Source organism: Bos grunniens, chromosome 14, assembly GCF_055505025.1.
Source record: "Bos grunniens cultivar Pamir isolate PY7600 chromosome 14, Bosgru_T2T1.0, whole genome shotgun sequence".
Classification (NCBI taxonomy): domain Eukaryota; kingdom Metazoa; phylum Chordata; class Mammalia; order Artiodactyla; family Bovidae; genus Bos; species Bos grunniens.
This window is the reverse complement of record NC_141178.1, coordinates 11,789,695-11,933,873: the sequence shown is the minus strand read 5'-3', so window position 1 is coordinate 11,933,873 and position 144,179 is coordinate 11,789,695. Positions and strand designations below refer to the sequence as shown.

The window sequence follows — 144,179 nt, the reverse complement described above, 5'->3', positions numbered from 1 at the left end:
GAGAAACCTGCTCTTTTACTAAAAACTACTTTGTCTTAGGTCACTTCGGTGGAGACATGAGAGAAGTTGTAGAATCAGAGGAATTGGGGAGGAATAATGTTCCCAGATGCCCCTAGAATCTCAATATTTAGAATCACTAGGAAAATCAAGTTTCTTTCGAAATGGCATTGATGAACTGCTGCCAGAGAATAAATGAGTGGTCTGTGTGTGTGTGTGTGTGTGTGTTTGGAATCTTGGTCTTTACTGGCTGCAGGGCTTAACACACTCAGGCCGAGAGCCAGGGCCTGGATTTTGTTGAAAGCAGTAATGTCAATGTTTTGCACATGTGGGGACAAGAGAAAGCAGAAAGAACATAGAAGTCTTAGATAAAATGATGAATAACATATAACCCCCTTCAGATCAGATCAGATCAGATCAGTTGCTCAGTCGTGTCCGACTCTTTTCGACCCCATGAATCACAGCACGCCAGGCCTCCCTGTCCATCACCAACTCCCGGAGTTCACTCAGACTCATGTCCATCGAGTCAGTGATGCCATCCAGCCATCTCATCCTCTGTCGTCCCCTTCTCCTCTTGCTCCCAATCCCTCCCAGCATCAGAGTCTTTTCCAATGAGTCAACTCATCACATGAGGTGGCCAAAGTACTGGAGTTTCAGCTTTAGCATCATTTCTTCCAAAGAAATCCCAGGGCTGATCTCCTTCAGAATGGACTGGTTGGATCTCCTTGCAGTCCAAGGGACTCTCAAGAGTCTTCTCCAATACCACAGTTCAAAAGCATCAATTCTTCGGTGCTCAGCCTTTTTCACATTCCGAATCTCACATCCATACATGACCACTGGAAAAACCATAGCCTTGACTAGACAGACCTTTGTGGGCAAAGTAATGTCTCTGCTTTGGAATATGCTATCCAGGTTGGTCATAACTTTCCTTCCAAGGAGTAAGCGTCTTTTAATTTCATGGCTGCAGTCACCATCTGTAGTGATTTTGGAGCCCAGAAAAATAAAGTCTGACACTGTTTCCACTGTTTCCCCATCTATTTCCCATGAAGTGGTGGGACCGGATGCCATGATCTTTGTTTTCTGAATGTTGAGCTTTAAGCCAACTTTTTCACTCTCCTCTTTCATTTTCATCAAGAGGCTTTTGAGTTCCTCTTCACTTTCTGCCATAAGGATGGTGTCATCTGCATATCTGAGGTTATTGATATTTCTCCCGGAAATCTTGATTTCAGCTTGTGTTTCTTCCAGTCCAGCGTTTCTCATGACATACTCTGCATATAAGTTAAATAAGCAGGGTGACAATATACAGCCTTGACGTACTCCTTTTCCTATTTGGAACCAGTCTGCTGTTCCATGTCCAGTTCTAACTGTTGCTTCCTGACCTGCATACAAATTTCTCAAGAGGCAGATCAGGTGGTCTGGTATTCCCATCTCTTTCAGAATTTTCCACAGTTTGTTGTGATCCACACAGTCCCTTATTCATATGTATTTATTTATACACACTCTATTTTGTTGCAAAAGGAAGTTAGGGTGACTTAAATGAATACATTTATATGTTGTATTACATACATATAACTTGAAAGCATAAATTTTAAATAAGAATGAAATAATTTTTGCACAAGTTTTTTTTTCTGCATTGTTGTATTAATAGCTTTGCATTTGTGGGGACAATTGAATGGCAATTCCCTCCTCCAACCTACATAAAAAAGGCAGGTGTCTGAATTGTGCACTAGTTGAGTCCCTTCTGAGTCACCACCTACTGTGCATCGAGTTTGGAATGAATTCTACAACCTCACCCAGTTTGGGTTAAGGAATAGGCTTTATTGGGGAAGAGCTTCCCTTGTAGCTCAGTCGGTAAAGAATCTGCCTGCAGTGTAAGAGACTGGAGTTCGATCCCTGGGTTGGGAAGATCCCCTGGAGAAGGAAATGACAACTGACTCCAGTATCCTCGCCTGGAAAATCTCATGGACAGAGGAGGCTGATGGGCTGCAGTCCATAGGGTTGCAAAGAGTCGGGCACGATTAAGCGACTAACACTGACTTTATTGGGGAAAGGGAAACTTTATAAGGCAGGCTACACAGAAAGAGGACCAGGTTCCCTGCCTCCCACGGTCCCACAGAGAGACAGGCAAGGGTGCTGTGTAAGAAATGTAGTGTGGGTTTACGTTCCAATAGAGGAACAGTATCTCTCTTTACTCTGCCTTTTCTATAAAGCAAGTGTAAAACAGTCGCTTTGTCAGTGAGGGAAAACTCGGGCAGTTTGATCAAGGCAATCTGGATTGGGGGGCCGGCTGTTTACAGGGGTACTGGGAAAGCCAGCAGCCATGGTCCATAGAATGCTGCAGGGAAAGGATGCTACTGGCCCCATGGGAAACTGAGCTGGGATGTAGCATTTCTGTTCAAAGAAAGACCTCTCTGAGGCCTGCTACCTCGTTGGCCAGGCAACCAGAGTGAGCTGCCATAGTCATTTTCAGACTATTTTGCTCGTCACCCTGTAATTAGTGACGAGTCTGCAGCCAGGAAGCCTGAAACTTGCTACGGTGGCCTTACAAAGGTGCCCCCACCTGTCTGATCCTAATTAGAGGTTCTAGTCCTCTTCCTACTCTGTAGCCCGTTAAGAGACCAGATGAGCGTAACCAGTGGCCAAACAACTAAAATGGGAGGCTGGCAAGTTAGCTAGCAATATTTTTCAGCTGAAGGAGGAAATGGTAATCCACTCCAGTACTCTTGCCTGGAGAATTCCATGGACAGAGGAGCCTGGACTGAGCAACTATCACATTTTTCAGCACTTTGCTTTCAGAATTAAAAGATAAATCAGACAAATTTATCCAAAATGTGCCTTCCAAAATACAGCCCAGTAACTAGTATCAATTCAGTCCATTTTTCAAAGCCTCCTAAGTCTAGAACTCAATGTAATTAAAAAAAAAAAATGATGCTCAGAATAGTGAACTGGGGGCATTCAACATCCCCAGTCACCAAAAAGGAGGAATATGGACCAAAACACAGGAGAGAAAAATTAGCCAAACATTTAAATCAAAAACCAAAATAAGACTAATAATAATGGATGGCTGCAGCAGACCACTGGCCAGTCACCTACTAGGCAGCCCCTCTTCCTTGCTAACAGAACCCCCGTTTTGCTTTTGCCTTCACAGGGCACCCGCCCACCCGCCCCCCATAGCCTATGAGTATGTTTTGCTGTCCTAAGTCAATCATGGTGATTCCACAGGGTTATGACGTGATTCTGGCCAAAGAGCTGAGAGAGATGGTCTTCAGGGGGCTCCAGGGGAGGGTTTCCTTGTCCTCGAAGAAAGGCAGCAGCTGGAGGGTGTGAAGGGTGAGCGGCCTTCAGAACTGCTCCCGGAGTCCTGGCCTCTGAGCCCATCTCGAATGAGGCCGCCTGCCCCATGGGGTCTCCTAGCTTGCTTCCTCTGTCCCCTGTCTGAACGACTCTCTCCCCCAATGTGCCCCATTGTGCCAGACCCCAGGACACAGTCCAGCTTGCACTGTGTCAACTCCGAGGTGGTGAAAAAAGCCACGGGCTCTGGAGCCCTACTACTTGGGGGGTGCCCGGGTCCCTGGCTCCTTGTCTTGATACCTTTGTCTACTATTCTGTCATTAGCCAAGTACTGGACTGCTTTCCTGTTTGTCTGGGTCACCGCTCAGGCCCATGTCTGATCACTACAGTCTCTGCGACCCCTAACAAAGTTCCTGACACCAGAAGCTCCCGGTAAACGTTTCCTGAAGGAGTCAGAGAGGGAACTAAGGTATCCCAGTTGCCTTTACCACACGATGCGACCTTGGGAAAGTGGTGCAACCTGTGATCTGTCTCCTTACCTATAAACTGGGGTGATAACATCCCTTTGTAAAGGTTATTGAGATGGTGTATTTTTTTAAAGTGTAGATACTGAAGAGGGGACAGGAAAATGAAGGAAGATCTGTGTCACCTGAGTGGTGGAAACATGTCAAGTAATGATTAATCTATCAGTGATAGCTGGAACTTTTTCAGTAGCTGTCACATACTGAGTATTGTATACCATTATCTCGTTAACTACTTCCAAGTCTTCGAGGAGGAAATTACTGTACCCATAACACAGATAATAAAACTGAGACTCAGGAAATAACAGAGAAGGCGATGGCACCCCACTTCAGTGTTCTTGCCTGGAGAGTCCCAGGGACGGGGGAGCCTGTTGAGCTGCCGTCTATGGGATTGCACAGAGTCGGACATGACTGAAGCGACTTAGCAGCAGCAGGAAGTAAAGCACTAGCCAGGTGGCAGAGCTGGGGATTCAGAGCATGCCTGAGCGGCTAAGCATTGTCATTTTGGTGCCCATCACAGGGACGAGCTAGGAGCCGCCTCCAGGGAGGTATCAAGCCAGAGACCCGGTCCAGGCTGTCCTCAGTTAACACCTCTGCTTAATAACTTGGAAGAGAGCAGGCACAGCAGGTGCTTCAAAGACCAGAGGCGGAAACCAGAGCAGACATCCAAAGGCGCTGCTGGCAAGCGGGAGGGGAGGAACTGGGATTCGGTTTGGGGAAGTACAAACCCATCTATCTGCTGGGAGCTAATCCACAGCCAAGGTGGGGAGGTCAGGAGAGAAAGGACAGCTGAGAGGCTGAAAAGCCACTGGGCGGACAGAGGGATGGACATGCTGCTCTGTAACGTGATGAGGCCAGAGCCAGGCCAAGGCTATTCTGGGCAGGCTTCACCGGAGCTGCGGAGGCCAGGGAGGGCCTGCTCCCTGCCTTGTGTGTACAGAGGCCAGCCCCTACTGCAGGCTCACACACACACACACACACTTCCATACGCACTTCCATGAAACACACACACACACTTTAATACTGACCCCCAAGATCCCCATGAAACACACACACACATTTTGATACTGACCCCCATCACACCCCATGAATCTTTTAAACTTTCTTCCTTCCAGGTTTTGCCCGTGTTTTATTTCCTAAAGTCTCTAAGAGGAGTCATGGGGCTATTGCATTTGTAGCATATAGGGTACAGTTCTGAGCGGATGGGGAGGCAGCTAGAAAGCAAGTGAATGAAGAGGTGCTCAAGCATGCCGATGAGCCGGTCTCCAGTTTCAGAAGCTCTGTCTCCAGTTGGAAGCTCTGATTCTTCTTCTAGTCCTTCCAGAGGCAATGCTGCTCAGTGGTTAAAGGCAGGTGCCTCTGGCTTTTACTACCCATGTAAACGTAGCCTACACATCGAGTCTATTTCCTCAGCTGTAAAGTGGGAATAGAATTCACAGTTCCTCAAGGTTAAGTGCAGGACTGCTCCTGCCTAGAGTTGGTCCTGGATAAGTGGACATCAGCATCCCCTGAAAATCTGCCCCTTGGTTGACAGTGGCGTGTTCACAATCTTGCTATAGGCTTCTTGTTCAGATGCCTTTGGATCTTGATAAGCCAGGCTTTGCAGAGATGAACAGATTGAAACCAGGAGTGAAAAAGAGCCAGTTTGAGGGCTTTCTCTAGAGCTGGAACAAAGGGATCCCGATTCCTGGCAAGCTGGTTAAGTGGGCTCAGGGATATACCAGCTGTGGAGCCATGTGTGCTCTTGTGCACCTCTGGGCCTCACACCATTGGGAGGGTCCTCACATGTGGGTGGGCACCTTGGGAGACAAAGCTTAGTCATTATTCTACCTGTCCCAAACCTTGCTCCCTCTGGGGAATTAAGACACCTACTCACAAACAACGAAATATGCATACCAACCCATCAGACTGTGGGCCTGACTATGACAAGGTGAGGGGGAAGTAGGGTGAGTTTCTCTGGGGGGTTCATCTTTCTCTCTCTTTATCTGTGGGACTTATATGATCCTTGCCAGAAGCTAAAGGATGATCTGGACACTCTCAGCTGGCCGATTCCCAGGAAGGGGAAAGGAACATCTCTGCCTTTCCAGCTGGAAGGACCCTCTGGGGTCATCGAGTCCAGTTTCTCAAAGGCTCAAGACCCAAAAATGCTTGTCTGCAATCCTTTTTCAGAGTAAATGGTGGGCAAGCCCACCACCACCCCCAGACTTGTCAGCCACTGCTCTCTACTCCCAAGTCCAGGGGGAAAAGGGCAAACTCAAGAATGTGAGAAAGACAAGCCATAAGGGAATCATTTCATTTTCAAACCCAAGTAGAGAGGCAAATTGTGTGCCATTGTCTTCTATCTGCAGAAGTGACTAAGCAGAATTATGAACAGGCCAAGATTAATCTTCCTCCTGATACATGAACCTGACTTTCTTCTTGTAGCATTTGATTTATTCAATTAATAAAATGCTGTTTTTCCTTTATAATAAGCAGATAGATTTCTCCATTAAATGTCCTAGATGACTGCTTTTGAACTGAGTGTGACTCTCTGTGGGTGATTTTTGTGCATTTTGGAATGCAAGTTGTTTGACAGCCCTTTTAAAAGTGTTTATTGATCAGGATCATATGATATACACACAAGAAGGAGGGCCTGGTCTCCCCACCTCTTGCCCTTTGCATTCTTCCAGCACACCTGCTTGAGAAGCCAATCTGGTAGATCCTTCTTTGATCTACCAAAGTAGATCTTAGCTTTGCTTAATTTTATCTGACAGAGACGCCAGTTTCCAAGAAGACCAGTGGGGAAGACAGAATCACTGTGTTTCAGATGCAATTGGAAGGGGGTGTCTAGGTGCCTTCCACACCCAGTAAGCCACGGTTCTCTCTGGCATAGCACATGCCCAGTGAGTCATGCAACTCCAGGGAAGCCATACAACCTCTCTGGATATTACCTCCTTATTTTAGCTATGGTAATAATCATTGCATCTCTCAGTTAAATCGCTCAGTCGTGTCTGACTCTACGACCCCATGGAATGCAGCACGCCAGGCTTCCCTGTCCATCACCAACTCCCAGAGCTTGCTCAAACTCATGACCATCAATATCTACCATATATGGTTGTTGTGGGGGTGGAAGGGCATAATGTATGACAAAGGGCTTTCCAGAGGCAGCAAACCATAGAGCTGCAAGAGGCAGTTATTGTGCTGTTATGGCTGTCTGCCCTCACCGGGGGTCATTCTGAGAACTGTATTTCCCCCGGTGAAAATTTCTTTGCTTCCAAGTTAAAATGGGTAAAATTCGTCAAGGACTGTGGCATAAAGGCATTGATCTTCCGCTCTCACTGACAATGAGCAGTATCTCTTGGAGACAAGTCTGAATGTTAGCTGTATCCCCACTAGTACTAAAAACTTTTCTAAACATTATGTCCTTGGATTTAAAAATCATTACCTTAAAAATTATTTCCTCTGCAGTTCTGCAGAGCTATTGTGCACCCACACAGAACTGGCCAGCATGGAGTTCAGACATGAGAGCTCCAAGGAATTTTAGACACAAAACTCACATGTGGTTGAAGAATATTTCAGGAAAGATGCAGGAACTTCAAGGAATAGAGCGGAGAGGACTTTACTATTCTGACCAGTTTATTCATAGAGTCATAAATACTAAATTTGGAAAGTTATCTGGGCCAAACTCTTCATTTTAAGATGAGAAAATATGGCTTAAAATAGATTATTGGTTAAGCAGTTACTTTGGGAAAACTCTGGCTTTTTCTGATTTCCAGGCCAATGTTCTTTCCATTACATTGTTAATAATATCAACGACAACCACAACAGCTACTGTTTATTGAATAATGAGTGTGCAAAGCTATTTACATATGTTTACTCATTTAACTCCGGCAACAAACTAATGAGGCGGATATTGTTCCCATTTTACAGATGAGGAAAATGAAGGTCAGAAATATTAATTACTTCCCCAAGGTCAGGATACTGATGTTTATATCAGTCCACAGTATAGAAAGCAAGAAGGGGTATATGTGTCAAGGATTGGTGCTGTTTGTTTACATACGACAGAATGTCTCCATTTTTTTTAAATTTAGAGATGAAAATTACTCCTAATCTCAAATATCAAGGGCCCTAGAATATACATTCTGAACTGTCAGGTCAGAACAAAACTTTCCCTGAAGTGTGTCTGACTTTACACTGACAGGAATTAACTGGAAATGAGGGTGTGGCACTTCCCCATTCTTCTGCATGTCAGGCTTTTAGAGTTTAGACACGAGATGAGTCATAAGGGAAATGTGTAGGCTTTTGGCCACAATGGAAATACTCATTTTCCCAATTGCTCAGCAGCAAAACATTGAGGCCAACTCTTTTTGTATGCTAGGAATGTTAAAAATATTTTTCAGTCTTAGTGTTGCTTTTAAAATCATTAAACCAATTTCTGTTGCCCCTGCTGCAGTTTCAAAAGATCCTATACTCACAAGAAATTTGCCTGCTCCTTAATCTTGATTTCTTATTTTTCCAACTTTAATTAAAAGGATAACTTCCTCACACTGGCACACGTTATAGAGCTTGAATTTTAAAACTTCCAACATGTATTTTCTCAAAATATCAAAGGACACTTTTCAGAAATTCTGCCTTCCCTAAAATGTTAACTTTACACTAAGCAATGCTATGTTTGAATGTCCCCAAAACACCAGAATGAGTTCTTGAAATTTCTCTAGTACAAAATAAAAGCATAAGAAGAGAGAAAGAGAGAGAATAGCAGTGTCTGAAATTAGCCAAGGTTCTTCAAGCCCAAATGGAAACTGGATGAAACTTGATAAAAAATAAAATAAAATATTATGAAAACAATCCCATAGCTGAGTATTGGCTGTTGTTGGAACACAGTGTAAAACGTTGACAGGAAAGGAGTTCGTGATGTTCATTCAATGGGACATTTAAAAAGGAGGATGAGCTGTGAAAACTGGGGTCTACACTGTCACGCTTACTTTCTTTGCCTCTTCTATCCTTATATCCAGATGTTCATGCCCAGATGTTTCAGCACCTGGGGACTCAGGTCCTTACTGCATGCTGGGCCCTCAGGATCCGAAACTTAAACTGTCATGGTTCATGCCCTTGAGAAGCCTTGCCCAGTGGTAGAAATGGGCACTACATGAACCAGTGCAGTGTGATGGAATGCCCGCCACAGTGAAGGCAGGCACAGAATGGAATGGGGCTCAGCTGCGTACCTCTGGGAATCAGGGGTGGATTTCCTGAGGAGGTGGCACTCGGATGCTAACCAGCGGTTAACCAGCTGGGGAGAGAAAGGGGAAGGGACCCTCCAGACAATGGGAACAGTGGGTGCAAGAGGCACAAATGCCTCCGAGGCCATAACTGGTTTAAATGGTCATGTTGGTACTGGAGAAAGAGAGGAAAGAAGGCTGAACCAGTAGGCTGGAGTTAGAGTCTGAAGGACTTTTTACTCTAGAGTAGGCATTGGGAAAAGGAGTACGTCAAAGCTGCATATTGTCACCCTGCTTATTTAACTTCTATGCAGAGTACATCATGAGAAACACTGGGCTGGAGCAAGCACAAGCTGGAATCAAGATTGCCGGGAGAAATATCAATAAGCTCAGATATGCAGATGACACCACCCTTATGGCAGAAAGCGAAGAAGAACTAAAGAGCCTCTTGATGAAGGTGAAAGAGGAGAGGGGAAAGTTGGCCTAAAGCTCAACATTCAGAAAACAAAGATCATGGCATCTAGTCCCATCACTTCATGGGAAATAGATGGGGAAACAGTGGAAACAGTGTCAGACTTTATTTTGGGGGGCTCCAAAATCACTGCAGATGGTGACTGCAAACATGAAATTAAAAGACTCTTGCTCCTTGGCAGGAAAGTTATGAGCAACCTAGACAGCATATTAAAAAGCAGAGACATTACTTTGCCAACAAAGGTCCGTCTAGTCAAAGCTATGGTTTTTCCAGTGGTCATGTATGGATGTGAGAGTTGGACCATAAAGAAAGCTGAGTGCTGAAGAATTGATGCTTTTGAACTGTGGTGTTGGAGAGTCCCTTGGACAGCAAGGAAATCCAACCAGTCCCTCCTAAAGGAGATCAGTCCTGGGTGTTCATTGGAAGGACTGATGCTGAAGCTGAAACTCCAATACTTTGGCCACCTGATGCAAAGAGCTGACTCATTTGAAAAGACCCTGATGCTGGGAAAGATTGAAGGCAGGAGGAGAAGGGGATGATAGAGGATGAGATGGCTGGATGGCATCACCGACTCAGTGGACATGAGTTTGGGTAAACTCCAGGAGTTGGTGAGGCCTGCTGTGCTGCAGTCCATGGGCTTGCAAAGAGTTGGACACAACTGAGCGACTGAAATGAGGCATTGGGAACTCTAAGTAGGTAGGAGCTAGAGATTATCAAGAGAGGGCCAGGCCTGCTTAGGTACATGTTGGAAAGACAACCTGGCTAGAAATACCAGAATACTAGTTAATAACTAGTTAATAGTTAATAACTAGTTAATAGTTAATAACTAGTTAATAACTAGTTAATAACTAGTTAATAACTAGAATACTAGTTAATCCTTCACTGGGAAGGAGAGAAGCCAATGAGAAGGACAGGGTGACAGGGCTACCCCAGTGTTAGTCAGATTGCTCCAGAGAAATAGGCCCAATGGGGCAGGTACATGTGTGTGCATGTGTGCACATGTGTGTAATGAGACCTGTTGTAAGGAACTGGGTCACACGATTGTGTTGAGTCTCAAGGCCTGAGAACTAGGACAGCCAGTGATGTGAGCCCCAGTTTAAAGGCAAGAGAAGACCAATGTCCCAGCTCGTAGACAGGCAGAGAGAGAAGTCTTTCTTCCTCAGCCTTTTCTTCTCTTCAGACCCTCACTAGTTTGGATGGGGCCCACCTACCACAGAGAAGGCCATCTGTGTTCCTCAGCCTACCAATTCCAAACTTCATCTCATCCAGAAACACCTTCACAGACACCCTCAGAAATAATATTTAACCAAATATCTGGGCACCTCATGGCCTAGTCAAGTTGACACAGAAAATCACCCATCACATCTCAGCCACCAACAGTTTCCTGAGTTTCCTTAGGGAGGTGTCGGTGATGATAGGATCTGGCTCCTGGGCCCTTTCCAGACATATCTCATCATCCTCTCTAGTTTCCATGTGTTCCAGCCACACAGGACTGTTTGCTGGACTTTTTCTTTACTTTGTGACTTTGCTTAGTCCCCATGAAGCACTAGTTAATCCTTCCAGATACGCAGGAGAAATGGTGCTACTTCCATGAAGCTGTCTGGATCCTTCCATGAAGACTTAATTGTTCTCTTAACTGTCCTCGTAACACTTTTACATCTCTATTATAATATTTACTATATTTCACAGTTTGATTTTTACACATTTGCTTCCAGAGCTAGACGGTAGGTGCTCCCAAAGCAGGGGGTTTCTCTTCTCTGCCTACTTTCTCTCATGCAGTGCGGAGACCCTCTCAGAGTCAGTACTGAACAATCATGAAAGGATCCATACAATTCCAGAAAATCTATTAGGATAAACCACCCACTACTTTGTAAGTCAGACAATCATCTTTCTTTTTTTTTAAATAAATATTTTAAGAAGAACTTGTGCATAACGATTTACATTCCTCAGCAGGAACACAATTCATATGGATTCCTAAGAAGTATTAATTAGGAATAAGTTAGAGCGTACAAAACAGAACAATAAGAAAAAAAAAATCCCCAAATAATGAGATTTAAGGAAGATAGAAGTTTATTTTCAACTCATGTAGAAGAGTCCAAAGGTAAACATGGTATACCCAGCACTATTTATGGAGCTAATCCATTAAAATAATGCATTTTATATGAAAAAATGTCCTCTAGAATAAACTTCAGCTTAGTTCAGTTGCTCAGTCGTGTCCGACTCTTTGCGACCCCATGAATCGCAGCACGCCAGGCCTCCCTGTCCATCACCAACTCCCGGAGTTCACCCAGACTCATGTCCATCAAGTGGGTGATGCCATCCAGCCATTTCATCCTCTGTCGTCCCCTTCTCCTCCTGCCCCCAATCCCTCCCAGCATCAGAGTCTTTTCCAATGAGTCAACTCTTCGCATGAGGTGGCCAAAGTATTGGAGTTTCAGCTTTAACATCAGTCCTTCCAAAGAACACCCAGGACGTATCTCCTTTAGGATGGACTGGTTGGATCTCCTTGCAGTCCAAGGGACTCTCGAGAGTCTTCTCCAACACCACAGTTCAAAAGCATCAATTCTTCAGCGCTCAGCCTTCTTCACAGTCCAACTCTCACATCCATACATGACCACTGGAAAAACCACAGCCTTGACTAGACAGACCTTAGTTGGCAAAGTAACGTCTCTGCTTTTGAGTGTGCTGTCTAGATTGGTTATAACTTTCCTTCCAAGGAGTAAGCGTCTTTTAATTTCATGGCTGCAATCACCATCTGCAGTGATTTTGGAGCCCCAAAAAATAAAGTCTGACACTGTTTCCACTGTTTCCCCATCTATTTCCCATGGCGTTTAGTAAATGATAACAATTGAGAAAGACCACCTGAGAAGCAGGGAGCTGGTGAAATGGGTGAAGGTGGTCAAAGATACAGATTTCCAGCTTTGAAATGGTTGAGTCTTGCAGATGTAGTATGCGGCATGGTGACTGTAGTGAATGTTGTATTACGGTGTGTAATATTGTATTGCATATTTAAAAGTAGCGGGGGAGCTGGCGGATATTGAAAATTCTCATTATGAGGAAAAAAATTTGTAACTATGTATGTGATAGATGTTAACTGGAGTTATTGTACTGTTAAGAAAAAAATGTTGCCTGCCATTCCAGTTCTGCAAGGATAAAGCATTAGTCACTGCAGTTACCCACCGACCGTGTGCCCTTAAGGGAAGTCAGGATGGAGAAAAACAGGAAACATTCTATTTTTTGGATATACTTTCCCTGAGAAATTCCTTGATGGTCCAGTGGTTAGGACTCCCCACTTCCACTGCTGGGGGCACAGGTTTGATCCCTGGTCGGAGGAACAAAGATTATGGAAGTTGCTAGGTACAGCCCCCAAAAAGCCATAATTATACTTGCCCATAGATAGTTAAGATGCCTATTTAAGGAAAAATTTCAAATGACCACAGAGTCTTACCTCTTCTTATACATAGAAAAGCTGTAAAATTATTAACTTGAGATGCCTGTTCTTAGTGATTAGCAGTACTTTTGAAGCTTGACTACATGCTTTCCCCCTGCAAAAAAAGTTTCTATATAGCCTGGCTTCTCCCTTGCTGCTTTGAAGCAGTTCCTCAGAGCTTTCTGAGAGGTCATCTCCTGGGCTGTAGTCCTCAGTAAGGTACCAAATAAAACTTAACTTACAGCTTTCACATTGTGCAAGTTTTCTTTCTGTTAACAGTGGTGATCATTTTGCAATACATAACAAATATGAAATCTTTATGGTGTATACCTTAAACTAATGTTGTGTTGACTACATCTCAATATTAGAAAAATTTTAAACAAGCAAAAACGAAAGACTGCCTGAAATAGCCTTGGGCGCTGCATTTTCCTGATTCATCTGAAATACATCCTCCATAAAGATCAGTTTTGCTACTCAGAAGGTAGAGCTTGATACACATGTTCCCCTGAAACGAAGCACTTGAAGTTACTCTACCAGTGATTTTGTTGCTGTTTTTAGGGGCACTGGATCAGAATTTTAGGTCAAAATTTTGGGGTTGCATTAAGGCAGCAACCTCAAGTTGGGTGGGAATTATAAATTCCCTTCTGCAGCATCTGTTTCTCCTATAGGGAGCAATAATACCTTCTTCCCACAGACTTTATGACAATTAAATAATAATAAAAAAAATACGTATGTGAAAGGACTTTCAATTTTCTTTTTCTTTTTTTATGTTAATCCCAAACTTTTAACTTATCCCTCCCCCCCTCAATTTTCAAAATATATCACTGTTTTAAGACTTTCAGGCAGTGATCGGGTATCAAAGTATTGGATATAAAAGATACAGAAAAACCCAATAGTGATTGTGCTAGAGCTAACAGAGAGTTTTAAAAATAGAAGGATGGCACACACATAATGTTTGAATCTCAGGGTCGGACAACCTGCGCGGAGCAGACACACCTCCATCTGCGGGGCTACCAGCCCGAGTTCCCAAGTGTCCCACCGCCCTTCACTCCTCCTGGAGATGATCGGCATTGCCTCCCACCCTGAAGGGAGGAGAAGGGAAGAAGGGAAGGCCGCAGGGGCTGGGCCATCCACGGCTGACGGACTGACTGACCCGGAGCTGGGTGTGGATTGTGGAAACTGAGGCTGGGACTGGAAAGTTCCCGCCCGGAGTGACGTGTCAGGTCAGAGTATCCCAGAGAAACCCTCAGGCCCCCAGTTAGGAAGTGCATGCCGAGTCAAATGGTCACACCCAAGAGCTGGGGACTGAAGAGAGACAAAATCGAAGCAAAGGCAGACGGAGAACAAGAACCTGTGAAGGTAATCGGGGAAGGCCAGGTCTGGGGAATCTCCTCAAATGGCCTTGGAGCCTACAGCGTACCTCACAGAGACCCGGCTTACGAAACCACCTGGCCGATGTGAAAAAAAAACCTTCAAGGAAAAGTTGACCTACCTTGAGACCCCTCTTTCCCATAATTCTGTGACCGAAAGCAGGACTGATTGCTACGGTGGATTAACCTCTTTTTACAGAGGCTGGCGGTTTTCAGTCTAGGTATAATTTGCACACTGCTGAAATGCATCCCAGAGGTGGGGGCTGGGGGGCCAAAGGAGACTCAAAACTAGCTCACAAGCCACGTCCAGGTGTGGACTGCGTCTGCCCAGAGGGAAGAGGAGGCTCATTCTTTGCTCAGAGGCGCTGCGAAGGACTCAGCTGCATCCTTGCACCCCTCAACTCTTACGCTGACGCTCCCGCGGTCAATGGGACACAGACGGAGACGCGCCCTTGGGCAGTAATCAGGGTTAGATGCGGTAATGAGGGTGCAGCCTGGTGACACGTGACTGCCCTTCTGAGCAGAGGCAGCCTCACACTTTACCCACACTCTCACAACGAGAAGGCCACCGTCCCCGGCTCAGGGAGTGAGCTCTCACCAGAGGTGCATCCTGCAGTCACCCTCATCTCGGACTTCCAGCCTCCGGAACTGTGAAAACTCCCTTTGTGCCTAAGCTAAACTAGTAGTCTGTGGTCTTTTCTTGTGGCAGCTGGAGTTTACTAAGCCAGGCCCCTGCAGGCCTGCTTCCAACACAAAGCCACTATACGGGACCATAGGAGAACTGGCCTGACGCTTCCATGCTGCAGGTGCCAGAAAAGTATGATGACGCTTCATTTTCAAGACATGTAACTCAATTTAAAAGTATATTCTCCAAAAGCGCTCAAGGGTATTATATATTTTTATTTTTATGAATTTTAAATTTATTTGCAGACAATCAAGTGGAGTTATTCTGTCTGGGGGCAGAGACCTTAGAATAAAGTTTCTTGCCATCTCTAAGCACAGATCTGAACTCTATCAAGGTGTCATTATATATTGACAGTTATGGCTCTGCACTGGACTTGTAATGAATTCACACCTGTATATAAATGAGCAAATGACCTGGGAGTGGTCTTCTGGAGCTAGAAAAAGGATCCCATAAAGTGCAGATGAGTCACAGTGTCTCAGTACTTTGGGGGTAAGAATGGAGGCCATGTGGTGGACAGTGACCCCACCTGTCTTTTTCTCAGGCTAAGAGGATTCCCATCATGAAGTGAGGACCTCAGACTATATACCCAACTCCATTTTACACTTAACTCTTGCAATAAACTTTCCTTGCTCTGACTCGACACCCACTGTATTAGTTAGCTAGGGTCATAATGAAGCAGCGCAAACCAAGTGGCCTGTACAACAGAATGCATCATGTCACAGTTCTGAAAAGACTAGAAACTGCAAAATCAAGGTGGTTACAGGCTGGCTCAGACGGTAAAAAGTCTGCCTGCAATTCGGGAGACCCGGGTTTGATCCCTGAGTGGAGAAGATCCCCTGGAGAAGGAAATGGAAACCCACTCCAGTGTTCCTGCTTGGAAAATCCCATGGATGGAGGAACCTGGCACGCTACGGTCCTTGGGGTCGCAAAGAGTCAGACACGACTGAGCGACTTCATGTTCACCAGGTTGGTTCCTTTCTTCTAAAGGCTGTAGGGGAGGGATCTGTTCCAGGCATCTCTCCCTGTCTTATAGAAGGCAGTCCTCTTCATGTCATCTTCCCTCTAGACATACCTGTCTCTGTTCAAACTTCCCCTTTTCATAAGGATGCCAGTCACACTGGATTAGGGCACACCCTGATACCTCATTTTAACTCTATTACCCCTGTACAGACCCTGTTTCTCTTCTTTATAGGGGTCAGGACATTTGTATTGTGTACGTATCTTTTGAGGGATACACAGCTCAAACCAGAATACTCACCAAAGGATCTTCTAGACAAAACCTGGCTTCCCTGAAGGTTCTCCTACGCAGAGAGAATATGGGAAGTAGGCACTTGGAGCTCTTCTCACTGCTCGTGAATGACTCATGCTGGGGACAGAAACCAAAACTCCCTGTCAACCCACAAAACCTGTCCACATGGATAAAGAAGCTGTGGTGCATATATGGAATGGAATATTTTTGTTGTTGTTCAGCCGCCAAGTCATGTCCGACTATTTGCGACCCCACGGACTGCAGAATGCCAGGCCTCCCTGTCCCTCACCATCTCCTGGAATTCGTCCAAGTTCATGTTCATTGAACGCCATCCTGCCTTCTCATCTCTGTTGCCCTCTTCTCCTATGTCCTCAGTCTTTCCCAGCATCAGCGTCTTTTCCAACAAGTCAGCTGTTCTCTCTCCTCTCCCTCTCCCCCTGCACTCAGATCCACCTGATGAGAATAGAATGGAAGATTACTCAGCCATAAAAAGGAACAGATTTGAGTCAATTATAGTGAGGTGGAGGAACCTAGAGCCTGTTATACGGAGTGAAGTCAGAAAAAGGAAAACAAATACATATATTAACATGTATATGATATCTAGAAAAATAGTACTGATGAACCTATTTACAGAGAAGAAATGGAGACACAGAATACACAGTTGTGGACACAGAGAGGGAAGGAGAAGCTAGGACAAGTTGAGAAGGTAGCATTGACATATATACACTATTATATGTGAAATAGATAACTAGCAGGAAGCTGCTCTGTAACACAGGGAGACCAGCCTGGTGCTCTGCGACCATCTAGAGGGGTGGAGTACACAGGGGCGGAGGCTCAAGAGGGAGGAGATATATATATATATAACTATGATTATATGTATTATATATGTATTATGTATTGTATACATATATATTATATATAATTATGACTGATTCACACTGATGTAGAGCAGAGACCATCACAACACTGTAAAGCAATTATCCTCCAATTAAAAAAACAAACAAACCTGTCCACAATCGTAAAGGAGAATGGAAACATTTTTATCACTAAGCATTCAATCAGGATGTGATGCATATCACAGGCAATCTGCTAGGAGATTGCTGAGACACCTCGCCCTGTACAGTTAAGCAGATGAAGCTCATTATTTGCATGCTCTTTGTCACACATAATAATTGCTAGCTAGTAATTGCAGTGACCATCTACGTTAGCTATTGGCTTTATCCAAAGGTGAAATAAATGTCTTATCTCCTTTTCCTCCCAGTTTCATTGAGATATAACTGACATATAATATTGTGTCAGTTTATGGAAAAATGATATATGTATATGTTGTAAAGTGATTACCGCAATAAGTTTAGTTAACATCCATGACCACGCATAGTTACAAATTTGTTTTCTTGTGATAAGAACCTTTAAGATCTAGTCTTTCAGCAGCTTCCAAATATACAGCACAGTACTGCTAGCTACAGTCACCATGCTCCATGTTACACCCTCAGGACTTATAAAACTTCTCACATCCTTGTGACAGGAGGTAGGTTTGCAAGTCAGAGCCAGGTGGCCACCAAAATTAGGCTCTTACCCTCCTACAGAAACTGGCTGCCTTGTCCTCCTCGATGAATACTTTTCAGAAATGATTCCCAGGTTCCTGAGAAAGTATTCCTGGGTCTTAAAGCTGGCAAGAGGCTTATTCAGTTTAAAGGAAAAAAAAAATTTTATACTCATCTCAGAGAGGCAGAAAAAGAATTTATACGTTTTCTAAAGTAAGTGCTGAAACAAAAGGGAGAGGGGTGGCGGGTCTCCCTTTTTGTATGACGGAATTATTTTTTCTTTTTTGTCTTTTACCCTTGCACTTGGTGTTCTTATTTATATACCATTCCTTTCTGAGTTTTGTTAATGTCATTTACAATGCCCAGGCCCGCTTCACCATGAAAGAACAGAATAAACCAAGTTGCTGGACATGAAAATGTGAAGGGAAGATACTGAACAGTGATGATTCCACCTTGTGAGATCCCGAGTGGCCAGCGAATTTCCTAATGATTCCTCTATCTGATAGGTCTCTGACTCCAATAGTAGTTAGACATTTTAGATATTAAATTTTTTTCACATCCATGCATGCATGCTAAGTCACGTCAGTAATGTCTGTCTCTTTGTGACCTTATGGACTGTAGCCTGCCGGGCTCCTCTGTCCATGGGAGTCTCCCGGCAAAAATACACCAGTGGGTTGCCATTCCTTCTCCAGGGGATCTAATCCAGGAATCAAACGCATGTCTTCTGCATCTCCTGCATTGGCAGGCAAATCCTTTTACCACTGAGCCACCTGGGAAACCCACTGATAGGTGTGCCTCAGGCTATATAGAATAGGACTTTGCACCCCAGTGGATTGCACCCCAGTAATCACCCCAACGGTCAGACACTTGATCTTACATGTATCCACTGATAGGAGAAAAAAACTATTAGGCTTAAAACTATGAGTCTTGGGGTTTTCCTGGTGCTGCTGCTGCTGCTGCTGGTAAGTCACTTCAGTCGTATCAGACTCTGTGCGACCCCATAGACGGCAGCCCACCAGGCTCCTCCGTCCATGGGATTCTCCAGGCAAGAACACTGGAGTGGGTTGCCAGTTCCTTCTCCAATGCATGAAAGTGAAAAGTGAAAGTGAAGTCGCTCAGTCGTGTCTGACTCTTAGCGGCCCCATGGACTGCAGCCCACCAAGCTCCTCTGTCCATGGGATTTTCCAGGCAAGAGTTCTGGAGTGGGGTGCCATTGCCTTCTCCTTCCCTGGTGACTCAGTGGTAAAGAATCTGCCTGCCAATATGAGACTTGGGTTTGATCCCTGATCTGGGAGGATCCCATGTGCCATGGAACAACTAGGCCCATGCGCCACAACTGTTGAGCCTGTGCTCTAGAGTCAGGGAGCTGCAACTATTGAACCCACACACCACAACTACTGAAGCCCGTGCGCCCTGGAGCCCAAGCCCCACAACAAGAGAAGCCACCACAGCGAGAAGCCTGTGCAGCACAGTTAGAGGGCAGCCCCTTTGAGCAGCAGCAAAAACCCAGCATAGCCGAAGAAAAAGGAACTATGAGTCTGGGAGGTAATGAGATCTGTCACTGGGGCTGTTCACACTTGGGGTAAATAGATGGTTACTTGATCATATTGTAGAGGGATTCGAGTAGCCTTTGGAGAGTTAGATTAGATAATTTTTAAAGACCTTTTAATCCTGAATTCTATATTCTCATGATTCTTCTGTTTCCCGTGTGTTTTGCTTCAACTTCTTTCAAGCAGTTTATCTTATTTTGCCTTTTCTTATATTGATTTATGTATGCATTTGTCTCTGCTGGTAGACTAAATTCTTTGAGGGCAGAGGTTAGTTTGTATTGCTCATTGTATCCCCAGATTACCTGAAACCATGTTTTTTTGCAAATTGGAGGCATTCAACAAAGGTTTGCTCATTTAAAGAGTAAAATGTAATTATCTTTAATAAAGTAAAAAATCTTGTCTGACTCTTAGGGGATAAAACAAAATCCAAAAAAGACAGTAGAGTAAGTTGTTCAGAGGTCTCAGATCATTTATGGTATTGAATACAGATCAATTTCGGTACTGAGTGCACCATCATTTATTAAAATGTCCTTGTGCAAAGAGGGTAGGGGCTGCCTCATCACAGACAGGTCATGGCATTGCATGGGGTTTTATTCCCCCAGTGATTATCAATCCACATGTATTTATTGAGCAGTTATCTTGCATCAGAAGCTGTGTTTTACACTGTGAGGATTATAATAAATATTTACATGGTTTCTGTTCTCAAAGAGCTCAGACTTCGACACAGGAGACAGAGGAGAAGGCATGCCCATGAAGCAGAGAATGCTGAAATGCCAGACATTACGACATTATAAATTGGTTCTAACTGAGCACTGTCTTGCTCGGGGACAGGAAGGTCCTTGTGGGCTGGAATGATTGGGGAAGGCTTCTTGGGGTAGCATGCCTTTGAGCAGGATTTTGAAGGCACCGACTGCTTTGGTATCTGGAAAGAATGGTTTCCCCCATCCAGGATCAGTCTTCTTTTTGTGATCCATCCGAACTTCTGCTATTAGAATTCTGGAGTAAAATTCAGGCCACAAACCAGAGAGTTTTTCTGTAATCAGAAACACTGATAATATGCTGTGTTGCCATCATAAAGCCTCCAATTTAGTGTTTTTTATCTATTATGTGTGACAAATTGTGGTTGACCTGGTACTGAAAATTCTTTCCAGCTGTAAAATATCTGTAATTTCATGAGAAAAGAAAATTTCCTGAGAGGAAGACAGACCCAGGGCACTTGGCCTTGCCAGATGGGCTTTCTAGGTACAGTTTGAAGAAAGAAACAAAGCCCTAGGGAATTGTGGAAAATACAACTGGGTGAGGAAACGGAAGTACCGAGCGTGGTCTTTGTGTTATGGGCGGCTCCAGCATGGGCAGCCCCACGGAGGCTGCTTAGCGGGCTTGTCCTTGCAGGCACACACCTGGTGTCACCTGGCTCCATGGAAGCTGCAGTCCTGCAGCCACAGAGAGAACTGATTTGGTTTCATCCTGCATCAAATGCATCGTGGCTGCTAAGAAGAGCTCAGATCTTATGTCAGAGACTCTCAAATGACAGTTCGAGAGAAGATTTTTGCCATTAATGAGTCAAGAGAGCAAGTGACTGTGAGCACAAGACATGATAAGCCAGGTAGAACTCAGTAAAGCTGCGTCATCTTTTCTGTTTGCTGTTTCGGAGTATTTGGACAGCTACATAGGCAACCAACTCTCAGAGACATTTGTGTTTTGCGTTCTGTTTTTCCATTTGTGTGTGTGTGCTAAGTCGCTTCAGTCGTGTCTGACTCTTTGCAACTCTATGGACTGTAGCCCACCAGGCTTCTCTGTCCATGGGATTCTCCAGGCAAGAATACTGGAGTGGGTTGCCACGCCCTCCTCCAGGGCATCTTCCAAACCCAGGGATCGAACCTGCATCTCTTATGTCTCCTGCATCGGCAGACAGGTTCCTTACCTCCAGCGCCACCTGGAAAGCCCTTTTTTTCATGTAACAAGTATTAATTGAGCAGTATTTGCTCATTTCTGTAACTGTTCATCAGCTCACTAATTCAACTACTTTCTATGGATGCTCTAACACATCAGGCATTGTGTCGTATGGAGATCATTGTCCTGCCCCCTAGGAGATGGGAGTTTATGGGAAAGGCAGGAAAGGATGCAGCAGTTACAAAGCACTATGACGAGAGGATGCTAGGGAAATGCAGAGAGCAGATACTGGCAGCTCATGGTTGGGAATCAGGGAAGAATGTCAGGAATGGGAAGCCTTGGTTAAATCTGCAAAGTCTGAGAGGTGGGATGGGAGCAGAGAACCCAGGCAAAAGGACCAGGCTTTGCAAAGGGGTGAGTTCTCCTATGAAGTTCATTTCCTTGAGCCTCATCTTATGTGTCATGCACTGGAAGAAAGCATGGAAACCAACACACAAAGTCCCTTTCTCTCTAATGAGCTAATATTCTAGTTCAGTTCAGTTCAGTTCAGTAGCTCAGTCGTATCCGACTCTTTGCGACCCCATGAATCGCAGCACGCCAGGCCTCCCTGTCCATCACCAACACCCGGAGTTCACCCAGACTAGTAGGGCAGACAAATTAGAAATAATAAACATGGGACTTCCTTGGTGGTCCTGTGGGTAAGAGTCCACTTCGCAATGCAGGGGACGTTGGTTCAATCCCTGGTCGTTCAGTTCTGTTCAGTCACTCAGTCATGTCCAACTCTTTGTGATCCCATGGACTGCAGCACACCAGGCCTTCCTGTCCATCACCAACTCCCGGACCTTGTTCAAACTCATGTCCATTGAGTCGGTGATGCCATCCAAACATCTCATCCTCTGTCGCCCCCTTCTCCTCCCGCCTTCAATCTTTCTCAGCATCAGGGTCTTTTCCAAGGAGTCATTTCTTCACATCAGGTGGCCAAAGTAGGAGTTTCAGCTTTAGCATCAGTCCTTCCAATGAATATTCAGGACTGATTTCCTTTAGGATGGACTGGTTGGATCTCCTTGCAGTCCAAGGGACTCTCAAGAGTCTTCTCCAACACCACAATTCAAAAGCATCAACTGGGAATTACTAATAAGATCCCATATGCCACAGAGCTTCTAAACCCTCGCGCTGCAACTACTGAACCCACACGTCACAGCCAGAGAGTTTTTGTGCCACAACAAATGATCCCACGTGATGCAGTGAAGATCCTGTATCCCGCCACTAAGAGCCAACACAGACAAATAAACAAATTTTTAAAAAAGAAATAATAACCAAAACAAGTAAAGTATGTGGCATGTTAGAAGGTGAGACGTGCACAAAAAATGAAAGAAAAAGCAGAGTAGTAGTGGAGGTGGGGAATACCCAGGGGTACACCATGGTGGGGAACACCATTAAACACCCAGTTTAATGGTCTAAAGGACAGGTGCAAGTCGGAGCTAGCTGGGAACCACCGTGAACTGCTTCTCTCTTTACCTTCCAGGTTGCTTCTCCCTAGTCCATGTTCCAAACTTTTGCTGATGTGAACTTCCTGAAATTGATTCTATCAGACCTCTGATTAGATGATTCAGTAGCTGCCCATTAATTCCAAGTTCCGTTCTTAGCTCCTTATCAGGAGACATGTGGTCTAACCTCTGCCCACCTTGAGCTTCACTTCTCCTGGGATTGTGGATGGATGTTGACTACTTCCCCATCATCTATTCCCCTCTTCATACTTCCGCTCAGCCCAGTGTCGAGTAGAAGCCAACCCACTATTCTATACCCTGAGCAGAGTAACTCGTGAAGGCATCAGATCTGAAGAGACCCAACTAGGCTTGTGCCTGGAATGCTGGGACAAATGGCATTTCTCCTGCTTTGGATTATGTTGTATATGAACTTGAGGCCTGGAACTGAGGCAGATGTTTTAGCTCTTGTGGGCAAAACCAGCCTGTAGATAAGCTGAAAGAAAGAGACTAGCAGAGAGTCTGAGTCAGAGCCCCAGTGACACAGATGACATATGAGCCCCACATCAGTGATTACAGATGTAGCCTCAGCACCACCTAGCAATGGGTTAGAAATGCAACTTCTCAGCCTGTATTGCAGACCTACTGGGTGGGGTTCCTGCAACCAGGAACTCCAGAGTGGGGTACAGCAATTTGTGTTTTAACAAGCCCTGTAAGTGCTTCTGAGGCTCATGAAAGTTTGAGAAATACTTGCATACAGTGGTTACTTAAGCCAATACATCTGCTTTCTAGTTTAAGTCAGTATGAGTAGGATTTTCTAGAAGTTGTATCACTCACACTTTGAACCACTAGGACTCAGGCGGTGTAAAGCCAAACACAGCTTCATTTGTGTCCCTCCCTGGCCCTGGAAACCTGTTCAGAGTGGGCAGTTCTCTTACCACTAGGTAGACATTTGGACAGGCCCCATAACTTTTCTCTACCTTTCCCCCCCCTTATTTTGTATATTGGGGCAAAATATACATAGACACAAACATTAAATTTACCATTTAAACCATTTTTTAAAAAGTGCAGTTCGGTGGTGTTAACTATATTCACAGTACTGGGAACTAACGCCACCATTTACCTTCAGAATTTATATCTTCCCAACCTCAAACTCTGTACTTATTAAAAACTAATTGACCATTCTTCCTACCCCCAGCCCTCTGGTCTACTTTCTGGCTTTTTAAATTTGCCTATTCTAGATACCTCATGTAAATGGAAGCATGAAATAGTTGTTCTTCTGTAACTGGCTTATTTTCATTAACCTAATGTCTTCAAGATTTGTCATTGATGTAGTATTTTGTAGGATTTGTCTAAATTTCATTCATTTTTAAGGCTAAATAATGTTTTATTTGATGGATTCAAGAAGGTGGTCAAGATGGTACAGTAGGAAGACCCTGAACTCACCTTCCATTAACACATCAAAATTATAATTATTTACAGAGCAACCATCAATAAGAATGATCCTGAGACTGGCAGAAAATATTTCCCGCAATGACAGACATAAAGAAGGAAGCAGAGAGACTGATAAAAGGAGTGGAGATGCAGTATGGTCAGGACCCAAACCCCCAAGTTAATGACGGATAATGGGAGGAACATCACAATCATAGAAGTCCTCACCAAGGAGGGAGGGGTCCATGCTCCATAAAGGGGTCCTCAGTCTAGGAGTCTTACACTGGAAAGGTCAGCGCCCAGAACATTTGACTTCTGTTCAAGACAACCAGAGGGCCAGAGGAAATGGAGACTCCATTTTTAAAGGACACATGCATAATCTCACACTCAGTCCCAGCACAGAGTTAATAATTTAAAAGGGGCCTGGTTCAAACCCACTTCCTGATCTTGGAGAGCCTCTTAAAGAGGCAGGAGACAACTGGGACTTCCAGTTCATTAAGCTGCAGGGTACAAAATTAATATAAAGAAATAGGTTGCCTTTCTACACACTAACAATGAACTATAAGAGAGAGAAATTAAGACAAAAATCCCATTTACCATTTCATAAAAAAGAATAAAATATTTAGGAATAAATCTAATTAAGGATATAAAGACCTGTCCTTGGAAAACTATAAGACACTGATGAAAGAAATTAAAGCTGACACAAACAAATGGAAAGCTATAGTTTGCTCATGGATTGGAACAAGTAATATTGTTAAAACAACCATTCTACAATGCAATCTATGATTTCAAGCAACCCCTGTGAAAATGCCTTGGGTGTGGGGTATCTCTTCACGCCCAAGGTAAGAGAAACCCAAGTAAGACGGTAGGTGTTGCAAGAGGGAATCAGAGGGCAAACACACTGAAACCATACTCACAAAAACTAGTCAATCTAATCACACTAGGACCACAGCCTTGTCTAACTCAATGAAACTAAGCCATGCCTGTGGGGCAACCCAAGACGGGTGGGTCATGGTGGAGAGATTTGACAGAATGTGGTCCACTGGAGAAGGGAATGGCAAACCACTTCAGTATTCTTGCCTTGAGAACCCCATGAACAGTATGAAAAGGCAAAATGATAGGATACTGAAAGAGAAACTCCCCAGGTCAGTAGGTGCCCAATATGCTACTAGAGATCAGTGGAGAAATAACTTCCGAAAGAATGAAGGGATGGAGCCAAAGCAAAAACAATACCCAGCTGTGGATGTGACTGGTGATAGAAGCAAGGTCTGATGCTGTAGAGAGCAATATTGCATAGGAACCTGGAATGTCAGGTCCATGAATCAAGGCAAATTGGAAGTGGTCAAACAAGAAATGGCAAGAGTGAATGTCGACATTCTAGGAATCAGTGAACTGAAATGGACTGGAATGGGTGAATTTAACTCATGTGACCATTATATCTACTACTGTGGGCAGGAATCCCTCAGAAGAAATGGAGTGGCCATCATGGTCAACAAAAGAGTCCGAAATGCAGTACTTGGATGCAATCTCAAAAACGACAGAATGATCTCTGTTCATTTCCAAGGCAAAGCATTCAATATCACAGTAATCCAAGTCTATGCCCCAACCAGTAACACTGAAGAAGCTGAAGTTGAACGGTTCTATGAAGACCTACAAGACCTTTTAGAACTAACACCCGAAAAAGATGTCCTTTTCATTATAGGGGACTGGAATGCAAAAGTAGGAAGTCAAGAAACACCTGGAGTAACAGGCAAATTTGGCCTTGGAATACGGAATGAAGCAGGGCAAAGACTGATAGAGTTTTGCCAAGAAAATGCACTGGTCATAACAAACACCCTCTTCCAACAACACAAGAGAAGACTCTACACATGGACATCACCAGATGGTCAACACCGAAATCAGACTGATTATATTCTTTGCAGCCAAAGATGGAGAAGCTCTGTACAGTCAGCAAAAACAAGACTAGGAGCTGACTGTGGCTCAGACCATGAACTCCTTATTGCCAAATTCAGACTTAAATTGAAGAAAGTAGGGAAAACCACTAGACCATTCAGGTATGACCTAAATCAAATCCCTTATGATTATACAGTGGAAGTGAGAAATAGATTTAAGGGCCTAGATCTGATAGATAGAGTGCCTGATGAACTATGGAATGAGGTTCGTGACATTGTACAGGAGACAGGGATCAAGACCACCCCCATGGAAAAGAAATGCAAAAAAAGCAAAATGGCTGTCTGGGGAGGCCTTACAAATAGCTGTGAAAAGAAGAGAAGTGAAAAGCAAAGGAGAAAAGGAAAGATATAAACATCCGAATGCAGAGTTCCAAAGAATAGCAAGAAGAGATAAGAAAGCCTTCTTCAGCGATCAATGCAAAGAAATAGAGGAAAACAACAGAATGGGAAAGACTAGGGATCTCTTCAAGAAAATCAGAGATACCAAAGGAACATTTCATGCAAAGATGAGCTCGATAAAGGACAGAAATGGTATGGACCTAACAGAAGCAGAAGATATTAAGAAGAGATGGCAAGAATACACAGAAGTACTATACAAAAAAGATCTTCACGACCCAGATAATCATGATGGTGTGATCACTGACCTAGAGCCAGACATCCTGGAATGTGAAGTCAAGTGGGCCTTAGAAAGCATCACTACGAACAAAGCTAGTGGAGGTGATGGAATTCCAGTTAAGCTATTCCAAACCCTGAAAGATGATGCTGTGAAAGTGCTGCACTCAATATGCCAGCAAATTTGGAGAACTCAGCAGTGGCCACAGGACTGGAAAAGGTCAGTTATTATTCCAATCCCAAAGAAAGGCAATGCCAAAGAATGCTCAAACTACCACACAGTTGCACTCATCTCACACGCTAGTAAAGTAATGCTCAAAATTCTCCAAGCCAGGCTTCAGCAATATGTGAACCGTGAACTTCCATATGTTCAAGCTGGTTTTAGAAAAGGCAGAGGAACCAGAGATCAAATTGTCAACATCTGCTGGATCATAGAAAAAGCAAGAGAGTTCCAGAAAAACATCTGTTTCTGCTTTATTGACTATGCCAAAGCCTTTGACTGTGTGGATCACAATAGACTGCGGAAAATTCTGAAAGAGATGGGAATACCAGACCACCTGATCTGCCTCTTGAGAAATTCGTATGCAGGTCAGGAAGCAACAGTTAGAACTGGACATGGAACAACAGACTGGTTCCAAAGAGGAAAAGGAGTACGTCAAGGCTGTATATTGTCACCCTGCTTATTTAACTTGTATGCAGAGTACATCATGAGAAACGCTGGACTGGAAGAAACACAAGCTGGAATCAAGATTGCTGGGAGAAACATCAGTAACCTCAGATATGCAGATGACACCACCCTGATGGCAGAAAGTGAAGAGGAACTCAAAAGCCTCTTGATGAAAATGAAAGTGGAGAGTGAAAAAGTTGGCTTAAAGCTCAACATTCAGAAAACAAAGATCATGGCATCCGGTCCCACCACTTCATGGGAAATAGATGGGGAAACAGTGGAAACAGTGTCAGACTTTATTTTTGGGGGCTCCAAAATCACTGCAGATGGTGACTGCAGCCGTGAAATGAAAAGACGCTTACTCCTTGGAAGCAAAGTTATGACCAACCTAGATAGCGTATTCAAAAGCAGAGACATTACTTTGCCAACAAAGGTTCATCTAGTCAAGGCTATGGTTTTTCCTGTGGTCACGTATGGATGTGAGAGTTGGACTGTGAAGAAGGCTGAGGGCCGAAGAATTGATGCTTTTGAACTGTGGTGTTGGAGAAGACTCTTGAGAGTCCCTTGGACTACAAGGAGATCCAACCAGTCCATTCTGAAGGAGATCAACCCTGGGATTTCTTTGGAAGGAATGATGCTAAAGCTGAAACTCCAGTACTTTGGCCACCTCATGCGAAGAGTTGACTCATTGGAAAAGACTCTGATGCTGGGAGGGATTGGGGGCAGGAGGAGAAGAGGACGACAGAGGATGAGATGGCTGGATAGCATCACTGACTCGATGGACGTGAGTTTGAGTGAACTCCAGGTGTTGGTGATGGACAGGGAGGCCTGGCGTGCTGTGATTCATGGGGTCGCAAAGAGTCGGACATGACTGAGCGACTGATCTGATTCAACTGATCTCTGATCTGTGAAAATGCCAATGGCATTTTGCACAAAACTAGAATAATTCTAAAATTTGTATGGAACCATGAAAGACCTCTCATAACCAAAGTAATCTTGAAAAAAGAAGAGCAATGCTGAAGGTATCATGCTCCTTGTTTTCAAACTATATTACAAAGTCACAGTAATCAAAACAGTATGGGGCTGAGACAAAAACAGACACATGTATCAAGAGAACAGAACAGAGAGCCTAGAAATGGCACAAGGGTATACAGTCAATTAATCTGTTAAAAAGGAGGTAATTATATACAAAGAGGGAAAAACAACTTCCTCAAAAAATGGTATGGAGAAAATTGGACAGTTACATGCAAAAGAGTCTATACTTTTTGACATTGATCTTATCAATATATTTTTGGATCTGTCTTCACGGGCAAGGGAAACAAACACAAACATAAATGAATGGGACTACATCAAACTAAGAATCTTTTGCACAGAGAAAGAAACAATCAACAAGATGGAAAGGCCACCTACTGTGTGGGAGAAGATATTTGCAATGATGTATCTCAGTTCAGTTCAGTCACTCAGTCATGTCCAACTCTTTGCAACCCCATGAATCGCAGCACGCCAGGCCTCCCTGTCCATCACCAACTCCCGGAGTTCACCCAAACCCATGTCCATTGAGTTGGTTATGCCATCCAGCCACCTCATCCTCTGTCATCCCCTTCTCTTCCTGCCCCCAATCCTTCCCAGCATTAGGGTCTTTTCCAATGAGTCAACTCTTCGCATGAGGTGGCCAAAGCATTGGAGTTTCAGCTTCAACATCAGTCCTTCCAATGAACACCCAGGTCTGATCTCCTTTAAGATGGACTGGTTGGATCTTTTTGCAGTCCAACACTCTTGGACTCTCAAGAGTCTTCTCTAACACTACAGTTCAAAAGCATCAATTCTTCGGTGCTCAGCTTTCTTCACTGTCCAACTCTCACATCCATACATGACTACTGGAAAAATGATAGCCTTGACTAGATGGATCTTTGTTGGCAAAGTAATGTCTCTGCTTTTCAATATGCCATCTAGGTTGGTCATAACTTTCCTTCCAAGGAGTAAACATGTTTTAATTGCATGGCTGCAATCACTATCTGCAGTGATTTTGGAGCCCAAAACAATAAAGTCTGACACTGTTTCCAATGTTTCCCCATCTATTTCCCATGAAGTGAGGGGACCAGATACCGTGATCTTCGTTTTCTGAATGTTGAGCTTTAAGCCAACTTTTTCACTCTCTTCTTTCACTTTCATCAAGAGGCTTTTTAGTTCCTCTTCACTTTCTGCCATCAGGGTGGTGTCATCTGCATATCTGAGGTTATTGATATTTCTCCCGGCAATCTTGATTCCAGCTAGTGCTTGCTCTAGCCCAGCATTTCTCATGATGTACTCTGCATATAAGTTAAATAAGCAGGGTGAAAATATACAGCCTTGATGTACTCCTTTTCCTATTTTGAACCAGTCTGTCGTTCCATGTCCAGTTCTAACTATTGCTTCCTGACCTGCATACAGGTTTCTCAAGGGACAGGTCAGATGGTCTGGTATTCCCATCTCTTTAAGAATTTTCCACAGTTTATTGTGATCCACACAGTCAAAGGCTTTGGCATAGTCAATAAAGCAGAAATAGATATTTTTCTGGAACTGGAGTTAATATCAAGAATATGGGCTTCCCTCATAGCTCAGTTGGTAAAGAATTGACCTGCAATGCAGCAGACTCTGGTTTGATTCTTGGGTCAGGAAGAGCCACTGGAGAAGGGATAGGCGACCCATTCCAGTATTTTGGGCTTCCCTTGTGGCTCAGCTGGTAAAGAAACTGCCTGCAATGCAGGAGACCTGGGTTCAATCCCTGGGTTGAGAAGATCCCTTGGAGGAGGGAAAGGCTACCCACTCCAGTATTCTGGCCTGGAGATTTGGGGTTGCAAAGAGTTGGTCATGACTGAGCAATTTTCACTTTCACTATCCAGAATATATAAAGGGCTTGCACAGCTCAACATTAGAAAAACCAACAATCCAATTCAAAAAGTAGGCAGAAGATCTGAATGGACATTTTTCCTAAGAAGACATACAGATGGCCAATAGACACATGAAAAGATGCTCAATATAACTAATCATTAGGGAAATGCAAATTCAAACCACAAATTAGATACCACCCCACACCTACCAGAGTGGCTATCATCCAAAAGACAACAATAACAAGTGTTGGCAAAGATATGGAGAATAGGGGACCTTTGCGCACTGTTGGCGGCATTGTAAACTGGTATAGCCACTATGGAAGACATTATGAACGTCCCTCAAAAAATAAAAAATAGAGCTGCCATATGATCCAATAATTTCATCTCTGGACATTTATCTGAAGAAAACAAAAACACAAATTTGAAAAGATATGCACACCATGCTCATTGCAGCATTATTTACGATAACCATGACATGGAAGCAACCTAAGTGCCCACCCACAGACAAACGGATAAAGAAGATGTGATGTACATTTACAATGGAAAATTACTCAGCCATAAAAAAAACGAAATGTTGCCATTTACAATAAAACAAATAGATCTAGAAGGTATAATACTAAGAGAAATAAGTCAGACAGAGAAGGAAAATACCATAGGATCTCACTTGTATGTGGAATCTAAGGACAAAGCAAAATGAAAACAGACTCATAGATTAAAGAAAGAAAATCTCTCCTTCCTAGAGCTTTCAGACAGACAGAAGTCAAGGAAGGAAGAAGAATATGTATATATGCATATCAGGACTTCCCAGGCAGCTCAATGGTAATCAGTCCGTCTACCAATGCAGCAGATGTGGGTTCTACCCCGCGTCAGGAAGATCCCCTGGAGAAGGAAATGGCCACCCACTCCAGTGTTCTTGCCTGAGAAATCCCATGGACAGAGGAGCCTGGAGGGCTACAGTCCATGGGGTCACAAAGAGTTAGACACAACTTAGCGACTAAACGCCACCACCACCAATAGATACAGAAAACAAAAGGAGGGTTGCTGTCCTGGGGGTGTGGGATGGGGGAATAGGAAGGCAAACTTAGGTGAAGAGGATTATGAGGTACAAACTGCCAGTTATAAAATAAATCATCCAAATGCATGTAATATGTAGCAAAAAAATATGTCAATATTGTAATAATTTTGTAGGGGATAGGTGGTTACTAGATTTATTGTGGTCATCATTTCATAATGTATGCAAATACCAAATCACCATGTAGTACACCTGAAATTAACATAATATTGTACATCAATTATATTTCAATTTTAAAAAATAAAAAATGTTTGCACGATGTATATCCACATTTTATTTATTTATTTATTTATTGTTTTCAAAATCTTATTTATTTTTTGATGAACATTTTGACTTTTTTCCACCTTTTGGTTATTTTCATTCCTTTTAAGGATGGACAATACTTTGATCGCTTTATCACAAAACCCCGTCCTGATTCAGAATTTAGGAAGCTTCGTTCACTACATTAACACTGCAATATTCATCAAAAGGCAAGACTTCCTAGAGGTCTAGCTTCCATACCTGCCAGGTAGGACCTCAACTCTCTGCCCTGGCATCTGGGCAGCTTCTCCTTACCCAAATCCTCCTGCCTTTCAGCACTGTGACTATAAACCACACCTGTCCAGGACTAGCTCAGGAAGGAGGGAAGGGAGAGGAAGACAGAGAAGTTCTTACGTGATGGTTTTGCACGCTCTGGACCCAGGTGCTATACTGCAACATTTCTGGGACTTCATCAGAGATTATAGCATCTGGATGGGGAAAAGTACTTCCTAAAGTCAGCCCTCTGCTCTGCAGCCACAGGCTGCCTTGGTTCCCTAAGGCAAGAGCCAGGCTCCAGTCTATGGTTCCAACCACTGCTGGAAGTCCTCATTACACTCCAAAGCTTTCCTTCAGAAAAAGTCCTTTATAGAATTATTCTATTTTCATCAAAATTTTTTTCTTGTGGTTAAAGTACATGACAATTTACTTTTTCTTTTTTTTAAGAAGGTTTTTGTTTGTTTGTTTTTGGCTGCACCAAATCTCAGTTGCCACACGTGGCAAAAGGTGGGATCTTCCCCCTTTGTTGCGGCACATGGGATCTTTCTAAGTTGTGGCATGTGGGGCCTTTAGTTGTAACATGTGAACTCTTCAGTTGCGTCAGGTGGGATCTAGTTCCCTGACCAGGGATCAAACCCAGGCCCCCTGCACTGGGAGTTTGGAATCTTAGCTACTGGACCACCAGGCAAGTCCCGATTGTAACCATTTTTTAAGTGTGCAGTTCAGTGGCATTAAGCACATTCACATTGTTGTACAACTGTCATCACTACATACCTCCAGAACTTTGACATCTTCCCAAACTGAAACTTTGTACCCATTAAACACAGATTGTCCATTTTTACTACCCTCAGCAACCCCAAACAAGCATTCTATTTTCTCTCTCTATAAATGTAGCTGTTGCAGGAACCTCATTTGACTGCAATCATGGAATATTTTCCCTACTGTTACCGGCTTATTTCACTTAGCATAATGTCTTCAAGGTTCCTTTCTGTTGTGGCATGTGTTAAAATTCTAAGTTCCTTTGAAAGGCAGAATACTATTCCATCATATGTGTACACTACATTTTGTCTACCTGTTCATTGGTCAACAGACTCTTGGGTTACTATCTTCTTTAGATTACTGTGAATAATGCTGCTCTGAACTTGGGTGTACATCTGAGTCCCTAGCTTCACTTCATAGAAATTTTTATCATAAATCTTCTTTCACTCTCTATTCTCTCCCTTTGGGATGAGGTTTTAGTGTCCTGAAATTGGTTCTGGATACTTGGAATATTTTCTCTTGCATTTTTAAGTCTCCATTAAAATGAACAGCTCAACATCCTGTTATACAACTGAAAACACATGAACTAATGTTAATCTCTTGTGGCAGTTCTTTAAGTATGAGTCATTGTGTTGACCTCAAAGAGGAAAGGAAACTCACCGTTATATAGGGACTGCCAAGTGCTGGGCCTCAGAAAGAGCTTTACATGTTTCTGTGTCATTAAATTTTTAATGACCCTGGCAAATGACGTTTCTTATTATCTTTCCAGATGAAGAAACAGCTTCACATAAGATAATAAGCTTAGTGTTTGTGAGGTCCCACAGCCGGAAAATGAAATCCATACACAGATCTGTTGGTCTTGTTAGGCAGGAAGTTAGGCATGAGCAATAAGGGGTGGCCTAGCCTAAAAGGATGCAAGCTGATGTCTAAACCACACCTGAGACCAGCCCAGGAGAGCTCACAGATATGCTACAAAAATAACCACAGAGACTTTTCTGGCTCCTGCACATGTCCCTAGGCACACACTGGATACAAACTAACTACAGGGGCTTCCTCAAGTAACCTTAGGCAGCTAGGAGCCTATTACTGGTTCATAAATATTCTATATCTACATACATCTGATTATAACAGGCTGAATTATGGGAAAGACATGTGCAACAGAACCTGCTGTTACGTAACTTGCAACTGTCAACCATCCTTGAGCCTCTGTCAATTTGCATTCCCTTTCCTGATTGGTGGCTGGTACAAGCCCTATTTTGCACAGGACAGAACCAAAAGGAGGAGACAAAAAGCATAAAAAGGGAAGCCAAGAGGGATTGTTACAACTCCTTTGAGGTCAGCCCACAGTCTTGGATTGCTGTTGGTCAGTTGCTAAATCATGTCTGACTCTTTATGACCCCATGAACTGCAGCACACCAGGCTTCCCTGTCCTTCACTATCTCCCAGAGTTTGCTCAAACGCATGTCCATTGAGTTGGTGATGCCATCCAACCATCTCATCCTCTGTTGCCCCCTTCTCCTCCTGCCTTCAATCTTTCCCAGCATCAGGGTCTTTTCCAATGAGTCAGTTCTTTGCATCAGGTGGCCAAAGTATTGGAACTTCAGCTTCAGCATCAGTCCTTCCAGTGAATATTCAGGGTTGATTTCCTTTAGGATTTACTGGTTTGATCTCCTTCTTGTCCAAGGGACTCTCAAGAGTCTTCCCCAGCCCCACAATTCGAATACATCAATTCTTCGGTGCTCAGCCTTCTTTATGGTCCAACTCTCACATCAGGGAGTGTTTGGTTAAACAAAAGATCTGTCTGCTTGAGCTGTGATTTGTCTGTTTAAAATCCTTTAGTCCATTGTTCCAAATCTTTGTGGTGATGAGACAAGAACTAAGGGAGAGAAACTCACCTGACAGTCTGAGAAGCGCTTCCTAATCTTTGCACCTTACACTAGTTTTTAGATTTAACTTCTGAAATATTAAATTATAGAGTACTGATCATATGGTAAATCTCAGGAAAGGAGAATACCAACATGGGCTCTACTAATCTGGGGTAGTCTATGCTTAGGATTGAACTTGGTCTTGAAGCATGAAGAACATTTGCTGCTTCTGCTGCTAAGTCGCTTCAGTCGTGTCCAACTCAGTGCGACCCCATAGACGGCAGCCCATCAGGCTCCACCGTCCCTGGGATTCTCCAGGCAAGAACACTGGAGTGGGTTGCCATTTCTTTCTCCAACGCATGAAAGTGAAAAGTGAAAGTGAAGTCACTCACTCGTATCCGACTCTTAGCGACCCCATGGACTGCAGCCTACCAGGCTCCTCCGTCCATGGGATTTTCCAGGCAAGAGTACTGGAGTGGGGTGCCATTGCCTTGGTGAACAGAAATTAGAATGGAGGGCATTCTTGGGATAAGAACTATAGTAGGCAAATAAAAGGAGGAGGGACTTAGTACAGAATATATGAGGGACAGAGACTGGACTTTCCTGAGGCTAAGATGCCTCTCAGAGAACAGTGGGAGATAAGTTTAGATCAGAAGGGCCTGTGAACATTAGAACAGAACTGGAAATCCACGCGAGCGCTTTGAAAGCAGTGTGACATAGCACATACATGGTGGGGATAGGCTGGGCCTTGAATCTCTGCTGCCTTTGACTTGTGAGATCTTGGGCTAGTCATTTAAGCACACAGATTCTCAGTTTCTTTACCTGTACCGCAGAGACGAGTGCACAGCTATTGTAAGAAGTAAAGATAGTATGTATAAAGAGTTTTCCCCAGATCTGGCCTGTAATAAGCGCTTGATATTCAGTAGAGGTCGTTGCTACCATCACCACCATCATCATCATCCACATTAGAGGGAAGGGAAGCAACGCGGGTTCCTAAACACAAGCGTGGTTGAGCAGAGCCGCTGTTTCAGGAAGACCTCCTGCAACAGAATACAGTGTGGGCCGCTCAGGGTGGTGTCTGAGGCAAAGGGGTCTGTCGGAGGAGCCTCAGCTTCCTGGAAGGCAAAACCAGGGGCTGCAGCAGGTGGGAGCGCTGGAAAAAAGAGGCAAGAGCAAAGTAGAGGCTCTTCGAAGGAAGAGATGGCAGAGCTCGCGGCAGCCCGGAAGTGAGGTACCAGGAAGAGAAAAGAGCCCAAACACGAGCACACTTTCTAGTAAGAGAGCTGAGGGGGAGGATGGGAGCGCCAGGGCTGTGAACCAAAACTAAGCAAGGAGAACTGATTGCGGAGTGGGCATGCCCCCGGCGAGCCGCTATGGTCAGTTCTAGGCTTGCTGAGATATTAAAGTAAGACACACCGATACCAGAAAAAGTGAGGGAAGAAAAAAACAAACAAACAAACCCCAGAGCATCTGAGAGAGAGAGAGCAAAGCAAGAGTCAATTTGGGTTGGATGAACTGGCCACAGTCCTCTTCATACAAAGAATTCTTGTTGTCTGAAGCCAACAGCAGAGAAACAGTGCCCTCGATTGTCCCGTGGAGGCAGCCGCAGAGAGCCTGGAACCACGAGACCCTGCATGGCCGCCCTCTGCCCACTTGGCCCGGGGATGCTACTGCACTGGGCAGAGTGCCAAGTGGTCAGTGCTTGTGGCAGAAGTTCGGAAGATGGTGTTATGAGAAGTCGCATGTTTTCCCCGCTGGGGGACTCCGATCCTTTGTCCACGCATACCTCGTGTCTCAGGTCATTTGACAAAAAGGCAGTGCAGCAGCACCGGCTCCAATACCGGGATGCTGATATTCAACGTTTGTGTGCTTAGTCGCTTCAGCCGTGTCTGACTCTCCACGACCCTGTGGACCATGGCCCGCCAGGCTCCTCTGTCCATGGGATTCTCCAGGCAATAACACTGGAGTGGGTTGCCATTTCCTTCTCCAAATAGTCTGTTGGAAATTCCCTTAACACTTCTAGGTTGCTAGGATACTCTTTAGAACCACTCAGAACTTTGTATTTCTTGCAAGTGTTAGTGTAGATCCCCCAAGACGTTAATTGTGACCCATTATGTCTAAAAACTAAAATGGAATTCATTTGATTTCACAACAGTCACAAGGCTTTATCCTTCTTCGTTTTTTTTTTAAATTTATTTCAGCAAAATTTTCCTAATGCAAGAGCTATTTTCAGAGTAAAGGATTTCTTTTCATTTCAAATCATGTCTGATTATTTCTATGTAAATCACAGAGTTGACCATTTTTTCAAGGAACAAGAGCATCAGCATGTACATTTATTATTTGAGTGAAGTGGCAGGCATCATTAGTTGAATCCTAAATATGGGTTCCATCTGATCAGTATTCTGAATTCAAGCGGAATCTAAATTAAAGTCTTTAAACTGTATGCAAGCAATACAATATCTCCAGAAGTGCCTTCTGGGTAGAAAGGAGGAGATTTTATTCTCGGCTTTTGTTGTGGGGCTATGTGCAGACATCCAACGCCAACTTGACAACAAACGTCAAGCCTGAAATTGTCCTGCCACGAGCTTTTCCGTTTGGCCCATGTTGCATTCTCAGGAGCTGATAGCCCTGGTGACTTTTATTATAGAATTTAAGTAATAATGTTCAGATACACTGCTAATGCCTCTCCCATGTTCCCCTGGCATTCTCTAACATAGAAATACTGTGGAATGTTTACTTAGCATTAAACCGTCAGTTCTTTGAAGAAAAGACCACATCTGCCTTATTTACCATTGTATCCCCAGTACAGGTCCTGTGTCAAATTGGGAGCATACATACAGTCCATGGGGTCACAGAGTCGGACACGACTGAGCGACTGAACTGAAATGAACTGAACCGAACAGTACACATACTTGAATATCTAAACCCATGAATGATGGCAACAAGCTGGTTCATTTGACTAGTTACCTGAAATGCTAGGATATGTTCCTTGTTTGTGCCATTACAATTTTTCCCGTAACCTATGGTTTTACCTTAGAATTATGGAAACTTAAGAGTTATAGAGATCTTATAAGTCATTTGGGCTTCCCTGGTGGCTCAGATGGTAAAGAATCTGCCTGCAATGCAGGAGACCCAGGTTCGATCCCTGGGTCCAGAAGATCCCCTGGAGAAGAGAATGGTATTCTTGCCTGGAGAATGCCATGGACAGAGGAGTCCATGGGGTCACAAAGAGTCATACACGACCGAGTGACTAACACACACAATGTAAGTCATTTCCTGCACTGGTTTTCAACTTTAGATGCACAGTGGAATCATCTAGGAGCTTTGCAGACACTGATGCCTGAATCCCACTGGAGATTGTGATACATCTGGTCTGGGGTGTGGCCCAAGCACCAGGAGGCCTGCAAGCTCCTCAGACACGCTAATGTGCAGTCATAGCCGAGAGGCATTGCTCTGTTGCAATCTTCTAGAGATAAGAGAGTTGAGGTCCAGAGTAGTTAACTGGCTTGCCTCATATCACACAGCTAGCTAGGAGCAAAGGACGAAACCCAGGGGTCCTGGCTGTCAGATCAGCATTCTTCCCACTCATTCCTTTTTTCAACCTGGACTCACTCACAAACCACTTAGTCTACCATTTGATATTTTCCCTTAAAGGGACTCCTCGTTTAGCAGTTACCCTGTTTGTCATAAAAGAATATTTCATACCATTTGATAACTGAAAAATCTATTTCACTTGCTATACATAGATGAGAACTAAAAATAAAAATGTTACTGAGTTTCAGCTTGATGAAATTGCCTGCTGAAGAAGCCCAGCCTGAAATTTTTTTCTCTCTTTGAAAAGAACAGCAAGTGACAAGAAGAAATGACAGGTTAACTATCATTGACTTGAGCCTTTCTCCTTAACAAGAGGATTGAAAGGGAACTGAAATCGAATGACTTTTTAATGATATGAGTCAACTAATAAATTCTAAAAGAATGAATTCATTTATTAATCATAAGTTCCAGGTCTACACAGCACCTAAAGCTGGCTCGAAGGCCACAGTAGGCCACATCAAATCCTCTCTGAGATTCCAGAGTGTGCAGGAGCCCTGGCTGTTTCACTTTCTCTGCAAGGGCCATCTAATCCGAGCGGTTAGAGACAAAAACACATTAAGGGTAGAATCCTGGCATAAAAGGAACTGTATATAAAAGGGAGGAAAGAACTCCACAGCACCTTCTTTTGATATGCCAGAAAAGTAAAAACTCACTAAAAATTTCTTTTATTGAGTTTAAAGCTCTTGCGACAGAGGATGAGATGATTGGGTGGCATTACTGACTCAATGAACATGAGTTTGAGCAAATGCTAGGAGATGGTGATGGACAGGGAGGCCTGGTGTGCTGCAGTCCACGGGGTCGCAGAGTCAGACACAACTTACCAACTAATCAGAGAAGGCAATGGCACCCCACTCCAGTACTCTTGCCTGGAAAATCCCATGGGTGGAGGAGCCTGGTAGGCTTCAGTCCATGGGGTCGCTGAGAGTCAGACATGACTGAGCAACTTCACTTTGACTTTTCACTTTCATGCATTGAAGAAGGAAATGGCAACCCACTCCAGTGTTCTTGCCTGGAGACTCCCAGGGACGGGGAAGCCTGGTGGGCTGCCGTCTATGGGGTCGCACAGAGTTGGACACGACTGAAGTGACTTAGCAGCAGCAGCAACCAACTAAACGACAACAAATTATTCAGTTATCAAGGTCTGGTGGAGATTACAAACTGATACATTTACTAAGTGTTCTCTCCATGCAGAAAAGGGGAAAATACTAGGTGGAAAGGAAACAGAAGATAAAGCCGGGATGGAAGACCCTGCTGAATTCTCAGCTAAGTCAAGTCTGACTAGGCCACACTTTCTAAAGCAAATGTTTATTTTCTGAGGCAGAAGTTAACCTGATCAGACAAATGTGGCGTGGCCCAGTGGGTTGGGACAAATTATGAGGGCCACAGTTTGATGTCTGTTTCCTCAAGCATTATTCCATTCAGAGGAAATGTTTGCTGGAACAATCCCTAGGCTCTCCATAGCATTTGGATGTATGGGCACTCATCCAGTTTATTTCCTGGAGGCTGAAAATGTCTTTGTCTCCTCTGAGCTGCTTAAAAGTGGTCTCATCAACATTGTCCTTCCTGCAAAAAAAAAAACAAAAAAAAAAACCACCCAGCTGGGATCTTTGGTTCTATCAGGGGGCGAGTTATAATACAGACACTTGCCTTTCAACACATTGGCTGAGAGATCTCCCCTGCCAGGAACTAAAAGGCTTTAATTTTATGAATCATCAAAGCTTTTTCTTATCCATGATGTAGAATAACCTTTTCTTTTCAGAAGGTCTAATCCCACAGCCTCGCAGACCTCAGGATGTCACCGAATGGCATGTGTGTGGAGCTCAAGGAGAGCAAAGCTGAGCGCTTATTCGAGGCCACGCTGTGTCTTGCATAACTCTCTGTATTAGAAAACCTCGACCCACAAAATGCTCACCTACTTTGCAGAGTTTAAATAAAGCAGAATGGTGTTCCTTTTTTTCTTTTTTTTAAACAAGATCTTTTCAGTTATCTTCCTGTCAGAATTTCAATTATTCTATGACTCAGTGGGTATATGTCTAGCTTTTTTTTTTTTTAATTCCTTTTTTGGGGTAAGAATGTGAAGAAGTTTTTAGGAGAAGTTTGTAAAGGAAAAGTTTATATAACAAGGCTGCTGCTGCTGCTAAGTCGCTTCAGTCGTGTCCAACTCTGTGCGACCCCATAGACGGCAGCCCACCAGGCTCCCCCGTCCCTGGGAGTCTCCAGGCAAGAACACTGGAGTGGGTTGCCATTTCTTTCTTCAATGCATGAAAGTGAAAAGTCAAAGTGAAGTCGCTCAGTCGTGTCTGACTCTCAGCGACCCCATGGACTGTAGTCTACCAGGCTCCTCCACCCATGGGATTTTCCAGGCAAGAGTACTGGAGTGGGGTGCCATTGCCTTCTGCAATATAACAAGGCTCAGTCAGTTCAGTTCAGTTCAGTCCCTCAGTCATGTCTGACTCTTCTCGACCCCATGAATCACAGCACGCCAGACCTCCCTGTCCATCAACAACTCCTGGAGTTTACGCAAACTCATGTCCATTGATTAGGTGATGCTATCTAGCCATCTCATCCTCTGTCGTCCCCTTCTCCTCCTGCCCCCAATCCCTCTCAGCATTAGGGTCTTTTCCAATAAGTCAGCTCTTCTCATGAGGTGGCCAAAGTATTGGAGTTTAAGCTTTAACATCAGTCCTTCCAATGAACACCCAGGACTGATCTCCTTTAGGATGGACTGGTTGGATCTCCTTGCAGTCCAAGGGACTCTCAAGAGTCTTCTCCAACACCACAGTTCAAAAGTATCAATTCTTTGGTGCTCAGCTTTCTTCACAGTCCAACTCTCGCATCCATACACGACCACTGGAAAAACCATAGCCTTGACTAGACGGACCTTTGTTGGCAAAGTAATGTCTCTGCTTTCTAATATGCTGCTTAGGTTGGTCATAACTTTCCTTCCAAGGAGTAAGCGTATTTTAATTTCATGTCTGCAATCACCATCTGCAGTGATTTTGGAGCTCAAAAAAATAAAGTCTGACACTGGTTCCACTGTTTCCCTATCTATTTCCCATGAAGTGATGGCAGAACGTGAAGAGGAACTAAAAAGCCTCTTGATGAAAGTGAAAGAGGAGAGTGAAAAAGTTGGCTTAAAGCTCAACATTCAGAAAATGAAGATCATGGCATCCGGTCCCATCACTTCATGGGAAATAGATGGGAAAACAGTGGAAACAGTGTCAGACTTCATTTTTCTGGGCTCCAAAATCCCTGCAGATGGTGACTGCAGCCATGAAATTAAGAGATGCTTACTCCTTGGAAGGAAAGTTATGACCAACCTAGATAGCATATTCAAAAGCAGAGACATTACTTTGCCAACAAAGGTCCGTCTAGTCAAGGCTATGGTTTTTCCTGTGGTCATGTATGGATGCGAGAGTTGGACTGTGAAGAAAGCCGAGCACCAAAGAATTGATGCTTTTTAACTATGGTGTTGGAGAAGACTCTTGAGAGTCCCTTGGACTGCAAGGAGATCCAACCAGTCCATTCTGGAGGAGATCAGCCCTGTGTGTTCTTTGGAAGGAATGTTGCTAAAGCTGAAACTCCAATACTCTGGCCACCTCATGGGAAGAGCTGATTCACTGGAAAAGACTCTGATGCTGGGAGGGATTGGGGGCAGGAGGAAAAGGGGACGACAGAGGATGAGATGGCTGGTTGGCATCACTGACTTGATGGACATGAATTTGAATGAACTCTGGGAGTTGGTGATGGACAGGGAGGCCTGGCGTGCTTCGATTCATGGGGTCACAAAGAGTCGGACACGAGTGAGTGACTGAACTGAACTAATGGGACCGGATACCATGATCTTCATTTTCTGAATGTTGAGCTTTAAGCCAACTTTTTCACTCTCCTCTTTCACTTTCATCAAGAGGCTCTTTAGTTCTTCTTCACTTTCTGCCATAAGGGTGGTGTCATCTGCATATCTGAGGTTATTGATATTTCTCCCGGCAATCTTGATTTCAGCTTGTGCTTCTTCCAGCCCAGGATTTCTCATGATGTACTCTGCATAGAAGTTAAATAAGCAGGGTGACAATATACAGCCTTGACGTACTCCTTTTCCTATTTGGAACCAGTCTATTGTTCCATGTCCAGTTCTAAGTGTTGCTTCCTGACCTGCATATAGGTTTCTCAAGAGGCAGGTCAGGTGGTCTGGTATTCCCATCTCTTGCCTCTAGGTCCCCTTAAGAATTTATGCATCAGGAATTCCCAGCACTCCCAGTGGCTTGTTTGGGAGAGGGTCTTGTTATGGGCCAGGGTTCTTGGCCTCCTTAATGAAGAGAAATTGGCAAGAGGCCAGACAAGAAATCCAGGCAAGGCTTTACTGAGGCCCTGACTACAGTGGAGGGTGAGCAAGAACAAACAGGTTCCCTTGCTCACTCCCTCCCCAAGGGTGGGGGACAGGCTGGTTCCTTTATGTGGGGTGAGCATAGATGTGTCCGGGGATAGGGCCAGCTGGGCCAGGGGGTGGCTGAGGTGGCCTGCCCACCCCTTTGGTGGTGCCCTGTGTAGGGACATAAGTATTCTGCTTTTTCTGCTTTTGCTCCCAACACCCTGCTTTTGTTCCTGGCTGTTTAGAAGGCTTTATGTATCTTGTTGTCCATAATCTGCCCCAGCTGCACATACACAGAGCTGTTTTTAGTTCCTTATATTCTTTGTATTTTGTTGCTCCAGGTGCAAGCGTTGCGGCAGAGGGCCCAAGGTCCCAGGTCCCAGCCTGTTTCATATTCAGTCCACAAGCACTGGTTAAGGGTTCATCCCAAATCAGGTACTGTGGAAGAGCTATCAAGATGGAAGGTAAGATCCCTCTACCCTGGAAGACAAAGAACACAAATCAGCGTGATGAGGTTTACAATCGTCCCCTTCATTTGAACCCTTCTTGATCAGACCCTGGCATTGTCAGTTTCAGAAGAGATAGAAACTGGAGACACACTGAAGTAAAATGCCAGGAAGAACCCGGACCAGATGCCAAAGCTTTGCACCCAAGAGGAACACAGTGCTGACACGGGGCTGAGGTCAGATAGCCGTCAAACTGCTGGAGTTGGATGCCAGGACTGGCACGTGGGGGCACGGGCAAGCCTGTGGAACATCTCTGATGTCAGAAGTGAAAGCGGTGCAGAGAGACAGAAAGAAGAAACCTAAAGCTAGACACCTGGGAGAGCTTGTGGGAACAGCTTTCCATCGTGGGGACTTTCTCCTGGACCTAGTGACCACCCTCGGGGAATGGTCCACCGCTTGTCTTAAGGATACTGAAGGAAAGTTACACGGCTCAAAATAGCCTGGAGTTAAAACTGCCCTCTGGGTCCTCCCCACCATTCTATGCAAAACAAAGAACTCTCTCACCAAAGGGAAAAAAAAAAATGGATATTAAGGTTGATTATGCCCAGCTCCCAGCCGGTCCAACGTCTGGCCAATCCAGAATTCCTTGCCCCAGCCGTTTAAGAGATAATTACTCCGAACAACCTTAGAGAAGAACAGGCCCCCTTAAGACAGCAGATTTCCACATATATGCCTATACATACTTACTTTTTTCTTGCGTAGTGCGGCAGCTCACTAATCTGACTGCTGCCCCTTCTCGCCTCATTAAATGTGATCTGTTCCTGTAAAATGGGCCTCGTTCTTTTTCTGAACCTCGCCTTCTCTAACTCCCTTACCCTACAGATAGTATCACCAATCAAGTATCTAACTGTAGAGATGGGTACAAAGTGGTGGGGGGCTTACCACCCGGGATTTTCAAGGTTTCATGGAAGACATCACAGAGAACGTGGGCAGCTTGAAGGGTGGAGGATAGAAAGGAAATCCTTTCTATGCATTTCCTTAGGATGAGGAATGGTCGCTAGCTGCCCACAGCCAACTTTCACTCAGCACTTTCTACAGTACAGGCAGGGTGTAAAGCACTTCACATGCACAATCTTATTTAAGCCTCACAACAGCCTCGTGGGATGAACTCTATGACGAGCCCAACTTTGCACCTTCAGGAACTGAGATTTAGAAAAGTTGCATAACTTATCCAAGGTTTTACGTTAGAATGAGTGTTCTAGCTCCAGAGCTAGAATGTTAACTATTAGCTATTACCATTAACAACTGAAGACTCCCGGGGCCCTGTTAAGAGTGAGCTGTGTTTGAAATGCTCAAAGGTCTGCAACGGTGAGGGACTGAACGTGTCAAAGCCACGGACGGATGTGCGTTTGGTGGTGTGGTTCCCGTCATCTGCATGAACTTCAGAGTCTTTGGGTTCAAACACTAGCTCTTTTGACTTTCTGTGGATACCTGATCAAGATAATTTTCTGAGGCTTCAAATTCCTGTTCTAAATAAAGAAAAACAACGTCTTCTTGCTGCAACGTGGTGGTGCTACTTAAATATGACAATGTACATGAAAGCATTTTATTAACTGCCAAGCTAAAAACAATGATTAGCTATGATGATTTCTACCGTATTTCAGAAAAATCAGTGCAGTCAGGGGCAGAGTACTATGAGAGCCACTGGGGACTACTGTGATGGTCCAGAAGAAGGAGAATGATGAGGCCCTACACCAAGGCAGGGGTGACGAGGATGGAGAGGAAAGACCTTATAGTTATGGGATAGTTAGGATGGGTTACAAACTGGACTAAATGATTGGATCCGGGGGAGTGCGGGAAGTAACCGGGGATGATTCAGAGTTTTCTTTTGAGTAATCAGGTGGAGGTGATGTCATTCATGCAGGAGGAGGGTAGGCAGGATAGCACATTCTATTTCAGGAGCGTTGTGAAGAGGTGGCTGAGGCACCCAGCAAGTGGAGGTGGCGAAACACAAGTGGGACTGTGAGTGGGGGGTTCAGAAAAGAGATGTGCTGGAGCTTCAGATTTGGACATCTTTGGGCATTTGTATGACTAAAACTCTGAGAGTAGGTGTCATATCCAGGTGGAACGTATAACCCAATGTTTTCTGTAACTCTTTAAAGCGAAGGAATCTTCCCCACTCACACACAAAAATAAATGCTTATGCAGAAACCCAGTTTGCAAAACAGATCAGAATAATGCTTTTCTGGTCACAATCTGGAGTGAGTTGCCCAGAGCCCACTTCTTGAAACAACCTCTGAAAGGGCTTCCCTGAGCCCAGTTTGAGAGTCACCAATGTGGAGCAAGAAGAGAAGGAGGTGGGTGGGGAGTGGTTAATTGCCATATTGCATTTGAAAGAAAGCAGTCGCACAAGGTCAGATCGGAATTTTCATTTTGAATTTTTTAAAGGCCACTTTGAAACTTTGCTTCTTTTGGAAGCTCTCACTGCAGGACTGATACTTTTTCTGGCTTGCCTGACGCTGTGGCGGTGCCCACTCATGCCCGCTGGAAGTCCCAGTGCCATTCAAATAGAGAGTCAGCTGAGAGTGTGGGTTATATCCATTTCCAAGGCAGTTTTCCTCATCCGAAGGTGGTTGTCGTGTACATATCTGCGGGCAGCACTGAGATCACGCACCCTGAGGTGCTCACATAATTTCAAAATTGGATAAATGTTCACCATTTACCCAGTTGTTTAATAAAAATTATCCTAAATATTAATTTATAAGCTTTTTGAAGAGTTGAGTGGATTGAACTTTTTCTCCTAATTACGTTAACTGAACCTGCTTATCCTTTCAGCTTTAATCTCAAATCCAATAAAACCAGTTTGGTTTCATTATTACATCAGAAAGTCCTCATCACATGATAAAGATAGACAGCAGAAGCCAGGGAAAGAGGGGAGCAAGAGGAGACGAGAAGACAGTGAGTGATGTGTGGTTTTACTGCGAAAAACAATGAAAACTCTGAGCTCTCGGTGATTCAATGCAACGAGGGCTTCCTTCTGACTCTGAGCTCAGCGCTGTGCATCTTGGCAGTTGGCATGAGTCCATTCAGCTTGTGGCTTGGCCTCAGCATCCTTGCCTGCATCCTTGGCTGTCTGGTGATCACAGCAAGTTTCTATGGGCTGAGCCAGAAAAGCACACCACTTCTGTCCATGTGCCACTGGCCAGAGCTGGTCACCGGCCGCGCTAACCTGCCCAAGGGGTTGGAATGCCTTCTAGCTGTGTGTTCAGAGGGGGAGGTGGGTAGAGAAAGCCGCTGGCCAGGCTCTGCTGCGGATGAGAGAAAGGGTGGATGCTCTGGTTTTGTGAAAAGCAGGAGAAATGAATCCTTTCCCTGTAGGACATTTCGGCCTGACTCATCATCTTCTGTGGAAGTCTGAATCCAAAGGACAGAGACAGGGGAATATGGAATAACCTCAACTCTTGCATAAATGTCAGTTCATTCCCGGAGTGAATTACCGCGTTTTCAAAAGCCCTGAGCAAATGTTGATCACTTTAGTAGGTAAGGCTCAATTCTTCCCAACGTTGCTTTTAAAACGATGCCAGACTTCCCTGGTAGTCCAGTGGTTAAGAGCCCACCTGCCAATGCAGGGGCTCCAGGTTCAATCTCTGGTCCACGGAGATCTCAGATGCTTCGGGACAACTAAGCCCGTGCACCACAACTCCTGAGCCCACATGTGCCTAGAGCCTGTGTTCGGCAACAGGAGAAGCCACCGCAAGAGCAAGACAATCGCGTGCGCCACAACTCAAGAGACGCCCCCTGCAACCACAACTAGAGTAAAGCCCGTGTGCAACAAGGAAGACTGAATGAAGCCAAGAATAAGTAAATAAACCAACGTAAAAAAACCTACATTGTATTTCCAATAATGGAGAGAGAAGCTGCGTTTGTATTTGAGGCAGCTTAGCCGTGTTATTCAAGCTGGTTTTAGAAAAGGCAGAGGAACCAGAGATCAAATTGCCAACATCTGCTGGATCATTGAAAAAGCAAGAGAGTTCCAGAAAAACATTTATTTCTGCTTTATTGACTATGCCAAAGCCTTTGACTGTGTGGATCACAATAAACTGTGGAAAACTCTGAAAGAGATGAGCATACCAGACCACCTGACCTGCCTCTTGAGAAATCTGTATGCAGGTCAGGAAGCAACAGTTAGAACTGGACATGGAACAAGATTGCCGGGAGAAATATCAATAACCTCAGATATGAAGATGACACCACCCTGATGGCAGAAAGTGAAGAGGAACTAAAGAGTCTCTTGATGAAAGTGAAAGAGGAGAGTGAAAAAGTTGGCTTAAAGCTCAACACTCAGAAAACTAAGATCATGGCATCCAATCCCATCACTTAATGGGAAATAGATGGGGAAACAGTGGAAACAGTGACTGACTTTATTTTTGGGGGGATCCAAAATCACTGCAGATGGTGACTGCAGCCATGAAATTAAAAGATGCTTACTCCTTGGAAGGAAAGTTGACCAACATAGACAGCATATTAAAAAGCAGAGACGTTACTTTGCCAACAAAGGTCCATCTAGTCAAGGCTATGGTTTTCCCAGTAGTCATTTATGGATGTAAGAGTTGGACTATAAACAAAGCTGAGTGCTAAAGAATCGATGCATTTGAACTGTGGTGTTGGAGAAGACTCTTGAGAGTCCCTTAGACTGCAAGGAGATCCAACCAGTCCATCCTAAAAGAGATCAGTCCTGGGTGTTCATTGGAAGGACTGATGCTGAAGCTGAAACTCCAATACTTTGGCCACCTGATGTGAAGAACTGACTCATTGGAAAAGACCCTGATGCTGGGGATTGAGGGCAGGAGGAAAAGGGGACGACAGAGGATGAGATGATTGGATGGCATCACTGACTCAATGGACAGGAGTTTGGGCAAACTCCGGGAGTTGGTGATGGACAGGGAGGCCTGGCGTGCAGCAGTCCATGGGGTCGCAAAGAGTCGGACACGACTGAGCGACTGAACTGAACTGAACTGACTAGACAGACCTTTGTTGGCAAAGTAATGTCTCTGCTTTTAATATGCTGTCTAGGTTGGTCATAACTTTTCTTCCAAGGAGCAAGCGTCTTTTAATTTCATGGCTGCAATCACCATCGGCAGTGATTTTGGAGCCCCCCAAAAAAGGGAGTTATGCGTCTCAGAAGCGTAAGAAGGAGTTACGCATCTCAAAAGCTATAGTGAAGGTCTGAGGACGAGGTAAGGGAGCCGAAAAGAGGCAGACGGGTGAAGAGCCAGAAGCGGGCACAGAGGAGGCCCGCGCACAGGCGCCCCGCCGCTTCCGAGAGGCGAGCTCTTAGAAGGCCCGAGGCCCGGGATGAAACAGAAGCGCCCTCCGGCGCCACCTTCTGGTCACCGCGTGTGTGTGCACCATACCATTTTCTGCTCTTAGACTCCACTTGCTCTTCTAAACGGTTAGAAGACCTAGCGAAGGAATTATTATAGAAAATAACCAAGAGGTTCAACAGCGGAAGAGACTGAGATTTTTGTCTAGAAGACTGTTGCAGATGAAAGAAAGTAATTTTCCTTTTACTCTTGTAAGTTCTTAGCTGAGATCCCTGTAAAAAAGACATGAACAAGAGAAAAATAAATATTTTATTAATGTGTATTATAAAATATTTGTTTTACACATATAATATATATTATAATATATAACATGCATTATATGTCATGTGTGGGGCTTCCCTGGTGGCTTAGCAGTAAGGAATCCGCCTGCCAGTGCAGGAGGCTGGGGTTTGATCCCTGCATGGGGAAGATTCCCTGAAGAAGGAAATGGCAACCCACCACTAATATTCTTGCCTGGGAAATCCCAAGGACAGAGGAGCCTGGAGGGCTACAGTCCATGGGGTCACAAAAGAGTCCAACGCGACTGAGCGACTGAACAACAACATATGTTATGTGTGCATGGTAGGTGTCCAGGGAAAAATAAGTGACTCCTTGAGGTGGCTCTTGGAATTCAGACTTAAATGCCATTTGAATAGAGAAAGGGGAAGGGAATGTAGCCCTCTTAGCAACGAGTGAATGATTTTTAGGAGCGGTGACTAGGCAATTAGAAGAGCCTAGTAAGATGGTTTGTGACAAAGCTTGTCTGGTCTTCCCTCCTGTGTAAAAGTCAATCGTCTTTGGTTGATGAAACTCCTGGGGTGGGGACTTCTCACAGCTGAGTTCCTTTTGGAGGCTCTGTCTTTAGGCAGATAAAGGGAGTTCAGAGAAAGTGTCTTCTTGCATTTGTTGCTTTTCCAGTCTTTGCAGCTGAAAATAATCAACATTCAAAGTGGCATATTGTGGGGGTGGCATGTTCTGCCCTTCACTATTTATTAACATGGAATGACATTCACAATATGTAGCTGAGTGAAAAAAAGCAGATTACCAAAAATGTGTGCATGTTTGCATGTGTCATTTCACTGCTATAAAAACAACAACATACATGTCATATATTGTAAACAGGCAGTCACAAACATGGAAAAGAAATATGCAATGGTACCTTTTCAGGTGTTAACAGAGTTCTAGGCACTGGGGTTAGATACTGAAGCAAATAGGTCAGACAAGGCTCCTACTGATGGGCATTCATTCTTGTGAAGAAATGTATAACCTAAAAATAAGCTTATACCTAAGAAATAAATTTTAAAAAAAAATGTGCTACAAACTGTTGTCAGTGTTGGGTGTGCAATTTTGTGTACAAATGGGTAGATGTGGTCCCTCCTGACAGAAGTCTCAGTCCTTGCGAGGAGGCAGACCCAAAGACAGGTTGGGTCCACGCCGCGGTCTATGGAAGGGGAAGTGAGGATGCTGTGGGGGTGAGGGGAAGTGATGCCTGACCTGGTTGTGGGGGTCAGGGGAAGCTTCCTGAGGAGGGACGTCCAAGCTGACAGCTGAAAGACAAGGTAGGATTTAGTTGAAATATGGAGGAGTTTTCCAGAAAGACGCCATTGCAGGTTGGAGGGCCCCAAGGACACAGGGGAGGTGGGAGAACAGAGAGACAGACGGGCTGGATGACGGACTGAGGCGTTCTGAGAACCAAATCCAGAGTGTCTGGTGCTGAGAGCTTGAGCTTGGACAGAGCAATGAGAAGAGAAGAAAACGGAGAGGCAAATAAGGGAAGACAGAGAAACCCTGTTAAGAGGTGTTAGGGCTGGACCTTGCATTTCCTCTCAAAGACCATCATCGGTAATTCAAGGGATCAGTAAATGAGGTTAGCCCTAGCATGTTTCTCTTTAGTAGGAAAACATCATTTTAAATAATGATGTTGTTGAAATCAATTTCTGAAGAATATTTAATCACATTTATTCAATGTAGTCTTTTAAAAAGTAGACTACAAAGCAATATGTAGCATATAATCTCATTACAGAAAAAGGTATAAATATGGTATCTTTTATTTAAAATACAAAGAAAAACATCTAGGGAAATAAAACTGAAAATGTTAGTTGTGTCCAGCTCTTTGCGACCCATGGACTGTAACCTGCTAGGCTCCTCTGTCCTGGAATTCCTCTTGCCTCTCCAGGCAAGAATACTGGCCTGAGTTGCCCTTTCTTTCTCCAGGGGATCTTCCCAACCCAGGGATCGAACCTGGGTCTCCTGCATTGCAGGCAGATTCTCTACCATCTGAGCCACCAGGGAAGCCCTTCTAGGGAAATATGTGTGTGTGCTTAGTCACTCAGTCTTGTCCGACTCTTCTCGATCCCTGGAACTGCAGTCCATCAGGCTCCTCTGTCCTTGGGGATTCTCCAGGCAAGAATACTGGAGTGGGTTGCTGTGCCCTCCTCCAGGGGATCTTCCCAACCCAGGAATCGAGCCCAGGTCTCTTGAATTGCAGGCAGATTCTTTACCATCTGAGCCCCTAGGGAAATATACTATGGTTAAATTGTAATCTGTGCTTATCTCTAGTGATAGAATTTCAGGTAGTTTTTGTTTTCCTATCTCTATGCTTTTCTCTATTGCCTAAAGTTTCTACAAGGAACATGTATCATTTTTATGATCAGAAAAAAAATTTAAATACATTAGAAGTATGATTTGGAATTAGAGAGCAGTGTCCTAAGGGTCAGAAATCTCCAAGCATCCTAATGATGTGAAAGAGATACAGGCAGTGGGAAAAACTCAGGCTTACCACTGAGGAGCCATGAGATTTTACTCTCATTTTTTGGATAACAATTTGAATTGTAATCTGAGCAGCTCTAAAGGAAGCTGTTTATCTTTTGGCAATATAACAGAAAATTCCCTATTGGCAGATAAACTTCACCTGTACAACAATGTATGTGTGCATATTTTTTGCATGTCTAATAATGTCATTTGCATGAAGTTTAAAACCGTAAGTCCTGCTTGTAAGAATTTGAGCCTTAGTGGTTGTACTCAACAAGCAAGGGAAACAACTTAAATCATATTCTGTCTCCATCTAAACTATTATCAGACCAACAGTGGATGTTATGCATGCATGCCGTGCTAGGTCACTTCAGTCGTGTCTGCCTCTTTTCAACTCTATGGACTGTAGCCTGCCAGGCTCCCCCATCCATGGGATTCTCCAGGCGAGAATACTGGAGTGGGTTGCTGTGCCCTCTTCCAAAGGATCTTCCTGACCCAGGGATTGAACCCCTAGCTCTTATGTCTTCTGCATTGACAGATAGGTTCTTTACCACTAGCAACACTTGGGAAGTCCTAGGGAGGCTTTAATCTCAGCTCTCCATTGAGGGGCTTGCCAGTGACCTTGGGTCTACCACAGAACTCCTTAGGCTTCAGTTTTCTGATCCACAGATGAAGGAAGTGAGTTACCATGGCTAAGGTCCTCCAAAGGCTATGATTTGGGAACTTCTTTATCCCCATGGTAAAACCTGACATCCTAAAAACATTCTACAACTGAATACTCTTTGGATACTAATAATCTTTATTCTAGACGTTTTACAGAAAAGAAATAGTTGCTTATTTAAAAAAAGAAATGTTTGAAGCTGTTTTCTCATAGGTGGAAGAGACAAGGCTGATTTTTGTTTGTTTGAGGAATACTTGGAGGGGACTTTTGGGTTATAAAAGGTGGGCTCTGAAAGGCATATTCTGGAAAGAGGTATTTTGACAGAGAATCTAAAGTAGAGAGATTGTGGATTTGCAGTGTAAAATGAGTGTGACTATCAACAGAAGTGGCTTCAGTTGTCATCCTATAACCTCCAGTGAAAGTAAAGTTCGCTCAGTCGTGTCCGAATCTTTGCGACCCCATGGAATATACAGTCCCCAGAATTCTCCAGGCCAGAATACTGGAGTGGGTAGCCTTTCCCTTCTCCAAGGGATCTTCCCAACCCAGGGATCGAACCCAGGTCTCCTGCATTGCAGGCGGATTCTTTACCAGCTGAGACAGGAGGGTAGACCCTCCAGTCTACTCCAAGTAACATATAACAAAGGACACTTGGGCGGAGAGCCTTTAGCGCTCACCTCCGATCCAATTTTTCTCCCTAACCTCTTCTTCCATATAGTCTGAGAGTCACCACCAGCCAAAGGAAAAGATTTAGGAACCCTGGGGACTCCAAGAAGAAGATAAACAGGAGAAAAGTCAGGTGAAGAGGGAGGTAGGTCCCAGCAGAACACAGCAGGCCAGGGTCTGAAGTTAGGACAACAATCTAAATCCCCCTAGTGGGGAGCTGGCTGAAGGACTCTGAGAACCGCTAGGCCTGACATTCAACTTGAAGTTGTTTTCTGAACCATGCTATGCTGTAGCCCCGCCCCTGCTGTTCCAGACCTTCGGCAAAGTGTTAAAACATACAGTTGTCTGGCAGGGATCGAATGGATGCAGAAAGGTATTAACAGATATAATCAAAGAACAAAAATCCTCAAATCAAAGACTGAATCTTCTAAAATACACATTCTGCTTAAAGAAAGTTAATATCAGTATGTTTAACTCTAGGATAAGTGAACGAACTTTAAAGATAAAATTCTTTAAGCATCCAGGCAGAAAAAAAATGACCTACAAAAGAAGGAAGTTAAACTGCCCTCAGATTTCTCTATAGGATTATTAACTGTCCAGACACAATGGTAGAGTCTCCAAAATTTGGAAATAAAATTTGACTCAAGGGTGTTAGACCGAAGTAACCTGTCTTGAATTCAAAGTCTGAGACAAACATCTCCAGACATGAAGGAACTCAGTGTATATGACATTCACAATCCTACTTGAAAAAACAAAAAAAAAACTAAAAATTATTCAATAATGAAATTCAGCCAAGATAATGCAAATGGTGAAAATATGATAAAAAAGGATTAAAGTTCAATTACAAACAATAATGTCTCTTGGTCCTGAACAAAACTAAATATAATTCAGTAGTTTTGTATGTAGTCAGACTTTTCTTGAGTCTAAACAGAACAAATATTATAAAATATGGAAGCTATCAAGCAATGGATCATCCATGAGACTTTTCTGGAAAGTACAATTTGCTAATGGGATTAATTCAGCTGAGAGACATATAGCATGTAGACATCAAGAGTTAGATTTTGAGTATTAGAAATACTGCAGAATCATGGGAAGTTTCATATGTCTTTGCTGCTGCTGCTGCTGCTAAGTCGCTTCAGTCGTGTCCGACTCTGTGCGACCCCATAGATAGCAGCCCACCAGGCTCCCCCGTCCCTGGGATTCTGAGCTTAAATTAGTAAAATTGTTCTACGTAATAATTTTAAAAATAGATCTGAATATTTATATCCTCTATTCCAATAATTCACTTCTAGTCATTTATTCTGATGACATTATTAGGGCTTAAAAAATATATATCTGATGAAAGACAGCGATGTCAACACCACTCGTGAAAGGGTAAAATTCTCTTTGGATCTGCTAAGACAAGAATAGTTACAGAACACCTACAGTATTACACATAAAATTTCTGAAAATGTATGCCTTGCAATTTTTTATTAGTGTAAATTATGTTCTTTCTGGATGTAGAAATAGTCTTGGGGGCTTTCCTGGTGGTGCAGTGGTTAAGAATCTGCCATGCAGTGCAAGGGACACAGGCCTGACTCCTGGCCCAGGAAGATCCCACACGCCAGGGGCCAACTAAGCCCAAGCGCCACAGCTACTGAGCCTGTATTTTGGAGTCGGCGAGCCACAGCTGCTGCGCCCACGTGTAGTAACTACTGAAGCCCGTGTGCCCTAGAGTTCATCTTTGACAACAAGAAGAGCCACTGCAATGAGAAGCCTGCACACAGCTAGAGAAAGCCCCGCTCAGCAACGAAGACCCAGCACAGAAAAAATAAATATTAAAAAAAAAATAGAAATAGTCTCATACTCGATAGGTAGATAGATTGACTGATCTGAGAAACCCAGACATGTAGATGAGACCCCCCCCAAACTGACTATCACACATTCAACAATTAGATATATAGGGTAATAAACTATAGTAGTCTTTGAAATTTGAAATAGAGAAATTAAAACAATTTTTCTACCCTGATGAATTCTTTTAGATATTTTATATAAGTAATATAAATCTACCTGTAGTATAGTTGTTAGCCCAAATTTGTCAGCAGTTTGGGTTGCTGGAATGAAATAAACAGCTAAGGAAATTTATGAGTAAATTTATTTTTAACATATTTTCAAAAACCACAGTTTCAGTGTATTTTGTGTCTATAGAATATGTCAAAGGGCGAAAAAGGAACTCATGAGTAAATTTAGTTGCTATGTGAACTTCGTTGTTGTTGTTCAGTCGCTCAGTCGTGTCTGACTCTGCGACCCCATGGACTGCAGAGTGCTGGGCCTCCCTGTCCTTTATCATCTCCCGGAGTTTACTCAAACTCATGTCCATCAATTTGGTGATGCCATCCAACCATCTCATCCTCCGTCGTCCCCTTCTCCTCCTGCCTTCAATCTCTTCCAGCATCAGGGTCTTATGTGAACTAGTTGACTTAATAAAAAGGCTGGCAAATAAAACATTTGGAAATAAATAAAATACAAATGTCTAGTGTTAATAGTTGGAGAAGGCGATGGCACTGCACTCCAGTACTGTTGCCTGGACAGAGGAGCCTGGTGGGCTGCAGTCCATGGGGTTGCTGAGAGTCGGACACGACTGAGCGACTTCACTTTCACTTTTAACTTTTGTGCATTGGAGAAGGAAATGGCAACCCACTCCAGTATTCTTGCCTGGAGAATCCCAGGGACGGGGGAGCCTGGTGGGCTGCCAGACGTCTATGGGGTCGCACAGAGTCGGACACGACTGAAGCGACGCAGCAGCAGCAGCAGCAGCAGCAGCAGCAGTGTTAATAGTACTTGGGAAAAGTTTGGAAGAGGGGTGGGGTCCCCAGAAGGGAGAAGTGATGGGAGCGAGACCTGAAGCTGGGGGAGGTGAGAAGAGGAGCAGGACTTCAGCAGAGCCACTCGGAGGGAGACGACTGAAGAGCAGAAGCTGGGGGGCTCCCACTCTTGTGGCCCCGCGGCTCTGACCCTCGTCACACACTCCAGCCCCTCACCAGTGCGCACTCACAAGGACACAGAAGGACCGGCCTGGTCCACCCCCACAGGCCGTCCCCCTTCATCATTATTGCTGTGTCTTCATTTAAATGACTGAGTTTTAGGATCGGATGTGGTGTATACTCAGAGAAGGCAATGGCACCCCACTCCAGTACTCTTGCCTGGAAAATCCCATGGACGGAGGATCCTGGAAGGCTGCAGTCCATGGGGTCGCACAGAGTCAGACACGACTGAAGTGACTTAGCAGCAGCAACAGCAGTGGTGTATACTCCCCATTCAGCATGTGTTAAACCAGGAACACTTAACATGTGACTCTAACAGAAGTAAATGTAGGAGAGGTGACTTGGGTCTCGAGGGCCTTTTTATCTGGATTGCTCTGAGTCAGCTGAATAAAAATGAACAACCTGAAAGTTATGAGTTAAATTTTATCTGGGGCCTTTACTGATGACTATAGTCTGGGAGACAGGCTCTCAGACGGCTCTGAGGAACTGTTCTGAAGAGATAAGGGAGGAGCCAGTATACATAGGAGTTTTTACTGGAAAAAAAAATGTAGTTAAACATCAAAAGATTACTGCTAATCACAAAAAACCAGACATCTCAAGTTAATAATTTCAGGGCTTCTCTATGCATGGGAAGATGGAGAGTCTGGGCTCATTAAATGATTTCTTAGCAAGGCATCTTAATGATTTAGGGCCAGTGTCCAGAGCCCAGAATGTTTCCTGGCTTTCTCCTTCCTGAGTTCCCCTCAGGGCACACCATCAGAGGGCAGCTGCTGTGGCTGATGACTTGCTGGCGGGCAACATGTGTTATTTCTTTGGAATGGCAGGGGACATTCCATCTCCACATCTGTTAGCTTCCATGACAACCGCAAGCTAGAGAAAGATCCAAACCCTCTGTCTGTACTCTTACCGTCCTTGTAAAAACCAAGTTTAAAGGACAAGACCATGAAGCCGTTCTGTGAACCAGAACATTCTTTGGTTATCCATGAACATATGTGAGCAAATGCCCTTCGGGTGTGAGGATTATAAGTGTCACAATAGGGGAGGAAAATTCTATTAGCCACTGATGCAAGTCCCCCTCCCAGGGAGAGCTTGCTTTTTCCTTTAAGAAAATGCCATTCTTGCCTGAAGTAAAAGCTGAGTCTAGGGTGGTGGGGATTTGTCTTGCTTTTCTGCAAGAAGCTCCTTGGGAGGGGTGTGGGGAGAGAAAGGGACAAGCACAGAGACAAAGTGAAGGAGGAGTTGCTGGGTGCTGCACCACGATTAGGACCTCCTGAGTCCTCAGAAAGCTGAAAGAAACCCACACACAGAAGGCTTGGTGTGGTTGCATTTTTCGTCGAAACTCTCGGGACTGAGACGCCAACCAGCTGGCGCCCAGGCAGTCACCATCAGAGCCGCTGAGCAGGTGACAGACAGGGTCGGCCTGCGAGGGGTGGGGGAGACGGAGGAGGAGCTTGGAGGACAGAAGGGGAGGTCCGCGGTGGGCGTGCATTCTCAGGGCACAAGCTGAGATGGTTGGTGAAAAGACACGCAGAACAGAAGAAGGAAATGCCACGATTCTGAGAGAAGGAAGGCGTGAGTGGAAGAGCTCATCCTGTCCGGCAGGAACGGAGGAGCCCAGTCCTTAGAGGAAGAAGAAGAATGTGCCTACTGTCTGCTCTTAAGTGGAATGCAGGCATTCCTGGAAACTGGCATAAAGTGGAATACTACGAAATAGAGTCTGTTTTCCCCCTAGGGAAAATTATTATAATAGAGGAGCATTCTCACTGAGAACTCAGCATTATATAAACCATACAACCAACACATATCACGAACAGATACACATACATTTACTTGAGCTTTAAAAACTGCAATGTTATTCTTGAGTTCATTAAAACAGGCATAAATGTAAGATACACAGAATTTTAGAAAAGACTCCAATAAGCTGACAAATGAATAGCTGTAAAAACAACTAGTGTAACCAATTTAACATAACATGTACTGGTTATACAGGAGGGCGTGGCAACCCACTCCAGTATTCTTGCCTGGAGAATCCCATGAACAGAGGAGCCTGGTGGGCTACAGTCCATGGGGTTGCACAGAGGACACGACTGAAGCAACTTAGCATGCACGCCCACGTCAGTTATGATAAAAATTAAGCAATTAATACTACTGTCTTTGCCTTCTTAGCACTGAAAAGTAGTTTTATGGAAAATTGTAAGCCTTAAAAGGGTTATTCAAGAAAGTTTGAGCTAGTGCCTTGTTTTCTCTGTTAAATATCACTGAATTAAGCCATGCTGCTGGCAGTCAGTCAGTCAATCAAAAGTTGCTTAAGGAACAGTGTTGATACTAACCACTTATTTACTGAGGGGCTTCCCAGGGGACACAGTGGTAAAGAATCCACCTGCCAATGCAGAAGATGCAAGAGACGCAGGTTTGATCCCTGGGTCAGGAAGATCCCCTGGAGGAGAAATGGCAACCCACTCCAGCCTTCTTGCCTGGACAATTACAAGGACAGAGGAGCCTGGTGGGCTACAGCCCACAGTGACGCAAAGAGTCGGACATGGCTGACCACACATGTGTGTTTGCTATTCTTTTCGGTGAGGGTTATGCTGATGACGGTCTCTTGTCAAAAAAACACTGAACAGAATGTTTAGAAGAAAGAAGGTGTAAGAGGACGATTCTCCATTGTGTCACTGAGTTGACTGGGCTGCAGGTGGTTATAGATACTTTTAGGAGGTAGAGATTATGGAGGGTATCAAGTGAAATTCCTCCTATGGTTTAGTGTGGTTTAGGCTCAGTCATACCTGACTCTTTGTGACCCCATGGACTGCAGCCCACCAGGCTCCTCTGTCCATGAGATTTTCCAGGCAAGGATACTGGAGTGGGTGGCCATTTCCTTCTCCAGGGCATCTTCCCAACCCAGGGATCAAACCCTGGTCTCCTGCATTGTAGGCAGATTCTTTACCAACTGAGCTACAAGGGAAGCCCGCATGTAATGGATACTTATCTACAAATCGGGGTTTGTAGTTCCCAGTAACAAGCAGTAGCAGCAGGCCTGGGCTGACCTAACTGCTTGAGATAATCATCAAGGACCCCAGTCCTCTGTACTCCTCTGCTCTGCAACCCCATGCTTGAACCCAGGATGTTTTCAACATCTCCAGGCATCATGACCACACTCCAGGCAGGAAGAGGCAAAGGGCAAAAAGTGTGCTAGTTCAGTTTATCCCTTTTGATGAGAAAGTCAATGGCTTCTCAGAAGCACTACTTAATGGACTAGTCTCTCAGGCCACCATGAAACAGGGCTACATGCACCATGGAAGTTGAAAGTATTCCCTCCCGTATGAAACCAGTGTTCTACAGGAAGGAAGGAAGGGAGAATGGATATTCCATAGACAGCCAGCAAGTTCTTCAAAAGGTTGATTTATTTGGGGTAGGAATTTAGAACTTTTTGATGGCATATTTCACATTATAGGTTGTGTTCAAATGTCAAGGCCATTAACATCTTTCACACATATTGTGAGAATTCAAACCAATGTGCTTCTTATAAACCTGCCCACCTGCCACCTCAAGATGGTTGTTGTTCAGTCTCTAAGTCGTGTCCAATGCTTTGTGACCTCATGGACTGCAGCATGCCAGGCTTCCCTGTCCTTCATTATCTCTAAGAGATTGCTCAAACTCACGTCCATTGAGTCAGTGATGCCATTCAACCATCTCATCCTCTGTCATCCCCTTCTCCTCCTGCCCTCAATCTTTCCCAGCATCAGGGTCTTTTCCAGTGAGTCAGCTCTTCTCATCAAGTGGCCAAAGTATTGGAGCTTCAGCTTCAGCATCAGTCCTTCCAATGAATATTCAGGACTGATTTCCTTTAGGATGGACTGGTTGGATCTCCTTGCAGTCCAGGGGTCTCTCAAGAGCCTTCTCCAGCACCACAGTTTGAAAGCATCTGTTCTTCAGTGCTCAGCCTTCTTTATGATCCAACTCTCACATCCATACATGACTACTGGAAAAACCATAGCTCTGACTAGATGGACTTTTGTCGATAAAGTGAGGCCTCTGGTTTTTAATATGCTGTTTAGGTTTGTCATAGCTTTTCTTCCAAGGAGCAAGCGTCTTTTATTTTCATGGCTGCAGTCACCATACACAGATTGTTAAGATTATCATCTACCATTTAATATATACATATAATTAATTTTAGGCTAAATGGCTCACTCAAGGACAAGCGGGCTCAATGTGAACAATATCTTTATCCAGCATTTTACATGGAGAAAGTTATCAATTGTGGATCTTGTACTTAGAGATAGAAGGGGCCCTGGAGATTACTAGGATGACAGATAAGGGAACAGAAGCCCAGAGGGCATAACTGGTTTAGCCAAGGACCAGTTACCAACAAAGAGAGAACTAAACCCAAACCTTAAAAAAAATTTTTTTTTCTATTTATTTTTGGCTGCACTGGGTCTCTGTTGCTGCACACACACTTCGTCTAGTTGCAGAGAGCAGGGTCTACGCATCAGTTGCAGAGGATGGGCTGCCGGGGTCCAGCCCCGATGGATCCAGGGAAATTCAAAGGAGAGACCGCTTCGGTGAATACACTGGCTTTAATTAAATATTAGCTAGAGATATAAACAGTAAGAGAATAAGGATAGCTCAGTGAAAAAATTCAGTGGAGAAAAGAGGCTGAATAACTTGGTTTAAGTGGAAAGCTAATAAAATTCCAAAATAAGGAATTTATGTTACCTACATAGGCTGCAGGCATCCTCCCATTCTCCGGAAGGAGAGGAGACACTAAGGCCTCCCTGGTCAGATCTTAGAAGCCCAGGCATAATTAGTAGGCTTGACGAGCCTCCACGTTCCAGATGGGGATTCAGCCAGAGGTTGAGAGAAAGAACGACATGGGGAGACCAGTCTTTTGAAGAACTGATCCCATTTTTTATTTTTCCAGGGTCTGTTTTTATACACTGAGATGTTATACAAAAGTCACACGGGGTCAGCAGTCCTGACTTTTGTTAAAGTCAGGTGCTTCATACAAATGTATACAGAGGTCTTAGGAGTGTTACATCATCTTCTGGCCAGGGGGCCTGCTGACAATTTATGACCCTCTCTTTGTGACAGTGGTCAGTCAACCAGAACACTTATTTCCCCAGGGGTGATTATTCTTAAAACAGACACCACCTTCCGAAGGTACCAGATAAAGTTACATTTCTATAGGGTGAGGGTGTAGTGGGTTTTAATTAAGGAAAGAATTTGCTTAGCCTAAGGTCTAACGTGATTAATATCAAAGGTTAATACTTATTTCTTCTATATATTCATTAATGTGTATAAGGGCAGGGGATGTGGAGACTTAGCAGCAAACATTGGCTCAAAAAATGAAAAACCCTTCACCAATACAATTTCTAATCAGCCCACTATACTATACTAATAGTTTTCTAACTTCTCTAAAGAACCTGTTTTTAGAAGGTTTAAAGCATCTCATGCCTCTCATGGTTGGGAGGCTGTGAACAATCACATGTGGCCGGACAAGCCTGTCAGGCAGGCTAGAGAACCCTCAGAGGAGTTTGTAGGTTGAAACACTCCTATCACGCCCAGGAATTATTATTAACTGGAGCTCTAAGTTAACTCCTTCTCCAAAAGAGGTGGTGGGGGACAGCCCCCCACTTTAGTCAGAGGTGTAGGTGAGAGCACAAGCTAGTAAAGTAGGCAGGCTCTGGTTTTGGGGGTAGATGCTCGAGGATTTCCAGGGGGACTCCTGAGGCTCGATCCCGCCTTTGCGTATGTCGAGCCTCCTTCCTCATGACCTTTGCCACGGGCTGAGTGCCTCACGCCCACCCCTCCTGGCGATGGTCTTCTCATTGTGGTGGCTTCTCCTGTTGTGGGGCACAGGCTCTAGATGCCCACCAGCTCAGGAGTTGTGGTGCATGGGCTTCGTTGTCCCGTGGCATGTAGGATCTTCCCAGACCAGGAATCAAACTCGTGTTTCCTGCATTGCCAAATGGACTCTTAACCACTGGACCACCGGGGAAGTCCAAACCCAAACCTTTTGACCTCAGTCTCACATATTTTCCAAGATCTGCCTGAAAAATATTCATCTAACCTTCAAGTTTCTTTCTTTTGTGAGGAAGAAGAAGTGAGTTTCAGACCTTTAACTTGATCTTCATCCATTTCAGACCCTCCTAAACCAGTTCTTATTTATAGAGACCTCCCCAAGACAACCCTAAGAACAAGGCTTGTTACTTTACGGACTTAGACACATACATCATGGGATAAATTCTACTTCCCAAAACAGTAGGACTATATAAATAATCCAGTTAGTCTCTTACCTTTGAATTTATGCTATGTGCAAGAATAACTGTTCTTTAGTATTTTAGTTCTCAAGGTCACTACCCAACAAGCCAAAGAGACACCCTCCTTTGATATGATGATTTTGTCTGGGAAGGCCTTTTTTTTTTAATTAATTTTTATTGGAGTACAGTTGATTTACAATGTTGTATTAGTTTCTGCATCTGGTCCCATCACTTCATGGCAAATAGATGGGGAAACAGTGGAAACAGTGTCAGACTTTATTTTTCTGGGCTCCAAAATCACTGCAGATGGTGACTGCAGCCATGAATTAAAAGACGCTTACTCCTTGGAAGGAAAGTTATGACCAACCTAGATAGCATATTCAAAAGCAGAGACATTACTTTGCCAACAAAGGTTCGTCTAGTCAAGGCTATGGTTTTTCCTGTGGTCATGTATGGATGTGAGAGTTGGACTATGAAGAATGCTGAGCGCTGAAGAATTGATGCTTTTGAACTGTGGTGTTGGAGAAGACTCTTGAGAGTCCCTTGGACTGCAAGGAGATCCAACCAGTCCATTCTGAAGGAGATCAGCCCTGGGATTTCTTTGGAAGGAATGATGCTAAAGCTGAAACTCCAGTACTTTGGCCACCTCATGTGAAGAGTTGACTCATTGGAAAAGACTCTGATGCTGGGGGGGATTGTGGGCAGGAGGAGAAGGGGAAGACAGAGGATGAGATGGCTGGATGGCATCACTGACTCGATGGACGTGAGTCTGAGTGAACTCCGGGAGTTCGTGTTGGACAGGGAGGCCTGGCGTGCTGCGATTCATGGGGTCGCAAAGAGTCAGACACGACTGAGCGACTGATCTGATCTGATCTGATCTGATTAGTTTCTGCTACATAGTACAGTAATATATATATTGTTACTATATATATATATACACACAGTTATATAGGTTTTGTGTGCACACACAGAAGTGGCAGACTGGGAAAGGACCATGGAATCCACATGGTCCATACTTTTCCCAAGGAAGGTAACCTCTCCCTGCATCCCAGACTGTTGCCATAGGCACCTGCAGGAAGACCTGAATGATGAGAAGCCACTGTTATTCAGGCAGCTCTAAATTATCTGAAAGTTCTTCCCTCACTTGAGCTGAAACCCACTGTTTCATAGCTTCCATTCACTGATTTCAAGTCAGTGGCTGGGAGCTCAGTGGAGGTTAACTCCATCTTCCAGGGGACGAATATTTGAAGAAGTATCTCACCGGGGTCCTGGTTAATCTTTTTCAGTCCCTTCTGTGATTCTTCCTGGGGCATTTCTAGATCCTTCATCATCCTAATCACCAGCCTCCAAATAAAATCCAGTTTGTCAGGGTCCCTAAGAACCGGGTACATTTAGAACTAGATGCCATGGAGAAGATGAGTGGCACATAGTAGGGCCATTTCCTCCTTCCTTTTGGACGCTCAACTGAAGCGGCCAGAACCTGCACTAACCACCTCCTCCCGGTGTTGCTGCCTCTGGAGCTTACTGGTCCATCTGAGCTCTTTCTCTTTTTCTGGAGTACCACTGTGTGGCCAGGTCTTGCCCTCTGGATTGTCGTCTCTACACTCACCTTAGATATACACAGAAGCATTCAGAGACGTGAACATGTCACATCAATTTGTCTTGAGGTTGTCAGGACAATAATAAAGTCAGAGTGATGTACACTCACTGTGCACTTACCTGTTCCAGGCTCTGTGCTAACAACTTGACATCTGTTACCTCCTTTGATCGTCACAATGACCCTCTTGAGACAGTGATCATCGAGTCTGACAGATGCAGAACAGACCCAAAGGGTCTACCTGTGATCCCACACAAAGGAGACGGAGGAGCGGGGAGTTCAGATTCAGATCACGCAGAATTCAAAGCTTTTGCTCTTTGCTACAATTCTATTCTGCCTCTTTATGCTAAGCACACAAAAAAACTAAAAAGAAAAAGCATTAAATGAGGGCTCTTTCTATCACTTTATGAGAACCAAAGGGAGAGAACATGATAAGAGAAATAGGTTTGAAGTCTGGTTTTGTTAGTATCCAGGATATATACTCTGGTCGTAATATCTCCTAATTCTCTACATGCTAGGGGTTAGAGCTCCAGTGGTCTAGTAAGTTACAGAAGTTTTGAAAATGTCAATTTAATGAGTTTCCTGGGAAGCTGGCAGTGCTGTTCTCTTATGATACAAGGCAGCTAAAAAGGATACATGGAATGACACCCAAATATTAATTAAAATATTGGGAATCAAAATGTCATGCAAACACTGGTTATAATTATTCCCAATGACAGCTGGCTTGAGAAAAGTTCAATAGTGATGTAAGGGGGAAAAGCTCTATGATTTATTTTAAAGCTATTTTTTAAATGCCCCGGTCTACTAATAGCTGTTTTTTCCTGCTGTGTCAGTTCTGTCCTTCAGAGACAGAAAATGGCTGCAAAAAGAAAAAGGCCAACACGAAAACATGATCAGAATAATAGAGCCCCAGCGAGGAGCAGACCATCCCCAAGTAGTAGTGGGGCCTTGGCTTTGACTTTGTGACCTTGGTCTTTCTCACTTCTAAGTGACAATAAACTTTGAAACTCTGTAATGATGGCTTCAAGAAAGGCTCCAGAAAACAAGAACTGTTCCGTGGATGGAATCATGGGACAAAAACAGGCAAGGTGGTCAGGTATTCCCATCTCTTAAGAATTTTCCACAGTTTGTTGTGATCCACACAGTCAAAGGCTCTAACATAGTCAATGAAGCAGAAGTAGACGAAGCTAGAAGTAGCTAGAATGAAGTTAGAATGAAGCTGCTGCTGCTGCTAAGTCGCGGCAGTCGTGTCCGACTCTGTGCAACCCCATAGACGGCCACCCGACAGGCTCCTCTGTCCCTGAGATTCTCCAGGCAAGAACACTGGAGTGGGTTGCCATTTCCTTCTCCAATGCATGAAAGTGAAAAGTGAAAGTGAAGTCACTCAGTCGTGTCTGACTCTTAGCGACCCCATGGACTGCAGCCTGCCAGGCTCCTCTGTCCATGGGATTCTAGCTAAAACAAAAACCCTGAAATCTTGTGGTGGTTTCCGCAATGGGAATGTAGATGGAATCTAGAACTTAGGTTTTTCTTCTTGGACTCTAAGCAAATCCTCTCTCTACCGCTGGTCAGTTCTGTCAAATGGCCAACCCTGAGCTTCTGTAAACAGTTACTCCTACCTCAGGGCCTTTGCTGACACTCTAACAGTCAGCAAAAGCAAGACTGGGAGCTGACTGTGGCTCAGATCATGAACTTTTTATTGCAAAATTCAGACTTAAATTGAAGAAAGTAAGGAAAACCACTAGGTCATTCAGGTATGACCTAAATCAAATCCCTTATGATTATACAGTAGAAGTGACAAATAGATTCAAGGGATTTGATCTGATAGACAGAGTGCCTGAAGAACTATGGACAGAGGTTTGTAGCATTGTACAGGAGGCGGCAATGAAAGCCATCTCCAAGAAAAAAAAAAATGCAACAAAGCAAAATGGCTGTCTGAGGAGGCCCTACAAATAGCTGAGAAAAGAAGAGAAGCAGAAGGCAAAGGAGAAAAGGAAAGATGCACCCATCTAAATGCAGTTTCTGAGAATGGCAAGGAGAGATATGAAAGCCTTCTTAAGTGAGCAATGCAAAGAAACAGAGGAAAACAATAGAATGTGAAAGACTAGAGATGTCTTCAAGAAAATTGGAGATACCAAGGGAACATTTCATGTAAAGTTGGGTACAATAAAGAACAGAAAAGGTAAGGACCTAACAAAGCAGAAGAGGTTGAGAAGAGGTGTCAAGAATACACAAAAGAGCTGTACAGAAAAGTTCTCAGTAACCTGCATAACCAGGATGGTGTGGTCACCCACCAAGAGTCAGACATCCTGGAGTGTGAGGTCAAGTGGGCCTTAGGAATCATTACTAGCAACAGAGCTAGTGGAGGTGATGTGATTCCAACTGAGCTATTTCAAATCCAAAAAGATGATGCTGTTAAAGTGCTGCACTCAATATGCCAGTAAACTTGGAAAACTCAGCAGTGGCCACAGGAATGGAAAAGGTCAGTTTTTATTCCAATCCCAAAGAAGGGCAATGCCAAAGAATGTTCAAACTGCCATGCAATTGCACTTATTTCACATGCTAGCAAGGTAATGCTCAGATCCTTCAAACTAGGCTTCAACAGGTTGTGAAACGAGAACTTTCAGATGTTCAAGTTGGGTTTAGAAAAGGCAGAGGAATCAGAGATCAAATTGCCAACATCCATTAGATCATAGAAAAAGCAAGAGAATTCCAGAAAAACATCTACTTCTGCTTCATTGACTATGTTAGAGCCTTTGACTGTGTGGATAACAACAAACTGTGGAAAATTCTTAAGAGATGGGAATGCCTGACCACCTTACCTCCTGAGAAACTTGTATACAGTACAAGAAGCAACAGTTAGAACCGGACATCAAACAACAGACTGTCTCAAAATTGGGAAAGGAATACATCAAGGCTGTATATTTTCACCCTGCTTATTTAACTTCTATGCAGAGTACATCATGTGAAATGCCACACTGGAGGAATCACAAGTTGGAATCAAGATTGCTGGGAGAAATATCAAACAATCTCAGATATGCAGATGATAACACCCTAATGGCAGAAAGTGAAGAGGAACTAAAAGAGCCTCTTGATGAGGGTAAAAGTGATGAGAGTGAAAAAGCTGTCTTAAAACTCAACATTCAGAAAACTAAGATCATGGCATCTGGTTCCACCACTTCATGGCAAATAGATGGGGGAAAAAATGGAAACAATGACAGACTTTATTTTCTTGGGCTCTAAAATCACTGTGGACAGTGATTGAAGCCATGAGATTAAAAGACACTTCCTCCTTGGAAGAAAAGCTATGACAAAACTAGACAGTGTATTTAAAAGTAGAGACATCACTTTGCTGACAAAGGTCCACATGGTCAAAGCTATGGTTTTTCCAATTGTCATGTATGCATGTGAGAGTTGGACCATAAAGGAGGCTGAGTGTCAAAGAATTAATGCTTTTGATCTGTGGTGTTGGAGAAGAGTCTTGAGAGTCCCTTGGACAGCAAGGAGATCTAACCAGTCAGTCCTAAAGGAAATCAGTCCTGAATATTCACTGGAAGGACTGATGCTGACATTTCAATACTTTTGGCCACCTGATGTGAAGAACGGACTCACTGGAAAAGACTCTGATATTGGGAAAGATTGAGGGCAGGAGGAGAAGAGGGTCACAGAGGTTGAGATGGTTGGATGGCATCACCAACTCAAGGGACATGAGTTTGAGCAAACTGTGGGAGATAGTGAAGGACAGGGAAGCCTAGCGTGCTGCAGCCCATGGGGTTACAATGAGTCAGACTCAACTGAGCTACTGACGAACAACAGGTCCTTTGCTCACGTTCCTTCTCTCTGCAAATCTTCACCCTCATCCCTACCCCATCATCCTAGCTGATTCCTGCTCATTGTTTATGTCCAGGTTAAAATATTCCTCCTACACAAGGCCTTACTAGGCTACAAAACAATTTTAGGTATTTTAAGTTCTATGTTCTTGTTCCCTATAGATTTAATTGTTTGTGGTAGGCAGAATAATGCCCCCTGCCCCCAAATATAGTCACATTCTAATCCCTAGAATCTCTGAATACATGACCTTACATGGTAAAAGGGACTCTGAAGATATGATTAGGTTAAGGACCTTAAGATGGGAATTATCTGGTGGGCCCAATAATCACAGGAATCCTTATAAGTGAAAGAAGGAGGCAGGAGATTCAGAGTCCTAGAGGGATTTGAAGATGCTATGCTGGTGACCTTGAAGAAAGAGGAAGGAGCCAAGAGGCAAAGGATACGGGTGGCATTCCAGAAACTGGAAAAGGCAAGGAAGCAGAGTGTGCGTTTGCGTCTCCACAAGGAACACAGCCCTGCTGACAACTTTGTTTTAGCCTGGTGAGACCCATTTCAGACTTCTGCTGTCTAGAACTGTGACATCTTAAGTTTATGTTGTTTTAAGCCACTAAATTGTGGTAATTTGTTATAGCTGCTATAGGAGACTAATAGAATACTTATTACAGTTGTGTTTTTTTTGTTATTCTGCCTTTTTTGTTCACCTTTAAGTTCTATAAAAGTAGAGCCCAGTATCTGACATATATAAGCACTGGATAAATACTTGAAAATTGATTTTGCTCCACAGGGGCAAGCAGTAATGGCATCATGAGATCTTCCCCGGTCTTTGTGACAATAGACAATAACCCTGACCAGAATGCCCATTCATTCATTCATCCATCCATTTTCATCCCTTCACACATTTGCTATTACTTTCGAGGTGCAATGTCAGACAATTAGGATAAGAAAGTAATCAAAACAGACCTGATCTTTCGCTTAAGATGAATTTAAGTGGTGCTTCTTGCTACCCAAGAGCTTTCTTTTATGTCTCACGGTTGTGCCCAAGTAGCCAAAATAACTGATTGTTGGCGGGGAGGTAGTCCAGATCTTTGGTGAAAAAGCTTGTTTATATTTGCTATGTCATTTAAACATGGATTTGTAATTGGAAGATGTACATAAGAAAGTTGTTTGTAAGTTCATACAGTTATAGGCTGAAGAATTGATGCTTTTGAACTGTGGTGTTGGAGAAGACTCTTGAGAGTCCCTTGGACTGCAAGGAGATCCAACCAGTCCATTCTGAAGGAGATCAGCCCTGGGATTTCTTTGGAAGGAATGATGCTAAAGCTGAAACTCCAGTACTTTGGCCACCTCATGTGAAGAGTTGACTCATTGGAAAAGACTCTGATGCTGGGAGGGATTGGGGGCAGGAGGAGAAGGGGATGACAGAGGATGAGATGGCTGGATGGCATCACTGACTCGATGGACGTGAGTCTCAGTGAACTCCGGGAGTTGGTGATGGACAGGGAGGCCTGGCGTGCTGCGATTCATGGGGTCGCAAAGAGTTGGACATGATTGAGTGACTGAACTGAAGAGTTACAGGATATAGTTTTAGTGAATGCAGTAAAATTATATCAATTATATATTGATGTAAACTCCATTATTCTCTCCCCATGGAAAAGAAACAGGTACAAGTTAAAGATGATCAAATTGGTAGAGATCAGGCCCAGTGACAGCACTGACCATGTCTCTCTCAGTCAGGTCAAGACTTTGTGTGATTATTTTTTTCTGATTCCATCAGGTAAAACAATATTAGATATAAAGTAGAAAACTAACAGTATAATAGTTTTCAGTTCAGTTCAGTTGCTCAGTCATAGTCATGTCCGACTCTTTACGACCCCATGAATCACAGCACACCAGGCCTCCCTGTCCATCACCAACTCCCGGAGTTCACTCAGACTCACGTCCATCGAGTCAGTGATGCCATCCAGCCATCTCATCTTCCGTCATCCCCTTCTCCTCCTGCCCCCAATCCCTCCCAGCATTAGGGTCTTTTCCAATGAGTCAACTCCTCATGAGGTAGCCAAAGTATTGGAGTTTCAGCTTTAGCATCAGTCCTTCCAATGAACACCCAGGACTGATCTCCTTTAGGATGGACTGGTTGGATCTCCTTGCAGTCCAAGGGACTCTCAAGAGTCTTCTCCAACACCACAGTTCAAAAGCATCAATTCTTCGGCGCTCAGCTTTCTTCACAGTCCAACTCTCATATCCATACAATATGACCACTGGAAAAACCACAGCCTTGACTAGATAGACCTTTGTTGGCAAAGTAATGTCTCTGCTTTTGAATATGCTGTCTAGGTTGGTCATAACTTTCCTTCCAAGGAGTAAGTGTCTTTTAATTTCATGGCTGCAATCACCATCTGTAGTGATTTTGGAGCCCCCCAAAATAAAGTCTGACACTGTTTCCACTGTTTCCCCATCTATTTCCCATGAAGTGATGGGATAATAGTATTAGAAAGTACAAATATTGCATAAGCAAAAAGTAGGGGGGAAGCATACACATGTCAACATGCTGCATACTTGCTGAAAAACCTCTCTTGGAGGAGGAAATGGCAACCCACTCTAGTATTCTTGCCTGGAGAATCCTGTAGACAGAGGAACCTGGTGGGCTGCTGTCCATAGGGTCGCACAGAGTCGGACATGACTGAAGCGACTTATCATACATGCATGCATTGGAGAAGGAAATGGCAACCCACTCTAGTGTTCTTTCCTGGAGAATCCCAGGGACAGGGGAGCCTGGTGGGCTGCCGTCTGAGGTCGCACAGAGTTGGACACAACTGAAGCGACTTAGCAGCAGCAGCAGCAGCAGCTTGTTATCTTGCTTAATATAGGGGCCTCACGTAAAAACAGTGGGCTGCACAATTTTGGAAACTATATTACAGCCTTTTGCTGAAGGTTTGACGTTGCCACAATTAAAGTATATAACATATATTATTTACATATGTCATATTTTACCTTGTGATATATCATATAGCATACAAGGAAAATACCATATAGAGTCCCATTTGATGAGACTGTACGTATAAAAGAGACCTTACATACTCTGGAAAATGGTTTGATTTTAAGATTTTAATGTGAAGGTGTAGCTTATTAAAAATGATGGGAGGGGGATTCTATAATCATTAGATTTTTAATGAGCTCTTTTTTCTACCCTGGAACATAAGCTGTTTTGTGAGTCTCTCCCTTCTATTTCTATTTTTAGCATCCAGTTCCTAAACCTGGGTTGGGAAAAACCTCAGCATTACCTATTCAGGAGGGACAGTAGGAGTGAGGAGCGGTCACCAGGTCGAGGCCGCGCAGCCCGCAGCCCCGCAGTGCGGACGCGCGCCCGGAGGGCGGCCGGCGGGCCCAGCGTGTGCTCTGCCGCCCCCTGCGGGTGGCGGGGCTCAGTCCACCGGCAGAGACGTCGAGTCTCCACATCCTTGAGAGACTTGGAAAACAACCCAGTAAAACAAGTCCTCTCACTTTATATAATAAATATAGTGTCAACGGTCATTCGCTCCACTTCCTTACCGTGCTTGCTATTTTAAGGCTTAACCATTTTGGTGGCTTGGTAGCTGGTGGTACCTCCTTGATTTTATTTTGCCTTCTCATGATGACTACAGTTGAGCCCTGTTCACGTGTGCCAGTTGTTCACTGAAATCCCTCTTTTGGGAGATGCATACTTCAGTTTTTTTACCCATTTTTCCATTGGGTTGTCTGTCTTTTCCTTACTGGTTTGAGTTCTTTAATTCTGAGTGGGAGCACTTTGTTAGATACAAGTTAAAAAATTTTTTTTCCTCATACTTGAAGTTTCTCTTTTCATTCTTATAACAGTATCTTTTGATGAACAGAGTTCCTCATTTCAATGTAAATGGAAATTTTACATTTATTGCAAATAGGCACAGTTGTAAACTTACTGTAAATTGTGAAGTCCAACTTAACAGTGTCTGCCTTCACGGTCAGTCTTTTCTGGGTCTTGTTTAAGAAATCTTGGCCTACACAAATGTTATGAACGTATTGTCCAATGCTATTTTCTAGAAGCCTTATCATTTAACCTTTCACATTTAGATCTGCCATCTACCTGAAACTGATTTTCGTGTGAGTGTGACACTGGGGTAAAGATTCGATTTTTTCTGCTGCACTATTCAGTCGACCACTGAGGAACCACCCTTTCCTCACGGTGCTGCCCTTGTCATAAATCAAGTGACTGTACGTGTGCCTGTGGCTCTGTTTCTCGTCTCTGCCTCACTGTCATTTGTTTATCCTTGGGCCACAGATATGTATTTCTTTTGTAATGTAACTATAATAGAAGCAAAGTTATTTTTTAAGATCCATAGTTTGTCTGCTGTTACTTCTAGCATTCCCAGCAATGTGACAGTGTCTTAATGGAGATTCCTGAGGAACTAATCTAGGTCTTTCTTTCAGAATTAAATATTAATGGGATTTACTACTACTAAAGTGCTAAAGAGCCTCTTGATGAAAGTGGAAGAGGAGAGTGAAAAGGTTGGCTTAAAACTCAACATTCAGAAAACTAAGATCATGGCATCCAGTCCCATCACTTCATGGCAAATAGATGGGGAAGCAATGGAAACAGTGAGAGACTATTTTGGGGGGCTCCAAAGTCACTGCTGATGGTGACTGCAGCCATGAAATTAAGACACTTGCCCCTTGGAAGAAAAGCTATGACAAACCTGGGCAATGTATTAAAAAGTAGAGACATCACTTTGCTAACAAAGGTCCTCATAGTTAAAGCTATGGGTTTTCCAATAGCCACATATGGATGTGAGAGTTGGACCGTAAAGAAGGCTGAGTGCTGAATAACTGATGCTTTTGAATTGTAGTGTTGGAGAAGACTCTTGAGAGTCCCTTGGACTGCAAGGAGATCAAACCAGTCAATTATAAAGGAAAAAAGTCCTGAATATTCACTGGAAGGACTGATACTGAAGCTGAAACTCCAATACTTTGGCCACCTGATGCAAAGAACGGACTCATTTGAAGAGACCCTGATGCTGGGATAGATTGAAAGCAGGCTCATTTGAAAAGACCTTGATTCTGGGATAGATTGAAAGCAGGAGAAGGGGATGACAGAGGAAGAGATGGTTGGATGGCATCACTGACTCGATGGACATGAGTTTGAGCAAACTCCGGGAGTTGGTGATGAACAGGGAGGCCTGGTGTGCTGTAGTTCATGGGGTCACAAAGAGTTGGATACGACTGAGCGACTGAACTGACTACCACTACATAGTATTTACTATGTGCCAGGTACTCTTCTAAGCACTGTACACACATTAAACTCATTTAATCTTCCCCATAGCTCTATGAAATAGGTATAGATGAGGATGAGATGGTTGGATGGCATCATGGACTCGATGGACATGAGTTTGAGCAGACTCTGGGAGATAAGTGAAGGACAAGGAGGCCTGGCATGCTGCAGTTCATAGAGTCACAAAGAGTCAGACACGACTGAGCGACTGAACGACAGCTGAGGAAGCCATCCCAAATTAGCCAACTAGTAAGTGGTGGAGCCAGGACTTGAACACAGGCAGTAGGCCCCAGAGTCTGTATTCTCAACCACTAACTACCTTTAGTTAGGTTACGTACTCCAGTACTCTTGCCTGGAAAATCCCATGGATGGAGGAGCCTGGTGGGCTGCAGTCCATGGGGTCACGAAGAGTCGGACATGACTGAGCGACTTCCCTTTCACTTTTCACTTTCATGCATTGGAGAAGGAAATGGCAACCCACTCCAGTGTTCTTGCCTAGAGAATCCCAGGGACGGGGGAGCCTGGTGGGCTGCTGTATGGGGTCACACAGAGTCAGACATGACTGAAGTGACTTAGCAGCAACTTAGCAGCAGCAACTACCCTTTATGCCTTACCACCTCTCTTAGGCAATATATTTTCTTGTTAACATGCAGCCAGGCAACAGAGGGGCAGGAGCACCAATGTCCCAGCCCCAGAGCATCAATAATACCAGAGCAATCTGACTGTGGAAGGCCGTCTCTTGCCCCGTCCATTCAATCATTCGCTGGGGTGCTGAGTATTCATTTGAAGGCAGACGTGGAAACTTAGATTGGCTAACTCTCCACACACCAGGGCTTGATATAAAGACTTTTAGAGACACGGCTCCTGTTTTCCTTTCCTACCGTCTCCCTCCAAAATCCCCAAATGCACTGTCCTGGGTTCTTTTATGGGAATCAGTCAGGTTCAGCACCAAGAGGAACAGGAGAGGCTCAGGAAAACAGAGTTTATTGTACTCGCAGGTCCTAGGAACAGGACCCACGCCATGCAGAGCCATGTGGGGAAGCACCAGCGTCGGTCGGGAGACAGAGACCGACGGGAGGAGCAAGGGGTGAGCCTTTATCAGGTTCTGCATTCTGCAGGAAAGGCAAGGCAGGGCAGGGTAATGACTTGGGACTGGCCAGCTCGAATCATTCCAGCAGGCCCTAGGCTAAAGGAGTTCCCTGGTTGCCTGGATTATGAAGGCAGAGGGATGCTGCTTTCTGGGGGATTAGGGCCAGATGGTGCAGGTGTGGCTCTGGATTGGTGAGTTTTGCTATCAGAGGCCCGCTTCTGGCTGAGCCTTTTGCTACCTCTAAGAATTGGCTAGTCCCAATAGGGCAGTCTCTCCCTAGCCAGGAAAAAAAAAAATTAAGATGTTAAAATGTAATATACAGAGTATTTGTAAAAAGCATAAATATACCTATTCAAACTACCTATAGTACTCAATGGCCATGTGCTTCATCTCAGAGCTTATACTTTCCTTTGACTGCACTCGTCTAAACTTAGATCAAATACTTTGTCAGGTCAAAGCCCTGATGACCAGATAGACCTAAGAGCTTTCCCCACATCACATTCTGGTGGCTGTAGCACTTTTCAGATTGCTGTAATAATTGGTTAACATGCCTGTTTCCTCTACTAATTGTCTTACCCTTCTGAGCACCTCCGGAGTGGGAATGGGAAGCAGTGTCGCTTGAATGAACATGTTAAGAGAGAAACCCTCCTTTCCAGAGACGATATTCCACTCTCTACTCCTTTTTTCTAATGTGTACCACAAAGCACACTCACAACATGGTGTAAAAGCTCCTTCTTGCCTCCTTTCATTAAAGGCTGTGACATCAATCGAGGCCTCTTCCTCACTGAGGCTGGGGTGACTGAAGCAGAAGGCCCAGCATCTTCATTGGTTACTTACTGAAATCAGTAACCACAGTTTTAGTATCAAAGAATTTATTAGCAAGAAGGCACAAATTTCAAACTAAAGTACATAAAAATCCCAGTGTTTATGGTTATTATAAGTCTATCCTAATGAATTAATCGACACAAGTGGTAAGCAAAAGATATCATGTCCACTGTAAAGATGTGGAATGAAGCTCAAAGATGCCAAATGACTTGGTGTAAAGTCACAAAGCTAGTGAGTGACAAAGGGCAAAATTTTAATTCAAATATGTAGCATCTGCTATTAAATCTGAAGCATTTTCCATTAAGCCACACTGCTCTTCCACTTATATTTAATTCCTCTCAGCTTTTATTGTCAATGTTTACAGGCAACAAAAAAGTATCCGTTTACCTGTTTCATGCCTGCAAGCACTGAATTAATGGGCACTTTGAATGCTGCTCAATCTAGGTGAACAGCAGACCTTCTCAAAAGGCAGTTTGGTAGGGAAGCAGTCCAAGAAGGAAGCAAACGTAGACATCACATACTAGAGACTGTGTGCAGACTTCTTTTCAGGGCCTGTGCATTTCTAAGGAGGGTACGAAGCACACAGGAGCTTGTAAAGGACCTCTAGGTGAACCTAGGGTTGCTTCATGATGAAATGACCAAGAGATTTACCAAATGTTTCCATGTAATCAGAAAAATTAGGGATATAAGATACAAAGTACAGTGGGTGGGGAGCTTCCCAAGAATCTGCCTGCTAACGCAAGAGACACATGAGACGCAGGCTCGATCCCTGGGTCGAGAAGATTCCCTTGAGGAGGTAATTTCAACCCACTCCAGTATTCTTGCCTGGATAATCCCGTGGACAGATGAGCCTGGCAGGGTACAGTCCATGGGGTCACAAAAGAGTTGGACACAACTGAGTGACTGAGCACACACGCACAGTGGGTTGGTGTTACAGAAATGGACAAAAGACTACAGGTCTAGCAGAGAATTAAGCACGTGATCCCAAAGTTTAAATCATGCAATATGAACACAGTAGTCAACAATACAGGAAAACCCGAACGCACTCTTATATACCTAACCAAAGTAAAAATAATACTGTACAAAACTACTTCAAATGTCTTTTCTCTGCCTTAATTTATCAGCAGATGAGCCAACTGACCTGTTTTTTGAAATTTCCACTTACAAACATTCACATGAATATTAACTTCTCATATGTGGAATGAGAGTTGTCATTTTTTTCATAAGCTTCTGAGTAGGTGGCTTTACAAATCCAGGCTGTTATGTTTATTTATCTCTGAGCCTTTTAGAAAGGCATCTCTGTACGCTGACCCTTAAGAAAGCGGAGTTTCAGATCCTCAACTTATTAGCCTCCCCTCTTTCTCCTCAGTCATCCTCAAAGTTCCAGTAACGCTTTTAAAGGATTCAACTTCAGCAGTGGCTGGGGACACCAGATCCAGCAGTGTATTCCTAAATGCTATTTCACAAAATATATACTAAATCAAACAGGAAAGAGAAACACTAAATGCTTTATTCTATATTTTCAATTTAGTAATATAAACAATATTTACATAGCAATACATTTAGGTATTTACACAGCATTAACCAGAAGGCAGAAAGAAATGTTGCTTTGGGCATTAATGACCATTATACTTGAATAAGGTGACTTTTAAGTTCATAGTATCCAATGAAAAGGATTATTAAAGAGTATTTTGAAAAAAAATGATATCAGAGAATTATTGGCTACATGGCTCAGGCCTAAGTTTGCTTTCAATAAACCACTTTCACATAACATGATAACTTACAGTTCACCTGTTACTTATAATCTTTAAACACAATTAAAGAGCAAAAGTTTGGAAGTGCTTTTAGAATGTTGAGTAATTAAAATATATAAAAAACTATCTTGGGGGAAATGTCACATATTACAGCTCAATAATATAAATGATATTTATATATTATAGATATAAATATACTTCATGGAAACAGCATATTGACCTAATAATGCAGAGAAACAAAGGAATGAGAATGTACCATTTCACAAACTGCCTATTAATCCAACAGTGAATCAGTTCGCTGCCAGGGTGAGCAACTGAGTCAGCCCACATACAATTTCAAATATCTAAGCAAACGTGAAAATACTTTCAACATTTATTTAACCATAAAATATGTAAAACAAAATGCACTGAAAACTAGGCTTGAATTGGAATCAATTTTTTTTTTCCAATGTGAGAAAATATACACAAATCTAGTTATAAAATAATCTTACAGACACAAATGATAGGGACTGTTTTGATTATCATTTAAAAAATGTTATGCTGAAAGCAATTTAGACTTTTTTTTTGGTCCCATTGTCAGAGCTATCTAGTTTACGAGCTGGTAAATTAAATACCATGCATAACAGGAAAACAATATTTTTCATTGTATCATATTACATACTCACAAAGCAAGTTTATGTTTCTATGAGTTATAAAAATAAATCTTCCTGTAGATTAGAAAACAAATAAAAATAGAATAATTTGTATTACAAGTTTTAAAAAATATGGCAAACTAACTTGATAATCATGAGCTTTTTTTGCCATGATCATAATTGCCTTTATCTATTCAGTAAATTAAATCAGGAATCTTTGATCCACCAGTGTTTTGGATGCCAAATTCTTCTGTCCTACTGCATCACGAATAAATCTAAAAATCTGAAAAAAAAAGTAAAAACAATTCAGAGGGAAAATATATATAAAGGAAATTAAATGTGTATGTCAGTTAAAATATCTAAATTAAACTAGCCAATTCTTGCAACTATTTATTTTCATGTATCAGACACCTGAATTCTGTGGTGATACACAAAACTATTTCAAGACTATCATCTTTCATAATACTGAAGCAGCATATGTCCCTATTCAAAATATGTTTTAATAAATTAATACAAATTCCCTTATGTTCATAAGAATATACTTTTAAATATTTGGCAATACAAGTTTCCCCTAGCTCTAAAATCTATGGAAATATCAAAAGAACTGTTATGAACAAAATTTGTTCATAATTCTAGGTCTCTATCAAGAACTAACCCATCACACCACTAACTCATACACTACTTTGACCTAAGTGGGGAACATGTGGGTGATACGAATGCTAACATTTCTAGAACAAACTTGGCTTTTCTTGAAGTCTCCGTTTCAGGTTCCACACTGATCCACGCAGCTGTTTTTTCATCCAAGCAGGCAGGTGATGTGTGAATTGAAAGTTACACTGGCTGAGCCCTGAGCTAGATCTCAGAGTTTGCCTTTTTGTAATGGTAACATCTGGTGCAGATGGTAAACGCAATTCTAATTCTGCTCAATGCTGGCATCTAAGAGAGAAAGGTAACTTAAATGTCTTCCTACTGGATTTCTTTCACATTTGCTCAAGCAACTTATGCCCTCCACGAGTCCTTGGTATTTCACTGACTCTGAAGGAGAGTGTAGAATGAACTTGGTTGAAATGTTTTTCCTTTCTTTGGCAGGGCTAATCAAATTCTAAATCTTTATAAATTCTGAGTGAAAGTAGACATTGTTACTCTCTGCAATAAAAATAAATATCTACTTCTCACATATTTCTCTTCAAAGAAATCCACAAAAAATTCTTAAATTTACCTCTTGTTGTAGGTATGTAAGGAAGGCTGCTAAAATAAAATTTTGGCAAGCCAAATCCACAACACAGAAGAACATCAGATCATAAATAAGAAGAGTAGCTTCATTTCCATAATACAGAACACTGCTGAAAGAATATCCTTCATCTATTAAAAAAAAAAGGCAATTTAGAAGGTGTAAATTAGAAATTTAAAAATAGAATAATAAACATGTGGTAAATTTCTGGTGATAAAACTTGGATATTTAAAAACAACTAGTTACTATAATACTCCATGGTATTATATGTCAATTATACTTGAATTTAAAAAAAAGAAAAAATACTTCATGACTTATAAAAAATAAACAAGGGGTATTAAATTTGCTAATATAAAAGGTTAACCAAGGAAAGTAGTTTTAACATTTGCAGCAACAGCTTGGTAACTGTTACTAATTTAAGTATACAGTCTATATTTTCAATGACCAGGTAATGGTCCTATCTCTATTTGTTTATATAACTAAAGGTTAAAGAATCTTAGAAAAATTCTTGAAGATAGATGAAATTTAAAAAGCAAAACACACTCTCTTGTATAGCACAGCATTGTAAATAAAAACACAGCATTGTAAATCAACTATATTTCAATTTTTTTTTAAGGCAAAACAAAACCAGCAAGGACTAGAAGAGTGTTACAATTTAGGTTCTGCTCTGAGACCTCTTTTCATTCTCCAAGCTGGGGTGGCTTCATCCTTTTGGGGATGTGAACACCCTTTTAAGATTCTAATGAAAGGTACAGGCCCTTTCACAAGAGGCAGTGGGGAAAGCACACACATATGATTCTCGCACACAATTTCAGGGAGGGCCAGAGCCTCTTCAGCGATGCAGCGGCCCACGAACACTCAGTTAGGACCCTTGTTTTTATACAAAACACTCTTTTTTGATCAGGATGCTAGTTACAGGAATATATTCAGTTTGTGAAAATTCACTGAGCATTAAGCTATATCCTTACAAGACGTGCACTTCTGTACCTATACTTGTATACATATTCTAACAAACAAGCCAGCTCTGTAGACTCTTCCTGAGCAATCTTTCACTGCTGTTGCTCCAGCAATGACCTCCTCTGATGAGATTTCCCAACTTACTGTGCACTTTCACTTTCCCCTCAGATCCAGTCCCCCAGTCCCTTACATTTAATGGCTGACTGGACATCTCTTCCGAGATGTCCCAAAGGTACCATAGACACCACATACTCAAAACCAAACTCATCCTCTTCCCCTCACAACCTGATCCTCCATCTGCACTCTGTGTCTCGGTGAAGGGTGGCACCACCGCCAGCCACCTCGTCAAGCTAGAACTCCTCATCATTTTTGACTGCTCTTTCTCTCCTACCCCTTCTTTCCCTTAACATTTCTGGCCATCTCTTCCTCTTTATCCCCATCGCTACTGTCTTTGCTCATATTCTCATTTCCCAAAAGAGATGAAGATGGTGATGATGACTGTATTATTATTATTATTAGAAATGGTAACAACATCACTTTACTGAGTGCCCACCCACACCAGGTTCTTTACCCAATGATTACACATATGTAAACACAACAACCTTTAGAAGGTTATACTTTACAGAAGTTTAATAATTAAAGTTCAGAAAGGAAAACAACTTTCTCAAGTTCACAAAACTAGGAGCAGATTTCAAACCCAAGACCAGAAGACTCTGAAAGCTATATTCTTAATGACTAAGTTATATTATTATAGTCTTGCATCTGTTTAACTCCCGTCAAAATAATTCTTCCAATTTATGAATCAGATATGAAGGCTTTCTGATGACATCCATGTTCATTAGAAGTGGTTTCCAAATTATTTTGATCATGTATCCCTATCAGAATAAGATGTTGAGCATGCATCTCAGAATAGGCATAGTTTATGAATTACTACTGCATATAATTTTAAAAATATATAAATTAAGAATGATGGAATTGCAAATATACAAATAGACATTTTAATATTTTCTTCTCATACCTTCATGGAGCAACCAGTGCATGTCCTGTAGGACAAAACATTTTTTAAAAATGTTTTTGAAAACAAGTGCTCTACAGATAAAATAAAGCAAAACTCCTTAAGGTGTGAGACAAGGCCTTTGGGATTCGGTCTCTGCCTTCTTTATCATTCATGCAACTCTCTCACTCCATTCCAGGCTTCAATCATAAAGTTCGTTAAGTACATAATGCCCTTTCCCCCTTCTGCACAAATATCTTCACCTCTCTTCCCTGGACCCTCCTGTTTGACAACTAACTTATTTTTAAGACCCAGTTCAAACTTCACCATGTTGTCATCTGGCTTCACTCTGCATCTAGCTAAGTTTCCTTTCCACAAACTTCACCATGTTGTCATCTGGCTTCACTCTGCGTCTAGCTAAGTTTCCTTTCCACACCCAGTATAACTCGTGTCTGCACACACTTCTATCCCAGCATCACTCCACTCATCCATCACATGCCTGCCTTCCACAATCTGCTATCAAAATGCCCAAGGGAGGGACCATTGGTCTGTGTATCCCAGGACTGGCACAACATGTACTTCTCAATAACACCAGGGTGAGTGATATCCAGGCCAGGACACTGGGTATAGCATACCATTTCCATTCTTCCAAGCCACACAAGCGGTTATTAACATATATATTAAAAGTGACATATATACTTTCTTTTTAATGATAAAATAACCATTTTAGTCACTACTCCTGTCATACATATGTGCCATTCTTAAGAAGCTGGATAAAATGAAAACTTAAGATAAATCATAAACATTCTTCTTCTTTAAATGTTTCATAAGTGTGCCACTGAATGAATATTTCAATACATAAACTTCTATGTATTTGTTTTACTATCTCTTCCATGTGGACAACTGATTTTAAAATTCAGCTTCATTTTTTACTTTTTTGTAGAATAATTATCTTGTATATATATATTTCTTCCTACATGACCTATAATAAAATGGGACATAGAAAACTCCTATAATTCCTTAAAGTTTACTAAGTTTCCTAGATAAAGGTATAAAATCAAAAGAAAATAACTACAATTATGTTCTTTCAAGCTTGGGAAATAAAAATAAAGTTCAGCAAAGGCATTTGAAGGATACCATTGTAAAAGATGCTTTTTTCCATTGGTTCCATGAATTCCATGCCAAGAATTCTTTCAAGAAGCAATTTATCTTTTATAAAGTAGTCCATTTCCTTATGAACCTAATAGAAAAAATAAGAGTCATTTGAAAATAGCAGTAAAATAAATGCTTCCCAATTTTTACAAAATCAGAAGGAAAGAAAAATAAAAATGAAAGTACCCAAAGAAAATCTTTGGGTTTGGTTCTTCCAAGACAATTTATTACACTGGACTTTATAACAAAATTCTCTTTAAGAATGTTTTAAATTTTAAATGCTGATAGTAGTACTTAGGGCTAGATGTACTGAAAATCAGTTTATAATGAGCTTTTCATGAATACAACCATAGCATATTTCTACAATAAATAATTGATAATATTTGGTAACTAACAAAATTCCAGTATAGACATATTTTAAGGTAATCATCATGCTAACAGACATGTAAAAATCTCGTTTTACTTTTACATAACCTAACTCCATCCACAAAGTATTAATTTTTTCAGCCAAAACAGTATTAGTTTTTACAGCAAAACAACCAACCAACCAACCCCACAAGGGTTCTAAGTTCACTGACTTGGTTGACAGAAGAAATAACTGACATTCCTGGTTACCCTTTTTAAATACTGCATTTTGACTCTAGCTTAAAAATAAATGATACATACATGATCGATGAAAGAGCCAAGAAATTTATTCATAGTATGATATGCTTTTACACTCTGCTCAAAAGTACTTCCTGAGGAACTCAATAGTCTAGCAGGGCCATTTTTCTAATGTGAAAAAGAGACAAGGGTAAATGAAACATGCCTTACGTTCTCGGTATCTAAATAATACGAAATATTGAGAAAATATATCTGAATTATAGTTATACAAACCCTTGTTAGTGTCTCATGAATTCTGTCATAGTGTTGCCTCATCTGGCTAGAAATTGCAATCTGAAAAGTCTGACCATCTGTATTAGGTACCAAACCTCTTTGGCTACATAAATTTTCCTGAAAAGTTAAAAAAAATTTATGTTAAGATTAAGATAATAAAAATTCTGCCTATCTTAAAAAGAAGATGCAATATTTAATATTATAAGACTTGGAAGCCAACTGAAGTTGTACGGAAACTCTATTTGAGACAAAGCAATTGTAACAGCACCCAAGGTTCACTACGCTCCAGGTCTTACTCATTTCTACTTCATTATACCCCTGTGCAGGTGGCTTTACTCCTCCCTACTTAAAAAAAAACTCCTACTAAGTTCACCATATATTGATAGTCTTAGCTTTCTTTATAATCAATTTATTGCTCTTTAATAAATGATAAAAAGTCTAGTCTTAGAATTAGCAACTTTTATAAATGGTCTTTTTTTGTTCTCTAAACAATGAATACACTTCCTCAATTAATTTCACTAAAAAGGTAGTGATACATGACCCAATGGTTAATGTTACAGAGCAGATATCTACTGCAAGTCTCTTTGACACAATTTGATTCCCGAGAACCATAAGTCTGTAACATTTTATCCTACCCCTGACCTAGCCAATTCTCATAGATGCTTCATGGTTCAGTTTAAGTATTCTTGCCTCCATTCTTAACTTTATTTGGCTACTCTGGAGCTTAACATTCTCCTCCTTTGTCTAAACCTAAGCTGCAAACATGACACTTGGTTTTCTACTGACTTAAAGGCAGTCTATGTGTAGTGAATTTATTAAAAAAAATCCTGATTATAGAGAATTTATAAAACACAGAGAAATACAAAAAGAAAAAAATTCATCTATAATTGCAACACCAAGAGATACCAGTATTTTAAGGTATTTCATTAGTTGTTGTCTAGGCATATGCATAGAGATGGTATAAAATCTGGATCATACTGATTTCTTTTTCATGTAACATTATATTCTGAGCAACTCTTGGGATCATTAAATGTTCTATAAAACATGAGTTTTAATGTTTACCTAAGGTTTCACTCTTATGGCAGAAAGTGAAGAGGAACTAAAAAGCCTCTTGATGAAAGTGAAAGTGGAGAGTGAAAAGTGAAGTTGGCTTAAAGCTCAACATTCAGAAAACGAAGATCATGGCATCTGGTCCCATCACTTCATGGGAAATACATGGGAAAACAGTGGAAACAGTGTCAGACTTTATTTGTTTGGGCTCCAAAATCACTGCAGATGGTGACTGCAGCCATGAAATTAAAAGACGCTTACTCCTTGGAAGGAAAAGTTATGACCAACCTAGATAGCATATTCAAAAGCAGAGACATTACTTTGCCAACAAAGGTTCGTCTAGTCAAGGCTATGGTTTTTCCAGTGGTCATGTATGGATGTGAGAGTTGGACTGTGAAGAAGGCTGAGGGCCGAAGAATTGATGCTTTTGAACTGTGGTGTTGGAGAAGACTCTTGAGAGTCCCTTGGACTGCAAAGAGATCCAACCAGTCCATTCTGAAGGAGATCAGCCCTGGGATTTCTTTGGAAGGAATGATGCTGAAGCTGAAACTCCAGTACTTTGGCCACCTCATGCGAAGAGTTGACTCATTGGAAAAGACTCTGATGCTGGGAGGGATTGGGGGCAGGAGGAGAAGGGGAAGACAGAGGATGAGATGGCTGGATGGCAGCACTGACTCAATGGACATGAGTCTGAGTGAACTCCGGGAGTTGTTGATGGACAGGGAGGCCTGGCGTTCTGCAATTCATGGGGTCGCAAAGAGTCAGACATGACTGAGCGACTGAACTGAACTGAACTGAAGGTTTCACTGTATAGATAAGCCAATTTACTTAATATTCTTTCATTTTTATGTATTCTTTGTCCTTATAAATAACCCATGATAAAGATCCTGAACATAATCACTTATTCACATTGTTAATTATTTCCTTTAGTTAGATTCATAGAATCAGTAAGTTGAAGATAATGAACTCTCAGAAAGCTCTTGGTATATACTGTCAAATGCTTTCCAGCAGGTGTATGAAAATGTATCCTAAGATCAGTGCCCATTACACCCTGTCCTTGATGCTACTAAGTATTAGCTTTTTAAAATAAATTTGGTAATTTGAAGAAAATAAATGTTATTTTCACATTCATTTCCTCCATGATTTGTGAGTTTAATATTTTTAGAGGTTTTTAGTCTATTCTGTTATTTACTTATTTTAAAAAATCTTTTTGTCATTGAAGAGTTTTTTTTTTTTTTTTTTTGCTTGCTTGTTTTTTCTTTTTCTTGGCTGTGCTCATGTGATAGGCAGAATCTTAGTTTCCCAACCAGGATCAAACCAGTCTCCCTACAAAGGAAGCATGGAGTCTTAACCACTGGATTGCCAGGGAATTCCCTCTATTAAGCTTTTAACTTAGTTTGCTTATTGATTTATATGATTTTCAGTATTGTGATCAATATCTTTGTCATATTTACTATGGAAATTTTACCCTATGTCCTTTATCTATATAATTGTGGCTATATAAGTGTTCTATACATTAATAAATATTAATAAATAATAAATATTCTATACAATAAATAATACTTTGATACTTTCTCTATTTTACACTTTGTCATCTCCCAAACTGAAATATTCTTTTCTAGGTTTTCATAGTTTCATTTTTAAAATTTAACTCTTTAATCCAGGTATAATTTCTCACAGTTAACCAACTGATTCAGTTCAATGTATTAAATAAATTGTTCCTCTAAAAGACGCTTACTCCTTGGAAGGAAAGTTATGACCAACCTAGATAGCATATTAAAAAGCAGAGACATTACTTTGCCAACAAAGGTCTGTCTAGTCAAGGCTATGGTTTTTCCAGTGGTCATGTATGGATATGAGAGTTGGACTATAAAGAAAGCTAAGCACCGAAGAATTGATGCTTTTGAACTGTGGTGTTGGAGAAGACTCTTAAGAGTCCCTTGGACTGCAAGGAGATCCAACCAGTCCATCTGAAAGGAAACCAGTCCTGGGTGTTCACTGGAAGGACTGATGTTGAAGCTGAGACTCCAATACTTTGGCCACCTGATGTGAAGAACTGACTCATTTGAAAAGACCCTGATGCTGAGGAAGATTGAGGGCAGGAGGAGAAGGGGACGACAGAGGATGAGATGGTTGGATGGCATCCCTGTTGCAATGGACGTGGGTTTGGGTAGACTCTGGCAGTTGTTTATGGACAAGGAAGCCTGGCGTGCTGCGGTTCATGGGATCGCATAGAGTCGGACATGACTGAGCGACTGAACTGAACTGAGACGTTATGACCATGTTTTAAATTCTTGCAAGTCACAGGCATAGTCTGTTAATCAATAAATCCTCTTGGTTTTTCCTCTTAGGTACATATTTTTCTTTTTGAAATTTTCTTATGGAAGTTTTCTAAAATATATAGTAGAGAGAACAGTGAACCATCCATCACTCAACTTCAACAATACAGTTTTACCAATTTTGTTTCATCTATCTTCCTAACTTTTTTCTTTTAAAGCAGACTCCAGATACCATGTCATTTCATTTGCAAATTAGTATCTCTAACCATTAAGACCTTGAAAAATATGCCATTTTCACACCTAATAAAATTGATCTTTCCTTAATTTAATATTTAGCCCATTAAATCGCCAAGATTTTTTCCAAAGGTTTTTTTTTTTTAATTTGATAGTTGGCTCTTTGAATCAGGATCCAAAGTCTACACGTTGTATTTGATTTTTTTTTTTTCCCCTTAAAATTAACATCTAACAACTTTCTTCTACCACCACCATCACTCCTTTTCTTTTCATGCCTCTAATTTGTTGGGGACACTGGGTCATTTGTCTTATGAGACATCCTAACATTCTGCATCTGGCTAAACACTTCTGTGGTATTACTTATTTTGTCTCTCTATCCCCTCTATTTACTGTAAACTAGAGACTTGATTTCCTGTTAGAGCTAGAGTCTTGATTACATTCAGGCTCAATTTTCTTAGGCAAGAGTATTTCATGGGTGATATTAGGTATTTCCTCACTGCATCATAACAGGAAGTACATCATGTCAGTCTTCCTAATTTTTTCATGTTGTAAGATTGAGCCAGTGTGTTCAGAAAATGTCAACCTGACTATAAAGTTCCCTGTTATCCTTCATTCAATTGTTTTAGCATCCATTGATGATTGTAGCCTATATACATTAATTCATTAGTCAATACAAAACGGTAATTTTCTAACTTAGAATTCTTTTACTTGCTTCCATCAGGAAGATCTTTCCCTCGTGAACTATTCAGTTTACCTTGAAATACACTCCATAAAGGAACTGCAGGATGATATGTGATTTGTTCTCTTTTAATGTTCAGGGTAATGAGTCGATATTCTAGCAACTTTTAAAAGTAATCAATGAGGATTTTTTTAAAATACTACTACAAATCCCAGATTATGAAAACCTCTCAGCTTAAAAAAACAAAATGATGTAAAATATACCGCTTCTCTTTTAAGATTCATATTCATTTCTTCCATATTAGTATCAGCATGCCCATGTACTGATCTACCATGGATGTAGTAGCCAAAACATCGGTGGGATAACAGAAACACTGATATCTATAAAAAGAGAAGGACCAGTTAGCAATTCATCTGCAAAACAATAAAAATTAAGTTCTTCTTGAAATTGCTTCCTTTCTTTCAAAATAATGAGAGTTGAATTCTTAGACAACATAAAAAGGGAATAATAAGGTAATAAAGGATAATGAGGTTATTTTAAAAAGTAGATGGAAAAGAGACTGAAGACACTTCCAAGAAAAGAAGAAACAGGATTGATACATGAAAATCTTTCAGGGATTTCAGGCTAAGTCAACAATTTGGTAGCATAAGGGATTTATAATTAAGAACTTGCAAATAGAGAAGGAAATTTTAAGACAGCAAATATTAAACTTGTAGCTCATTATAACCATCTCTGGAATTAACCACCAGTGGAAATCAGACTAAAAATCCAATCATACCAAATCACTTTTAAAGCCTCTTTTAATGTACTCATGACCTTTAAAAAGAGAGAAATAACAGTTGCAAGATAAAGTCAGAAAGTACTTACATTACTCATACAGCACAAATCAACAAACTGTCGAATTTTATCTTCTATAAATCTCTCATAGAAGACAGCAAAGAACACAATCTGAAACATTAAGCCAAGTTCATGCTTATTAGATTTTAGGATTTAATTTTCTTTTATAGCCACAGTATAGTAAGAATAACTAAATTCTGAACAAGAACATAGGGGCCAATAATGATTCCTGTGGGATAAAATCCTACTTAGCATTTCCTATTCTTCTGTCAAAGGAAGAGTGTTTTGGAATTCTGTTAAGATTCACTGAGGGGGCTTATTTTGAATTTAAAAACTTTTCTGTGTCATTAAAATAAGATAGGACAAACACAGGGAGAGGAAGTAAGGGGCTTTGAAAACCTTAGGATAAACCAATGCATTATGGCCAGTTTAGGTCTAGTTCTGCAATTCTGCTCATCTCCTAAATTCCAAAGTCTACTAGAGAAATTGTTTGCTTTTCAAATTAATCTCGGATAGAGTAGCATATAAAAAGCATATGTCAAGTATTGTGTTTCAACTACAGATAGTGTGTTAAGCATTCAGATGGAATGGTTTCAGGTGTTTTCTTAGATTTAATAATACAGCAAAGGGAAGTTATATAAATCAAAAGAGAAGAGTTTACACTGTAGAGCTTAGATATCCTTCAGAGAAAGACAGCACTTCCTAACCACCCTATTCAAAGCTGTCCCCACTCCTAACTTTCCTCCCCCTTACCTCCCTCTACTTGCTATCTCATCTGCCTGCTGACGCTCTTCACAGCACTTGTCACAACTTGTAACTTGTTCCTGTTATAGCGTATCTTTTGGCTCGCCAGTGCCTCCCACATAAAATATACTCAGATATGGGAATTAATACATAAATGAATGTACAGCAGCTGAATAATGAAAACCCTTTCCTAAATACACTACGCACATATTTTAAAGCTCCTTTAAATGACATGAAAAACAGTAACACAGTTTAAAAACTAAGAGATACCACTTAAAAATTGAAGAAGCTGGGCTGCAGAGTGAATAATAAAACCTAACCTTATGAGAATCAAGAAGTGTTTGTACAGACAAATTTATGGAACTGCTAAAAGTTAACTCCTTTAAACTTTATGGTTAAAGGAACTCTTAAGGATGCATAAACACTGATAATCTGAGGATGTGACCATGGAGAGACATATGTCTCTATCAAATGACAGCAGAGTGGAAAACAAAAAATGAGGTTAGACAGCAGTGCCCAGGACGGCTAGCTGCTGCTCCAATGAGCCTTTCCCCTCTCTCCTTGGGACAGCCCCCTTGTGTGGGCGCGCTGCTGCCCAGCGGACAGTGGGGGGAGTAGTGGCCACGTGACCAAGTTCTGGCCAAGGAGAGGTTGAAGACACTTCTGAAAAGGCTCTCAAGGAGGAGGGGGTGAGCGGTCATCACACTCCCCGGCTCAGCTGCCCTCCAGTCTGCAAGGAGGACCAGCCCCCGCCCCGCACAGCTCCCAAGCTGGGGCCCTTGCCCCATTCCTGCCCGCTCACCCCATCATGCCGGAGCATCTGGACTCACTGCTCACATTCAAGGATTACAAGGGCCAGACACTAACTGAACACACGTTTCAGGATCTGACTCTTTTCTACGGCACTTGGATTTATCTACGGGTATGTGGCTCAACAGTCTGGGTGGGCTACATAATTATGGCAGGATTTGCCTTATTGCATTTGCTGATGTTTCCTTCACGGCCCATTTATCGCCGACACCCCGTCAAGCGGTTACCTGTTCAAGACTCCGGCACACAAGACAAGAAACCAGGGGAAAAAGAAAATTAAGAGGCATGCTAAAAATAATTGATAGGGGTTTTCACGGTTCAGCTTTACTACTTCACCTGCTTGTTTCATGTGAATGAGCTAAACAGTTTTCTTACCTAAAATACGAGCTAAAAACCACCTACGCTCAGCTATATACAGATTCTGTTCTCCTTGTGTTTTACTTCTCAATTAGGTTTTGATTTATAAAACTTTTAGACTTTCTTCTTTTTTTTTTGATAAGAATATTTTTATTGTATTATTAAATACCATCTTTTTTCCACTGTTACAAATTTGTAGATACTACATGAATGATGATACATAATTTATATTTTATAGTTTGCCGATATGATGTATTTACACATGCAGTTAGTACCAATGTCATGCTACATTTCCTTAGGAGATGCTTGTTCAAAACAAAAAACGTGAGCAAAATGTGAGCAGCTTATCTACTGTAGGAAAATATTTCTGGAGGGTGGAATGTATACCAACCTGCACCTGCATGTTCAGTATTAACAATATTAGATTAATTTAGACTCCTGGGTCATGTTCCCTTTTCTTTTAAAATAATACACATAATTTAAGCCACACACTTAGAAAAGTTTCCTTCTTTTTTTTCTACCCACCCCACCTCATTCTTCCCTTTTCGGTACTTAAGAAAGAACATAGATATACCAGGGTCCAGCAGCCAATAATAAGGGGCCATAATCTCAAAACAGAAGTGGCATTTAACCGTGATACCATTTAAAAAGCAAAACATTAGAAAAATATTTGGAAGCTAAACATGAATCAGAGTTCAGCAGTGATTTTTCTGGTTATTAGATATGTCATGGCATCACCTGCTGCACAGCCAAGAAATGAGACACTGCTTTGGGAAGAAAAAGGTAATGCTAAAATTATTTCAGCTGGAACTTGAGGTGCTAAAAGACCATTGAAGTCATTTATTTTGACAACATAAATAATCCATACACATCAAGTGTATTAACAGATCTGTAACTTTTGCCACAACGTTACAAATGTTGAAAGATGTACATTTATTAAAAAACTATATATTTACTGAGCCATGAAGTTGTAATGGGGCACGATAAGACTTTGTTTTCACAATCTTCCTCTGAAATGGAGAAAACACAAGTATGCAAAGTTTCTGCAGGTCTATAAAATAAGGAAGAATAAATGCCTCATAAATGATAATAATTTAACTACTAAAGATTCATAATTCAGTATGGGTAGTTAAGCTGTTGTAACGTTTTCAATTAAAATTCATAGTGGAAAAAAAAAAAGAGCAAAGGGTGAGGTCTTCTCCCCTGGTTCACACCTGCAACCTCATCAGACATTATGGACCATGAGGTGACCTTCGAGGTAAAGTCCTGAAGGGCAAAGCAGAACAACAGGCCTCCAGGTCTGACAGCAGCCACGCTGCTGGGCCTGCACTGCTGACCCCTACTCTTCTTTCTCATGAGACAGAGAAAAGCTATTTTCATTACAGGCCCTGTCAGTCTGGATTTTTTTTTTAGTTGTTGTACTCAACCAATATGAAAAGCTTCAGATGGTATTCCTTTAAATTTTCTGCTGCTGCTGCTGCTAAGTCACTTCAGTCGCGTCTGACTCTGTGCGATCCCATAGACGGCAGCCCCCCAGGTTCCCCAGTCCCTGGGATTCTCCAGGCAAGAACACTGGAGTGGGTTGCCATTTCCTTCTCCAATGCATGAAAGTGAAAAGTGAAAGCGAAGTCGCTCAGTCGTGTCCGACTCTTAGCAACCCCATGGACTGCAGCCTACCAGGCTCCTCCGTCCATGGGATTTTCCAGGCAAGAGTACTGGAGTGGGGTGCCATTGCCTTCTCCACATCCAGATAAATCTGATCTGTTCACAAAAACTGTATTAGTGACATACAGTGACAAACAACAGTCACTGTCACTGCTGTATGTCACCAGGGATTCCCTGGTGGCTCAGCTGGTAAAGAATCTGCCTGTAGTGTGGGAGCCCTGGGTTCGATCCCTGGGTTGGGAAGATCCCCTGGAGGGGAATAGCTACCCACTCCAGTGTTCTGGCCTAGAGAATTTCATGGACTGTACAGTCCATGGAGTCACAAAAAGTCAGACATTACTGAGCAACTTTCACGTAAGTTATATCTAATAAAACTGAAAGGGAAAAAAAAAAATCAAACCCCATATTATTTTAATCTAATTTTATTTCAAATCCTAATTTCTGTTTGTCTTTCTTCTGTGACTGTCAAACTATCCCTCACTAGCTCTATTCTGCAACTTTAAGTTTGAACAACTCTTAACAATGACACTTAGATCCAATTCTGTAGGAATTTGGGGACTTCAATTCCAAAATCTTTTAAAATTCAGTTTTTAAGGCAAATATAAGCTCTCCAGTTTATAGGAAGTCCCACCTTCCTTTGCTTATAAAGAAGTTAAAGAAATCTTAATCAAACTGAAAGGCTTTTCCCACTCATTGGAGTGTCTGTAAGCAAGAGAAAGAAATGCAGAGACTAGAGTTAGTTAAGTGCTGTAGCTCCTGCTTCTCTCTTTTTCCTTTCATTTTCATTTTTTTTTAGCTATAAGAAGATAAATGAAATAAGCATAGCAAAGATCCTCTGCTAGAGCCGTGGGTCCTCAGATTTATTTTTAGTTTCAGCTATTTCAATTAATATTTCAAAGAAAATTTCAGCAGGGGTACTGGTAATTTGAGTGAGATTTAATGATATATAAATGGATGTAAACAAAATGTTAGTTTCAAAAGCAAAGATTGAGGGTACCTTAGAATTTCCTATCATTATATATAAACTAAATCCTGCAGACTCTGAAGGACCCTTCAGAGCCCCACTACTGATAAGAAATGAAATCTGAAATCAGATTGCCTGAGTTCAAATTTCTGTTCTGCTGGTTTCTTTTTCTTTTTTTGTTTTGCTGATTTCTAATTGTTCTGGGTTCAAATTCCAGTTCTGCTCATTTCTAATTGATTTCTAATATAATATTTGGGCAAATATTTAACCTTTCTGTGCCACCACATCCTCATCTATAAAATGAGGATATTTAAAAGACTCTATCTCTGAGGGCTACTAAGTAAGTTCATCTGTGTAATGCAATTAACACAGTGCTAGATTAGCATACTATGTAAGAAATTAGCTATTTGCTATCTTTATTATTAATACACTGACCCAATGCATGTAGCCTGCCAGGTTCCTCCGTCCATGGGATTTCCCAGGCAAGAATACTGGAGTGGGTTGCCATTTCCTTCTCCAGGGCATCTTCCCAATCTAGGGATTGAACCTGGGTCTCCTGCATTGCAGGCAGACTCTTTGCCGTCTGAGCCACCAGGGAATCTTTATTATTGTTCCTGTCACCTTCTTTATACTATAGAAATCCTGTTGTGGTCAAGAGCTGATGATCAGTATGTAAACAGAGTTAAAAATATAGACAGGTAATGTTACTTAAAAGTATAATCTCCTGTTACCTGTATAAGTCCAATGACCAGCCAAAGAGCAGAAGATACTGCGTATCTCAAAATGCGGCTGTAAGGAGCTATGTAGCTAGGTGGGCTTCTGGAAAGACTAGAGGATGAGTCCATTAATGCTAAGTTCTTGAATCCCACAACCTTAAATAAAAAGAACAAAATAATTTTAAAAGATATGGATAAAGAAAACCCCTGTAGTCTGAAAATGAGACACTTCTCTCTACTCCTTCCCTTGAAAAACTAAAGTATTCAAGTTTGTACAAACAGTAGAAAATCTAGATAAAAATAATTATCCAGTATTTTAATTATAAAGTATTTAATACAAAATTTTAGTTAGTCCATTAGGTAGTCTCTTCAATATGACTCAAGGCCAGTTCAGTTCAGTTGCTCAGTCATGTCCGACTCTTTGAGACCCCATGGACTGCAGCACACCAGGCCTCCCTGTTTATCACCAACTCCTGGAGCTTGCTCAAACTCATGTCCATCGAGTTGGTGGTGCCATCCAACCATCTCATCCTCTGTCATCCCCTCCAACTCAAGGCCAAATATAACTTTATTATCATATACACTGACAAAGCTTAAAAATTTCTGTCAAAAAAATAAAGCTGTGGCTCAGCTGGTTAAGAATCTGCCTGCAGTGTGGCAGACCTGGGTTCGATCCCAGGGTTGGGAAGATCCCCTAGAGAAGGGAAGGGCTACCCACTCCAGTATTCTGGCCTAGAGAATTTCATAGACTATAGTCCATAGGGTAGCAAAGAGTCGCACACAACTGAGCAACTTTCACTTTCAGTAAACTACCAATGAACAACCAGCAATCCATGCCAGGCACTACGCAAAATACTTTTTATACTTTAAAACACTATTTTCCAAAATGCCTTTTGAGGAAGATATCATGTTATACTCACCTCTATGCCTTCTACTCTCATAGATTAAAGGCTCTGGAAAGTTTTATGGTAAAGGAAGTTACATGATTTTATGGAATCCAGTATTTTCCAAACTTAGTTGATTATAAAATGACTTTCTCACACAATCCCTTTTAAGCTTTAAAAAACTGGACTATAAGTAAGTTTTTGAGATAATGTTCTTATGTCCCAGAGACACACACGTTCTTCTAGGTTCAGAAAATGGAAGGAAGGAGAAAAGCAAGAAAGAAGGAAAAAGGAAGGCAGACAAACAAAAAAGTCCAACAAAATTTATATCAAACCTTACTTAAGCAGTTAGTTCTAGAGAAAATCTGTTACTTATACAGTTTCCATATTTCAGTCTCATATTCAGTTCTGAATACTTCCTTTGATAATTCTACCCAGGTCCATCAAGTAACTGTAAAGGGATCATAAGCATGTACCCATTCAGTGTGTGTTGTTAGGCTGTAGCCCCAAATCCTAACACAGGACATGGTCCTTAGTAGGTATTCAAGGACAGAAAGAATGGTGGTTCCAGGTCTGGGGAGAGGGGAAAAGACGAGTACAGAGTTTTAGTTTTGCAAATGAAGAGTTCTAGAGATGGACTGTATGACAATACGAGTGTACTTAACAGTACTGAACTGTACACTTAAAATGATAAATTTCATGTTATGTGTATGTTTTAAAGGCTCGATAATAATAATATTTTAAACTTTAGAAAACTCACTGATAGGAAAACTTAGCTGGAATTACATTAACATTTATGAGGTACCCATAAGTTGCATATATCAAATAGTTTATACCTCCAAAAGGAAGAGGACAGTAAGTACTTGAAAGAGTGGGTTAATTTTTCTCACAGTCTGAATTTCGTTCCATTCATTTGCCACAAAATAAGTTCTCCATATGCTTACAGGAACAGTAGCACTCCGAACACCACCCTCACCTGGTTGGGAAGATAAAACGAATAAAACGTTTCACCTTCTCTGCTTTACAATGGTGGCAAAAGAAACTTGGTACAAATGGTTACTTTCATTACCTTCAACAGCTTTAAGAACCTTTCCTTTAGGCCGCTCCCAATCGATAAAGAATATGTCTATGGTAATCTGGGAGATGAGCTTATGCAAAAATTGCAGAGCCTGAGAATGACAAAAAAACACCTTAAAGTATTGGCATGAAGTCTGCTCATGAAACCAACACTGATTCTTTAAGAACCAAACATCTGCAATCACAAGAAGATATATGGGGCTTCCCTGATGGCTCAAATGGTAAACAATCTGCCTGCAATGGGGGAGACTCAGGGTCAACCCCTGTGTCAGGAAGATCCCCTGGAGAAGGGAATGGCAACCCACTCCAGTATTCCTGCAGAGAATCCCATGGACAGAGGAGCCTGGCGGGCTACGATCCATGGGGTCACAAAGAGTCAGAGCGACTAACATTTTCACTCTAAGTTTCACAAGTGACAAAGTTGTCATACCATCAGGGGCTCACCAGAAACTCATCACATAACAGTCACCAAATTCACAGACTTTTTACAGACATATTAATTTCACCTTTCCTTCTTCTGTCTTTCTTAGAAATAGGAATATGAAAGTAGACATACTACCTCCCTCCTCATGCAGGGATCTTGCATAAATGACTCTCTTTCCCAAGGTTTCCAAAAGCCTTTAACTTCTTTATAAGGAAAGGTATCTCCAACTGTAATTTGTTTGTCCTAATGAAAGTTTTAGGATGCTCTTACTGCCTTTTTCTCTATTTCTACTATTAAGATTTCTGGTGAAAAAAATATCCTTTTCATTTACAGAGTATGTTTAAACTGAGGCTTCTTCCGAGAAGGTGCATTATCGATCAAACAAGGTTAAAAATCTAAGTATGGGATGATTCCTCTCTTCCTGGGGCTCACAGGTCAGTGGGAAAATAGTCACTTAATAATCACAACACAACTGGATGAGATGTACGGCAGAGGCACGTGAAGAGCATCACATCCCCTGAAAGAACAGTGAAGCAGGGAGGGGGGCTCCCATGGGAAGAGGAGGAAAGGAACATGGAGGCAGAGAACCAATGCTAAGAGTTCAGCGCTTAGCCAGCGTGGTACCATTCACTCTTGATTAACAGTCTACATTAAATAATAAACAATTACTTAAGGCAGATCTTCAGAATGAGATACCTATTATAAATAAATGCAGACTTCCTAGTAAAATAGAACAATTCATACTTTCTTCTAAAATTAAACTAAATTTTGCACCAAAGATTTTGAAAGCATTTTAACTCTGAAGACTTACATGCTTATTAGCAGACTTTTTTTGTTTTTTAAGCAGACATTTAAAATTCAGTAACCTGTGCTCTGAGACTTACCTTCAGAGCAAAACCACATCCCACATAAGTAACAAAACGTTTTTCTTGAGCTGGCACTGGCAGCAAAACAGAGACAGACTTCTGTGCCTGGGATGAAAATGACACTGCTGAGTGTGACCGCACACAGTTTTTACGAGGCCCAAGTTATAACCCAAAGAAAGCATAGAATAAACACCACACGCTCAGGGAATGGGGAGTTTAGCACTTGCCCAAATACTCTTGATTAGAAACCCCCTCAAGTAAAAACAGTTGCTTCATAAAGAGAGCTTACAAGTTATTCAGGTTGTGGCACTAAGGTAAAATGCAGAAAATCACTTACTTTAAAGACAATAAGCCAGTAAAGACCTGTTCCTACAGTGATGATAAAGAAAACATTGGCCAGATCACCAGCATAGTAAACCAAGAATTTCGCAACTGTCTGCAATTTAAAAAGAGAATCAGAGCCGTTATAGACTCAATCCATTTATACTACTTTAATAACATATTATTATTAATAACATTATTATCAACCTGGTTTCTCAAGCTTGAAGTCTTATTTCATGTATCCATGGATCAGTCAGAAGGACTGACTGCAGCCACTTTCTAGATACCTTTTGATCCATTTCCAATAACTTCTATCTTATTCAACCCTTCTCATCTTTCACCAACTAAGAACTTTAGAACCGCTTTCTAATTTTCTTCAAGTTTGGAGTCCTTCTCCCCAACGTACCCTCCATACTACCATCAGAATTGGCTTTCTAAAATGTAAATTGGACCGTGTCACTCTCTTTCTTAAAAATGTACAGTGATGCCTCATTAAAATGTAAATTCCTGATCCACAAGGTCCTTTACAACCTAGGCCAAAGTTAAATTTTAGCCTCATCTGTCAGTTCCAACAACTTGTTCAATAATTAACCACTCCATACATTAATCCCAAATGTTTTGGGAATGAAATGAGTATTATTTCAACAGATATTCTTCTCTTCTTCTCTCTGGCAAACTCTCTGGAGCTCTGAGGGCAGAGACCATGTCTCCCTTTGCCCAGCATCACATCCCCCAGCGCCTCATAGAGCCTCTGGCACTCAGACAGCAGGCCATCAGTGACTATTTGTGGAATGCAAAGACTGCTGCTGCTGTTCAGCTGCTACGTTGTGTCTGACTTTTTGCAACCCCGTGAACTGCAGCATGCCAGGCTTCCCTGTCCTTCACTACCTCCAAGAGTTTGTTCAGACTCAGATACAGCACAGATAACCCAGATTAACTTCACTTCTTTTGGATGCCTTTCTTGACTCCCCAAACAGGAAATCAAGCCCCCTCCTCTGATTTCTAGGCACACTAGCTCTGGAGACAAACCAGTTTACTGTGTTGCCTTTCTCGTGTTCTTAATCAGCTAAATGGAAATACCACCTATTACTTTGATATGGTAAAAATTAAATGAATAGGAAATGTATTTAATCTCTACAATTTCAGCAAGTATAAAATGGGAATGATCACGATACCTAACTTCATAGAGCTATTGTGAGGACTAAATGAATTACACGTGTCAAGGTTAAAAAAGTATCTGGCTTATAGTAATACTCAATAAAAGACAGATGAAAATAAAAACAAGAACAAATGTAAAAACAATTAAATGAGAAGTGAAACCATAAAGTTAATAGAATAAAATATGGGAGAATATCTTTTTGATCTTGACATAGGGGAGGATATCTTAAACAAGATCCTAAAAGCACACACCATAATATGAAAACCTATTCAGATTTGACAGTATTAAAATCAAGAGTTTCTACTAAACAAAGTAACATATAGATAAAATAACAGATGGATTTACCCTTGGAGAAGAAACTTCAATGTCAAAAACCAAAAGAAGATTTACATTTAGAAAATACAAAAAATAAATAAATAAATAAAATATAAAAAACTTGTTTAAATAAACAAGAAAAATTGGAAACAGTAGAAAAATGAGCAAGTGGTATAAATAAGAAGTTCGCAGAAGGGGAAGCCCAAATGATTAATAAAGTATATGAAGAGTAATCAAAGAAATGGAAATTAAATCAAGAATGACATATCCCACCAGATTGGCAAAAAATGGGAAAGGGTGGGAAAACAGCAAGTGCTGGTGAGGATGTGAGGAAACAAGACCACTGCTGGAGGGTGCAGACTGGCCCCAGCCGTGGTGCGCACTGGAGGGAAAACAAGGGCACATTTCCTACTCATGTGTATCTCCTGGTCATATACCCCAGAGAAGCTCAGGCAACTTTTTACTCATCCGCTAGCTGTGTCTTATTAGAAGGATATAAAATAGTCAAAAGAGAAAAACAGACTTCAAAAAGCCCTGTGATTATACCTGTAAATCAATCATGGGACTCCCAATACGTCTCTTCCAACCTGCTGTCTTCAAAAGAGATGATAAAACAGCTAGTCCACCCAATACACCTAAAGCAATCTAAAGTAAAAAAAAAAAAATGGGGATTTATGTAATTTCATAATGCAATTTCATCAGTGTTCAAAGATACTGTAAATAAAAAGTAACAAAGTACTCAAAAACAGGCTCAAAAATTAGAAGGTACACTAAAAGGACATGGGCGCCAAACTGAAGAAACTCCCAACGGACAAATCTGGGACAATTTGAGCAAGAAAATAGAAGGTAATGAATTAAAATTACTAGAATAAATAAATATTCATGAGCCCATACTGATTTAACCATAAATGAATAAATAAATCCACGTGGACAAAGGGAGAATTCCTTTTTACAGAATTCTAATAAATATAGAAGAAATGATGGAAAAACACAACCACCACCAGACAAATATCACAGTAATATTGTTTATTGGCCAAGAATTATCAATGGATGCTAAAATTAGAGGGCAAAGGAATAATAAGGAGCAAGAGATTTGCATAATCTCAAGTATCTCCCCACAAGATACTTATTAATTATAAGTGGAAAAATACAATGGAAAACTCTGCAGATACCATCTTAGCCATACGATCAAAGTTGACATCAATGTTAATAAGATACGTGTGTGCTAAGTAGCTTCGGTCGTGTCTGACTCTTTGCAATCCTATGGACCGTAACCTACCAGACTTCTCTGTCCATGGGATTCTCTAGGCAAGAATACTGGAGTGAGTTGCCCTGTCCTCTTCCAGGGGATCTTCCTGACCCAGGGATCAAACCCAGGTCTCTTATCTCTCCTGCATTGGCAGGAGGGTCTTTACCACTAGCGCCACCTGGAAAGTCCATTAATAAGATATACTGACACCAAGTATCTTCTGATATGACTCACTGAGAAGGGTATAACATCACTTTCACGGTACGTATGCTAAAACTACATTTAATCATGGGAAAATACCAGATAAAACCAACTGAAGGACAAAATACCAGTGTTAGGGTCAGTCATGAGACAAAGAATGACTGACGACCTGTCACAGACCTAAGGAGACTAAGGAGACACACAATGGTTGGGTTCTGAAACAGAAAAGGATAGTGAAAAAAATCTGTAAAATCCAAACAGCATTTACATTAGTTAATTTGCTATTGTTTAGTCACTAAATAGCGTCCAACTCTTCGCGACCCCATGGACTGAAGCCCGCCAGGCTCCTCTGTCTGTGGGATTTCCCAGGTAAGAATACTAGAGTGGGTTGTCATTACCTTTTCCAAAGGATCTTCCCAACCCAGGAATCGAACCTGCATTGGCAGGTGGGTTCTTTACCACTGAGCCGCCAGGAAAGCCTAGATTAGTTAACAGGACTACATCAACGTTAATTTCCTGATTATGACCACTGTACTACAGTATGCAGCCTGGCGTGCTGCCGTCCACGGGGTCACAAAGAGATACGACTACTGACGGAACAACAACTACAGTTATGTAAGATGTAAGATGTTAATGGTAAGGGAGACTTGGTGAGGGATATATGCCAAATCTCTTTATTTTGACAACTTTCCTGAACATGTAAAAAAAATTTGTTTTAATTAAAAAATATAATGTAAGTATTTTGACAGGTTAAAAGAAACTCACATCTGTCTGGACATGTGCTTCTCCTTGATCCATTTCGTATGTGACTGAGAAAGAAACCTGATGTTTAAAAGAAAGCAAATTAGCCATACTGAAGTTATATGATACAAACCTATTTTTACTATAAAAATACATTCACAGCTGCATTTTACTAAAAATATCATACTTTTAAACTCTCAGTATTACTAGAGTTGACCTTTACTTATACATAAATAAATACACTTTGGGGAATTACCCACACTACTTTAAATATCCATTTAGAACATATATTAAAGAAAGAGGGTTTCATTAGAAGGTAGATTAGGTTCATTAACAGCACTCAAGTCAAATTAATCATATTTCATTTTCTGATAGGTTTCTGTAACTGAGGCATGTGACCTATCCTGTGTATCAAGAGTTCAGCAACTGGTTCAACAATCACATAGGAAGAAGGCAGATTAATCAAAGGTGTAAACAAGAATCTTAGGGACACAATTATACAGAGACAGGAGAGAGAAGAATCATAAAGGATTAAGAGAAACAGTAGCATGAGGAATAGGAGAGGGAAGACACCTAAGTCTTACCAGGGTCACAGAACAGGGGCAAGGAGGAGGAGGTCACGAGTAGAGTCAACTGTTGTACAACTGACCCTTGAACAATATAGGGGTTAGGGGCATCAATTACGATGCAGTCAAAAATTCAGATAGAACTTTAGAGTTGGTCCTCCACATCCATGAATTGGACCAACTTTGCGGAGTGCTGCAGTACATATTTAGTTATAAAAAAAAAAAAAAAGTCCACATATAAGCAGAACCATGCAGTTCAAATCTGTGTTGTTCAAGGGTCAACTGTATAGGTGTAAAGTTAAAGAAATAAAGCCAGTGTATGTGGAATACCTTGCTGACTTCATGAAAGAGGTTTTCAAAGAAGCAAAATGGCAGGACCCAAACTGCAAATGATGAAAGAATAAATGGTTGGGAAATCAAGGAAAGACACATGATAGCAAGCTGAATTGTTGGCAGAGTTGACAGAAGATTTTATGGTTTGGTTGTGCTACTTTGTTTTTAAGACAGGGCAATCTGAAAGGCAAGGGAAAGGAACCAGCAGAGAAGCTGGCCGAATAAAAGGTTGGGGGCGAAACAGGAGAAAATACACATTAATATATTATAATAAAATATATAAAATTAAATAGAAGAAAATATCCTAAACAAGTAAGGGTTGAAAATTTGCTTAAGAAAGTGGGAAGGGTTCTTCATTCTTAGAAATAGGAACCGGAGTCAAGAAAGATAATGAAACAGAGATACTGAAGTATTAAAGAGGAAGTCTGAGGCAATTCATATTGGATGGTTTTGATCTGCTCAGAAAAACAGGAAGACAGGTTATTTGCAGAGATGGTAAGAGAGCAGAGATACAGCTGGATGCTCAAAATGAATGTAGAACTTTTACAATAGCTGTCATGAGAAATTAAGAAATGATGAAAACTGCATTCTATAATTAGAACAATTGAGGTGGGCTTCCTCATAACAAGAGAGTTATGATTCTCTCAACTTTTTTCCTATTGCTTATTTTCCAATTTGTCAAAACAGTTTAGATATATTTTCGACAAGAAAAATATTTAAAGAAAACACCCAGAAGTGTTTTATATTAAGATAAATACACTCTTAACTACCCAAAAATGACATTCCAGGAAAATTTAAACAAGGCAGTCTTCTGTTGTTACTAAGCATGCTCCTGGATTTTCTCTTCTCATTACACTGTATATAAATTCAGGCAATAGAAACGAATTTCAATATCAAATCAGGTAATAAAACTGAGGATGGGAAACCTTTCAGAGAAAAGTCATACCATGTGCCTACTTTTCGCTTTATGAAAGCCTGAATCCAACAGTAGCCGAGTAGAAGTACAAGCTCAACAGAGAGGCCAAAAACACTGGCTGAAGAACTAGAATATTAAAATTCAGAAAAGTAAAACAGTAGAAATTAAAAGCTTTAGTGAGTCTTGGAGGTAAGGAGTGTTCACCTTCCAACTGTCATGCTTCTGGGGAGACAGGGGATGAGGAAGAAGTCTAGAACGGTTAGCTCTGGTCCCGACCTCCATCCTCTCTTCTCTACCCCTCCTCAGGCAGGGGCGCTTCAATCGCCTGGCGAGGCAGAGCGCGGCCTTTGCCAGGCTCCTTCTTTGGTACAGCCTGCTTTCAGTGTGTACATGGTCTCACTTCCACACACAGGCCCTTCCAGGCAGGGGAGGACTCGGGTTCTGGGGTTAAGTTTAACTGAGTTGGGAAACAGTCAGAAGACTGGTTGCAGGTCCAAACTGCATTCTCTATTTCACTTTAGTGCTACTAGTTACAGAGCTAAAAATTAGATTCTCTTTCTGCCTGTTTAAGTATGTCTCTATCAAGTGGGCAAGACTGGTGAGAAGAGAAACACACATGCCCTCTCAAGGTTTGAGTTCCTGGTTTAGTTAGGCAAGGAGACAAAGTCTTAACAGAAGCAAGGTGGCCAAAGAGAACGAGAGGAGATGCCATATGGCTCAGCATGTCCTGGCATCCAGAACAGGGAGGCCCAGCGGCTGGTGACACTATCCGCTGACAAACTTAATTCTTGCCTTTTTATATGCAGAATCCATAAGAACTCACCTCTTACCAGCATTAGTAAAAAATAACTGTCTTGACTATATAAAGTGCTATGTTTATTTAAAACTCTGAAAAGGACTAATAGTCTTTTGATCATAATGCAAACTCTCTGTTTTGCACTAACACATAGACAGGCAATGGCCAAGAAGGACCTCACCTTCACAGACTGGCTGCTGGGATCTTTGATATCAATGTCACGGTAGGCAATGGTAATTAAGGGAGGGTAAATGTTTCCATTTTTTGTGTTGGGTACAAGGTGGATGCTGTTTAAAAGAAAATTCATTTTTAGTTAAAAATACACTGAGGCCCTTAAACATATATTTAACTTACTGTTTCTTCTGAATGTGATGTGAGTAGTCTTGGTGATCTCAGAACCAGCAGTTATTAAAAACTAGAGAAGGTTAAACATAAACTAATGGTACTAACACAGGATATCTGAAGTGGTCAAAACTTTATATTAAAATACACCCTCAAAAAACGCTTCTTGATTCAGGTCCTACAAAGCTTACAAATAAAATCAATGAAGTACTGTGTACCACTTTTGAGGACTTAAAGTACTGCCTAGAGAAAGGCAGATAATATCCTGATTTTGAAAAAAAGATGAATTCTTGGTGACTTCCCTGGTGGTCCAGTGGCTAAGATTCCACACACCCGACGCAGGGGCCAGGTTCAATCCCATCACGGAACTAGATCCCACATGCCGCAACTAATGATTCCACGTGCCACAACTAAGATCCGGCACAGCCAAATAAATAAATAAAATAAAAATAAATATTAAAAAAAGATGAATTCTTAAAGATAACACGTCATATCTGGTACTATTTATGGCACATAATAGGGTACATTTTGCTGAATTCAATGCATTAGTAACATACCGTCTGTAAACTCGGAAATGAAAATGCCAGTACCAGCGGCCAACATGGTTTCATCAGCATGAAGTCAGACCTGACTAGTTTCAACTTCATTTTCACTGAGGAATCTACACTGGAAGATTGAGGAAATGCTAAAAACAGCACAGGTAGATTTCAGAAGGGTATAGATAGGACAAAGCTTCTGTACTGCCTACTTCATGAAAGATTGTTGTGAAAATCAAAATGAAAAAACAATGAAAAAGTAATGTATGTTGAAACACCATAAAGATGATGGTGTGGGTTTCATCAGTGTATTCAAGGTGCACATCATAAGACACTGAAGTGGAAAAGCCACATAAGGTTAGAGATAGGAACCTCACAGTGGAGAAGGGCTGCATGGCACTACCCTAAGGCAGGGCCATCATCCAAGTATCCGAGGAAGAGCGAGGTGTTGATAACTAACGAGGACCAACCTAGAGCAGTGGGTGCTAAAGGAGACGGAGCCATAGGAGGCCCGCCTGCTGCAAAGATCTGACGCACTCTAACACACCCGCGTCGGCCCGTGGATCTTCACTGCTCCCCACCTCTCAACTCATTCTAACTTGGCAAGTCTAGAGTGGGGCTTAGGATATGGATTTTGGCAAACTCTTGAAGCCCTTCTGAAGTAATTATCTCCTCTATTCAGATCAGATCAGATCAGTCGCTCAGTCGTGTCCGACTCTTTGCGACCCCATGAATCACAGCACGCCAGGCCTCCCTGTCCATCACCAACTCCTGGAGTTCACCCAGACTCACGTCCATCGAGTCAGTGATGCCATCCAGCCATCTCATCCTCTGTCGTCCCCTTCTCCTCCCGCCCCCAATCCCTCCCAGCATCAGTCTTTTCCAATGAGTCAACTCTTCACATGAGGTGGCCAAAGTACTGGAGTTTCAGCTTTAGCATCATTCCTTCCAAAGAAATCCCAGGGCTGGTCTATCCCAATCTACATAGACATCTAAGAATACATTATGTATCATTCCAGTTCAGGTGTTCTTACTGTTTTCATCTGACAATTACAGGTCAACACTTTCACTATGACATTTTTCCAAATACTCCAAGCCTCATTCAGTAAATTAGACATTTGTTTACCTCAGTGATATTTGGGTGGCGACTCTAATTAATCTTGGCTGGCTTCCTAAGTCATTTTCCCGTCCACTTAGTGTATCCACTAAGAAAATGCGCCGAGTCAGAAGCCACTTGCCAGAACTACTGTCTTTTATCAAAAAAAAAAAAAAAAAAAAAGATGGGTTTAAAAAATACTTTCATTTGTTCAAGATGGCACTCAAAGTGAAGATTACTGGACAAATTTAAAACACAAAATTAGTACACTTTGTTTTAATAAGATGGTTGCAAAAACAACTCCTGCTGTGAGAAATTCCTAGTAATAGCCTTCCACAGCTGCACTTGATGTTTTCTGATTGTCTGGACTTTTCATCAGTTTGGAAGGATTTTCCCTGCAAATTACCTGAATAAACAGGATTTCATAAAATGAGAAACAACAAAAGAAACTAATTTGTCCAAAGAGCAGCTCAAGGATGGTTTGAAGAAGCCCTTATTTTATAGTTCTACTGTTTTTCTAGGATAAACTTTCAGGAATGATAAAATTTCTTAATAAAAAGCCTGATATGTTTAGTAAATAAGGCTTCCTTGGTGGTTTAGACAGTAAAGACTCTGCCTGCAATGCAGGAGACACAAATTTGATCCCTGGGTCAGGAAGATCCCCTGCAGAAGGGAAGGGCAACCCACTCCAGTATTCTTGCTTGGAGAATCCCATGGTGAGAGGAGCCTGGCGGGCTACAGTCCGTGGCATCGCAAACAGTTGGATACGACTGAGTGACTAAGCGCACTGAGTAAATCCACCAACACCCTTGCAGTTTACCGTGGGGCGTGCTATATAAAACCTTACAGTCAGGGACTTCCCTGGCGGTCCAGTGGCTAAGGCAAGACAGGGGGCCCAGGTTCGATCCGAGGTCACGGAACTTAGACCCCACATGCTGCAACTAAGGCCTGGCGCAGCTAAATAGATAAATATTTTAAAAAACAAACAAGCTTACCATCATAGTGAATCCATGACTTTTCTTATAATCTGTGGCTTATTAAGCTATGTTGGTTGACTTATTTATTGATTTCAGCTCAGAGAAAGAGTGGTGTGTATGGATGCCTTACCTTTGTTCACAAACATTTTCTTGTGCTGAAGATTTAAGTTTAACACAGGCACAGCCCAAATATATTGGTGCTGATTCTCATCAGTATATTCAAGGTACACATCATAAAACGTAGGAGTGGGAAAGTCAGTTAAGATCTTAGGGACAGGAATCTCACACTGAAAAATAAAATTAAAAATAAAAGTACCCAAATTGAAAGTTAGAAAGCATATTTATTATCTTTAAAAGATTTGTAATTGTAAAACAAAGTATCTTCCAGTTATGGTGTTTATACATATTTTCATACGTCTTTTAAAACATGAATACTATGTATGATTCTTTTATAAGGGCCAAAATAACAGTAAAGAACCACCTGAATCTTGTCCAACAACCCAGCTGGAGAGGCTATACATTCATTCTCAACTGTAACTGTACAGCAATAAAAAGGTTTAAAAACTCCTATCCTGTGGGGTGAGGTCCCAACTCTTTCTCCTGGTAAACACTGTTTATGATTTGACTCCCCTTAATAGTGCCAGGTTTATCTCCCACTGCTTCCTCTTTGTCTCTGGTTCAGTCACACTAAGCTACTTATAGTCTCTAAATATGCTATGCTATTCTACATCTGACACTGCAAATGGTGTTCCTGCCTGGTATTCCCTTCCCCCCTGTGCTCCCTGTAAACTCATATTCATTCTGCAGGCTCAAGTGTCACGCACCGTGTAAAGCCTTTCTGAACTTCCCTAGGAACTGTTAAGGACCCTTCTTTGAACCAACACGGTTCCTTGTTCATATCTTTAGACCAACACATCACATTCTTTTCAATTCTTTGTCTATATAGCTGTTTTCTCTACTAGGCTGTGAACTCCCTGAGAGGCAACTGGGTTCGATGGAAAAACCACGGTTTTCAAGCCTAACGGAACATTTACTTGATGAAAGAATTTGAACAAATTACCTAATATTACTGAGCAACATTTCCTCATCCACAAAACACGAGTGTGTATTTTACAAAGCTATTTCATGGATCAGATGAGATAAAAATGATAAAATGCTGAGGACAGAGCAGTGGGATTTATCTGGCGCAAAGTAGATACACAACAGTTTTTTAAAGTAACACAAGTCATTTCTGATAATAAAAGCAAATTTAAGTTCATGATAGAAAATCTGGAAAATGTAGAAAAGAAAGAAAATAATCTGTAATCCCACCATCCAGAGATAACCACTGTTAAAAATGTTTCTTTTTCTCATCTGTTTTCCCCAATGGTGCTTTTTGTTGTTTTAACAAAGCTGGAATCACAGTTTTGTTCTGTGGTGTGTGTACATGCATTTTATCAAGAAGTATTTTTGTAGACTATTGAAGGTCTTTCAAATGTTTAACAGCTCATAATATTGCTTTGTCCCATACTGTAGTTTTAAAATGCATTACGAAAGGAAGGAAGGTCAGGGAGGGAGGGAGACAAGCATGGAGAGAAAAGGAAGCATTTTGCTACTGGAGGGAGGAGGGAGGAGGCAGTGATAACACTTTATTGTTTATTAAAAATGAAGTACTTCTACTTCATTCTAAAATGCTCAAAAGTAGAGATTATTTTTAAGACCTATATGCCAGAAGCAAATACACAATTATGATGTTTAAGACTCTATGGACGACAAGGTACTGTTTTCATGCTGATTTTATTAATAAAAATCATTCATAAATTATTCATTAGCCCACAATGCAGGAGTCCCAGGTTCGATCCTTGGGTCAGGAAGATCCCCTGGAGAAGGAAATGGCAACCCACTCTAGTACTCTTGCCTAGAAAATTCCATGCATGGAGGAGCCTGGTGGGCTACAGTCCATGGGGTTGCAAAGAGTCAGAAATGACTGATCGACTTCACTTTCGCTTTCTTTTTGCAAAAAATTACTAATTTCAAAAATTTAATAATTATTTCAATTATTGCTGATGTGAAAAATGAAGCCAAAATGTAGACTGCCTAAAATAGTTCCAACTTACACTTTGTTGATAAGTTGTTCCAAAGGAATAAGCAGCATTTAGTCTCGTCTCTGTGTCTGGACAAAGCTACAGCAAAAGAACACAACTGATAAATAGCTCTCACGAATCTTTTCTTTGCTTATAGTCAAGGGTTCTCAAGACTTAACATGGATATATACTTTATATAATACTTATTTAATGTTATCAAGGGAGTGAAAAGTTAAGAGAGCATCTCTGTTATAACTTAAAGTACTTTTAAGAAATTCCAATTTAAAACAAAACAAGAAAAATCAACTCTAGCAAGCAAACTGATGCTCTATTCAAGCAATAATCTAGTTTTTTCCTCATCTTTGCCTCAGTCAAAAATAAGACATGTTAGGGATTCTCTCTAGATTCATACTCTCTAGAGTATTGTCTACTATATACTCTATAGTATATATATTGTATATAGTAAATACATTGTATATATATTGTGTATATATTATATATAGTATATATATTGTATACTATATACTATATATGGAGAAGGCAATGGCACCCACTCCAGTACTCTTGCCTGGAAAATCCCATGGACGGAGGAGCCTGGTAGGCTACAGTCCATGAGGCCACTAAGAGTCGGACACGACTGAGCGACTTCACTTTCACTTTTCACTTTCATGCATTAGAGAAAGAAATGGCAACCCACTCCAGTGTTCTTGCCTGGAGAATCCCAGGGACGGGGGAGCCTGGTGGGCTGCCGTCTATGGTGTCACACAGAATCGGACACGACTGAAGTGACTTAGCATAGCATAGTATTCTAGAGTATAGTAAATTCTCTCTAGAATCATACTCACCTGTAAAATCCCTCCTTCTAAAGTTTGCCACTTGAGAAAATTTCCTCTCACATCATAGGAAGCAGCAATAAACTTCAGTTTTGTACTCTGCTTAAAGAAAAACAAGAATAAAATAATGTCACATACTCTGAAAGTCTATGAATATATATAATGGTCTATAAGAACTTAGAGAGTTCAGACTTTCAGAGTATATATAATAGTCTATACAATTATGTAAAGTTTAAAAATAAAAATTAAAAGAAAAAAAAAAGAATAAAAAAATAAAATAAAATAAAAGCTCTGCTGGTACAGATAAAAAAAAAAAAATAGTCTATACAAATTTTTTCATTGCCAAATGATCTTTTCTTTTTCTAGAGACCAAATATTGAATTCATCAATCATTACTTTGAGGAAAAATTAATCAGTGTATCTCTCTGATTAAACACACTTAATATAAATGGACTGGGTTTTTGCACAAAAACTATTACTTCAGAATTGAGAGGCAGTGACAGATAACTTCTTTTCAAACCTGTTAAATGAGTGTGTGTGTGTGTGAATGGAGGATGAATAGAGGAGGAAATAATCTATTCTTTCATTCTGCTCCAGCTAAGTCACTTCAGTCGTGTCCGACTCTGTGCGATCCCATGGACTGCAGCCTACCAGGCTTCTCCGTCCATGGGATTCTCCAGGCAAGAACACTGGAGTGGGCCGCCATTTCCTTCTCCAAAGCATGAAAGTGGAAAGTGAAAGTGAAGTCGCTCAGTCATGCCTGACTCTTAGCGACCCCATGGACTGCAGCCTACCAGGCTTCTCCATCCATGGGATTTTCTGGGCAACAGTACTGGAGTGGGGTGCCATTGCCTTCTCCCATTCTTTCATTCTAGAAGGTCAAAAAAATGAAGGTAAGAATTTGGACCTGTGACATGCTGAGGAAACACATAGAATCCCACTCAATCTTTGGCAGCCGTTATGAAAAATGTGGAGATATAGGACAGAGGAGGCTTTGTGTTTGGTGATGAAACCCTTCCCAACCCACAAGTACTTCTTGCTGCCGTAACACAAAATCCAGAGGTATCCACACAACTCAAGTAAGAAAACTAAACTCTATATTGTTAGATTTAGTTTAGTCACTAAAATTTTTTAAATCTATCAAGAATTATGTCTAGTAATATTCTTGTTATCTTTCAAAATTATAAATCAAAATGTAGTTAACCTTCAATAATATAGAGATTTGTACCTGGTTTTCCCCTTTAAAACTGAAATTTGTAGGAAGAGGTGTAGTACTAAGTATTTGAGGTGCTAATCCTAGCTGGTCTCCATAGAACAGCCATGGAAGATTCTGTCTCCTATAAACAATCACAATTGTTTTAATAATGGGGGAACGGTCTTAGTACATATTTGTGAAAGTAACTGCACTGAATTCGGTCACAGTGACAGTTCATCAGTTAGAATAACCTTACCAAAAGGAGACAGAATGAACAGTGCCCAGTGCAGCAGTATTTTCAAAGATAAACTGAAACAATCCACATGCATCAAAAGTAGAGGAGTCATAACAGTTCATGTTCATTACACACATATTTCCGAGAGCTTGGCAAGATGTTAGATTGCCATACACCTACAGGAAAACAATGACAAAGAAATATATGGGCTTTAATATCCTAAACAAAAGTTGATACAAAAATTATGCTTAGTTTTAATTTAATTATGCTTAGAATTTGAATTCTGCAAATTCTTTTTTTGGATATTCTTTTGCTTTTAATACTTCTCCTTTAATTAAAGTAGAAAAGAACTTTCCATATGGCAGGTTAATAATTTATAAGTTTTACCTGAAATTTTAGGTGAAAATATAAAGACAAGCAACTGAACGAAGAAGAACCAACTAAAAACTTACAGCGTGACATTTAAAAAAACTAATACATGAAATAATTATATTTGAAAGAATAATCGGATCCTAATATTAGAATAGAAATCTAAGCTATTTTTATTTTATCTATTTTATATCTATTGCATATAAATCTAATCTATTTTAAGTAATTTGTTTTATGAACAACAAAATCTGTTGAGTTTGACCCTCAAACTTCTTTCTCAATTTTCTCTTTAAGGAAAAGACCACTTCATTTTTACAGTTATTCAAATAAAACATCATCACAGTAATCTTTCTCTCCCTTCTCATATTCAACTCATGACTAAATCTTGTTGGCTCAATTTTAAACGTATATATCCAGAAGCTTAACACTTCTTTCATTTCCATGGAACCACCCTTGTCCAAAGGTCCATTTTCTCTCACTTGGATTACTCTAATGACCTCCTAATTGGTGCCCCTGCTTGTCTTTGCCCTAACAAAGCCTACTTTCCATGTTAGAATGATCTTTTTCAAAACCTGAGGCCAACCACTGTCTACCTTTGCACAAAATCCTCTACATCCCTTCCAGGAAACTCTAGGTCTCATAGTCACTCCCTTCATCCTTCAACTCATTTCTCCACCGTCCCTGCTCACTGCTCTGGCCACTTAGGTCTCCCTCCTGTTTCTTTAGCATGAACATGCCAGAGAACCCCTGCTTTGGGACCTCTGCACTTGCTGTGGTCTCTGCTTAGAATTCTCTTCCCCTAGGTATTTTCATGGCTCACTTCCACTTCCAAGTCTTTGCTAAAATATCATACTCTCAGAGATGCCTGTCCTGACCACCCTCCATAAGTTAGGACCACCTTCTACTCTCTATGTTCTTTATCCCGATTTGTTTGTCTTTATAGCACTTGGCATCACCTGACAATTACTTACAATTCCACACAGGATTTTTCTCTGTCTTTTCCTAAAATAGATAACTTAAAAGGTTTCAGAACAGGGCATGGCATACAGTAAGTCATCAACAAACATTTACTAAATGATAGTACGAATCAGTTTCCCCTAACATTCAATTTCAGCTTAGTAAGTTTGGACATATTTAATTTATGAGTAATAAGTGTGAAATGAATAACATATTCTTTATTAGTCTCTTTCAGTCCACTTAGAAAGGGTTTTAATAGAATATGACCAAGGAGATATATCTACTTAGAAAAGTTTTATTAACTGGGGAAAAAAAAAATGGTACCACAGTTTCTTTGAAATGAAATAAAAACTACTTTCTAGAAATTCAAACATACCCAACAAGCAGCTGCTGATGACTGCAAATACTTTGCAAACCATTCTGAAGTGAAAGATATGCCCTATAAACAAAAAGATGAATTTTAGTTTTACGTTTAAATAGAAATTCCTTAACCCTACACACTTAGGAAGACATTACTGTGCACACTGCTGAGTGGGAAGTAACTAATATTACTTTCCCAGCGTTATCAGAAAAATAGACTCTAATAAGAATAAAAGAATTAATTCCAACCAATATCAGTAATTACAAGTAGGACTGAATTACAAAATCACATCGCTCAGACAAAAGATACAAGGAAATAAAGTATGTTTATAATAATAATAATAACAACTATTATGCCCATTTCACTAAAATGAAAATCAAAGTACAAAAGAATAAAAGAAAAATTAGATCTTGACTTAGATTTGGTTAATATTTGGTGATTTAGGATTATATTACACTGTATTAAATTGCAAGTAATAGAAATATTTGTGAATGATTTCTAAGCAACAGGAGATTGGGGATACACAGAGAAATTAACATTTAAAATCTCCACAGTGGTGATTCTCAAACAATGATGAATATCAGAATCAACTGTGTAATTTCCTGAAAACAGAAAATGCCTGGCTTCATTCTAAACCAAATGAATCAGAATCTCTAGAATGAGACCAAGGCACGCATGTCCTCTGAAAACTGCAGATACAGGTCTCCCTCTAGTTAAGAACCACTGCTGTAAAGCTCATCTGCATATCCTGCTAAAAAACGAGACACAGAGAAACACCATCCGTAGTAAATTCTCTGAACATGGACAAAGGTGATAAAACCAAATTATATGAAATATGGCACCATAACTGTCCAAGAAATCTAAAATAAAATTATTATGAGTCACTATTTTCATCTCTTCAATAAGCAAAAATTCTCATTTTGTAAGAAAAAAACATATGTGTAGAACGTTGGCTAACACACACAAGAAACCTAGTAAAAATGGAAAGTATCGACAACAGTACTGGCCAATGCAAAATGAAGCCACAGACAAATGCCAGGGACAAAGCTGCGTGATTCTTTATGAAACAATATCCACATACTTTAACCCAGGAATTTAAAAACACTTAGGACATGTGCCTTAAGTCAATAATCTCTCCAAAAGGACACATCTATGTGCATAAAATGGTTGACAGCAATATTATTAACAAAAAACCTAAATATTCAATAGACATACAATTACATGAATTTCAATGCATAAACTAGAGTATTATGTGACAATTTAAAATTATAATTATTGGTTGGGCCTGGAACATGGTATAGAGAAACCAAGGTAGTGCCTGAAGATTGAAGGAGACATGTTAAAATAACACAGAAGCTATACCAAAGGGAAGTCCAAATTTGGGACAATTTGAGCTTTGAAAATTTGGCCACTGCTGAGCAAATCTGGAAAGCTCAGCAGTGGCCACAGGACTGGAAAAGGTCAGTTTTCATTCCAATCCCAAGGAAAGGCAATGCCAAAGAATGCTCAAACTACCACACAAATGCACTCATCTCACAGGCTAGCAAAGTAATACTCAAAAATTCTCCAAGCCAGGGTTCAACAGTACATGAGCCATGAACTTCCAGATGTTCACGCTGGATTTAGAAAAGGCAGACGAACTAGAGATCAAATTGCCAATATCCACTGGATCACTGAAAAAGCAAGAAAGTTCCAGACAAACATCTATTTCTGCTTTATTGACTATGCCAAAGCCTTTGACTGTGTAGATCACAACAAACTGTGAAAAATTTTTGAAGAGATGGGACTACCAGACCACCTGACCTGCCTCCTGAGAAATCGGTATGCAGGTCAAGAAGCAACAGTTAGAACCAGACATGGAACAACAGACTGGTTCCAAATGGGAAAAGGAGTATGTCAAGGCTGTATATTGTCACCCTGCTTATTTAACTTCTATGTGGAGTACATCATGAGAAACACTGGGCTGGAGGAAGCACAAGCTGGAATCAATATTGCCAGGAGAAATATTAATAACCTCAAATATGCAGATGACACCACCCTTATGTAATAAAGCAAAGAACTAAAGAGCCTCTTGATGAAAGTCAAAGACAGTGAAGAAGTTGGCTTAAAATTCAACATTCAGAAAACGAAGATCATGGTATCCGGTCCTATCTCTTCATGGCAAATAGATGGGGAAACAATGGAATTGTTGGAAATAAAAGGAAATAAAAATGAAGTGACAGACTTTAATTTGTGGGCTCCAAAATCACTGTGGATGATGACTACAGCCATGAAATTAAGACACTTGCTCCTTGGAAGAAATGCTATGACCAACCTAGACAGCACATTACTTTGCCGACAAAGGACATCTACTCAAAGCTATGGTTTTTCCAGTAGTCATGTATGAATGTGAGAGTTGGACTATAAGGAAAGCTGAGTGCCGAAGAATTGATGCTTTTGAGCTGTGGTGTTGGAGAAGACTCTTGATAGTCCCTTGGACCGCAAGGACATCAAACCAATCAATCCTAAAGGAAATCAGTCCCAAATATTCATTGGAAGGGCTGATGCTGAAGTGCAAGCTCCAATACTTTGGCCACCTGATGCAAAGAACTGACTCATTGGAAAAGACCCTGATGCTGAGAAAGATTGAAGGCAGGAGAAGGGGACGACAGAGGATGAGATGGTTGGATGGCATCACCGACTCAATGGACATGAATTTGAACAAGCTCTGGGAGTTGGTGATGGACAGGGAAGCCTGGCGTGCTGCAGTCCATGGGGTCGCAAAGAGTCGGCCACGACTGAGCAACTGAACTGAACCAAACTGAGCTTTAAAAAGAAGAATAACAGTGACAGTTCATAACATACTCATGATACCAGGGGTTTGCAGTAAAGCTAAAGAGAGAAAAAAGCACAGAGAGAAAAGAAAGCACTCTATAGAGGATTGCTAACTTAAAAATATAAAAAGGAACAATAAAATTGTGAAACCATCTTGATATAACCAATTTAATAACTGATTCAGATAAGGTTCATCAATGACTGCTAAAAAGGATATGTATATAGTCTCACAGTAAAATCTCAGACTAACTTATTAGTCACAGCACCTTTACAAGGGGGAGGAATGGCAGACAGCACCATGCCCAGCCAGTCAAATTTAGCATCACCAATAACTGGATATCCTGACATTATGTGCTCCATGTTATGATACAATGGGCTATACACAGCACCGATGTCAGATTTTCCCAAAAAGATGTTTCACAGAGTCTAATCATAAGAAAAAAATGAGAAAAATGCAGACTCTGGGATGCTCTACAAGAAAGCTGGCCTTGACTCTGCAAGAGTCAATGACCGTAAAAGAAGAAAAAAAGAAAAAAAAAAAGAATCCAAAAAGCAAAAGAGGATAAAGATCTCTGTTCTAAATTAAAGGAGACCAAAGAGATTTAATTTCAATGTGGGATCTTTTGCTGATCCTGGGTCCCTTTGCCAAAAAAAAGTGGGCAGGGATAAAAGACTTGATTGAAACAAGTAGGCATATTTGGATATGAACAGTATATCAAATAATTCTATTAATCTTTTTAGGTGTGATACCAGAAAAATGCCATTTTCCTTAGGAGCTACAAAATATTTAGGAGTAAAATGTTACACAGCTACAACTTATTTTCAAGTGGTTCAGAAAAAAATATGAATGTATGTGTTTGTATGCATGTTTACATACACAGAGAGAAAGCAAATTTGGCAAAACATTAATAATTGGTTAAACTAGTAAAAGATACATGCACAGTCATTGTTTTTTTTTTTTAACTTTTCTACAATAAAAATTTTTCAAAATTAAAGCTGGGAAGGCAAACCAAGATGTAAGCTCATTGTCTTTGGGGAAAGGGAATGTGAAGACACTGACTCAAATATTTGGAAATTCTTTATTGACTGTCTGATATATTACTATAGAGGATTGGCTATTTCTCTTAGAAATTACATAAAACAATAAGATAAACACAGAAATAGTTATAGATCTGAGTATGTATACGCATGCCCTTCCCAGGTGGTACAGTGGTAAAGAATCCGCCTGCCAATGTGGCAGACACAAGAGCAGTGGGTTCAATTCCTGGGTCAGGAAGATCCCCTGGAGTAAGAAATGGCAACCCAATCCAGTATTCTTGCTTGGAAAATTCCACGAACAGAGGAACCTGGTGGGCTTAAGCCCATGGGGTCTCAAAGAGTCAGACACGACTGAGCAACTGAGCACACACTCATACACACGTTTATACATAATGTGTGTAGATATCTTCTAGCTACGTCTGCTAATTAGGGCATACTAAGCATGGTAATCTTTGTTTCTAAATATTATCCTTAAGAGCTTTTTAGAGAAATAGCTGTTTCCAGGACCGAAGCAGGAAAAGTATAAGATGAGCCTGGAAATCCTGTGGTGCCAGACAGGAAATGCTCCAATAAAGATACAGTTATGTCCAAAAGACATAGGAACAAATTCGAAGGGCTTCTAATGGCCAAACCTATGACAATTGGGGAAACAATGAACTGAAGCTCATTTTAGTCCCAAATGAATTACCAAAGGAAGAAAAGCAGAAATATCCTTAACTAGTAGAACAAAAAAACTGAAGCATACTCACAAGCTCTCCATAACGTGCAGTTGAAATCATACGTAGAGGAAAATTCCCTGTGCTGCTCAAACACAATCCCCCTGTCTTCATAAATAAATAAGAAAAAAAAAAAGGTTTATGTAAGAATATCAGCAATTCAATTTTAAAATATATACATTATCAATGTAATTAGCCTTACTAAAATGTTAGGTTCTGAACATGCACAGGACTTGCTGGTATTAATGAACGCTGGTTCACATCGGACACACCTGTCAATACAACAAAAATTATTTTTAAAATGTTAATGAATTAGCTCTAATTTAATTGAGAGCTTGTCTTTCTAACTTAATAGATTAGAATAGATTCATTCAACTAAGCAATTACTTGCAATAAAGTAAACTTATCAAAAGTATACACTACTCTGTATTATAAGGCAAGGTATAAATAAAATCAATAATATATATAAATATAGTACCTAGAAAATACTAAGTAGATTGCAAATAAAATTTATTATTATATACTATATATTATTGGAGAAGGAAATGGCAACCCACTCCAGTACTCTTGCCTGGAAAATACCATGAACTGAGGAGCCTGGTAGGCTACAGTTCATGGGGTCACAAACAGTCGGACACGACTGAGCGACTTCACTTCACAATATATTATAGATTATGTACAAATTATATAACATCAATAATAAAACAAAAATAGCTAAAAATAGCTACCTTTTACTGAGCACTTACTCTATACTACTTAGCTAAAAACTTTAGGTATGTAAAGTATGTTTCTGAGCTGTGGTAACAGCCTATGAAGTGGATGGTATGTCCTGTTTCTGAAGATAAGAACACTGGCTTAACAAACAAAGGTCAAACAACCAGCAAGAGACAGAAACAAGATTTAAATCTTCTTTGCGACCCCACGGACTGTATAATCCATGGAATTCTCCAGGCCAGAATACTGGAGTGGGTGGCCTTTCCCTTCACCAGGGGATCATTCCAACCCAGGGATTGAACCCAGGTCCCCACAATGCAGGCAGATTCTCAACCAGTTAAGCCACCAAGGAAGCCCATTTAAATCCTGTTCTGTCTCATTCTTGGACCTCAGCTTCTTTACCTGTTAATGCCTACTTCTAGCCTAAGGAATATGATACAAAAGACACAAATTCTACATAAATATTAATGAAGACAGCACCCAGCATACTGCTTACCTGTTTCCTAAAGCATTTGCTACTGTAAAAGAGTTTTCACTTTCATCACAGAGCTCACAAGTTGCTTGAGACAACAATGTTCCATTAACATTTCTTTCCACTAAACAATTTAGAAACAATAAGATGTAATTCATAATCAATATATAAGCTTCTATACACTTAGTAAAACCCACTTGTAATTATTCCAATTCTCAAAACACCTTGTTAGAACAAAACATATGTCAACTCCTTACATAAAGTATTGAAAAGTGAAGGCTTCCCCATTCCCACATTAAAAAAAATAATAATACAGAAATTTCTAAATCATCATAATAAATTAATATAGTTTCCTTAAAAAATTTCTTTCCTCTTACCTGCATACTCCTGTTACACTGGCTTTGGGGAAACAAGTATTTTCACAGACTTCTGGTAAGTTTCTCAACTTAAGAGGACTTTTGGTGGTATGTATTATAAATTCACACACTCTATAATACTATAACTTCATTTTTAGATACCTAACCTACAGAGACACTTGACTATGTACATAAGAATATTCATCAAAACATTACTAATTAGAAAACAATCTAAATATTTAAAATAGCAAAAAGTTATAAAATACCACAGAGTGGATTAAAAAGAATGAGGTAGATCTAAATGGTATGATCTTAATCATACCATTAACTGAAAAGAGTATGCTAGAGAACAGTCTTTGCCTATGAAATAGCTACATAAAAAATACCAGTTATATTTCCTGTGGTTACAATGTATACATTAAAAACAGAAAAAAAAAAAAAGAGTCTAGAAGGACACATTCTAGAATCTACTTCTCACCTAAAATATGGCCAGTGGGACAGTGGCATTTTCCTTCTGCAGTTAAACCACCAGGGCAAGAAATACAGTTCCAGCCATCTTCAGTAACACCTTTCTAAATTAAAAAAAAAAAAAAAAAATTATTTCCCTTTTCTTAATTAATGTTCTCCTTAATTGATCACGTGGGTTTAAAAAGTCATAATAGGGTAAAATTTGTAGGCAATATGTAAATAAATTATATACATATGAGCTACATAAAAATTTCCTGGAAAGACAATTTGTGCTTATATTCAAACATTAAGCTATATATTATAACTATGTACAGACTACTATTAACTACTAAGAACTAAAGGCAATAGTTCTTTGTGATTTTCAATTCAAATGAGCTTTTATTACCATGATTAATGGTAATAAATTATTTTATTAATTATTTTATTAATTTATTATTTTATTTAATAATTAATAAATTATTTTCAATTTACCAAGATAAAATGCAACAAAATTCAACAGTATTGAATCAACAAATAGGTAATTAATAGTTTAGCCTTACCTGTTCTAAAATAATTATTCTAATTTTTAAAAATTCAAATAATTAGCTTTTAGCAATTAAGTTATGACCCAAAATAGATGAATCTTATGGTAGATAAACATACTTAAAGTTGTTTAAATTGAGATCTTTTTTAATCCACTAATAATTTGTACTAGTAAAGATTTGATAAAATATGACATCATCCAAAACTGGACTTACATGATTTAGAAAAAAAAACCTGGGGTAAAAATATAGTAATTTTATTACAAACATGGATATAAACAAAATAAATAGAAAACAATGGTAATAACAAAACAATGACACAAATTATGCTAAGTTTTGGTTGAAAAGAATGGATATATCAAGAAATGCCCCTGTATTTGTTAATACATTTATACATATAGGACTATTTAAAAATTATGATAGCTTAGCTGTGTGTGTCGGAGAAGGCAATGGCACCCCACTCCAGTACTGTTGCCTGGAAAAGCCCATGGACGGAGGAGCCTGGTGGGCTGCAGTCCATGGGGTCGCGAAGAGTCGGACACAACTGAGCAACTTCACTTTCACTTTTTCACTTTCATGCATTGGAGAAGGAAATGGCAACCCACTCCAGTATTGCCTGGAGAATCCCAGGGACAGGGGAGCCTGGTGGGCTGCCGTCTATGGGGTCGCACAGAGTCGGACACGACTGAAGTGACTTAGCAGCAGCAGCAGCAGCAGTTGCGTGTGTGTGCGTGCTTCGTCATATCTGATTCTTTATGATTCAATGGACTGTAGTCCGCCAGGCTCCTCCATCCATGGGATTTTCCAGGCAACAATACTGGAGAGGGTTTCCATTTCTTACTCCAGGGGATCCTCCCAACCCAGGGACAGAAACTGCATCTCCTGTGTCTCCTGTATTGTAGGTGGATTCTTTACCACTTGAGCCATCAGGGAAGCCCCACAAGCTTAGTGACATCACTGAAAAATTAGTCTGCTTTGGCACCATTTCATATTAGTAGTTTTGCTCATCATAATTCAGCTAGGGTTAATATTTCTAAAAACATCAAGTATGAAAATGATCATCAAACCTATAAGTACTAGTCATAAACCAGGACAAATGGGTAAATACTAAATTCCCAAATTAAATTTTTTTAAATACAATAATGAGAAGAGGTAATACTGCATTTTGAAAAAAAGAGAAGAAATATTACTATGAAAGTTAGAACTGCCACACTAAGACTCTTAATTATTCAAAATGATTGGAAGATACATTTCTGTTAATCAAGAATCATATATAGTAACTATTGATACATTAATTTTCCAAAAATTATGATATAATGAAATGATTAATAAAACAGCATCAGATATTTAATTTAGTGATGAAATTGGCATTTGATGAACTTATCACTCAGCTATCATTATGAACATGAATCATTACGTAAAACTGTTGACATAGTAAGTCTAAGACACTGAACTTACTCTATATATCATTCATTCATCTATTTCCCTTTATAAAGTAGTTTCTCTATGAAATAGAAATAAACAAATTATCATGGCTTTTTTTTTTAATTTCAGATTTTAAAAATACCTTTCTATTTTCTCCAAGTATAGAAAATTTCACTGATTTCCCAAGATTAACTCTAGTAAAAACAAAGCTGGCTTAGTAATTTTAAAATCTGTGGGAAAATATATGAGTACAGCATTAAATTACAGTTTAAAAAATAATGATATTTGCTATTTTTTACAGTAAGATTTTCTAAAAAAATAAATACTCCATACCATGTGTTCTGGGCACTTTTTACAAGTAATATCAGGTCCTCCATTATTAGAAATCATCTGAAATCCTGGTAGACACACACATGAAGTTCCTAAAAAGAAGAGCCAATTTTTACCTTGATAAATGAAATTCCAAGATAGGAAAATTTTAATAACTCTTAAGATCTTGAGAAGCAGCAGCTAAGAGCAAGACAGTGGAGTCAGTACTGCCTGGGTTCTAATCTTGATTCTGCTGCTTAGTTTTGTGACCCTGAACAAGGAACTGTTCTTTGCCTTGGCTTCCAATTAGGAACAGTACGTACCTTGTGGGGTTAATATGAGTACTAAATTAGTCATTATTAGCGTATAAAAAGTGTTATATTTACATCTTACAATGTGTCTGGCATACAGTAGGTATTGTGTTTGCTGTAATTTTAAGTGCAAGCATAAATAAATTATTAAATTATAAATATTAAACTAATAACCAAACTACTGACTAACCGCTATGGGAGATTTTACATGTCTATTTCACCCAACCATACACATATACTTACTGAATTCAAATTCTGTCAACACAAAATCTTATTAGGAAAGTTATCTTGATTCAAATAAATCACTGTTTTCCTCTGGAAAGATTAAAACAAACTGTATAAGATAGTGAATATTCAACTTGCTGGCTAGGTAAGGACAGCATTCTCTAAGAAGGCATTAAGTGGATACTTAATAGGAATCCATGTAGTAGAATGCTTATGATAACAGGGTGCATGACTATGAACCTTACATTTTATAGAATGAGTCTGGGAAATGCTTTCTTCTTACTTCCTCACCTGAGAAGCCTGACTTGTCCTACACAATGACTTAAAGACAAATCAAATTTCAAGATGGAAGAAAGTTAATACCATGGGTGACCAAATTGAGATTAAAAACATCCTAGACTTTAGAATATGGGCAAAGTCTTATCCTGAGCAGTTTCAAAGGACAACTAGGACCAATGATGAACATCTCAAGAAAAAAAAAAGTTTAATATAAAGAGACTTTGGAGGGAATTAGTAATATTCAGCAATGAAAGGGCTAAGTCCTAAGGAAATCTATACTATTATGGACATTTTGTATAGTGGAAATACAGAGATCGAGAAAGAGGGCAAAGAGATATAGGAGTTCTTCCTGTCTCCAATTTACAGGACAAAGAAGACTTGACCTCATCTGGACTTTCATTTTTTAATCCATAAATTGAGAAGGCTGGACCATAAATGGTTAAGGTCCCTTCCAGCTCTATATTTCTAGATTTGAGAAGATTTTTAAAAAAAACTACCGAAGTTTACAAGCGCTAATTTGCATTCCTTCCCAAACAGGTCCTGTCACCTGCTCTTAGCACCTCAGACCGTCGTGGTTGTTGTTCAGTCGCTCAGTCGTGTCCGACTCTCTGCGACCCCAAAGATTACTTCTTTTCGCTTTCTTAGTCAGCTTTCCACGGGCCTCCCTAAAGCCCTCCTGATGAGGAGGAGGGGACTGGAGCCAAGAAATTCATTACGAGGCCTCGCGGGTGGCTGACTCAAGGTTTCCCCAACCTCCTTCGTTGTGTGTTTAAGCCTCAATCCTCCAAGGAGACCCTCCTCTCAGGCGTTGGCAGTTAACCTTTCTGAAACATTCTTTCCGCAGGGGCGGGGGATGTTTCAGCGACGCCGGGATCAAGGCGGGACTGCTCCTTTGGCCAGGGCCCGTCCCGAGACGTCTCACCTCGGGCATCCTGCCTCTGATTGGAGCCACACGCCATACAGGAGAGCGCCGAGATATCGAAGTACTGGTTGTGGCCGCACGTCTCCGGCTGCCGGAAAGGGAAAAAGAAGGTCTGAGCTTGTGAGACGCGAGGGAGGACCAGCAAGAGGAACAGAGTCACACTCGCAGACGACAGGGTGGACCCAGCGGCCATCGCAACCACAGCCCCGCGGCCTCCCGTCGCCATGGTGCAGACGCCAGCGGCCAGGCCGTCTCCCGCGGCCCGTCAGCCTCAGCGGCGACTCTGCAGAGCTGATTGGATCGCGGCGCCCCGGTGTTCCGGAAATGTCGGCCTGCTTCGCCTGGTTGCTAGGTTACGAAAAGCCGCGGGAATCTGGCGATCTGGGAAAGGATGGGATCGGTTCACTTCAGTTCTGTCGCTCGGTCGTGTCCGACTCTTTGCCATCCCATGGACTGCATCACACCAGGCCTCCCTGTCCATCACCAACTCCCGGAGTTTACCCAAACTCATGTCAATTGAGTCGGTGATGCCATCCAACCAATCTCATCCTTTGTCGTCCCCTTCTCCCGCCTTCAATCATTCCCAGCATCAGGGTCTTTTCCAATGAGTCAGTTCTTCACATCAGGTGGCCAAAGTATTGGAGCTTCTGCTTCAGCACCAGCCCTTCCATTGAATATTCAGGACTGATTTCCTTTAGGATGGACTGGTTGGATCTCCTTGCAGTCCAAGGGACTCGCAAGAGTCTTCTCCAACACCCAAATTCAAAAGCATCAATTAGAGGCAAGCTAACCCTGTAGCCTGGCAATCACGACCAGACTTCAGACTATGAATTGACCCGTTTGCGGGATGTGAAATCAATTTCAGAAGTCGGGAAATCGGTAACCGCAGCCAAGAAAATATCTGATTTTATCACACAAATTAAAAGTTTTTTTTCATTAAGTCGTTAAATGATATTTACAACAAAACTTATGGTCATTTTCATGTTAAAGGACACAGCCCAATAATGTATTTGTCAAGATAAACTTGTCCAAAAAGTAGGGGAAAAAAACACAGATTTGAAATATGTAAAGGCAATGCCAAAGAATGCTCAAACTACCGCACAATTGCACTCATCTCACATGCTAGTAAAGTAATGCTCAAAATTCTCCAAGCCAGGCTTCAGCAATATGTGAACCGTGAACTTCCTGATGTTCAAGCTGGTTTTAGAAAAGGCAGAGGAACCAGAGATCAAATTGCCAACATCCACTGGATCATGGAAAAAGCAAGAGAGTTCCAGAAAAACATCTATTTCTGCTTTATTGACTATGCCAAAGCCTTTGACTGTGTGGATCACAATAAATTGTGGAAAATTCTGAAAGAGATGGGAATACCAGACCACCTGATCTGCCTCTTGAGAAATTTGTATGCATGTCAGGAAGCAACAGTTAGAACTGGACATGGAACAACAGACTGGTTCCAAATAGGAAAAGGAGTACGTCAAGGCTATATATTGTCACCCTGTTTATTTAACTTATATGCAGAGTACATCATGAGAAACGCTGGACTGGAAGAAACACAAGCTGGAATCAAGATTGCTGGGAGAAATATCAATCATCTCAGATATGCAGATGACACCACCCTTATGGCAGAAAGTGAAGAGGAACTAAAAAGCCTCTTGATGAAAGTGAAAGAGGAAACTGAAAAAGTTGAAGCGCTTAAAGCTCAACATTCAGAAAATGAAGATCATGGCATCCAGTCCCATCACTTCATGGGAAATAGATGGGGAAACAGTGGAAACAGTGTCAGACTTTATTTTTCTGCGCTCCAAAGTCACTGCAGATGGTGATTGCAGCCATGAAATTAGAAGATGCTTACTCCTTGGAAGGAAAGTTATGACCAACCTAGATAGCATATTCAAAAGCAGAGACATTACTTTGCCAACAAAGGTCTGTCTAGTCAAGGCTATGGTTTTTCCTGTGGTCATGTATGGATGTGAGAGTTGGACTGTGAAGAAGGCTGAGGGCCGAAGAATTGATGCTTTTGAACTGTGGTGTTGGAGAAGACTCTTGAGAGTCCCTTGGACTGCAAGGAGATCCAACTAGTCCATTCTGAAGGAGATCAGCCCTGGGATTTCTTTGGAAGGAATGATGCTAAAGCTGAAACTCCAGTACTTTGGCCACCTCATGTGAAGAGTTGACTCATTGGAAAAGACTCTGATGCTGGGAGGGATTGGGGGCAGGAGGAGAAGGGGATGACAGAGGATGAGATGGCTGGATGGCATCACTGACTCGATGGACATGGGTCTGGGTGAACTCTGGGAGCTGGTGATGGACAGGGAGGCCTGGCGTGCTGTGATTCATGGGGTTGCAAAGAGTCGGACATGACTGAGCGACTGAACTGAACTGAACTGAACTGAATGTTGGACAATTGGCTCAAGCACTGAAAAAGAGGGCTTCCCTGGTGGCTTAGATGGTAAAGAATCTGCATGCAATGTAGGAGACCGGGGTTCAATCCCTGGATCAGGAAGATCCCCATAGAAGGAAATGAAACCCACTCCAGTACTCTTGCCGGGAAAATCCCATGAACAGAGGAGTCTGGTGGGCTACAGTCCATGGGATCACAGAGTGGGACACAACTGAGTGACTTTCACTTCACTGAAAAAAGATCTTTCCTGACAGACCTTTTTTTGTGTTTCTATGTTCTTTGTTTTGAGCATAGAAATCATGTTCATAAAATGATATCTTTAGTCCAGTTGTAAATAAAGAAGGAATCTATTTTTTAAGTCAAATATACACATACATGATTGATGTCTTTCAAAATGGGCACTCTTAGAGGCTGTTGGGCCCCAAAATTTTAGAATTAACTTCAAAGCCAGTTTCTGGGTCATAAAAAGAAAAAGCTGTTTCTCAATATTTAAATTTCATTTCTGCTTTTGTTGTATTCTGTTTGTTTTATTTTGTCCTTCCTCCCCAATAAAACTGACATATTTTGAAACCACCTTATTCATCAGTATACCTTGAAATGACTTTCAGATTTTCCAAAAAACCACAAACTTTGTAATGAAAATGATGACTTATTACTATTAAGGAGAATACACACACACACACATAATATTCTCAGTACCTGTGGGAAAGTATGTCTAAGAAATTTAGATAAATTTATTAACCATATTTAGGCTTAGTATTTGTCATGTGACCATCTGCAAAAGACCAACATTCATTCTGTCACTAATATTTACGACAGAAAGAGGTGTATGTTCTGAAAACTCTTCCTTAAATAGGCATTATAAAAAATGTTTTTGAGTAATTAACATGTTGTTAGAGTCTATAATTTGAAGTAGAAGTTACTTATCTGAAATAATTTTTGAAAAACATATGACTGTACAAATGTTAAAAGGAGCTCAGAAAGGGTATGGTTAGAATAGTTGAGATTAATCTACAAAAGCTTCTTATGGGTGAATTTTAACTCGTCTTTTTTAATGCTCTGTGAGAGGCTTCAGGGTGGTGATATTTACTCACTGTCTACTATATAATTGAAGCAATAAAAGAGCAGGTTATTTGTGTTCCACACTGTGCACTATGCTAGGCACTTGGCAGCATTAACATTAACTCTTCATAATAACCTTTTGCAGGAATATTATCCCCCCTTTTTTGGATACCTTATAATCAAAGAAACTGAAGATTGAAAAAGTTACATTTTAGGAAGTGGTGAAACCAAACTTTATCTCCATCTGTCCAACTCCAAAACCTGTTATCTTTTCAATCTACTAAGTGGCTTCTTTGTGGAATAGTTAGAGAAAAAAATCTGGCATATTGTATATGTAGGACAAACCTGTTGTCTTTAGTTAACAAGATGATACCGCCATTTTACACCACAGGCAGGGGAAATATGGTTGTCTAAGACCTTTGGGCATTTCACCTAAAAAACATCTTTCCCAAAGAGCTAAATAGAGAGTTTATTTGTAGCAGAAGTATTCAAAATAGATGTAGTTAAATTTGAAATAACTGTGGATACTCTGGGTTCATCTTTATGAACTGCCTAAAAGGATAACAGAAAGACTGTTAGCTAAAACCATGAAGCATAAATTGGGACTGTATCATTAGGAATATTTTCACTGCAAGTAATAGCAAATCACATAGTTTAAGCCAGTTCACAATGGCTTAGCAAAAGCAAACATGAAAATTCTGACATAGAGGCTGCTGATGTTTATTCAACGATATCAGATGGTCATCTCTGCAGTTCTCTTGGTTTTTCTCTCCTAGTTGCCATGTGGTTGCCTTATGCCAGAAATCAACATTCAGATTTAAGACAAGAAGAAGGAAAGTTACTGAATCAGAGATGTTTTCTCTGTCTCTTTAGTCAGGAAAGCCAGTGTTTTCTGAATGCCAGATGTTATGCTAAAGTTACACTTCTTACATGCATCATTTCAATCTTTTATGAATAAGTAATAATCTCCATTTATCAGGCTTAAAGACATGCCCAATATCACCCAGCTAAGAAGTTAAAGAGTTATAGATAGAAGTGGATGAGAAGAAGAACATGGTTTAAATAAGCTTAGGAAGAACTTTACCCCCCTAAAGTGAAAGGGTGAATTCAAACACACTTGCAATTGCTCACTGAACATCTATAATGAGATAGGCACTGCAACATGCCTTACCAAGATTATCATCCACTCAACAACCTTATGAAACCTATACCGTTATTCTCATCTCTTCTTATAGAAGATTAATGGAGCAACAAGGAGATTTTTCAAACTTACCAAAATACAAAAATTTCAATCTACAGAGGTAACTTTAAATTATGGCAGTTTAACTCTCAGGGCTCCTTAATCACAATGCTGTGTGTCCTAACAATATAAATGCTACAGAAAGGCAAGGGGCTGAGGATGGAGAAAAAGTCTTTGGATTTGGCAATTAGGGGATCATTAGTTATCTTTTACAGCACAGCTTTATTACAGTGATAAGGGTAGAAGTAAGTCACAGAGCAGTATTAAGAGTAACCAACAGATGTAGATTATTTTGACAATGAAAGGAAAGCAAAAGAAGGGACTGAGCTAAAACAATTTAAATTTTTTCTTAGGATAAGAATATGTCTATAAGTGGAGAGGAAAGTAAAGGAGTAGTAGAAGAGAGATTCAAAATAAAGAAGGAATAATTGACTCTCTTGAGCTTCTGGGAAGTGGTCAAAGACTTAGATGTAAGACTGGGAGAAGGATCACGTAATCGGAAGAGAGTCATTCTTTCTCAGACTAGAAGAAAAGAGAAAGGTGAGTGAAGCCATCCAGAAATCTGGGACTAAGGATTAGAGAAGTTGAGTAAGATCAGTTTTCTAAGTAAAGAACATAGGTAAAAGTAAGAAATTCTTTGAAAAGATAGAGTAGACAATTGGAAGGGAAATCATCTAGAGTTGAAAGTTGGCAGCAACTCTAGATCTTACCTACAAAGCTGAATCATGTCGGAGTGGGAGCAGATAGAGGGTAGGTTAGGAAGGTTCTAGGGTCAAAATGAATAGTTTACGGAGAAGATGAGTGTAGTTTGATTATGTTGAGCAAGTTGCCTACTCAGGTAGAGAGGTATAACAAAAATGGGTGTGATGGTCTCGGGCTTGATAAAGAGTTTGGAACCAGAAATGAAAATCATTTTGAGTATCCCAAAGACTATTGTGTATTTGAATCCTTAAACAGAGTTAAGAGAGGCAGAATCGCGAGGCAAGAGAGCCTGAGGTGAGAAGTCAGAAGGCAGCTCTTCTTTGGTGGAGAATTTTCCAAACATATGTTGAGCACTTCTCGGATCCCTGAGTCAGGAAGATCTCCTGGAGGAGGAAATAGCTACTAACTCCAGCATATTTGCCTAGAAAAATTCTATGGACAGAGGAGCCTGGTGGGCTACAGTCCACAGGGTCACACAGAGTCTGGACACAACCAAGTGACTGAGTGTACACATACATGAGTAGATACTTGTTGGGGACAAGAGCTATCCCTGGTGCTTTCGCTCAGCGGCTTCATAATCTTGTAGAGAAGCAGACACAGAAACAATTACTTTCAAACAAATGCTGTCTTTGAGACTGTGCAACTGGCAGATGTTATTACCCCTGCCTTACTGGGCAGGAGGGAGATCAGTGAAGATACAAAGGACAGGACAGGTCGCGGCTCCACCAGAGCAGAACCAGAGGCACCAGTGAGCAGGCACACCGGCAGATGACAATTATGTCAGTGTGCCTGAGGTGTGGGGAGTGTGTGGTCAATGGCAGGAGATGAAGCTAGAAAGGTAAGAAGAAATAAAAATGAAGGTTCTTAAATGCTTGTTATTTGTCTTCTACTGTTGATCAGCTTTGCATTTTAGAAAATATCCTAGAGAAAAAGCATATGGAAACCTCTACGTCTACTTCCAAGATGTAGAGATGCCTTGGAAGGTTAAAGCAGAAATCTAGGGTCTAAGGCCAGGGGAAGAAGGAAGAAGCAGGAGAAGATAAATGAAAGAGCTGTTTTAGGAGGAACTATTGTGAGAATTTTAGGCTTGGATGGAGGAAGTAAAGAAACAGGAACAAGGATCATTTCCAGGTTTCCTGATTTAGGTGGCTGGGTGGATGGTGACATTAAAGGAACATCGAAAATACTTGGGGCAGATAAAGGCTTTTCACCAAATGAAAAAAAAATTACAGTAGAAATTCAATTTACAGGAATTTTCTAGTATGTTGGTGGGAGTTAGGACCATGGATAATAATCGAAATAATTGATATTAATCGCTTGCTTTCAATGTGCCAGGCACTGCAATATCTCATTTAACACTAAATTGGAACCATTATCATCACCTTTACTTTACAGTGAGAAAACCAAGGCATAGAAAGATCTGTGATTTTCTAGGGTCACACTCACATCATGATTCTAACCCTGGCAATTGACACCAGAGCCCATGCTTTTAACTCTGACTCTTTACTCATGCTTCTGAATCCCTGGCTGTGCTTTCCTGGGCATTAATAAACAAAAGGAAAAAGCAAGTGAGCCCATGAGAGGATTAATGAATTAAAATATTGCAAAGAATGTGAAGACCAAATTCAAAGTGCAAAAGTGGAGGTTGTGGTCCAAAGAGGAATTAGGTCAAGATCCTTCAGCTGGGGCATCTTGTGTGGTGAGTACTGCACTCTTTCCCAATCTCCAGACTCTTACTTATAAACAAATAGATATAAACAACTGCTGCTTTGCATTCAGTATGTTCTAAATGGAACTTGACTTCCATGATAGAACACTCTTCTGGTTTTCCTCCAGGTTATTCCTAGAACAAACTTTCTGGTTATTCCTGCTCTCTGACTCCGTTACCTAGCCATTAGATATGGAATCCCTGGGATCGCAGCCATAGACTTTTGACTCCTCTCATTCTTTGATTTTCCCCTCCTGGGGAAAGTTATGTCCAAGATTTAAATGACTACTTTTTGCAGATGACTCACATATGTATGTAAATTCAGGACAAATAACTTTTCTGAGCTCTGATTCAGTATTTCCACTGTTTTCTTGAAAAACTCCATTTGGCTGGAATGAAGCATTTTTAAACCCAGATGTCCAAAAGCAGCTCGTGATCTCCACCCCGTTCCCCAGCCCCCAAACTTTCCCTCTTCTAAGTGTACTCCATCTCAGTTGATGGCAATCATCAAACTATAAAAAAGGCCACAAATCTAGGGGTAGCTTTTGATGCTTTTCTTTTCTTCAACTTACCATATCGGCACACTGGCAAGACTTCTTGGTTTTTATCTTCTAAATATCTCTTGAATTTATTGTTCAAATATCCTTTGGAATCTTACTTTTCTTAATCTCTATCATCACTGCCACCCTAAGTGCAACCTTCCCCTCCTCTAAATTACTGCAGCAGCCTATTTTAAACTTAATTTTTCAGCTGTAGGCATTCTCCATTGTCTGCCTGCTATGAAAGATGAAGATTTGCTTTTTATCACGTTTTCTGAACCTCTCCATCTTTCTAATATATATATTATTTATTTTACATTTTCAGTTGGAGTAGTAATCACTTTTTACACTACTGTTACTACTTAAATGCTATTCACATTTGAGTCATGTACCATACCAGGGCTTCCCTGGTGGCTCAGACAGGAAAGCCTCTGTCTGCAATGCAAGAGACCCAGGTTCGATCCCTGGGTCAGGAAGATCCCCTGGAGAAGGAAATGGCAACTCACTCCAGTACTCTTGCCTGGAAAATCCCATGACGGAGGAGCTTGGTGGGCTACAGTCCACAGGGTCACAAATAGTCGGACACGACTGAGCGACTTCACCTCACCCACCATACCATGATGTTTATCGTCCTCTTATTTGAATAAGTGTCTTCTTTGCTTCTTTTGGAGAAGGAAATGGCAACCCACTCCAGTATTCTTGCCTGGAGAATCCCACGGACAGAGGAGCCTAGCGGGCTATAGTCCACGGGGTCGCAAAGAGTCGGATACGACTGAGCGACTTTATCTCACCCACCATACCATGATGTTTATCATTCTCTTATTTGAATAAGTGTCTTCTTTGCTTCTTTAATGATCTTTTGCTTCATTAAAAAGTCCTCAATTCTTCCTCAGGACTATGATTCTCCTTTAAGTATATTCAGTACCATTACTCTGTGCCACATTCTCCTCCAGTGGTTTTGATCTTTATTAGTAGCCCTTTGAAGCAGGTCTTGTTATCCCCAATTTACAAATGAGGAAATTTAGGAACAGAGCAAGGCAATATCCGGGCATCTATATTCTTTTTCTCTTTTTAGGAAAATAAATTTATTTTATTTATTTATTTTTATTGAGGTATAACTGACACATAGCTTAGATTAGTTTCAGGTGTACAACATAAGGATTCAATATTTATATGTATTACAAAATGATCACCATAATAAGTTTGGTTAACATCTGTCACCACACAAAGGTACAATTTTTCTCTTGTGATGAGAACTTTTAAGATCTACTCTTTTAGCAACTTTCGAATGTACAATACAGTATTATTAATTCTGTTCACAATGCTATTGGAGAAGGGAATGGCAATGCACTCCAGTGTTCTTACCTGGAGAATCCCATGGACAGAGGAGCTTGGTGGGCTACAGTCCATGGGGTCACAAAGAGTTGGACACAACGGAGTGACTCACACACACACACACAATGCTATATATTATATCCACATGACTTATTTTACAACTGAAAGTTTGTACCTTTTGAAGCCTTTCACCCAGTTTTCTCACCTCCTGCCTCTGGCAACCACCTATTTGTTCTTTGTATCTATGATCTCTGTTTTTTCTTAAGATTCCACATATAAGTGAAATCATATGATTATATGGTATTCTCTGTCAGACTTATCATTTAGTATAATGCCTTCAAGATCCATTCATGTTATTGCAGATGGCAAGATTTCAGTCTTTTTGATGGCTGAGTGATATTCCATTATGAATAAATAAATATATATCTATCTCCCAATTTCTTTATCCATTCATCTCTTGATGAATGCTTAGGTCATTTTTTATATCTTAACTATTGTAAATTCTACAGTGAACATAGAGGTGCATACATCTTTTTGAACTAGTGTTTTCATTTTCTTCAGGTAAATACCCAGAAGTAGAATTGCTGGATCATATGACAGTTCTATTTTTAATTTTTTAGAAACCTCCATGCCGCTTGCCATAACGGCTCACCAATTTACATTCCCACCAACAGTGCACAAGGGTTCTCTTTTCTCTATATGCTGGCTAATGCTTCCTTCTTGTCTTTTTGATGATAACCATTCTCACAGATATTAGATGTTATCCCATTGTGATTTTGACTTGGATTTCCTGAATAATTAGTGATGCTGAGCTCCATTTCATGTGCCTGTTGGCCACCTGTATGTCTTCTTTGGGAAAATGTCTATTCAGATCTTATACCCATTTTTAAATCAGATTATTTGGGGGGCTTTGCTATTGAATTGTATGAGTAGTTCATATATTTTAGATACTCTTATTAGATATTTGTTGTTCAGTTGCTCAGTCGTGTCTGACCCTGAGACCCCACGGACTGCAGCATGCCAGGCTTCCCTGTCCTTCACCGTCTCCTGGAGCTTGCTCAAACTCATGCCCATTTAGTCGGTGATGCTATCCAACCATCTCATCCTCTGTCATCCCCTTCTCCTCCTGCCTTCAGTCTTTCCCAGCATCAAGGTCTTTTCTAATGAGTCAGTTCTTTGCTTCAGATGGCCAAAGTATTGGAGCTTCTACTTCAGCATCAGTCCTTCCAATGAATATTCAGGTCTGATTTCTTTTAGGATTGACTGGTTTGATCTCCTTGCTGTCCAAGGGACTCAAGACTCAAGACTCCCAAGAGTCAACACCACAGCTCAAAAACATCAGTTCTTCAGCACTCAGCCTACTTTATAGTCCAACTCTCACATCCATACATGACTACTGGAAAAACCATAGCTTTGACTAGACAGACCTTTGTTGGCAAAGTAATGTCTCTGCTTTTTAATATGCTGCCTAGGTTTGTCATAGCTTTTCTTTCAAGGAGCAAGCTTATTAGATATATGATTTGCAAATATTTTCTCCCATTTGGTAGGTTGCCTTTTCATTTTATTTTGTTGATGGTTCCCTTTGTTGTGCAGAAGACTTTTTAGTTTTATCTAGTCTCACGAGTTTATTTTGCTTTCAGTGTCTCAGGCATCCCATGTTCTTAACCACTGTGTTATGTGATTCCTCCTCAAGGGAATAAACCAAGACTAAAAAGAATACACAATCTATTAGGCTGGAAGAGGAAAAGAGAGATCTCAAATTTAGTGGATTATATATATCCTCTCTTTTTTGGTCCACTTCCTTGTTTGGGCAAAGTACATACTTCAGCAGCTTCCTGAGAGGGTACATAGCATGTAAATTTTAGAGAACTTGCATGTGTGAAAACATCTTTACTCTTCCCCCACACTTGGTAATTTCCCCGCTGTGTGCTGATCGAATTCTCCAGAAATAATCTCCTCCCTGAAGGATTTATGTCTGGCTGCCAGGTTTAGTGGGGAAATAGAGTGTTTCATCATTCAATTTCATCATTGACACGATATCCTCTTTTCTATATCGAGCCCCTGATCTCATCTATACTCATTGTCCCCTAGTCGTACTCTCTCCAGAGAATAAACCTTCGATCTTCAGCTATAGTCTGGAGAGAGAGACAGGTTTCTTGTAGCAAAGAGCCTTGAGAGTGTGTCTTCAGTGCTTTATAAATTATGTTCAATCAGCTATCTTCACCTCCTTCCCCAGTGGAAGATATTGAAGCCTCTTAAGCCTCTGAGAACTTATTTGCTGAATATCAGGTCATATCTGAGCTTTCTCCACTGTCAATTCAGATTCCTCTTGGATTCACAAAAGAAATGATAATCTATCCATCTGCTTCCAGCTTGCAAAGTTTTATTGCTGCTGTCTCCTACCCTATCTTCTTCATTCTTGTCAGAAATCCTGTAAAACTTCCTTTCCTGATGTTTTATTAGGACTTCTGAAAGGAGTGAAAGTAAATACAGTTCAAACTGTCACCTTAAACTGGAAGTCAAAATAACCTGTTAACCTCTCTTTACAGGTACGTACTTTTGCCACCGTCTAAACCATTCTCCGGAACTCAGCGGGAGTCATCTTTTGAAATGCAACTCTAACGGTGTCACCTCTCTACTGAAAATAGTTCACTGGTTTTCCAGTGGGAAGCTCAAAGTCTTTACCATGAACCACAACCTCTAGCAGGGCCTGACTTCTTCCTGCAGCCTCTCATTGTCCTGGACACTGCGCACACTGGTCTCTCAGTTCTCTGCAGCCACTGAGCCTGTGCACTTCTCTGCCTGCATCACCCCTCCTCCTCTCCCCTTCCCAGCGAGTTCCCTTTACCGTATTAACTCATCCTTTTCTTCCAGCTCATCTACTGCCTCTCTTCCTGCCTTCCACCACCAGGCCAGGCCTTCTTATGAAATGCTCTTAGAAGAACATGTAGTTCCCTTTCGTAACTCTTATCCCTGTTGTAAATTTACATTTAGCTGAGTAATTCTTTCATTAGTTTGTCTCTCTTCTCCTGGACTTACAGACTTCACAAGAGCAATGACCATGTCCATTTTTGTTCACCATTGTCTTATGAAATTGGAGAAGGAAATGGCAACCCACTCCAGTATTCTTGCCTAGAGAATCCTGTGGACAGAGAAGTCTGGTGGGCTGCTGTCCATAGGGTCGCACAGAGTCGGACACGACTGAAGCACTTACCATGCATGCATGCATGTCTCGTGGAATTGCGTGTCATACATTATAAGCATTTAAAGCACGTTTGTTGAACTGAAAAAGAATAGATCAAAACTCACTTCTTTTCCTCAGTCTCTGGTTTATTGTCACCTTCCAAACTCTAAGGGGAGCTCGGTGCTCTCTCCTCTCCTTTCATCCCTGGGAAGGGGCCAGAGGACGGACGTGGGTTAGACCTAGACCACCAAGCCTCTGGTCACAGTCCTTAGGGATAGAATTTTTGGTGTCCACACGGCATGGTGTTAAGCAGAGCATGGTGCCCTGGTGATGAATCCTAGGGGAAATCTCCAAACACTTCAGCCCCTTGCATCTCGGTATTGACTGGACTTTCCAAAAAAAGATACAATGCAGTCAAGCCCTAGATGGGACAGCATTTTAGTTACACAGAGAAGAGGCAGAATGAGATCAGCTTTAATAGTGGGCATCTGTACCCCACAGCTAGCGGGTCTCTCCCAGCTGCCAACACAGGGCAATTAGCCAGGCACTGCACCCATTCATGCTCCAGTGAAAGGAACCCTGTTCCCTTACCTCAGAGGACGTCATAACAGTTAGGATTGGCCAGGTATCATGCGACACATGTGTTTTAAGCAGAGATGAGAGTACTCATTGAGATTAAAACAAAGAAAGATTTTCCCACACAGGTAATAAACCAGACATAGTCTGTATGAGCTCTTTAGCAGTTGATAAGGAAGTGTTCCAGACCCAAGATTCATTTTATGCAGCTGAGTGGGGGCTCCATGAGACTGCCTTTTCCATTTAAAGTTCTTCTGGATTCTCTCTCTCTCTTTTATTTTTTGGTTTTCTCCTTATGTCCTCCCTTTGGAATTTCAATATAGACTCTTAGATCTTCCTCTTGTTTCTTCCTTTTGTTTCGCATTCTTAGGTCTGGATGGAATCCAGGGGAAGGAAGCCTAAGGAGAAGGAGACATCTTGTTTCACACATGGTTTTGCCTATTTACTAGAAATAGGTTCTACAGTGAGATTCAGGGTTGAAGCTTCATCAGTAAAACCCAGAGATTTTATCCAGCACCCTTTCTGCATGACTCCTTGCAGAGTTAAGCTATAGCATCTACGGACTATTTAGAACTCAGTCACCTCCATATTTCTACAGTGGAGACAAGACTCTCACTTACATCAGGCAAGAGCTTATCCAAGTTAGAATGCAGGGGTTCTCCTCAATTCTGATTGACCACACGTCATCCATTGATTCTGTTAAGTCTTTCGGATCTGACTTCGGTCACACACAACTGAGCCACTTCCTTCATTGAATCAGTAGTGTCTAAACAGTGCTCCAGTGATCCCTAGAGGTTGTGTAGTTGTGCTTCTGAGAACTACAGCAGGGGACAAACTGGAAAGGAACATGCAGGCCACCAAAGCGACATGTAAGATTTCATGTTATATGCTTTTCTTGGTACTTTTATTTAGACAGCTACTCTACCCATTTTTATTGCCGTCTTCATTTGATGGGTGAAGAAACTAGAGAGGTTTAGCAACTTAAATGATACAGTTAGCAAGTGTTGGATTTAGGCTTTGAACTGTGGTATTCTGATTTCTGAGCCTACCTTCTTGATATGTAAGTTATAGAGTTGGCCCTTTGTATCCATGGGTTTCACATCCATTGATTCAACCAACTGCAGACTGAATTAATTGGGGGGAAATTCCAGAAAGTTCCCAAAAGCAAAACTTTAATTTGCCACATATTGGCAGCTATTTAGCTTCCCTGGTGGTTCAGTGGTAAAGAATCTGTCAGCAAGGCAGGAGATGCAGGAGACTCGGACTTGATGCCTGGGTTGGGAAGATCCCCTGGAGGAGGAAATGGCAACTCCAATATTCTTGCCTGGAGAATCCCAGGGACAGAGGAGCCTAGTGGGCTACAGTGACATGGGGCTGCAAAGAGTGGGACATGACTGAGCTACTGATACACATGCACGGCAACTATTTGCATAGCACTCATACTATACTAAGTTTTTGGAAGAAATATCAATAATCTCAGATATGCAGATGATACCACCCTTATGGCAGAAAGTGAAGAAGAACTAAAGAGCCTCTTGATGAAAGTGAAAGAGGAGAGTGAAAAAGTTGGCTTAAAACTCAATATTCAGAAAACTAAGGTCATGGCATTTGGTCCCACCACTTCATGACAAATAGATGGGCAAATAATGGAAACAGTGAGAAACTTTATTTTGGGGGGCTCCAAAATCACTGCAGATGGTGACTGCAGCCATGAAAATAAAAGACACTTGCTCCTTGGAAGAAAACCTATTACAAACCTAGACAGCATATTAAAAAGCAGAAACATTACTTTGCCAACAAAGGTCCATCTAGTCAAGGCTACGGTTTTTCCAGTGGTCAGGTATGGATGTGAGAGTTGGACTGTGAAGAAGGCTGAGCGCTGAAGAATTGATGCTTTTGAACTGTGGTGTTGGAGAAGACTCTTGAGAGTCCCTTGGACGGCAAGGAGATCCAACCAGTCCATTCTGAAGGAGATCAGCCCTGGGATTTCTTTGGAAGGACTGATGCTAAAGCTGAAACTCCAGTACTTTGGCCACCTCATGTGAAGAGTTGACTCATTGGAAAAGACTCTGATGCTGGGAGGGATTGGGGACAGGAGGAGAAGGGGAAGACGGAGGATGAGATGGTTGGATGGAATCATCAACTCAATGGACATGAGTTTGAGTAAACTCCGGAAGTTGGTGATGGACAGGGAGGCTTGGCATGCTGCAGTTCATGGGGTTGCAAAGAGTTAGACACAACTGAGAGACTGAACTGAACAGATGATTTAAAGTATACAGAAGGATGTGCATAAGTTATACACAAATACTATGCCATTTCATATAAGGGACTTGACTTAATATCACTGTATTAGGGCCTGGAACTAATCCCCTGAGGATACTGAGGGACAACTGTACTAGAGTTTACTGTGTGTTAGGGACTGTTCTCGGAGAAGGCAATGGCACCCCACTCCATGGCACCCCACTCCAGTACTCTTGCCTGGAAAATCCCATGGATGGAGGAGCCTGGTAGGCTGCGGTCCATGGGGTCGCTGAGAGTTGGACATGACTGAGCGACTTCACTTTCACTTTTCACTTTCATGCATTGGAGAAGGAAATGGCAACCCACTCCAGTGTTCTTGCCTGGAGAATCCCAGGGATGGGGGAGCCTGGTGGGCCACTGTCTATGGAGTCACACAGAGTTGGACATGACTTATGCAACTTAGCAGCAGCAGCAGCAGGACTGTTCTAAGTGCTGTACAGGGATTATTTCATTCATTATTTCATAATGGCCTTGCATGGTCAGTACTATTAGCTTCCTCTACAAATGGAGAAGCTGAAGAATAAGGAATTTGTCCACAGTCTTGAAGCAGCAGAGCTGAGATTTTGACTTGGATCTGCATCATCCAAGAGCCATGGCCTTGATAGTCTTATGCTCTCCACGTCCTCCTGATGACAGGCTGCCCATGTGGGCTTCCCTCTCCTGCTACAGTAAGAGCTTCTTGAGAAAAGAGGACTATGATTTATTCAGCTTTGTCTTTCAGGAACTGTGGCAGGATTCTTGACACACAGTCCATGCTCAATAAATGTCGGTTGAATTACATGGAAGTCAGGATTTGCAAGAGGGTCCGTGGAGTGTAGAAGATGGAGGAACTCTGGAGACCAAGTGATGCAAGGCTGTTCTTGTGGATGTTGAGAGCTAGGAGGGACAACTGAAAACTGTATGATACTAAAACCATGCAGGAGGACTCTCTCTCCCGCGTGCATGCGCGCGCTCTCTCTGTCTTTCTCTCTGTCTCTTTCTCCCTCCCCACGCACTTCTTCACTCTCTTCTCTTCAAGTCTTGGATTCTCCTCCTATCTTATAAATAAAATAGAGCTGTAACACTGATTTGCCTAAAAAAAAAAAAAAACATGCAGGAGGGTAGGGAGAGCTATCATGGTGGCAACATGCTTAGCAAAGCTGACTAGTTGGCCAGGCAGAGCCCCAGAATGGCCATGCCTCTGTGTGCTTCCTATGTTTCAGGGGATAATTACTTTCATTTTGTTGTTCCAGAACCGTCCTCTCTGTTCTCAAAAATGATTACGTTTTCATGTTGATACACTAAAGGCTCATGGAACTGTTCAATAACCAGAGTCCCATATCAGTCAGTCAGTTCAGTTGCTCAGTAGCAACTATGACTACGACCCCTATGGACTATACAGTCCTTAGAATTCTCTAGGCCAGGTACTGGAGTGGGTAGCCTTTACCTCCTCCAGGGGATCTTCCCAACCCAGGGACTGAACCCAGGTCTCCCGAACTGCAGGCAGATTCTTACCAGCTGAGACACCAGGGAAGCCCCTGCCTATAAGAAATGAAGGACAAAAAGGCTTCCATGTCCAGGCGTTCCACAGGGCCCTGCTCAGCGTCAACCCCACCTTTTGTTTTGTCACGCAAGTGTATGTTCCTCAGTTCTTTGTCTCGTCACAACAAAGATTTGGAGCGACGTACATTAAAGCCCTTGGCGTGTTGCAGCTCTCGAGTCTTGGACAAAGCGTGTTATAGCTCTTAGCAAATCAATGTTACAGCTCTATTTTATTTAGAAGATAGCAGGAGAATCCAAGACTCGAAGAGAAGAGAGTGGAGGAGCGCGCAGGGGACGGAGAGAGAGTGAGAGAGAGAAAGGGTGCACCACTGGAAGAGAAGAGAGTGGAGGAGCACGCGGGGGAGGGAGAGGGAGAGGGAGAGAGGGAGAGAGGGAGAGAGGGAGAGAGGGAGAGAGAGAGAGAGCCCGCTTTGGCTCCTCCTTTTATATGTTTTTTCCTCCACCTGGGCCTGCCCTATGCAAACTGGGCTTAGCCAGGAGTGCTGTTTGTTCTGCCTGAAGTCTTCACTCTGGTCCTCCGACCTTCCTTTCACCTTCCTTGTCTTTTCAGATCAGATCACATCAGTCGCTCAGTTGTATCCGACTCTTTGCGACCCCATGAATCGCAGCACGCCAGTCCTCCCTGTTCATCACCAACTCCCAGAGTTCACTGAGACTCACGTCCATCGAGTCAGTGAAGCCATCCAGCCATCTCATCCTCTGTCATCCCCTTCTCCTCCTGCCCCCAATCCCTCCCAGCATCAGAGTCTTTTCCAATGAGTCAACTCTTCACATGAGGTGGCCAAAGTACTGGAGTTTCAGCTTTAGCATCATTCCTTCCAAAGAAATCCCAGGGCTGATCTCCTTCAGAATGGACTGGTTGGATCTCCTTGCAATCCAAGGGACTCTCAAGAGTCTTCTCCAACACCACAGTTCAAAAGCATCAATTCTTCGACCCTCAGCCTTCTTCACAGTCTGACTCTCACATCCATACACGACCACAGGAAAAACCACAGCCTTGACTAGACGAACCTTTGTTGGCAAAGTAATGTCTCTGCTTTTGAATATGCTATCTAGGTTGGTCATAACTTTCCTTCCAAGGAGTAAGCGTCTTTTAATTTCATGGCTGCAGTCACCATCTGTAGTGATTTTGGAGCCCAGAAAAATAAAGTTAGCCACCGCCATTTTGGACTCCTTTTCCCTATTCTACCTACCTGTTTGATACTCCTCAGTCTTGAGGAGCATAGAATCTTTTCCCTTTTTCTTCAAGTTGCTGCTTACACATTGTTCTTTTCCATAATTTCTGCAGTTCCCAGTCTCCTGCTTTGAAGGGATGTTAGGGAGCATCCAGGAAAGGGAGAGACCCATGGAACACAAACTCATGCATAGTGGTTAACAATTGTCCAATTTGTTGGAATACGCTGCTTAATTGTACTTCCCATGTTAGAAAGGTTTCTCTTCTTTATTCTGAATGTTTTTTACTATTTCTGTTAGCTTTAATCATATGCTTAAATTAGAGTCTTCATCTCTTAAAACCTTAAATTCTTGTGAAAACTAAGAAGTAAGCAATTATGAACTATCGTCTATATTAGTATGTTGTAGATTGGTAGGCAAACACCAGTGATTATTTCTAAAAAACAACAACAACAACAACAAAAAAAAACACAACAACTTGCTTTCTGACTGAGAACATCTCAGAATGGCACCAAACATTAATAATTCTATTTAATAATAATCTATAGTTTCTCTGTAAGAGGAAGCCAATGTACAGTCATTTATGTTTCAGTATCTTATTTTCTTTGAGAATGACCTGGCTTTTCAATAAATTTCCTTCACTTGATTTGCAACTCTAAAATTTCAAGTTACTAATATCTGGAGAGACAGACATTTCCAAAACATAAGTATTCTTAACAGTTTATCTATAAGCTCTTATCGCATTTAGGGATTCCCTGGTAGCTCAGATGGTAAAGTGTCTGCCTGCAACGCAGAAGACCCAGGTTCGATCCCTGGGTCGGGAAGATCCCTTGGAGAAGGAAATGGCAACTCATTCCAGTACTCTTGCCTGGAAAATTCTATGGACGGAGGAGCCTGGTGGGCTACCGTCCATGGGGTCACAAAGAGTTGGACACAACTGGGTGACTTCACATTACTCACTTTATCCTTAAAAGTTTCTTTACATCACCACTCACTGGCAGCAGGTTACTTAGCTTGCTGATCTGCTGATCTGTTACAAAGAGCAAGGACTAGTAAACTATTTTGGACCTACTTGCTTCTAATCAGTCTATGTCATGTCCTTAGGCTATGTCATTTCTTCAAAGTTTGTGCCTTCCCCCTCTCTCTTGCTTCATTTCCCTCTGAAGATATTTGACCCCCATATTCCTATGGGAAGCAGAGGGGTGATATCCACCTTCTGTAACTGTTGCAAGGCTGAGTAGAGGCATCGATGCTGCCTGTCAGGGAATAAAAATCTCTGGATACCTGATTTAGGAGCCTGAGGCACAAGACAGCTCTTGAAGATCATGGCATCCGGTCCCATCACTTCCCAGCAAATAGATGAGGAAGCACTGGGAACAGAGACTTTATATTCCTGGGCTCCAAAATCACTGCAGATGGTGACTGCAGCCATGGAATTAAAAGACTCTTGCTCCTTGGAAGAAAAGCAATGACAAAACTAGACAGCATATTAAAAAGCAGAGACAATACTTTGCTGACAAAGGTCTGTCTAGTCAAAGCTATGGTTTTTCCAATAGTCATGTACGAATGTGAGAGTTGGACCATAAAGAAAGCTGATGCAAAGAACTGACTCCTGGAGAAGACCCTGATGCTGGGAAAGATTGAAGGCGAGAGGAGAAGGGGACGACAGAGGATGAGATGGTTGGATGGCAACACCGACTCGATGGACATGAGTTTGAGCAAGCTCTGGGAGTTGGTGATGGACAGGGAAGCCTGGTGTGCTTCAGTCCATGGGGTCGCAAAGAGCTGGACATGATGGAGCGACTGAACTGAAAAAAGAAGTAGTGACAGATTTTATTTTCTTGGGCTCCCAAATCACTAAGAATGGTAACTGTAGTCATGAAATTAAAAGATGATTGCTTCTTGGAAGGAAAGCTATGATGAACCTTGCCAGCATATTAAAAAGTACATCACTTTGCTGACAAATGTCCAAGCTATGGTTTTTTCCAATAGTCAAGTATGGATGTGAGAGTTGGACCATAAAGAAGGCTGAGCACTGAAGAACAGATGCTTTCAAACTGTGGTGTTGGAGAAGGCTCTTGAGAGTCACCTGGACTGCAAGGAAATCGAACCAGTCAATCCTAAAAGAAATCATTCTTGAATATTTATTGGAAGGACTGATGCTGAAGCTGAAACTCCAATACTTTGGCCATCTGATGCAAAGAGCTAGCTCTATAATAATTCTAGGGGGCCCTCTAAAGTATCCCAAAGATAGAGGGAACTCAAAAGAACTTTAATTAAAATTTGATATTTGGGAAGTTTGTCAAAAAGTTTTAAAACACTTGATCAAGATCAGTCATTGTGTAACAATACCCATTCCTTAACCAAAGTAACCAGGGATCTCAAAAGCAAATATTAATACAAATTCCTTAAAGGCAAAGAAACTCATCTCATACAGATGTAGTTAACATCTCAAGAATACTAGAGGAAGAAACCAAAACCAGTCTTGTTCTTGCCCATTTCTAATAAAATCCATTTACCTAACTAAACAGTCCAATCTTACAAATTCTGATAAAGCATAATTCAATCTTTTATTCCTTGCATTTTCTACTGAAAACACATATATTATTTTCCTAAAAATTTGGTTTCTTACATTGAGTTGCCTTTATTGTTAACAAATATGTAACAGATGGAGTAAGGTCTTATTTAACCTCTAGCAAATCTAAATTCAACAGAAACACTATACTTAACACTCAACACTCTAATGACATGTCTATATTAATCAAACCAACAAGCCTAAGCCACCTTCAATAGCAGATATCAGTTCAGTACAGAATATTTCCCAGATCATGGGTTCTAAAACTTATCTTGGCCAGTTCTCTATAGATTTAATTTATAAGCACTTACTTTCAAGTCAGTTAAAATAGTTCATTTACAAGTTAACTTTTACATAAAGACCAATCCAGAAATCTCAGTTTTTTTCCACTTGAGTTCAAACAATGAAAGATCCCACATGAAGCAATGAAGATCCCACATGCTACAAGACCTGACATAGCCAAATACATAAACTAAAACAAAAGGATTAGGAGATGGACCCCCTAGGACCCTCAGTTCACTTAAGTTCAGTCGCTCAGTCATGTCTGACTCTTTGCGACCCCATGGACTGCAGCACACCAGGCCTCCCTGTGCATCACCAACTCCCGGAGCTTACTCAAACACATGAATTGGAAGGTTGGAAGATTTCTGTGAGGTCAGGCCCTCAGGGTTCCCCTGCTGTAGGGCTGTGCCAGGGTCACACCCTGTCTGGGCTATAGAACTCCAAGTTTGCTGCAGAGAACAGAGGAGAGGTCCCCTAGGAACTTGCACACACCCTAATCTTGTCAACAGCCCCACCCTTTTGAAACTGGAAAGAATATAAGAGTGTTACTGCCTTGATCCTTATCCCATACTCCTGCCTGAGTATATAAACTTTTCTTACTCACCATGGAGAAGTTCCTGACTCCAGGCACTAGCTAACCTACTGTGTTCCTCCTTTGCCTGGCAAAGTAACAAAGCCACTCTATCTCCTCCATAATTCTATCTCTGTATTTCTGCTTGGCATTGGTGCACAGAGAGCTAAGATTCTGACTACAAATTTGTGGACTCGTCCGGGATCTGATCGTGGGCAGGTGGCCCCGCAGGGCCACTCAGCTTGATTGGACACTTTTGGATCTCTCCCCACCCCAGCCTCTCTCCTCTAGGAGAGTTGGAAGATTTCTCTGAGGTTAGGCCCTCAGGGTTCCCCTGCTGTAGGGCTGTGCTGGGATCACATCCCCTCTTCCTTTTGGGCTACAGAACTCCAAGTTTGCTGCAGAGAACAGGGGAGAGGTCGCCCTAGCAGCTGCCCAGGCTTTCTTTGCCTTTCTTTGAAGACTTCTACTCTGAGAAGACATTAACTTTTGGAGGATTAGAAAGCATGCCTTTGGTACATTGCAACACACCTGCCAGCAATTTGGTAAGTCTCATGGAGTGTACACCAGGACCTCTTTGACCTTGCCTCTTCTGGGGAATTTTGGTGGCAATCTGGAGAACTTTGATTTCAACTGGGGGAGTTCTTCCTGTGAAGGGGAACTCCTTTTGTAAGGCACACCTTGGACAAGGTCACAGGTCTAGAGGGAGTGGTAAATCTTGTTTGGGGCATTCACGCCATTTGGCTTTGATTTCTGAGCATCTCTTTGCTGTCCTCTTGGGGCATTTTTACCATTTGGCTTTTTGATTTCTGGGTATCTCTTTGCCATTTATTTTGAGTATGACTTCCAGCTGGTGAGGTTTCACTTTTGTTTGGTTGCTTTGGTTTGAGCCTGCCGATTGGTTTGAGTGTGCAGGCATCTGGTACAAACTGCTTGAGCTAAAATAGGAAGCGCTTCCTCTAAGATTCTACCCACCCCCTTACCAGGGAACTCTTTTGGAAAAGTTTTAAATGACTGGTCAACCTATAGGCTTCCCTGGTGGCTCAGACAGTAGAGAAATCTGTCAGCAATGTGGGAGACCTGGGTCCGATCCCTGGGTTGGGAAGATTCCTTGAAGAAGTGAGGTCTCTGGGTTGGGAAGATCCCCTGGAGAATGGAATGGCTACCCATTCCAATATTCTGGCCTAGAGAATTCCATGGACAGAGGAGCCTGGCAGGCTAGAATTCATGAGGTCGCAAAGAGTCAGACACTCACTCAAAGCCAAAAAATTGGTCTAAAACTAACAATTAGACCTTTACTGGCACAGGATGTGAAATTGGACTGAAGTTTCTCTCCCCTTGTGCCCAGGCCCTTTGGGGAAAAAGTGGGAAGCAGGAAAAAGCGTTTAGAACTCAAGCATAAAAAACTGAGATTTCTGGTTTGGCCTTTATGTAAAATTTACTTTGTAAATGAACTATTCTAATTGACTTGAAAGTTGTTCAGTTGCTCAGTC

General features: G+C 41.4%; 1 protein-coding gene and 1 pseudogene across 5 annotated transcripts; one reads left to right on the top strand and one right to left on the bottom strand.

The window, feature by feature from the left end:
- Positions 1-75,668: 75,668 nt before the first annotated feature.
- Positions 75,669-121,921, bottom strand: TMEM67 (transmembrane protein 67). 5 transcript variants are annotated; one of them, XM_086335286.1, is made up of 28 exons: positions 121,493-121,921; positions 119,780-119,868; positions 117,511-117,604; positions 116,701-116,800; positions 115,693-115,762; positions 115,524-115,598; positions 110,938-111,000; positions 109,257-109,411; positions 109,034-109,142; positions 107,818-107,907; positions 107,006-107,071; positions 105,040-105,196; positions 103,963-104,086; positions 102,140-102,245; positions 99,372-99,428; positions 97,703-97,801; positions 95,699-95,797; positions 95,380-95,466; positions 94,064-94,163; positions 93,831-93,970; positions 92,126-92,266; positions 86,885-86,965; positions 86,281-86,397; positions 81,776-81,892; positions 81,566-81,670; positions 80,885-80,987; positions 77,785-77,927; positions 75,669-76,848 (listed from the first exon to the last, which is right to left on the bottom strand). In XM_086335286.1, exons 1-28 carry the CDS (start codon positions 121,716-121,718, stop codon positions 76,768-76,770), a joined length of 2,994 nt encoding a protein of 997 aa, XP_086191412.1. In that variant the 5' UTR covers positions 121,719-121,921; the 3' UTR covers positions 75,669-76,767. The 5 variants fall into 5 exon arrangements, with proteins under 5 accessions (XP_086191412.1, XP_086191413.1, XP_086191414.1 ...); XM_086335287.1 differs by having other exon boundaries at positions 107,818-107,904; XM_086335288.1 differs by lacking the exon at positions 92,126-92,266.
- LOC147359040 (signal peptidase complex subunit 1 pseudogene) lies at positions 88,407-88,918 on the top strand (annotated as a pseudogene).
- Positions 121,922-144,179: the final 22,258 nt, after the last annotated feature.

Excerpts from the sequence above, each read along its gene's own strand:
- TMEM67 (XM_086335286.1), bottom strand. The coding sequence starts at position 121,718 with ATGGCGACGGGAGGCCGCGGGGCTGTGGTTGCGATGGCCGCTGGGTCC. Across the intron at positions 111,001-115,523 it reads CTGCACGTTATGGAGAGCTT|GGCATATCTTTCACTTCAGA; the intron begins GTGAGTATGCTT and ends TTTTGTTTATAG. Across the intron at positions 99,429-102,139 it reads CCAGCAGCCAGTCTGTGAAG|GTTTCTTTCTCAGTCACATA; the intron begins GTGAGGTCCTTC and ends TTTAAACATCAG.